At 41.8% G+C, this 144179-nt stretch overlaps 1 protein-coding gene across 4 annotated transcripts; it reads right to left on the bottom strand.

Moving 5' to 3' along the window:
• Positions 1 to 64009: 64009 nt before the first annotated feature.
• Positions 64010 to 143447, bottom strand: qkia (QKI, KH domain containing, RNA binding a). 4 transcript variants are annotated; one of them, XM_085343437.1, is made up of 8 exons: positions 143032 to 143447; positions 111642 to 111784; positions 100754 to 100870; positions 92243 to 92386; positions 71404 to 71491; positions 69571 to 70011; positions 67476 to 67550; positions 64010 to 66235 (listed from the first exon to the last, which is right to left on the bottom strand). In XM_085343437.1, exons 1-8 carry the CDS (start codon positions 143174 to 143176, stop codon positions 66219 to 66221), a joined length of 1170 nt encoding a protein of 389 aa, XP_085199563.1. In that variant the 5' UTR covers positions 143177 to 143447; the 3' UTR covers positions 64010 to 66218. The 4 variants fall into 4 exon arrangements, with proteins under 4 accessions (XP_085199563.1, XP_085199562.1, XP_085199566.1 ...); XM_085343436.1 differs by lacking the exon at positions 64010 to 66235 and having other exon boundaries at positions 66249 to 67550; XM_085343440.1 differs by lacking the exon at positions 64010 to 66235 and having other exon boundaries at positions 66249 to 67550; positions 69712 to 70011.
• Positions 143448 to 144179: the final 732 nt, after the last annotated feature.

The following is a 144179-nucleotide window of genomic DNA, read 5'->3' as shown; positions in this document are numbered from 1 at the left end:
TATCAAGATAATAATCGTGGCAGCTGCCCATTCATAATGCCCACCCCAAACTAGGTGGGCATTATGCAAATATGTTACAAAGTGACACTGATAAGTAATGGAAGAAAATAGCTCCTTGGCAGGGGCTTTGCACCTTTACAAACCTTTTACAAGCACAAAAAGATGCTACACGCTAAAAGGAAAGGGAGAAATCCAGAAAGTTGAACTACAGTATAGGTTTTGGTCCACTGTACTTATATACTTTTACACTACACTATGTCTGTGAAGGTTCTCAGTCATCCAGGTCATCGTAGTCAAAGGAGCTTGCAAAGAAAAGCGTCTGGACTTCTCTTACCCAGTTTCACACCTTGGCTCAGATTAGAGGATCATCAGGGGGTCCTTTTGTCCCTCTGTGGGGGGATACTCCCACTAGGTTTATATCTGGGACTCTCCACCATTTGCCCTTAGAACTGAAGAAGCTTCTCGGATGAGAGGTGGAACGTCTTCAAGTAACTTAAAGAAGTCCAGACGCTTTTCTTTGCAAGCTCCTTTGACTACACTACACTATATTACTATACTTACCCACAAACGCTGAAAGCTACTTTCTCCATATAAAGACATATTTTTTTGTAAACAACATCTTGGAAAAACCCAATTGCTGTGCTGTCACATCACCTTACTAATGAAGTTGTCGAATACCACAGGGGACTAACCAAACTTGGTAGTCTGCAGAAAATGATTCAGGATGTGTTTGCTAAGGGGTGAAAAGGTCAGACACTGTCCAAATCTCTTGCTAATGATGTCGCTAAGTGCCCAAGTAAAGCCAGCTGGAGAAAATGCTGACACAAACCAAACTAAAAAAAAGAAATAAAACAATCACACACACCTTTCCCTACCCTTGAACTCCAGTTTCATATTAACTAAGATTACGTTTGCACCACTTACTCCTACTCCTAATTGTCTAATTCTCAGTGATATACTTCCAATTAAAGCTTAATTATGAGGAACTTAATCTATCCGAGAAATGCAAGAGATTATATATTCGCACTTTCACATGGGGAAAGGTAGCTTGTGGGTAATGACGATGTACAGCAGAGTCTAATAAGAGATTTCTGCGTCTGTCAAACCAGACGTTTATTAGCATTCATGTGCAGGTCCAATTATCTCCTCTGATTAATGTGCTAATCAATTGAACCTGATGATTAGTGTTTTGAAACAATGTTGCATCACACCGGTAAACCTCGTTCAAGCAGCGGGAGATCTTGTTTTAACAAGTGCACGACAAACTGTCAGTAAAATGGGGACGAGCATTTAATGAGAAGAGATGGTCAAAGGAGGCTAGAGGTGAGTCGAGAGCTGGTGGGGTGGAGCTTACAAAAAGGAAATTTAACTGTTTCTCCCTGCAGCACTTTGATAGTATCATAAAAGGTAAATCAAGTTGTGTCTGAAGAAAGATTTTGCAGAAATATAAAATTACAAAGATAAAAAAACTTGATTTACAAGAGATCAGAATGACAAACTGAGAGATTTCACTAAAGTGAAAAACTGTAATACTGAGCAAATGTTGCCATCCTGAAAAAAAAAATTTTTTGGCAGCAATGAGGCTTCACACAAAACACACAGCACAAAAAGCTATATTTTACCAAGCTGGACGATATTCTTTAGTCCTATTGCAATGAGTTCCTAAATCAGGCAATACAGTTAATAGATCTTATTAAATCCAGGTTATATATCATTCAGAATACTGATTATTAAATCAGTTTCTCAGTTTCTCTTAAAGGTTTTCCAGTCTTTCAGAGAAGCCACATACACTTTTATCATGTTTGATGAGTTCAAGGTTGCATTACCTAATTCTCATTCAGCCGCCGAGTCCAATTCAGCGGGTGAAGGTTCTTCCAACTTGGGAGAATCAATCTCTGTGCTAATAGAGTGAAAAACATTTGTTATTTTGAGCTTGATTCCAGAGATATTCTTGTCATTCTCACAAGTGGATCTGGTTGAATAGTCATTTCAACCACGCTTTAAAGGTAGAACTCCCGATGCATACGGAAATTAGAGCACGACCACAAAGCACATGCCAGCAAGGCCCAGACCAGTCTGCATCTATGCCATGTTGGGTGAGCTTTAACTTTGAAAAAAATGAAAACAGCACAACACCTTCTGTGGCATTTCTTGACAGGAATCTGAAAGATGGCTTCTTCAAAGACACACCGTCAGCTTCTTTGGTGCACTGTGAACATCATAACACTGCAGAACACCCGGCATGGTTATGTTTCACTGTTCAGCATTCTGGAGGTCCATTGTGCTGATAAGCTTGTATTTCACCCAGATAGCGGAAGCTCTTTGGCTTAGCTTGCTAACACTGACAATTAATTGACTATATGTTACAGTTCAGTCACATTATATCAATATCTACTGTGATTTTGGCAGCACTCCTGTATATTTCTGTGTTCAGAAAAGAGGGGAACGTAACCAGTGTTACTCTTCTCTCTTTCCATGGGCCCAGCTTTGCTGATTTAGACTTGGGAGGCCTGTACACTGTACATAAAAAATGGGCATGGTCACTGTAAGCTCACTAGTTGGTTTATGGGCATCTGTTTTGAAGCATACTGTGATTCACATTGGCAGTCTGTTTTTTTTTTCTTTCTTTTTTTAAACTTAAAGTGAGGAGTGGCTGTGACTGAGAACTGGTTGGACTCTTTACAGACCTATATGGTAATGACTTGTCATTCATAGGTTAGCCATGCACTGAATACTGAATACATACCCTGTTTAATAATCTGTTTTAATGTAAATTGGGCAATTATAAAATATAAAGTGAATATTATGCTGTAGTGAAACAGGCTTACATTTTAGTCCACTTTTCTCTACAACATTGCTTCAGCTCATTGAGGTTTGCAGACATTTGTTTGTCTGCTGAGATCCCAGCACAGCATTTCAATCAGGCTGAGGTCTGGACTTTGATTCTTTTCTTTTTCAGCCATTCTTTTGTAGATGTACTGTTGTGCTCATGATCATTGTCCTCCTGTATGACCCAAATTGGACCAAGCTTTAGCTGTCAGACAGATGGCCTAACATTTTACTATAGAGTACTTTGATATGCACATGAGTTCATAGTCGACTCAATGACTGTTTAGATCCCATGGCTGCAAAACAAGCCCAAATCACTATCCCTCCGCCACTGCACTTGAGAGTTTGTATGAGGTGTCTATAATGATGTACTGTGATTAATTTTCCCTATGCATTATGGGCAAACATCTCCACTTTGCTTTTGTCTGTACAAAGGACACTATTTCAGAAGTCTTGTGGTTTGTTCAGGTGTAACTTTGCAAGCCTAAGCTGTGCTGCCATGTTCTTTTCAGAGAGAAGAGGTATCCTATTGGGAGCCCTTCCAAACAAGCCATACTTGTTCAGCCTTTTTCTAATTATGCTGTCATGAATTATAGCTCTTTAGGGTGTTTTGCCGTTTCTTTGAGTATTGCATGGTCTGACCTTGGGGTGATTTTGCTGGGACTGCCACTCCTGGGATGGCATTGTGCTAACACACCTGAATGCTCCAGACCAGCAAAACATGCTCCTCACACTTGCTGATTATCAGATAGATAGATAGATAGATAGATAGATAGATAGATAGATAGATAGATAGATAGATAGATAGATAGATAGATAGATAGATAGATAGATAGATAGATAGATAGGCCACCAATGTAAGGATGTTACAACATCACACACTATTTTTAACTTTTGGGATTAAAATTTACTTACTGTATATTGATTGACATAAAGTGCTTTGCATAGTTTTAAGGTACATAAATTTTTTATCTGTGCCAGCTGGGATGTGTCTGATTTGTCCCAGATTCATCTGACACTCTTTGCAGGCTGATGTTTTTGCACCATATTTGTTTATATTTTCATATTTCTTAATCTTGGTGCCAATCATAATTACTTTGAGAAATATCGCTGGTAATAAGTAATGTGTTTAGAGACCATTCCTGGATCCAGATTCCTGGATCATTCTGCACTTTCATCACACAGCAGGGGAACTCGAACCTCGTGTGCCAAATCATATGGGCACATTGGTCAATTCAATCTGACGCTATAAATTAGAACAAAAATGGGAAAAATGTTCCAGATTAATTTACAAACAGGTTCACAGGGCTGGGATAATGAAGGGAACATGGAAAAGTTTCAACTTATTTTCAGCCACGCGGTGAAAACAATAACCCCTCTGGCTCGCTTCTTAATTAAAAATCTGGCCGGAGAGAGAATTTTTCTTTCTTTTTTCTCTATGAGGTCTGGTAAGCTAACTTGCTTACAAGCTTACAAATTAAGGAGCCAAGTGTCTGCCATTGTTAATATTCTAAAACTTTCCTGCATATCCTCCCTGGCCAGATGACCTACAGGGCACGCTTTGAATGTTTAAATAATGCCTTTTGCAGAGCTGCTTCTTTTCCAGATTGTAATTCAAAGTTCTTTTATTTAATAAATTTTCAACCAAAACTACTCTAATCATCAAATACTTGTTTTATAAAAGCACTTGGTCTTTTGCACCCACAGACTAGCAAGAAGTGATGAAAGGAGTAGCTCTGACTCTTCATCTGACTGAGCCACACAATTGGAAGCGATCACAGGCCGCTAAAAATAACTAAACTTTTGTGATTTCATCTCTCTGATGAACATTACTTGAGCTGAGTGGAAGATTAACTGAAAACACGTACTGCAGGTTTTGATTTACTGAGTTCTGTGACTTATTGTTTACTTTCCAATATTACTCAGTGTCCTTTTCTTCAATTGAGTCAGCCTGCGACTCATACCAACAGAGTGGAAAGGGGAAAACAGATGCAGGAGATAATAAAATAAGTGCTGATTCACCAGCGGTCACCCCACACTCTTCAAACTGTTTTTTTATTCCTTTTTCCAAAAACATTTTGCAAGCTAATGTTGTGTCTTAGTGCTAGGTAAAGCATTGTTCGGTTAAGTTTTAAAGTGTATAGATTGACATGGTGATTGTTATTGTTATTTGCGTCCACATTTTCAGGGGATTTTCAGTCCGGATCACATCTATGGAGCTCTGAAAGTGTTTAGCTCTTTTGCCTCACAGAAAGAAGATCCTAGGTTCATATCCAGTCTTGGGTCTTTCTGTGTGGAATTTGCATAATTTCTTTGTGTCTACATGGGACTCCATCCCCCAATCCAAAGACATGAATGGGGTTAATTTAATCAGTGATTTTAAATTGAGCATAGGCGTGAATGTGAGCATGAATAGTTGTTTGTCTCCATGTGTTTACCCTGTGATGGACTGGCGAGGTTGTACACTGCCTCTCGCCAATTGAAATAAGCTCCAACCCTCCTAGTAATCCTGAATTGGATAAGCAGAAGAAGATGGATGGGTAGATGGATGGATGGAAGATTAAAAACTCACACATTCTTCTTCAGTCTTTTAAGTCATGCTCAGAAAACAAAGACTTATCCTATACATTCACTGTCAAACACCACAGGCTTATCCACAATGCACATTCACAAACCACCAAAAAAAAGGCTGCTGGCGTCTTAGCTTGTCATTGTTAACAGGAGATGGGCACACATATTAAACAGAGACGGCTACACTTTCCTATGGGCACAAAACAAGCAGACCTTTCAATAAACATAACAGACTGCAGCCACAAGATGGCAGTAATGTAAAGGATGGATGCAAACAGGTCTTTATGACAGTGCTGTCTAAGATGAAAGGAGAGAGATTACTTTACTTTGGTACATTTAAATGTTTGTCTGTTTTTAGAGGAAAACACTGATTTCCATGCTTGTCCTGACAGAATCCCTTTGAGAAACACAATTTAAGTTGCTTTACCCCCGCCTGCATGTGACATGCATCTGCAAGTCGCTTTGCAACCCACTTTCACCTCACATACTCTATTATGCTGATGTTGCTGATGTCGCTCTTCTCTGCGGGATCTTGCTCCTGCTCTCCAAGCTTGCATGTGAAAGGACGCAGTATCACAAATATAAACAGTAACTGCGATTTATTCTTCCTTTGGCTTCAGTGATCCAGTGAGTGACAATTCAATAACTAATTCCATCCATCCATTCGCTTCCGCTTATCCTTCTCAGGGTCGCGGGGGGCGCTGGAGCCTATCCCAGCTGTCATAGGGCGAAAGGCGGGGTACACCCTGGACAGGTCGCCAGTCTGTCACAGGGCCAACACACAGGGACAGACAACCATTCACACTCACATTCACACCTAGTGGCAATTTGGATTTTCCAATTAACCTATCCCCACAAGCTGCATGTCTTTGGACGGTGGGAGGCAGCCGGAGTACCCGGAGAGAACCCACGCAAACACGGGGAGAACATGCAAACTCCACACAGAAAGACCCCAGCCTGATGGTGGAATTGAACTCAGGACCTTCTTGCTGTGCGGCCACAGTGCTAACCACCATGCCTCAAATAACTAATTTAATAACTAAAATGGGCAGACAGTGTTAGAATGACCAGTTTACTACCTCCCATGGTATTATGTTTTTCTCCAAAGCTCTGATGTTTTCTTCAGCCATGTATTCATACAGATATCATTTTCTCAGTCCATACACTCCTCTTACCGCCTCCTATTCTTCCTCTTGGCTTAGACACTGATCTCTGGTGTGAAAGCCCTGACGCCCTGTTGCTAGAGAGGAAGAGAGTCTCAGTGTGATAGGACTAAATGTCTTGCCAACACACTCTGTGGAGCGAGCGCCTGTGGAGGTCTGTATGGACCCTTAGATGTGGAGTACAGAGACAGACCCTCCAATAACAACAGCCCTCTATATTCAGGCACATCCTCGAAAAGACTGCCAGTGATGGCCAACTGCCTGATTTACACACAAACATGGACGCAAACATAGAAAATAATACATACTGTAAGCACACACACACACACACACACACACATCTATGCCTACATCTGCAGCTGAAGTCCCTCGTTTCCCCTCACACACACACACACACACGCACAGCGCTGGTCGAGCCATGACTCCACTATGAGTGATACATAGGATCATTGTGAAGCTCGCTACAGCTGAGGCCCCACATTTATGTCACTGTGTGGTACTGGGAGGACAGATGCACACTGTTACAGTGCAGAAGAGAATAAATCAAGATAATTTGCCCTCACAAACACACACCAAATTGTTTTATTACCAATAAAACTGACATTGGAAACTATGAAAACTCGCTTGATTGAAAGTAATTTGACTGACAGGCTCAACTTTTTGCCTTTTTCATCAGCAGCACTTGAAGGAGAAACTTCTTCATTTTAATCTGGTACAGAAGATAAAAAAAGGCATCTTTGTGGAGAGGTTTCTTGTAATCAGCTCTGCAGGACCAAAGCTTCGTAAAGCTTAGAAGTTAACAAACCTTAACCAACAGCAGCCGTTGACCAAAGAACTGGAGAAGTGCTTCTATTTTACACACCCCATTACCAGCAGTACTTTATTTCTATTCACCACTGAATGCTAATCATGCATTTCTTCAATAAGTAGCTCTAGCACTATGCGCCAAGCGTCAATTTTCATTTGGCACCAAATGTCAAGTTGTTTGTATGTTTCAGAGATCTGAAATCATTCGCTAATATGCCAGTTGCTCTTTGGGAACAGGACGGGTAGGAGGTTGGGTCAAAACTCTATCGCTGATGACAGTTATTATAAGATAGGTTGCTATTTGGTGCGAGGCAGGAATTATAAACCATATCTCACTCTCCCTTTATATCTATTTCTGTCAGCATCTTTCTGATGTGTGCGTCGGAGTTTTGTGTTATTGATTTTGTGTGTTTTGGCATGTGAGCTGAGAAGATTGATGGAGGTTACCATTTCAAAGCATGTAATTCATCAGCATTTGACAAATCCATATCTGACACAAACCCCATCAGTAGCAGGTACACCTTTCTTGTTTCTTTTTTTTTTCTTTTGTGTGTTTGTGTGCGTGTTTCAGTTCAGATGAAATCTACAGTGGGATTTTTGTGTGGGGGTGTGTTTGTGGAGTTGAAGTGGAGGTGGGGTGGTCCCTCAATTTGAAAGCAGAGAGAGATTGACAGTCAGGATTGGACAATGTTTATCTACAATGGAGCTGAGGAAAATAGGTTTGTCCCTGATGACATTTTCATCGATTGTAACATGTACTGCCCTTCTTCCCACTGAAAATGACTAATCTCAGGACTTGCGGTAGTAGTTTTGTTCTTGGGAGGTCAAGGTGCCATGTTCACACAACGTGTAGGACTTCTTTGTTTTATCCCTTCATAGATTTTTCAATCTTACTCCACTGAACTCAGGAGAAAGAAACAAACAAACAAACAAATGGGTGTTTTTTTTTCTCTATTCAAATGCCTGAAAAAACTATTTAAGCTCACTAACATACCACAGTGCAAAAGTAATGAACCACCTCTCATTCCTTTTATTTTGCTTCATTGTAGTTAGCCTGGTGCAGTAATTCTCCAGGCTTTCTGAAGGTATTCCAAAAGACACTGACCCATTAATTCCAAGCATAAAAGTGCATCAAACTCAAGAGATGAATCAGTGTTATGCCTACAGAGAACAGACAACTTAGCACAGAACCAATTTTAAATTGTATCTTCAGGCTTTGACATTCATAAAGTAATAGTTTTGCACCAACAAGATGATTGCCAAAGAGCCGTTTGCTAAAAACCTGACACATCTCTGTACAGAGAAAAGCTTGTCCTTTGGGGAAGGACACACAAGTGGAAGGCCAAAGAAGAAGTGTCAAATTTAGAAAAAAATACAATTGAACACTATCATTTGTGGATTGGCCTCCCCATATGCCTGACCTCAGCATTATTAAAGTAGTGTTGGATCATCTTGACAGAGAACAGAACAAAAGAAGAAGAGCTTTGAATGTCCTTCAAGAAACCTGGAGAACTATTCCCGAAGAGGCTTAAAGAAATTACGAGAAAGCTTGACAAAGAGAGTTCAGGCTGCATTGAAGTATAAAGGGGGTCGTCACCAAATATAAACTTAACAAAATGAAGAGTGCATCAAGACTTTAGCAACAGTACTCTGCATTTGCACCTGGCCTAAACTGTTTCTGGGGCCCCTTATTTTTTGCAGGGATTAGGAAACCATAGACATAGAGCTTTCAGAGGAGTGTAAGGTGATTGAAATTAAGCCGCACTTGCTGAAGAGTAGGTGTGGCACCATTATCATGTGAGAATATGACGAACCTCATGGACAAACTGTGATAGCTCCATGGCGTGCATCTGGTCTCATAAAATGGACTCATATTGCTATGTTGTTATGTGACCCTGCAGAGCAATCACTGAACCTGATGCCTGCAAAAACACTGCAGTTCCTCCATGTTTAACAGATGGCAATTGTGATGGGAACCATCCTTTGGTGTTTGGCTGTCCACAAACATCAACCAATCCCTGTTAAAATGAGGTGCACTGACCCATATTAGTTTTTGTGTGTCATCTAAAACAGGCTGTGCACCCTTTGGTATTTCAAATTGTTTCTGGTTGATACCCTTGCCCAGTGATCTGAAACCTTAATACCCCAGTCAGCACCTCTAAACTATTAAAGTGTCCCCAAGAACAGAGTCACTTGCACATTATTTGATGTCTTAATAAGAACAGTGTGAAGCCTACAAAAAGTAGTAGTAGCCACAATGTTTTTACCTCACTAAGTAAGCCAGCTGAGTGGAATCTGGCAACGCTGACACTCCAACTTCTTCACACTGAATTCACATCCTTGAAATAAACATTTCTGATTAAATTCATTTTGGTTTTGAGAGATGTTATTAAATCTACCGCATGCCTGAGCTTCTTCTTGTTATTGCTCTTCTTCACTGATGAGTCAAGACTGTCCTTATCAGAAGAAACACAGTAATCAACTCTTATTTAACACGTTGGAATAAAGAGTTGATATTTAGCAATTTTTTTAAATTTAAAGTACTTCAGTTTGCCTCATACCTTTCACACTTTTTATGAACTTTTTAAAGGTTGTATTTCCTTGGAGTTAAAAAAAAAAACAACTCACTTTCACCCTAATGTAAACACACATGCTAAAGCGCACAGTAATGATGAATGGCAAATACTGATCTTAGCCACATTTAATCCATTTTCCTAATCTTCTTTCGTCATCAGGCTCTCCCTCAGACACATCTGCTTGTTTATGGGTCCCCGGAGGGTTGTGCCGAACAGCTACGCTCTCTGGCGAGTTCAAGGTAAATTCCAGCCGGGCGTGGTCAGGGTCTGATGAGCATGACACATTTGTGCTGAAATGCACTAGTTTAGCTTTATGAAAATCTGTTGACTTTACTGTTGAAACAAGCCTTGGCAGTTAATAAGTATGTCAAGGTAATTCTCACGGAGTCATATATGCTCCCTATAGACTGATGTGCTGTAAGCATTCCAATATTCTGTGCCACTGGAATTCATTTTTAAACTGCTTTTTGCACCGCTTTCAAGCCGCTCCCTGCCAAAAATCCAATGTTTCTCCCTCAGCAGTGTCTGGGGGATAGTGACTCATTGAGTCATGTCATTAGATAATGGGTTTGGAGGAGTTATTCAAATAAACACAGTTCCTGGATGTAAAATGGAGGCAGAGAGTTCAGCGTTGTTTTTTGTGGGGATACCAGGGGATTTCCAACACTGCTGCAGGGCCCATCTGTTGTAGATCGAAGCAGAATCACAGAACCAGTGACCCATACTGCAGCTGCCCTGTCACAATATTGTTTTTAAAGGTATACCACAGCAGCCATCTGTACCTTATTGCCAGTGGCACTTGAACAAGGTATTCTTGGGGTAATGTTTGAGGATTATATACCATAATCCTCAAGCAGGTTTGCAGTTCATCATTTACTTATTGATCGGCGCGGCTCCCAAGTGATCGCAGCAGTGTTGGCTCATGTTTATGTGTGTGGGCTGTACAATAGTGCTTCAAGCACAGTCATCTATGACTGTGTTTCAGCTGTCTTCACTCAGTCAGTATTATCATTAGCAATAATATTAACATTTTTCAAAATGCACCTCATTGAGATAGTGAATAATTTGTTTTGTTGCTGTTGCTGGAAAACTTGTAATAATTTTGTGCATTTTAATAGACAACAAAGACACACATGCTCCTGGTTTGACTATTTAATCTACAAGCACACGAGCTCCACCGGGATGTATACAGCCTTCTTTTAAATGATCACGTAAAGCTTTTATCAATACGTGTGCTCGACATAAACCCTTTACAGTATCTATCTGTACAAAACACACAAACTGGCATATCTATAAGGTGGGATGATAAAGTTTTGTGCCTTTGCCCATAAAAATTTAACACCATACCTGGTTGTACCTGAGGTAGTGCTGCACCACTTCCAGCTTAGGTGTTTTTTCTTTTGTTTTTTTCGCCATCACTCCATGGAGGTCCTGTTCTTACCTCTAAAGAAGTGTCAGAAACATGAACCTCAAACTTGAACCTCATTTGGGGGAATGATGAAGTTGCTGGAAGTCAAATCTAGTGAGAGGAGCAGGTGGTTAGACATCTTAGTGCATTCATAGTGTCATGGGCTGTCTTTTTGAAGCAGAAGTTGATGTTTGCTCTCTCTGTAATGTTAGGGCGCATGCTTAAATCCACATACAGGGCCTCCAGGGAGCAATATAAAAGTCGCAGCAGCACTGAAAGTGATGACCTGAAGGGAGAGAATAGTTACAGTTTAACCATGTATAGTTACGGGCCTATCTTTTTTAGATTTTTTTTTTTAATTTTGGTTTGTTTTGTTTTAAAACAGATGCAGAAAAGTCATTTTTATTACTGTAAATAAAACTCTAACCCATCAAAAAAAACCTCAAATTAAATTTGTAATTTCTGTTATTCGTGCTGTTTTTATTTATATAATATATATATATATATATATTATCAGACTCAGTATAAGTCATATTCCCTTCATTTGTGGACTTAGCCTTGATGTTTCCTGTTGTTTTAACGGTCTAACTAATTTGCTCAATTATATGAAGAGTGCTATTATTACAATAGTTATCATAATTCTTTCCTCGCTGACAAGCTGCTCTTAGAGGTAATGAACATCCGAACGAATCGCACCAATTTAAACAAGTGCAAAGAGGAGAGATTTCTCCCACCAAGATTTTTCTTGTGTATGTGATGAAGCTGGACTGCTTGGAAAGCTCTTTCCCCCTTGCATTATTAATTAGTTGAAGTAAAAAGAGCTTTATATATGTATGTATAAAAAAAAAAAACCACCCAGCACGCCCCTGCGGGCGGTTTATCCTTCAAGCTCGGGTCCTCTACCAGAGGCCTGGGAGCTTGAGGGTCCTGCGCAGTATCTTAGCTGTTCCCAGGACTGCGCTCTTCTGGACAGAGATCTCCGATGTTGTTCCCGGGATCTGCTGGAGCCACTCGCCTAGCTTGGGAGTCACCGCACCTAGTGCTCCGATTACCACGGGGACCACCATTACCTTCACCCTCCACATCCTCTCAAGCTCTTCTCTGAGCCCTTGGTATTTCTCCAGCTTCTCGTGTTCCTTCTTCCTGATATTGCTGTCATTCGGAACCGCTACATCGATCACTACGGCCGTCTTCTTCTGTTTGTCTACCACCACTATGTCCGGTTGGTTAGCCACCACCATTTTGTCCGTCTGTATCTGGAAGTCCCACAGGATCTTAGCTCGGTCATTCTTCACCACCCTTGGGGGCATCTCCCATTTTGACCTCGGGACTTCCAGGTTATACTCGGCACAGATGTTCCTGTACACTATGCCGGCCACTTGGTTATGGCGTTCCATGTATGCCTTGCCTGCTAGCATCTTGCACCCTGCTGTTATGTGCTGGATTGTCTCTGGGGCATCTTTACACAGCCTGCACCTGGGGTCTTGCCTGGTGTGATAGACCCCAGCCTCTATGGATCTTGTACTCAGAGCTTGTTCTTGTGCTGCCATGATTAGTGCCTCTGTGCTGTCTTTCAGTCCAGCTTTGTCCAGCCACTGGTAGGATTTCTGGATATCAGCCACCTCCTCTATCTGCCGGTGGTACATACCATGCAGGGGCCTGTCCTTCCATGATGGTTCCTCGTCTCCCTCCTCTTTCTTGGGTTTCTGCTGCCTGAGGTATTCACTGAGCACTCGGTCAGTTGGGGCCATCTTCCCAATGTATTCTTGGATGTTCCTTGTCTCATCCTGGACTGTGGTGCTGACACTCACCAGTCCCCGGCCCCCTTCCTTCCGCTTAGCGTACAGCCTCAGGGTGCTGGACTTGGGGTGAAACCCTCCATGCATGGTAAGGAGCTTTCTTGTCTTTATGTCAGTGGCTTCTATCTCCTCCTTTGGCCAGCCTATTACCCCAGCAGGGTACCTGATCACGGGCAGGGCGTACGTGTTGATGGCCCGGATCTTGTTCTTACCATTCAGCTGACTCCTCAGGACTTGCCTGACCCTCTGCAGGTACTTGGTGGTTGCAGCCTTTCTAGCGGCCTCTTCATGGTTCCCATTTGCCTGCGGGATCCCCAGGTACTTGTAACTGTCCTCTATGTCTGCAATGTTGCCTTCTGGTAGTTCAATCCCCTCAGTTCTGACTACCTTCCCTCTCTTTGATACCATCCGACTACACTTCTCCAGTCCGAACGACATTCCAATGTCATTGCTGTATAGCCTGGTAGTGTGGATCAGTGAATCGATGTCTCGTTCACTCTTGGCATACAGCTTGATGTCATCCATGTACAGGAGGTGGCTGACAACTGCTCCGTTCCGTAGTCGGTATCCGTAGCCAGTCTTGTTAATGATCTCACTGAGGGGGTTCAGGCCTATGCAGAACAGCAGTGGGGACAGAGCATCTCCTTGGTAGATCCCGCACTTGATGGTGACTTGTGCTATGGGCTTGGAGTTGGCCTCTAGTGTTGTACGCCACATCCCCATTGAGTTCCTGATGAAGGCTCTTAGGGTCCCATTGATCTTGTACAATTCTAGGCATTCCAGTATCCAGCTGTGGGGCATTGAGTCATAGGCCTTCTTGTAATCAATCCAGGCAGTGCACAGGTTGGTCAGTCTGGTCTTGCAGTCTCGGCTGATTGTTCTGTCTACCAGTAGCTGGTGTTTTGCGCCTCTGGTATTCTTGCCAATTCCTTTCTGTGTCCCGCTCATGTATTGACCCATGTGCCTGTTCATCTTAGCCGATATGATGCCTGACAGGAGCTTCCATGTAGTACTGAGGCAGGTTATTGGTCGGTAGTTGGAGGGGACCGGTCCCTTCTTGGGGTCCTTGGGGATCAGGACCGTCCGGCCTTCAGTTAGCCATTCCGTGCATATATATATATATATATATATATATATATATATATATATATATATATATATATATATATATATATATATATATATATACACTGAACAAAAATATAAACGCAACACTTTTGTTTTTGCTCCCATTCCCCATGGGATGGACGTAGAGACCTAAAATTCATTCCAGATACACAATATAACCATCCCTCCCAAACAGTGGTCACAAATCAGTCCAAATGTGTGGTAGTGGGCACATCTGCCATATTGAGATAATCCATCCCACCTCACAGGTGTGCCACATCAGGATGCTGATCTGACATCATGAGTAGTGCACAGGTGTACCTCAGACTGCCCACAACAAAAGGCCACCCTGGAATGTGCAGTTTTGTCTCACAGCAAAATGCCACAGATGCCACAAGCAATGAGGGAGCGTGCAATTGGCATGCTGACAGCAGGAATGTCAACCAGATCTGTCGCCCGTGCATTGAATGTTCATTTCTCAACCATAAGCCGTCTCCACAGGCGTTTCAGAGAATATGGCAGCACATCCAACCGGCCTCACAACCGCAGACCTCGTGTAACCACACCAGCCCAGGACCTCCACATCCAGCAGGTTCACCTCCAAGATCGTCTGAGACCAGCCACCCAGACAGCTGCTGGAACAATTGGTTTGCACAACCAAACAATTTCTGCACAAACTGTCAGAAACCGTCTCAGGGACGCTCAACTGCATGCCCGTCGTCCTCATCGGGGTCTTGACCTGACTCCAGCTCGTCGCCATAACAGACTTGTGTGGGCAAATGCTCACATTCGATGGCGTCTGGCACGTTGGAGAGGTGTGCGCTTCACGGATGAATCATGGTTCACATTGTTCAGGGCAGATGGCAGCTGAGAATGTCCCAGTTCTTGCATGGCCAGCATACTCACCGGACATGTCACCCATTGAGCATGTTCGGGATGTGCTTGACCGGCGTATACGACAGCGTGTACCAGTTCCCACGAATATCCAACAACCTCGCACAGCCATTGTAGTGGAGTGGACCAACATTCCACAGGCCACAATTGACAATCTGATAGACTCCATGCGACGATGTGTTGCACTGCATGAGGCAAATGGTGGTCACACCAGATACTGACCGGTTCTGGGTCCCCAGACCCCCAATAGCACAAAAAACTGCACATTCCAGGGTGGCCTTTTGTTGTGGGCAGTCTGAGGTACACCTGTGCACTACTCATGATGTCAGATCAGCATCCTGATGTGGCACACCTGTGAGGTGGGATGGATTATCTCAATATAGCAGATGTGCCCACTACCACACATTTGGACTGATTTGTGACCACTGTTTGGGAGGGATGGTTATATTGTGTATCTGGAATGAATTTTAGGTCTCTACGTCCATCCCATGGGGAATGGGAGCAGTAACAAAGGTGTTGCGTTTATATCTTTGTTGAGTGTATATATATATATATATATATATATATATATATATATATATATATATATATAATCCACAACATCTGCCACAGAAGCAATTTTTTAAATTCTCACTTAATTTTCACCTTTGGATGTGTTTCAAGTCCCTCTTTAAATCGCTAAGAAGCATTTTGATTCATGAGGAACAGAGAGGACATCATTGAGGAGATCACTGTTTTTAAGATGATGTAATAAAGCACTATTTCTTACACACGATTATACATTTGATTGCAACCAAAGTATGCAGAGGAATCTCTGAATGTGAAGCACGTTGAACCTTGAAGCAGATGGGCTACAGCAGCACAAGACCACACCGGGAGCCACTCCTGTCAGCTAAGAGCAGACACAGAATCACCAGAATAGAACAATAGAAGAACACTGTTACAAGAAAGCAGTGTTGAAATACCACAATATATGTCAATCACACAGCGTACCCGTTGGTCTAACGTTTGCTTCCAGAAATAACATTTCACAAATCATCTCAAACTGGGTTCTTAAACATGATGGCGAGTTCACTCGACCCCACAGTCATCAGGTCTCAATCCAATAGAGAACCTTTGGGATGTGATGGATCAGGAGATTCACATCATGGATGTACAGCCAACAAATCTGCAGCAGCTCTGTGACGCCATCATGTCAAGACGTCTAAAATCTCTGAGCATTCCTCAGAGATTTTAGACTTTCCAGCACCTTGTTAAATCTGTGATAATTTAATTGCTTCCTTCAGCTTTTTTTTTTTTTTTTTTTTTTTTTTTGCTGTGTATAATGTTACAGGTCACTATCACAGCTGTTGTCTGCTTAACCCCTTAAAATCTGAACCATAAAATAATGTATTTCTTTTAATGGAGTTTTTATTAAACCTTTTCACAAATAAAAATGTCATTAACTGAATATTTGTTTCGATATAAGAGTTTTAATTTGGGTCGTACTTTGTCATATTTCCTGCAGTCTGCATTTTTTTTGTTTGATTTTTTTCCTTTGTTTTTTTCCCCCAATGTATTGTTTTTAAAAGTATTGTGCAATTTATTTATTTTATTTTTGATATTCATATCTTGGGGTTCTCCCTTGATGGCAGACTGGGTTGTGCCTATTTAAGTGGCTTCCTCCTGAAAACACTGTGTCTCTTGCTTTTTTTGCCTCCCTTGCTGCTTTCACACTGGACGCCTTATTGGTTGCAATGATTATGTTAAAAAATTACATGAATTAAAAAATAAACTGTTGTGTTCCTTCTTGAAGCTGTATCAGTAATTTTAGAAATAAAAAGCCCTCTACACACTCCTGTATCGCTTCTGCTTTATATCCCAGTAATTAAGTAATGAGTGATGGGCCAACACTTGCATATGCACATGCTGTTATAGTGAAGAAAATGAAACTATATGGTACATATGTACTTGGCCTCAGGGCATAGATGTGTTTTTATTCTCTCGGAGCTCATGGCTTTGCTCTATTGACAGGCTAGCAGTGGCAAGGCTTGGCTGATAGGCTCTCGGGGCTTTTAGTTGTGCCCTTGTTTAGATGGTTTTGAAAAGAGAAGCCTGGCCTCTGTGGTTATCGCTGGCACATTAAAGGGAGTGAATATAGATTTTATCCTTTCCACCTCCCATCTTTTTTATTTTTTCTTCACGCTCTGGTCTATTTATCTCTTTCTGTCTCTCTTGCTCTCCCCTTCCTTCTCCCTCAGTCTGTCCTTGCAATAATGACAGCAATTCATATTGAATTTCTCTATTCCCTGAAAGTGATGAAGATGAGGCACTGGAAGGCAAACAATTGGGAGGTGGCAGTTCATCAAGAAAAAAAGAACCCACTGGGGAAAGTAGAGGTGGGAGTGATAGGCTCTGCTGGAGAATTGAGGAGAAAAAAACACAGAGCAGGACAGATGCATTTCTGGGATTGAGTGTGAAAGATGAGGTAGGATGCCAATCAAGAAATGAAGCATCCTCACTATAAGATGGGGAGAGTAATTGAAGGAATGATGGGGTTAGGAATTCAAAAAGGACAATGAGAGAGCACATAGGAAAAACTGGGATGAGCCTCAGTGCACTACCCTTCAGTCCCCAGAGCCCTGTGTGAAAGTATTACCCGAATATCCTTATAGCACAGACTGGGTGTGATCACACGTTTTTAATTGATTTATATTATAACTTGCAGTATTTGACAGTAAAGAAGTAGTTTGTTTGTTTTTTTCCTTTTTCCCTTTGAATTGCAAGAAGACATCAGCATCGTCTTGCAAAAATAAGCAGTGTGCAAAACCTCCGAGAATAAAGACAAAACTGTCAGCAGCAAATAGCATAGGAGGCAAGGGGCGGAACCATAGATGCAAATAGATGCTTAAGCGAGAAGACAATGTCTGGAAATTTCACCTGAGCAACAACAGCTCTACAATGAGTAGAGTTTTCTTTTTGAACATGTGGTCACACCCTTGAACCCACCTTCCACACTTAAATCGCTGCTGGAGAGACTCCCCTTTTATGTTTTTCTTGTTCATGGCTATGTTTAAAACACTGGGAGGTAGTCCAAAAGAAAACCATTGTTTAAAGACACAAAGACACAGGTGCATTTACAACCCAGAAAACAGAATACAAAGGTTTGCCAATCTCTTCAATCCATAGTTTATTGGCATTAGAACGCAGAAAGCATATCAAATGTTTAAACTGGGAAGTTATACCATGTTAAGAAAAAAAGGTCATTTTGAATTTGATGGCAGGAACACATAAAAGAGTTGGGACATGTTTACACTGTGTGGCATCCCAGATACTTTTAACAACAGTCTGTAAACTTCTGAACTGAGGGAACCGGCTGCTGGACATTTGGAAGAGTTGTCCTGTACTTGTGTGATATTTGATTCTAGCTGCTCAGCACTCTTCTGGATCTTCTTTGTCATACTTTTCTCTTTCATAGTGGGCAAAATGTTTCTGGACTGCAGGCAGACCAGTCCATCCCCTGGACTTTTCTACAGTGAAGCCATGCTGTTGTAAAAAAATACTACTACTAGTACTAAGATATTACTGAATTTCCCAGAGTAACCCACCCAAGGTATAAATAAAGTTTCATCTAATCTAATACAATATGGGTTTGTGTGAGCTGTACATTATATTTATTTACATTTTATTGACTGTACCATCTTTTTTCAAAGTGAAAGCGAGTTTGTTTCTAAAAATAATTATATGTTTTAAACAGTTATCAGGACAATGTGTTTTGTTCATTAGAAAAACACAGTTTTTAAATATAATTTGTGGTTTTGTGTGTACTCCACAAAATGCACCAGAAAAAAGAGGTTTACAGACAGTACCCTGTCAGTGATTGCCAGGATCACCACCCATGTTTATTTATTTATTTATTTACTTTGCTGTGTGTAAACAACAAATTAAATAATTGGTAAGCAGCATCTAACATTATTATGAATGCTTGCAAGAAGTTTGGCCTTTTTGATATTTCCTCATTCTAACTGCAACATTTTACATTAAATTGCAATGAATTTAGTTGCCGTTGATGGTAACCTAGCAACGGTCTATTACAGCACAAGCGATGATGCTGGAGTTGGTACTCAGCTGTGTCTCGGCGTAACTTGTTAGTGGGTAATTAGGTCAGCTTGTTACATCAAACAGCACAAATGCTCTCAAGGCCCAACAGTCCTCTGCATGAAGCCAAATTAAAGCAGCAGCCTTGAAAAGCAGAGCTGTCTTAGAGTTACACATGATGTGGGGACACGCACGATTCATAACTGGAGAGCGTGGTCAAGTGAGCCCAGTGCTGGTTAGAGTCACAGATTTCAAACTTGAGAATTCTTGAGTAAAAATGCAGAGCACAGTTCAGATAATACACCAAACATTCTGGGTTTTCATATCTAATGCTGTCTTCAAATGCGTGCTAAGTGGCCTAAAACGATCAATTTAGTAAGTAATAAATACTGAGAGATTTAACGTGAAGAGGAAAAGAGAAAGAGAAGAATGAATAAAAGAGAGGCAGGGAAAATAAGAGGAAAGATGGATGATTTCCACTGACAGCAGGCAGCCGGGTGGTTCCCGGGGGGCTGCAAGGGTACTGTGACAACTTCACAGACATAAACACACACACATGCAGACCAACACTCACACAACCACAGATAGTTACCTACCACCAGACTTCAAACTGAGTCTATTTTCCCTTTTTTCTTTCTACCAGCTTTCTTAAATGTGAGCATTTTTTCATTATAATGGCACAACGTGTTTCTGATTCTCAGTCCTCTGTCTTGAGGCGTTCAGTGAGATGATGATGCACCCCTCAGTCAGGACACAAACAGCATTTCCACAGCAGGTCATAACTCAGTCAAGCTGCCTTGATGAGACTCATAACTACTGTGTTGAATTTACGGTTGTTCAACTTTGCACTCACGGCTGCACGCTCTCCTCCATTCAACCTCTTTGGTTCAGTGTAAGCCATCACACTGACTTTCACTAAGCCCTTTAGGATAATTAATTTATGGCACGGCACTGTGACATCCTAAAGTCCTCTTTGAGCAATTACAGTGTGGTCAACTTATTCGTCTTGTCAGCAGCACAACTTAAATGCCCTTAATTCTTTCAGAACAGTGGGTTTACTGGGATGTACATATTGGTGCTGACAGGCTGTCAGCATGCTGGATTAAGACCTCCACTGACCCTTCTGTGTTTAAGGTCAAAGTGCCACTCACGATGTCAAAACACATCTGCTGGCGCCCACAACAAACACATATCACATCCATTTAGAGTCATGTGGAGCGCTTGTCCCCAAACATCACTAAACATTTATCAAAGAGCAAGCAATTGATCCATGAGCTTAAATTAATCCAAAAAATGGCAGGATATATTTTAATGGTGTGCCACTTTGATCCTGTTGTGAAAAAGTAAAGTAAGTAGTTATTCTCCTTTGTTTTGACAGACTGGGTTATCTAACTTCTAACAGGCTGGTTTATTAACTTGAGCTACTCCTCTTTATTAACTGTAAAGCCAAAGCAAATCTCTTTTGACATTCTTGTTGAGCAGATGTGTTCCACAGTTTATTCTTGTGTCACTACAAATTTCCTGACTAATAACCTTTAAATTAAATTGACTGAATCTGGACTTGTGTGAAATAAGCCAGTTATGGTCCACACCCCCGGGGCAGACTCATAATCAGGCCATCTCATCCCACCCCATCACGATTTGTTGATATAACACGAGTCCAAAGGGGGGAAAGTAATCTAGATTACAAAAATATATAAGTCTGGGACCGACTACAGTACAGTTGTCTTCACACAGATGTCAGTAAAAACGTGCTGAGAAAGTTGTTCCAAGTTGTTCTGTTTTTATCTAAAGGCCAGGATATATAATAATTGTTAGCTATGTTACTAGAAATACTCCATTTCATTATTGTTTAGGGAAGTGGGCTGCAGGACATACAGGAGACAGACCGCAGGATGAGGGTCCGCTGTCTAGCTGCGGGTTCTGTTACTATGCTGTGTTTACATTTCTGCATATCTCTGCAAATGGACATCACACTGGGTCACGTCTGAAAAAAATCTTAAGTTCTGCACTACATGTGTAAAACCAGCTCAAGACACGAGTTTCAGTATTTACACTGCAGAGGCACTGAGCAAATCCAGGTCACTCGTTCCTTCCAGCAGTGCCATAACAATGACTGCATCCTTTTAACATCGTCACACCATCACAGTCGGTATTACAGCTGATGCTTCTAAAGATGGCAAACGCAAATCGCATATCTTGTTTTACCATGAGAACTGCCATTGTTCCTGCGCTGACATCATCTCTCTCTTTGCAGAATTACAGATGAGTGGCTTTTGCCCTGTTTGTTCTGCAAAGTGGCGAGAGCGAGGAGTGCTGTCCGCAGACTTTGTGAGTTTGTGGTAATTAAAGCTGGATAGAGCCCTATCAAGTAAAGCTGCTTATGTTTAATACAGTCAGCCATGCAGACATGGGCCAGCGGCACACGGCCCTGTGCGGTAGGGGGACGGCATGGCACACAGCCTTCGCACATAATCCCACCCAATGCATCAGCATGGGGGAGGGGGTGAGGAGGAGAGAGTGGTTATTACGCTTGGGTATTCAGCAAAAGTTAAAGAGCATTTTATTGTTTGTGTGTGTGTGTGTGTGTGTGTGTGTGTGTGTGTGTGTGTGTGTGTGTGTGTGTGTGTGTGTGTGTGTGTGTGTGTGTGTGTGTGGCAGAGACTGAAAGCAAAGAAAGAGAGAGATGGGGACAGGACAGTTGAGGGGGGATGGAGGGAGTTGCAGAGAGTGAGAGGGATTTAGTTTATGGCAGATAGACTTCAGTGACTAACTCCATTGTGCGAGTGCTCTGTGGCGTGTGGATCAGAGACGGAGAGAGTGTCCTTTCCGCTTAAATCTGCTGGCATCTCCAACCAGGCAGTCACTCACTCAGTCACCATGCAACACAGCTGTGCAGGAAAGTAGTCCTTGAAAATCCTGAAACAGACAAGTACAATCTACAGACGTACGCACCTATATAACTGCAATATTACATATTTTTTAAAAGAAATTATACAAATTGGTGTAAAGAAACTATTCCACAAGGTTTTACTACATACAGTATGAAAGGGTCGGGCCATAACTTTCATTGAAGGTGGGGCTTCCGTTTTGGAGTCAGTTAAACATGTGCATTTTCATACTATCACCTCAGTACATCCCGTGTGGTCTCGAGCGTCTCCACAGCACATATTGCCATGTGAGCTGCTTCGTGTCCCTAGCTGTAGTTCAGCAATGACTTTGAGGGTTGCAGCATTTCAGCTGTGCTCTGGTTCCCTTCATTTTTCCTCCTCTGTACGTCTGTATTATGAAGGCAAGATATAGCATGGTACTAAGTGTGTAATTCCCATAGACTTCAATAAATTTTTATCTATTTCACCTGAAAATATGTTGTCATTATATTTATTTACAAATACTTAGTGGTAGATAAACTAGAATAAGGGCATAATAATTCGAGTTCTTAGATAAAAACCATTTATACTGCAAGTAATAGTAATTAGCACATAAGTAATTTTAAGCAGCAACTTTAATTTTGTTGTTTTTCCATGACATAACAAACTTTCCCCATCTTACACTGTAAATACACTGTACTTTCAGGAGCATGGGCTTTTTACATTTATATTATGTATTATACTGGTACGCATAATTAATGTTTCACTACTCAGTTATGCTCTTTTATTACATATAAACACAGAGCACCTGTATAAAAAAGCCCAAAGCCGACTGTACTTCCTCAGGAGGCTGAGGTCTTTTAACATCTGCAGGAAGCTCCTGAGGATGTTTTACCAGTCAGTGGTTGCTGGAGTACTTTTCTATGCTGTGGTGTGCTGGGGGAGCAGCACAGCAAAGAGGGACTCATCCAGGCTGGAGAAACTGATCAGGAGGGCTAGCTCTGTGGTCGGCATGAAGCTGGACACTCTGGTGACAGTGGCAGAGAAAAGGACATTAAAGAAACTGATGGACATTATGGACAATGCTGGGCATCCTCTGCACACGGCCATAAACAACCAGAAGAGTCTGTTCAGTGACAGGTTGCTTCTCCCCAAGACAAGAACTAACAGACTTAAAAACTCCTTTGTCCCACACGCCATCAAACTGTTTAACTCCTCTCTGGAGGGGAGAGGGAGGGGAAACAGGAGGACAAAGGAGGGGGGAACAACTAAGCTGTAGTGCCTCTGCACCTCACTGTACAATACCTTGTGCAATACTTTTTGTAAATAGTCAACAGTGCAATAGACTCAATACTTGAAATGTGCAATTCACTTGTATTTTATTTTTTATTCCTATTTATTCTATTTATCCCCTTTGTATATTTTATTTATATTTGTCTCTGTATTTATATATGTGTGTGTGTGTGTGTGTGTGTGTGTGTGTGTGTGTGTGTGTGTGTGTGTGTGTGTGTGTGTGTGTGTATATATATATATATATATAACAGTTCTGTAACTGTAACTTTGGTCGTTGCTGTGCTTTTTTTGGAAATCGAATTTCCCAGAGGAACCCACCCGAGGGATTAATAAAGTTCTATCTTATCTCTCTTATCTTAAAAAAAAGTGATATGGACATTTCTGGAGAAATGTAGCTTTGGGTCTCCACTAACATACTTGGAAATTGTGCTCAGACGCACTACTTACAATAACTAACAGTATAAGTATTTCTTCTTTAATGTAAAATCTTGAATTAGTAGCCTTTACTCTATTGGGGCGATCGTGGCTCAAGAGTTGGGAGTTCGCCTTGTAATCGGAAGGTTGCCGGTTCGAGCCCCGGCTTGGATAGTCTCGGTCGTTGTGTCCTTGGGCAAGACACTTCACCCGTTGCCTACTGATGGTGGTCAGAGGGCCCGGTGGCGCCAGTGTCCGGCAGCCTCGCCTCTGTCAGTGCGCCCCAGGGCAGCTGTGGCTACAATGTAGCTTGCCATCACCAGTGTGTGAATGTCTGCGTGAATGGGTGGATGACTGGATATGTAAAGCGCTTTGGGGTCCTTAGGGACTAGTAAAGCGCTATATAAATACAGGCCATTTACCATTTTTTTATTGTATCTTCTGCTATGTATGTCTAGGTAAATGTATTTCAGTCATAATTTTAGTACATACATAGAAATTCCATTTAATTCTAGGGGAATTACACTCTTTGTCACAGGCTGAATTATAAAGTGCTACCACGATTTCTACCGGAGAGATCGCAAAATCATCATCAAAAACATTAAGTAAGCAGAAGACTTTGAAAGTTCCCTAGAGGTATGCGCTTCATCCTCACTTCGAAAGTGGTAAGAGGAACTTCTTAAAATTAGTGTCATGGTTGTTACCAGCTGCAACAGTGTGGTTAGTATTTTCCTCCTCGTGTGACACTGTGCATGTGTTAAAGCATACACTTAGTGATACAGTATCTGCTTCCTCAGAGGTCTTAAAAGTTCCCTAGAGAAATGATCTTCATCCTCACTTGGGAAGTGGTAAGAGGAACTTCTTAAAACTGGTTTCATGAGTGTTACCAGGTGCAGCACCGTGGTTAATATTCTCCATCATCATGTGGCTTTGTGCATCCGTGCGACACTTACAGTAATTGTATCTACTGAAGTCAGGGGGTTTAGTAGCTACTGAAGTCAGGGCTGGGATCTGTCATCACAAGAGCATCACAATTCTGCAGGATACAGTCAAAAAAATCTAAATGAAGGCCCACTCCAAGGACAAATGTGGTATTAGAAGTCAGTTGTTTTACAGCTGTATGTAGATGGTCTCATTTGGGGGTTTTTGCATTTGGCATTTACTTTCCTCTAATTTGGCATTTGTTCTTGTTCACAACAAAAACAACTGCTGTAGCTGCAGGTAATTACAGTCTTATCAAACCTACTGAACACACTGATTAAGATATTGTCTGGGGGTTGTGGTATGGCATTATGGCATACCGTCAATTGCACACTATGGCCTGCATGGCCTGTGGTGTGATCTAAAGGAGTGTAAAACAGACCTGTGATATGGATAAAGATGTGGAACGTGTTTTCGATTATCAATTGACGTCTAACGATTGAATTCTCCAGTTGCTCCTCCATTTTGCTGCCATAATTGGCCGAGCTATTACTTGCTACTCAGCATGCATTTACATAACTGATTTCTGAGAAGTGGAGAGGGAGTTGTCCAGCTCACAGACCTAAATGAGAGGCGTACAGTGCTGTAATTTCACAGCTGTAATGTGGCATCAAATTAGCCTTTCAGATCAATGCCTAATCTAACCTCGGCCCAGAAAAAGATCTAAGCGATCCAGCCTCGAAGACAACTGCCAAATCCCCCAGCATCCTCAGTGGTGGTGCACTTTAATAAGCTGTAAGCTCTTCTTCTGATTTGAGACAACCTGAAATAACACTAATTCCCTTGATGAAAGGAATGTTATTTCTATAAATGTGACACATGTAACACAAGCTGAGGCGAGAGGAGGAGAGAAGAGGATCGTGTGGGAGATGAAGATGAGGATTTGCTTTCGGTCTAATGCACATATTTGCTGAAGTGGCTTTAGCCAGTGTCTTTGGAACCGACCTCCTATCACTCCTTTAAAAAAAAGGTTTCAGCGTGATATTCCTTCCCACTTTTTCTCAAGACGTTTGATCTCTGAGCTCAGAAGAGGGTATTAAACTTCACAAAGGCGAGCCGTTGATACCCCAGGGATCAATACACCCTGGCTGGTCAATTCATTAGAGCTGTACAGTGATTAATTAAGTTGTCTTAACCATCGGAAGCAGGGAATGACAGAGGATGTTAAAAGGGGGCGAAAGAGAAGAAAAAAGCCAGCTTGGCTCGACGCGGGTGGTGTGGAGCCCTGAAATGTGAAGCTGGGCTGTGATGTGAGCTTTTGAGCTTTTCATCTGTCTTCACCCCTGTCTGCTCTGTCCTTGGAGCTGGAGCTGTTCATTAGAGGATGAGGAGGAAGCTGGATACCATAGTGTGAAATAGGGAGAGATGCTAATCCTGACAGGTTAGTCATTAAGAAGCCCTCAGAGAGAAAGAAGACACTGAGCAGGCAGCGGGTGGGCGGGGTAGGAGAGAGACGGAGCAGCATTGCTCATAACAAGCATTGCAGGCTTGTTATGAGGTCCCATGCAATGTGAAGCAGAGGAACCTTTGACCCCAACATCCTGTTTTCTCCCCGCTCATCTACTGGTAGCTGTTTCAGGTTTGATCCACAATGAGCAGATTTCACTTATAAATGTCACTTTGTCAGTGTTGACCTCTGACTCTAAAGACATTATTGTATTCTGATTGCATCATTAACGCCTTCTTACTGACCATATGGACGGAAATATAGAGGGCATAGGTCATACAGGGTTCATGACACTTGTGTGTCATATCTTATTTTTATTTGAATGAGTCAACGTTCTGACCACACCGTGGATCTCCTACTTTGCCTTCATTTTAGGAAATAGGATGATAAGAAACACATTTTTTAGTGTGCTGTGTGGTAGCACGTACATCATGTAGGAAATGTTCTCCTTTAGATACATGAGGACACTGCAATAGAACTCCAACCAATCTAAAAATAGCATGAGTGCTGATCTACAGAAGCAAAAAATACATTTTCATAACAACTTTTCTTTTTTTTATGAATTATAGAACATTTTAACGTTCTAATGTGCTTCAAATAACTCTAAAAACAGATTAAAATGATGTGGAGACAGAAATGTGTTAAATTCTCAAAAGGTGCCAGAAAATCCCCAGATAAAGTTTGGTTCTTTTTGTTTTTGGTTTTTTGTTCTTTTTTTTTTTGGCATAAACAAATAAAATGAGATACAGGTCCATAAAGCTTAAGTCTTCTCTTAAGTCAACAATCTTGTCCTCACAAAATTCCCTCCAGCGCATCTTTTAACACATATGCTCATTTTAAGAGAGCACAAAGGTGCGACAGTCAATGCTAACACATTACCATAAAGCTGAAGGGATTCAAATTATAGGCCGTTTGAAGCTTTCGAACGCAAATTGGGCACAATTACAACTAGCGCAGGTGGCTGTCGCAAAGGCTGATGTCTACATAATTACAGTGTGCTGCTTTCCTTGGCAGAAAAAGAAGGCTCTGATGAATCTGCCTTGATTGCCAGTATTTAGCACCATCGTCCTGATTGCACACATACTGTACATGTGACAGTTCAGGTCTTTCTCTCATAGCATATATCTCTCTTTGTTTCCTTGTAAAGCCCTAACTTAATGTTCATCAATCTTCTTCTTTCTTTCTTTTTTTGCAAAGATTTCTGTCTGTCTTCATCTCCAAATTTGTCTTTCAGTGTGTATTTAGTGTCTCATCATCCTGCTGTGCCCTGCATGATGATGAAGCTGTCATCTCCAGGGCTACAGAAAGGGAGAATCAAAGTGTTTCCATCAATACCTGTTCAATTAGTATGGCTTTCATGTGATTTGATTATGGAAACAATAGGCGTGGGTGTTGATTGGAGTGTTCACTAAACAAATACAGGCAGGTACGACAGAACACTGTAATCCAAGTGAGCTGGACAAATACACATAAGACACACAAGCACAAACTCGTGCTCATGCGCAGCATCTACACAAGTCCACCCACACAAAGCTAATTACTGGTATCCTTTCTACTTTTTTCAGCTGTCAGCACGCAGCGCATTTCCTGCAAGGTGACAAATAAGCAAATGGAGCAAGTTTTTTTCTTTTCAATTATACTGATGCATTGCAAGATTATTGTTTCACACAAGAGATATTACCTCCATTTGGCCTTGAAAACTTGTTAGATGAGCATAATTATATATTTTCATGCAGACAAGTGATGCATTACAGTCTGTACCCTGTGACAGTTGGTATCCAACGCCTGTGTAATGATATCAAGCCGAGTTAGAATGAGGGAAAGAAGAGCTAAGAAAAAAAACATAATCCACCAGCGGGATGAGGAAGCCTGTGGAATCCGGTATTCCCTTCCATCGAGGCCCTGGGGTCCCATTTTAGATAATCAGTATTTCACAAATAGGACTATTTTTTGCTTCTGTGGAAATAGCTCCTTAGATGATGGCTTCACAATAAGACAGGATGGAGCTCTCTGTGCTGGGAGAAAGACTTAAATAATAAAAGCACATGGGGTTTCATGAATAGAGTATTATGGGGATGTGAATGGGAGCTTTTCTCCCAACTCTCTGCCTTTTTGCCTTTGCTTCCCAGTGCCAGATCCGAGAAAACACTCTGCCCACTGTCCGGCTTTTCCCTCGGGAAATGCAAAGAGAGACAGATGGAGAGAGACAGAGAGGGGGGGAGTGATAGGACCCCTGCCACATAAATGAATTTTTCCTTTAATTTATACGTGTTTCACAAACTTAGTGCTGAAAAAATAAAAATGTTTATAGAAATTAGTTATATACAAGTACAAAAATCTCACTATCACTGTCTTTTTTATACCTTAATCTGAGCCGATCTGGTTATTTTGGTCAAATCTACTCCTTTCCACATAGCAAAATTGGTATGGCCCAGATCTGGCCCACACAGTGTGCTTACACATGGCCCACATACCGCAAAAAATGACAGCCCTTTGGTGGCCCAGAATTAATTTGCCAGACCTGGCCCACACATGGGCCAGCACAAGGCTAGTTGCAGACACACTGGTGGTCCTGTGCTGGCCCATGTGTGGATTAACTCTGACAAAACTGATCTGGGCCACCAAAGGGCCATCATTCTTTGCAGTATGTGGGCCATGTGTAAGTTGTGTGCAGCCACGGGCCAGTTATAGACACACTGCTGGCCCTGTGCTGGCCCAGAACAGTTTCAGCTCTGGCCCCAGATGTCAGCCTAATGTGTACCTAAATCAAGCCATGTAATAACAACATGTGCCACAACATGATGTTACAACATGATTACAGCAAAGATGAGTAAACCGTTACTAGGTTTTGGATAAAGTGTACGCTCACAAACCTGTCAAAACATTGGCAACCATAGCTGTATAGTATTGCAACATGGTATTTGGGTCTTCTAACTAAAATAAGAAAATAGGAGCATAAATAGTGCAATCATTGCCAGACCTGGTCCACATCTGGTTGACATACACCCTGCCATAACACCGGTCAGTCAGAAGTGCCAGCTTGATGCCGGATCCAAGGAAGACCTGTTTTCTATGGCCTGGGCCACATACACCAAACCATAATCGGGCCAGATATGGCATGCCATTGCATAAACAGTGGCATCATTGCCAGACCTTGATACTTGATACCAGATCCGGGCCAGACCTCCTTGCTATTTGGGTTACCAAACCAAAGACTTAAGAAAGCAGCACTATACTACACCAATGTGCTATTGTCCCTATTATGAATACTGTCATTCTGTCAGATTCCTCTGCCACTCTATAGATACAGCAAAGTGTCCTTTGGTGAAATGTTCCCTAAACATGAAATTAAACTAATGTAATTATGTGTAAAAACAAAATATTTTTCCACTAAGAAGTCATCCCTCATTTCTTAATATTTCTCAATTTAAGAAATTGTACTACTTTAAAAACCATCTGTCAGTCTTCTTATTGCCTCAAAAAGGAAGGCCTTATTTTTAATAGTAATCCAGTGTTTCAGCAATGGGCCCAAGAAAGAATTAGTTCACATGCAAATGCACAGCACTGTTCAAAAGTCATGAGTCACCCCTCATTTCTTTATATTATGCGACAAAGGTGGGAAATAGGTGCAGCGGTTTATTCAAACGTGTGCAAACACAGATGGAAGTAAAGGTTAAGTGGTCTCCAGAAATAGTTCTCCAGGCTTCTTGAAGGACATTCAAAACTTCTTCTTCGGTTGTTGGCTGCCTTTTCATCCATTAAAATAATGTTCAGGTTCGGGCCGATCCATGACTGATGTGTGTTTGTGTTCCACTGCGTGTTTTTTTTTATCCAGGTATGGTTTTACTGAATTGGCAGAGTGTTCGGGATCATTATCGTGCTGAGAAATGAAGCCACTGCCAATCAGGTGGCTTTCAAAAGGTTTTGCTTGATGGATCAAAATCTTGTGGGACCTTTCTGTGTTCATAACTGAATCAATTTTAACAACATGACCAACACCACAGACTGAAATGCAGCCCTGAACCATGACAGAGCCTCTATCCTGTTTCACAGATGGCTGTAGACACTCACTGTTGGATCTGTCTGCTGACCTCGTCTGTACGTATTCAGCCAAATCTTAAAAATTTGGATTAATCACTCTGTCAGACCTGTTGTCACTGATTCTCAGTACTCTTGTGTAATTTGGCATACCTCAGCCTTTTCTCACTGTTTCCCTTCATTACGAATGGCTTCTTGACAGCTACCTATCGGCTGAGATCATTTCTGATGAGGCTTTGGCAAACAGTAGGTGGATCAGCTGAAGGTCCAGATATATCTCTCAGGTCCCATGTCAGCTTTGCTGGATTGTTTTTCCTATTTCTTAATGACGTGACTTAGACATAGGTTTTGCCTACTGTATATTTCTCTAGTTTTTGTCTAATAGCCTGTTGGGAATCACCTTGTTGTTGCAAAAATACTATCAACGTGTTATTGTTGACATTTTTCACAAAGAAAGACGTTAAAATGTGCTTAAAGATACAATTTAAGTGTGTTTCTTTGCTAGGTTTTCTGTTCTGTGTAGACACAACACTGGTCTGTCCTTTGAGTTAGGTGCCTTTTTTCCATGCTTGACTGATTCACAGGTCAGTAACAAAGGCTGGACTGAACATGATTGGACAAAGACGTTTTACAAAGTAAAAGAAAGTCTAGCTCACTGAAACAAAATATAAAGAAATGAGTGGTTGCTTGAAACTTTTCCACAGAACTGTAACTACAGTAGGTTTAATCTAATTCAGGTCCTTTAATTCAAAGGAAATGATTAGGCAACTAAAATGTATTTGACACTTGTGCAAAAATACAAGTTTAAGGTTTCTGACTGGACATAAAATCTGGCCTTTCGGAAGCACATCAGACAGGGAGGTGGTCTAACTTACAGCCGCACCCCTAATTTCTGCCACACTACATATAGAGACACCTGTTGGCTGAACGTGTGTACTGTATATCACAGGCTGCACAATTCCCCAGTATGCATAACGACACCTTGGGAATCTGTGCTCGGTTTAACCACAGCTTACCAAATGACTTGCACGGTTATGCCTCCACAACAATCAAAGTTTTCATGCCCGCTATCACACATGCATGAGCGTGTGAGAATCCAGACAGAGCTCTGACAGGTGGACGTGTGTTAAAAGCGCATTTTGCAGCCTGCGGTCCTCCCCACCAATCGGCAGAGGAATCCACAGCGTAAAATCTCCTTTCCCCCAGTTCACGCATCACCACCTGGCTCTCTGACAGCGTCTGCTGCCCGTCGTGGCCCCCTTGTCAAACCCTGTTGCCATACCCCTTGACACCTTCCCCCATATCTCTGCTCAAAGTGCCAAAACCTCAGCCGGTGAGTGTTTGATTTCTATTTATTCATGTGGTGTTTCTGCTCCCTCCGCCCCCTTGCTCTTGAATAACTTTCAAAATATACTGTATATCTAAAACACAAAACAGGCTGCCTGTGTACGGGAGCTGTCAGGAGGCTGTCATGTTAGTCTGCTCTGCCTGGCATACACACTGTCTTATGAATTCATGAGCTTGAAGTAGAAAAATCTCTGTAAAACTGTGCGTATAGCCGTCTGTGTGTACACACGTTTACCTTTGATTATACATTTGCATGTAGGTGGCACAGCTTTGATGACATGTTAAGCACAACACTGCAAAAATGAAAATAGGCACCGATGAGAAATGATCTTTACAAGTCTGTGCAATTTTTAGTTGATATATAAACATGCAGCCAGCATGGATTCATGTGCATGATGTGACTTTAACCACATAAAAAGACCCCAATTCACCAGCCAGAGAAGATTCTTAAGTTTCTTCGCTTTTTCATGTAAAGGTTTTGGTCTAATCAGCCCTCAGTCTGTGCTGATTTAACATCGGAGCCCATCTCTCCCTGTCCTTAATCAGGCTCTCATCATGTTTCCTGCGCTCCATGAATGATTCACTGTCAGTCAGATCTGAGCACGTGGACAGCCTCTCAAGGACTTGTTTTCTGTCTAGAAGTTCTGTAATGTCTTCCAGCCTTTTAAGATGAAACAAAATTATTCCGGGAGCTCGAGAGATGAAGGGGGCATATTATAATATCACAGAAGACTTCTCTCTGATAAACCTTCGCCATGGTGGTCAGGTCACTGACAGTTGAAGACGAAAGAGCCGAGTTCTGCTGTTAAACCTTCTAAAGATTCAAGTAAGCTTTATGATCATCAACAGAAGAAAAACATAAAATTTTCTATCCATTTATTCCAAATCAAATGCTGTTTCTGCTCACACTAACAAAACTTTTTCAAAAAAAGAAGCCCCAAACATTTTTCAGGCATGGATGTTGGGCAGTCTGCAGAGATTTCACCTTGCAAACGTATCCCCTACATCATCGGCATGGATGAGTTGTTGTTACAGCCTGACTCGTGGGCCTTAAAATAAAATGAAGATCAGCGCCAGAGTTTGCAAAAACAGCATTTGAGTTCATATCGATTTCTTTCAATCTAGTTGAAAACAAAAAAGCACAACTCGGAAAGTGTGGGGGGAATCACAAACCACTTCCATGCATGCTTTTATCCGCACCATCTCAGTAGTGGACACTCTAGTGTTCACATGACATCACATCATTATAAGTGGATCCACCTGAAAGGGAAAACAAGGCTTTTTTCTGCTATCTGATGTTTATTTTTACCAGGTTTGCTAAGCTAAATGCTGGATAATTGTTCAATTGGATGCATTAATGGCACTTGTTCATAACTAAATATGAACAAGTTGCGTACACGCAGCGTCCAGATTGCACCATTCTTCCGTCTCTGCAGCAGCACAGCATATCCTTTAAACTGACAATGAAAATAACTTCCGGTTATATTAATCTAATAAGATATTATAATAACCTAATCTTGACTACATTTGATTAGTTAGCTCATTAGCTCCTATATTAGCTTTGATTGTGAACGCATTCTTGTACTTTGCGTCAACAGCAACATGTTATAGACCCATCCAGATCAAAAATACACAACTGGCTGCTGCATCTATGTAATTTATGTGCAGCAAAATGGAGCTTTTAATGGACTTTGAATTGTACTATCACCTCAAGGCCAGTAGGGGTTGCAGAAGAGTGTAAACCGCCCTTCAGAGAGTCCCTCAGCTGATTTTGAAGGTCACTGCAAATATTGAAAACTCCAGAAGAATTCTTTATTTGACCAATGCTTCCGGTAGTTTGCTGTTATTACAAATTACTGCCAGTGCAAAGCAGTAGACTGTAGCATTAGCTAATCTTTTATAGAAAGTCAGTCGTCATGTTTATACACACAAATTCAGCTGATGTGAATTTTCAATAAAGACAAAAAACACCTGCACTTCTCCTTCTGTTTTCCTTCCCACTTGTTCTCTACGACGTCCTCCTACATTAATCCTTTGTCCTTCCTTTCACCGGATTTCGTGACCCCCACCAGTTCAACATTTGCTCAGCTAATAAGCATAGCGGTTCAGCCGAAACCATTTTTTCTCTTGATTTACTGCACACCATGGCAGCTCTCCAAATTAGAATGTTTATTTATGGCCATCAATATTTAATTGAGTTTACTCTAATCTTGCGTTAGTGGGTTCAGAAGTCTCTGCATGGCTGTTTAAATATTAAAATTAATTGGAGTGGAGATACTGTAAAGAGGCTTGGCTTAATTGTTCTGGGAGAACAGGTAGCTTCTGAAGCCTTGGCATAAGGCGTGCACAGACACACACAAACAAAGACACACACACAAATATTGTGCCTTTTTAAAATGTGCTTTTACCAGATGAGATCTTTGAGATTTCCTGTTAATTGCCCAAAGAGATTCTCGATCCACAGCTGAGTCACTCTGTAAAGTCTGACCATCCAGGCGACACAGTTTGCAGACATGTGCCATCCACACAGTGAGTCATATTATATTAAATGCATTTACAAGTATGTGTCAAAATCTGCTGTTATCCTCCGTTGAAATCTGGTGATTGATCTCTAAGTTGTAGACCAAATTTACATCTTCTGTGTCACACAGCTTTTTGGCAATAACACAAAGTTTTTACCAGCTCGAGACAGAAGTTTATGGCTGTTCTCTCTGCACAAGTTTGAGATTACTGTGAAGTGTCATACACGAGATCCAGAGCATCTAAATTTAGCAGGATTGCTGGGAATGGTGCATGGATGCATTCCGATGAGGCGACAAAGCTAATTTAAATCTATATGTAGTTAAAAGTTTTATGGCTGTAGTCACCAAATAGTGACTCACAGCTAAAGAGCAGAGATTACAATGCTGTAGATCTTCTCATCTGTGTGTTTTGGGGGTTTTTATTTTAAAACTAGTCATGGGTGGCTCACTGCTTGCAATGGTTAGAACTGTCACCCCACAGCAAGAATGTCCTGGGTTTAAAATCCGCCAGCCGGCTGGCTGGCACCATGCTCTGTGGATTTTGCGTGTTCTTCCACATTTTTGTCTCACAGTCTGAGAAGCAGAAGCAGAAATAAAATAGTCCTTAAATCTATATTATCAAATAGAAATTTCCGCTTTGCTTTTCTTCTTAAAACCAAAAAAGCTTGAAAAGTAGTGGCACAATATTTTAAAATCTGAAGGAAAACATATTGTTATAACAGCACAAACTGGCTTAAAGGAAATTATTCTAAACATATTTTTAGTTTAGTTTAAAAAAAAATACAGAGTAGTCCAAGAAAGTTTAATAGCAGTCGCTCAAGGTCTGAAATAGATACACATCCACCCCATCCATCCATCTTCTTCCATTATCTGAAGTTGGGTCGTCATGGCAGCAGGCTATGCAGGCTATTCCAGATGTTTTTCTCCCCAGTAACGTCATAGTGCAGCTCTCGGATGTGATAAATACTATTATCTCTAAGTATTTTGGACAATGATGCATTTTTTATAATTTTGGGAGTGGAATTTAAATCCAACAATCATGGCCTGTGTATAAAAAATATGCTATAAAAGTGTCCTAAACGGTTAATGTAGCACTTTTGTTGAAGCTGAAAGTTTGCACTGTGAACACATCTTGATTGCTTGATTTAAACCAGTGTGTTGGTGTACAGAGGCAAAATTACAAACACTGGGTATCTAATCAGGATGCCCCTGATTTGGTCTCCACCCAAATAGGTGGAAACAAAAATCTTGTTTCAGAGGCCGATTTGAAAAACTATCTCAAATGACTCCTCTCATCAGGAAGGACTGTCAGGTCTCCGAACACCTAACCATATAGAGGACATCAAATTCCTCAACATACATTTGCAACCCTATTAGTCACGATTAACTAAAGTTAATGACCATAAGGTCAGGATCAGCTCTCTCTTCACCAAGACAAGCCTACCCAACAGTTTGAGTAACAAAGGACCTGAACTGTAATCTTATTGGATCCATTGAAAAATAATCCCAAAGCGTTAACCGTTATATCACAAGAAGGGGTTCCTGACCAAGCCTTCACTGTTTGCAGGAGTGGCATGGTGTCTGGTTGGATTCAGTGTGGCCAAGACTGTGAGCGTCTTTTCGTTCGGTCGTCTTTGTCAGAGTTTATTTAGGTATGATTAAGCTTAGTTCAGTTGGCTGAGGTATGAAAACAAGTCTGGAAAGCAGCAGAGAGCCTGTGTTAGGCCTCAGGTTATGCTGTTGAGGTGATTTAAATAACACTGTCTGTCTCTCATTTCATTAATACACTTTCCCTCTCTCACAGCGCCTCGGGGCATAGAGCTACAGCAGCGACTGAATGAAATTCTGTTTTTCAAAATGAGCAGCATACTCGAAAGCGATGGTAATCTCAGATGTAGAAATTGGAAAAGTCAGCACAGCAAATGCATCAGCAGCTTTTCCTCCAGACAAACATGCAATATTGATTCCCTTTCTGAACAGGTCATATTTTATGTATTTGTTTTAAAGATTTCGATATTGTGCTGCAGCACTCGTCAGGTTTTCGAGCGAGGACTGCCCCTTAAATGAACATTAATGATGACTGAAGTAGATATACAGCGCACCTGCTGCCTGCTCACCTCAGAAACCTGCTCACTTAATAAATCTTAATTGGACAGGTTTGTGTGTGCGTGCGTGTGTGTCTGATTTGCTGCCTGCAAACTGCCGTATGATGTTTTCCAGTAATAACTTTTGTTTATCCCCATCTGCATTTTACTCCTGTACTTAAACTTTAAATACGCAGGAAATCCAAATATATGCATCACCTCTGTTACTCTCAGATATTTATGAAGCAGATTATTTTCCATAATGGCATACAAGTAAATAACAAGTGAATAAAGGTGAGGGAGGGGGGAAAGCCAGGCAGAAAAAAATAATATCCTCCGATATTATTTCTGTAAAGCACCATGGATAACAGTCACTCAGCAACCAATTGAAGTGACAATGAATTGTCAAAGGGTGAGGACATCAAGAAGACAGATACCTTCATAAAAAAAAACTTCGCTGCCACATAAACAGCAGCAGGAAATTAACCGGAGTTTGAATTACAAAGGACTGCAATGTGCTGAGGTCTGTGATCGTTACCCCTCTGAGGAGGAGGAGGACCACTGATGGATGGGTGGATGCACTACGTCCCCCGGAGCCTCCGTTCTGAGCTGTCCTCATGCTTCATGCAAGTACTTTGCATTTCTCTCGACTCATCTCTGCTTCTATATTACATGACAGTGAAAACATCTGCAGAGCCGCCAGCCCCATTGCCTGGCTGTGCCGCTCTATAGGTTGATCCATACCGACTCTCGGGACTTAATGGGCCACATCTAAAAGCAGCGCAGGTGTCTTTCAGAGCTCTGCTGGCAACAATTTGAAAATAATACAAAAAAAATTGCTTTTTCTTTTTCTTTTTTTTTTCTTTTCCTATAGGCACGTTTGAAAAAGAGTGCCTGCTAACCTTTAAAAATGACTGACTGCGTGGAATAAAACTGTGGCACTCTTTAAACACGAGGCTCTTGCTAACTAAGTGAAAAGAGTTTTTTCGAAACAGAAAGCTACAGTTTCGAGTGTTCAACACTTGTGCGCTGACTGATGAAGTTCAGGTGCTGAAGGGTTTTTAGAAATGAACTCTTCATTTGAATTCCACACGCCTTAACTCCAGCTCCTCAGTGAAAGAAACCAATAAAAGGCACTCCAGCTGCTCCTGAACTACAGTAACTACACGACAATAAAAGGAATCAGTCTCGCACTCATCTTCATTTTAGCTTGTTTTCTTTAAAAAACGTTCAACATCACATGTGCACCTTGACCCTGAGTTTCTATGCTAAGATAAATATGCTTGCTTTCAGCTCAAACATCAGTTTATTAGCGCTGTGAAGCTTTAAGCAAACACCAAACAGCCTTTATGGTCATCTTTGTCTTTATTAATTTCAAAACAGGGAAGTGCAGATTAACGGTAGAGGTGGGCTGTTCGATCTAAATATCGATACCTATGCTGGTATTGGTATCGGATCAACAGTAGCGCAATAGGATCGATACTTTTCGTTCGGTGAGTAGCCCACTGAATTGTGTTCTGTTTGTTTTATTTGTGCGGTGGGACCTTTTGGTGTTGACATGGTTATTTTATTGATAGCCTAAAGCACCTCGGCTCTGGTATCGGCAATATTGGCTCTGCATTCACTTGGTATCAGATTGATACCAAAATTTGTGTGCAGACAGCAGAAAGCCAGCATGATTACAAAATCTGCTCGTGACTAATATTGCGATGCAGGTTTTAGTAACAAATGATGAGGATGATCTGAGCGGGATGGAAACGGAGATGAGAAGAGATGTTGAGATTTAGGAAACAAGGGGAAGGTGATGGAAAGGGGCGTGTGTGTATGTGTGATCGTGTGTGAGAGAGAGTTAAGGGGTCTGACGGCTTTAAATTAGATGGCACATTGCTGCAACGGCTGAAGAATTTTATTAAGAGTCTTTATATCTTCTGCCTTAAGCCGCTCCGATCAGCATAATCCCCGTCCAAACAAGAGATAATGAATCCTTTCTTTTAGTGTTGGGTTAGACAGAGGAAAGCATGATGCCAGTATAGGGAGGGAGAAATGCACAAATTATTGGATTTAGATTAGGAGAGACCTATTTTAATGGGTTTGAAGTAATACCCAGACAATAATAAAAAGTTGTCCTGAGCCCATGTGGCTGTGGGGGGCGGCGGCCGATATATTGTGCTTAACAAAGCTCTCTGAGCTGGATGCTATCCTCTTTGCTTGTTTTTGTTTACCTTTTTGTCAGTTCTGATTATTTTCTGCAGTTATTCGTCATTACTTGTCGCTGGGTGTGTGTGTTTTGTTATGAGCTACACATCAACGTGGATGCAGAGGCCGTATCCAGACTGACGCACGGCGTTGCTCAAGTCTGCTTATCTTGTGTATGTGATTAATCTTTCATTTACATTTTCTCCTCCAGTTTGTTCAAAGACAAAGCAGGAATATAGAATTAATTAAACTCTTTTATGTCTTCTGGTGCAAAACAGTCGTCCGCACGTGGTTTCTCGTGACCTTGACGACGCTTTTCGATGCTGCTCAGCTAGTAAGTGGCAATATTTCTCCAGACTACTTAAGAATATCTGTTGTTGAGGTGCTCACGCAGAGATTTTTTTCCACTTGCGCAGCTCACCTCATCTGTAGATTTTTATTATTAAAGCGTAGTCTTATTGCAATGCCAGATAAAGCAACAGAGGGGATTCCTGAGGGGTGTAGCTAATTTATTCATCCATATATATACATAGGATGGAGTGGCTATTATAATGCAGAACAGCAAAAACACGCCTCAGACGAGTCCTATTTTTATGTTTTGTTGGGGGGTTTGGTTTTTTTTTGCTAAACCAAAGAGACTGTACACCATATACGCCTTATCCAAAGAATTTCTCTTACACTGTCAGGAGGTTTATATATCAAGAACAGGTGTTATAAAGGATTTGAAAAGTGCGAACAAGGTTGACTCATCCTTTTATTTCTCAAGCTCGCCTTCGTAATATAAAATCAGCTAACCTTGGGCACTAAATACCAGTTTACATGTGCATGCACTCTCTGGCACTCTTTTAAGCAGAGCAGTGCCAATTAATCAAAGCAATTTTTTCATCCTTGGCCTTAAAATGAATAACCAGACAGACAGCAAACACCCCTTATGGAGGAGTGGTGTCTGTCTTCCCCTCTTCTTTCCATTAGATAAAGTGATACAGTGTAGAAGTGGAAAATATGAAAGGAGTCGAGGAGCGAGGGGAGACCAAGCTGCTGTACAGGCTGTACTGTAGCAGATATAAAAAGAGCTGGATTGGCAGATATGGGCAAAATGGGAGACAGACAGAGATGCAGACTGTGATAAGAGCAGACATGTACAAGGCTCACTGTGGCCTCAGTCTCCCAGGTGACGAAAACCCAGACTTACTTCCAACAATCACGAGAGAAAGGAAATAGGTGCAAATATCCTGTTTTGCTCAGCGGAGTACTCTGGGTGCGTGTTTTTTAAAGAAATGTAATGTTTTTGTTTATTCCCAGGCAATAAAAGTGTCTCTCCTAAGGTCATAAAATGAGGTCTTTCATTTCTTAATGGTTAAATAAATTACTTCCAACTGTTACTATGGTAATTATTAAAAAAGCAACAAATTTAGATTCAAACTGACAAACAAATCAATACATCTGACGCTATATGGTGTCATGGAAATGTGTATCGATACACACAGACTCAGCATGTTATGTCTACATGGTTTCAGCTTTCCATGTGTACTTTTATACCACTACAGGACCTGATAGTGGAGTTAGGGGACGGGGTTTGGCCTTTCTTACCGGCACATAAAGCAAATAATGTCTTTGTGTAATGTGAGATCTGATTTAATGCACTTAGGATTGTTTAAAGACAACACATATTAGTTTTAATGGAAATTTCTTTCTTTTGCTTTTTTACTAATCTATTATTCCTGGAGACGTTGTGCAGATGTGAGTAAACCTCTGAAATCACGTTATATTTGCTAATCAGTAAACTATAGTTCCTATGATGTTGATGTATTGAATGCAATTCTCTAAACTCCTGTCCCATTTGTTCAAATATGTCTCATTGCTTCTGTCTCTGCCAGCTAATATCCGAGCAGTTCGTCCAGATGTTACACGTAGGTAATGCAGCATGGATGCTTCATTAGTTACCATGACATCAAAGCTGATCACAGAGTACCTCCTAATACCGTCGCAGCAAGAGGTATGAAGCTCCAAATTCCCTCATTTCACTAATTACGCCACAATTATTTGTCCCTCCTGCGCTAATTACAGCTGTATTGATTTAGACCCCAGATCCTAATAATTAACTGGGTAATATTACACATTTCCATGCACTCACTAGGAGGCTTCACCTGTTTAGTGGCAGCCTGTTGCTACATTACACCAGCCTGTGAAACTGATGTGGTTGTCAGCTTCAATTAAGAGACACAATGTTTCAGAACAGAGGAGTGAGACTGGCCTGGAGAAAGGGCAAAGGAGAGGAAGAGGGTCACGGGGAGGAAATGTTGTCGCTTGGGCTGAAGGGCAGCAGCTTAGGGGGAAGGAAAGGCCAGAGTGTGATGGCTGGTGAGAGGAGGTTAAGAGAGTAGCTGTGGACAGGTGAACGTTTAGAGAGAAGAGCTTAGTTAGAGGTAAAATTAGGCAAAACGGGGACTAAAGGGTTGGGGGAAGAGTTAAAAGTACACGTGACTGCAGACAGAAAAGTGTCTGCAGCCTCTCTGTGGCTGTATCCCTGTTTCCCTCCACTGGTTTTGCTAAAATACTGGGAGTGAAAAGAGCAGTTATGTATGTAGTGTAGGATACAGGAAAGATACCATGTTAGGTGAAAAGAGCCAATGAAATGCAATCATAGTACAGTCCCATTAATGTAAAACTTTAAACTGAGACATTTTACAATTTCATGAAAGATAAAATAAAATAGCTTAATTTGACGTTGATGGCAGCAACATGTGTTTAAAAGTTGGGAATGTGGCAACAAAAGCCTGGAAAAGTAAGTGGCACTAAAAAGAAACTGCTGGATGAAGATTTTGCAAATAATTAGGTTAAATGTTAACAGGTCCATAACATGACTGGCAACTAAAAAGAGAGCATCTTAGCGAGGCAGAGGTCTCAATTTCAGAAAAGTTTCTCAGTGCAAAATTGGGAAGACTTTGACTTTTTCATCAGTTACAGTACATAACGTCATCAACAGATTCAGTAATTTTAGAGAAATTTCTGTACGCAAGTACAAGGCCAACAATCAGCTTGTGATCTTTGGACCCTCGCTGCATTAAAACCAGAGGCAAAGTGAACAACTGTCAAGTGCTCAGAGACAGAACAGTTTTCCACTTTGACTCTATGAATGGAAATTTGAAATTCTTTTAGGAAAACATGGATCCCACATCCACTGACCTAAAGAGGAATGGGACTCAGCCCTTTGTAACACTTCAAAAGCCTGCATTTCTCATGGTGTGGGAGTGCAACTGATGGGTAAAGGCAAATTGCACATCTGGAAACGACCATCAATGCTGAAAAGCATGTACAGGTTTCAGAGCAACATACACTCCCTGTTCAGACGTTACTTTCAGGAAAGGTCTTGCATATTTCAAGAAGACAAGAAGAGTCCGGGTGCTGAACTGGCCCTCCATTTACATTTTACACAGTGCCAGTATGACTCGTGCTTGAGTAATTAAGGAGTACTCGCACATCCTCTTTTGGTGCATTCAGTTAAAGGCAGCTAAAAAAAAAGGGCAAACATTTTCTTAACAAAAATTACAGAAATTACTGAAAAAAGTGCAACTTTATCACAAAGCCATGAGGTCTGACACTATGACTAAGAACATGGCAAACATAGACACCAAGTGATGTAAAGCAAAACACTAAATCTCTTCTTTATTGTGTGTAAGTGTGTGCTGATGGGACTGCTGCCAGGCCAGAGTTTTGAGATTTAATGCAGACGCAGATCTGACAAGACAGATTAATCCCAGGGAAAAAAAATAAAGGAGGGGGGGATTGCCCTTTCTAATGTTTACACCCGCTGCGTGCCCATATTAATTACAGACACACTCAGGAAGTACAAATCCAGGGACAATGCAGTCATTTGTCTCTCCTCTCACACACACGCACGATCGCGCACACACACTCTCAAGAAAAGATAGCACCATGCTAATGTGGCATCTCTCTGTGCCTCGGGGATGTGGATGAGATTATGCCTGCGTACGTGGATGAGTGAAAGCGGTATGGAAGGAAGTTCATTACCGCTTTACCACTCAGCGTGAGGCCACCCGGCAAGGAGCATCTCATCGGGACCTCCTCGGCATGCTGGGAGCTCCGCCTGAGGGGAAACACACCCAGTACGGAGGCGCGTCCCTAACAGCAGACGCATAAAACAGCATAAATCTGAAAACAAATGTTCCCACAATCATTTAAACCTGCTAATTCTGCTATATATTTATGTACACTGTTAATACACGCTGCATTATTAAATATCTTTACTGTGCCCGGGCACGCTTGGAGATGAATCGTTTTGTTTAAATGACTTGACATTATGAAATGTAAACAAGTTTTGTGCACAATTATGCAAACTGTAATCTGATTTGGAAGCATCAGCCCAAAGAAACTTCTCGCATGCCCTGCTTCAAATTAAATATTTTCAGATTTTTAAGTAAAAACAAAAAAGAAGAAGAAGAAGAAAAAATAAGAAAAACACATCTATGTTTGAATTGGCTAAAGTTATCTGTATAGCTGAGCCGGAGAACCCAGGATTATGTTGTGCTGGAGAGCTGTACTCCACTGAAGCTGAGGTGGAGGCGTGCGTGTGTGTGTTTGTGTGTGTGAGATTGAGTGCTGGGCCAGAGTGCAGCGAGACACAGGTGTATTAAATTGGGTCAGCGTTTTCATTTCCCAGGGTGAACGCTCACACACACACACACACACACACACACACACACACACACACACACACACACACACACACACACACTAACAGAACTGAGCTGTTTCAAAGTGAACCTTGATGAAAACACACCTGCACATGATATGCATAAGCAACACACAAACACACACACACCCTGTACAGTATGTGCACAAACATTAACTCACACACTTTCCAGATAAACAGGATTAGGAGCTATTTTTATATTGAGACAAAGACTTTCAGCATGAATCAGACACAAGACAAGGAAGAAGAGGAAGGGAGGTGGTTTCATTGTCCTCCCAGTTTCTGATTGTGTGTGTGTTTATGTATGAATGTGTGGAGGTAGTGTTTACAGGGCACAGGTCTAGCCACAGGGGAGCAGAATCGGAGGAAGGTTAACTCCCTTCAATGCTTCTGTAAAAAACAAAACAAAAGAAAAACAAAACAGGCAAAGTTAAAACTGTGAGTGTTGGTGCGTCTGTTTTCATGGTGATTGCTTTTCCTGATATTCAGCCTCCCATGGCTGAAGTCATGAGAGCCTTTCTCAAACAGCAACAATAGCAAGGACAGTGAAAGATTAACACCCTGAAGAGAAGCGGTGCAGGCTCGCTCCTGTGCTGCTGCACAGGCGGGACTCCATCCTGCTCTTCATGAGCTAGCAAAACCCTGGAGATCTGCCTTTTAAAGGCTTTATGAAACCTTTCTTTTTTTTATGACGACCCAGAAAGTGTGAATGGACGGCTAATATACTGCTGGAGCTGCTGACGTGCATACAATACAGGCAAAATTAGGCTACTGGAAAACTATAAATGTAGACTAATTACTTTCATTCACAATCATAATCTCTGTGGCTGTACTAATACACTGCACACTTGAAAAGTAGCATTTTTTAAATAAATACAAAAAGCATTTATTAAACTGGCACATACTCCTGTGAAAAAGCCCTTTGGACTATTTGTTTAAATACATAATATAAATAATTCAAATAAGATAAACATGCTAACACTGTCGCTTTTTATAGGGAGAAATTTGAGGAACTGCTCGGAGCTGCTTAGATTAGTTACTGTGTTTAGGAAGCAGGTGAATAACTTTCCCACTCATTACATTGTGTATATTTTATTAGATAGGTTCATATTAGCTGCAAATTCATCACTTTTCTGCTGATATTTATTTAGCCAGCACACAATGACTGCAGTTTCAAGCAAAAACTCTCATTAAAATGTTTCAGGTTGAAGATTTCAGGGTCAACTGTTTGCTTGGGTTATGGCTTTATTATGGTCTACTGGAAGAGCTGCATCAGTCAGACTGTCAATATGATCTGGCACTGATGCATTTAATTAGAAACTTTGCGATACGGATGCACAAAGGAGATCATGATCTTCCTCACAGCTACTTTATCTCTTTGCCACATGTTTGATCAACTTCCTAAAGATTTATATCTGTTGTCTGCCCTGTGCTGTAGTCTTCCATTATTGTGTTGTTCTTGATTTTTTTTCAGAGCTTGCATTAAAAACAGGGGCCAGTCCAGTATGGAAGCCACTAGTTTTGAAAAGAAGAAGAGTGTGCATCCCATTACATTTACTGCAAGGTGGACGTTATGCACAGGAAGTGCCAACCAGAAAAGAATCAGGTTAAATCTACATAGTGCAATTTTTGCTAACCTACTCTTTACATCACTTCACCTTTTCCCACTCTCCATGGTCCAGTCACTTTCTTGCCTGCCCTCTGTGAGCCATTTAGCCTCTCTTCCATGTGCTTTAAATCTCTTCTGTCATTCAGCCTTTCAGTCTTCCCATCTCCACCTCATTCTCGGCAGACAGAGAACCTTATGCAAGTCTACACCTTCCGCATCTCCACCACCACCAGCATCCAGACTCCTGCCATGGCTGACCCTACAATAACCCAGAGAAAAAAAGAAAAATTAAGCAATCCCCAATTTGCAAAAACTTTGTGACAGTGCCAAGGAAAAACTCCCTTTTAACAGGAAGAAACCTCCAGCATAACCAGGCTCAGTGAGGGGCAGCTAGGTGGGGGTGTGGGGAGGAAGACAGGACAAAAGACACACTATGAAAGAGAGTCAAAGATCAATCAAAACTAATAATTCAATGCAGAGTGGATTATAAACACAGAGAGAGTGAAGAACAAACACTCAGTGCATCATTGGAAGCCCACAGCAACCTATGGCTATAGATGTGTAATTAGCCTGCCAAGTATCCCATTTTAGCCTGTGAAAACAAGATTTGGTCTGCATAGCATGATAAACTGGGTAATTGAAGCCTGTATTTACAGTAGTACAGTACAGAAAAGTAGAAAGGATGTCTGTCTTCCAAATTGGTGATGGGAGATGGTTCCACAGAAGAAAAAAGCTGAAGCCTCTGCCTCCCATCCTGCTTTTAGAACCAACTACAATTAAGCCAGCAGTCAGAGCTTAAAGTGTTCCATTGGAACAATATGGTACTATCTCATTTTAGAGATCCTCTTACCTGATTATTTCAAACTTTGTATGTGAGGAGATGGATTTTAAATCAATAGCAGGAATATAAAAAAACAGCTCACCAACTCAGGTCAGACTTTCCACTCTGAAAGTCGGAGCAGCCACATCAACACTAATGTTGCACTCCAAGATTGAGCTGTGCAATTTGTAAACTTGTATGTCTGTGAAGGTTCTCAGTCGTCCATCATTCTAATCTTAAGAGGTTGGAAAAAAGAGAGCAACTTCCCTTCTTTTATTCAAGAGGCTTCTTCAGTTATAAAAATAAAAAGGGAAGAGTCCTAGGCATTTGATCCCTAGTGGGGGTTGTCCTCTTTGGAGGTGGTCGTTGACCTCCCACTGATCATGTGTGTCATCACATGAACCAAGGTGTGAAAAAAGGTGTGGGTCATCACCATTCCCCAGGGGGTTAAAGGTAAAACCCATGTGAGACCTTCCCCTACCCTATTATGTGAAGCGCAATTAAAGGGATCTCAAGACTGCATTTAGTTGGCTAATGTCACCAGCTATCAAACCTTGCAATCTGTACTACCTCTCTTGTCTATTTGTGACTCGCCATATGCAGAACACCAACCAGACGTCGTCTGTGCATGTACTGCAGGAGTGATTTTAGGTGCAAAGCAAAACGTATCTCTTGTGCATACTGTGCACAAGAGATACGTGACCGAGTACTTCCTGTTGCCTGCTTCCAGTGTAAGCATTACAGCACTGCTGTTAATAAAGCTCAACACAAAGAGCGCTCTAGCAAGTAAGAATGAGGGGATTTAGGTTTGGAGAAAGGCGACTGGCATCCAGATGATGGCAAAGTTGGCATTACATGGTTGTGTAGGTCGTTTTCCCTTCTGCAGGACTGAGAAAATTGGAAAAGGGAGCTCTACCACTCCTCTTTTCGTGGAATGACAATAAAATACCCACTTAGAGCAAAGGGTTTTTAGAGCGAGGGCAAAACAAAATGGTCAATTCTGGTGTGATGTCTGACTTCAGAGGTAAACAGAATCCAGCATCTGTTGTACTTTCAGAATTCAGATATCACCCACTATGGCCTCAGGCTTGAATTAGAATTAAATCAATCTTCCCCATAATGCAGAGCCTTTGTGTTTATGTTGAGCAATTATTATGCTGAGGTGAACAGGGCATTTAAATATAATAAGCCTTATTGCAGGGCCTGCTACACCTCACAACAACAGAAGTGAGTATCCAGGGAACATTTCTGTCTCATCTGCATTAATATATGTATATATTAAATATATACATACATACATACATACATATATATATATATATATATATATATATATATATACATATACATATATATATATATATATATATATATACATATATATACATATACATATATATATATACATATATATACATATATATATATATATACATATACATATATATATATATATACATATATATATATATATACATATATATACATATATATATATATATATACATATATATATATATATACATATATATACATATATATATATATATATATATATATATATATATATATATATATATATGTACATATATTAATGCAGATGAGACGAACAGCATCCTAACATAATTCCCTCTGCCAGTGTCCAGGTGACTCAGGGATGTGTGGAGCAGGTGAGATATGGCATCGTCTGTGGAACGATTAGTCCGGTAAGCAAACTGAAGTGAGTCGATGGTGGGAGGAAGTGAAGAAGTGATGTGATCTCTCATCAGTCTTTCAAAACACTTCATCACAATTGAAGTCAGTGCTACTGGACGGTAGTCATTGTGGCAAGCGGGCTGTTGTTTCTTTGGAACAGGGACAATAATGGACCGTTTGAAGCACGTGGGAACCACAGCTTGGGCCAGGGAGAGGTTGAAGATCTCCGTGAACACCGGTGCTAGTTGATCAGCGCAGGCTCTAAGGACCCGGCCAGGGATTGCATCTGGTCCTGCTGCCTTCCTGGTGTTCACCCTCCTGAAGGTGTTCCTCACGGCATGCTCTGTGATGACGAATGCATTTTCTTCACTGGTGCACTCCAAGCGCGCGCAGCCGTTTGTTGTTTTAATTGCTGTGGCGTCGAAGCGAGCATAAAACGTGTTCAGCTCATCAGCCAGTGAAGCATCGGCATTCATCATTGAAGAAGCTGGTCGTTTATAGTCCGTTATAGTCCGCAGTCCTTTCCACAGGCTCCTAGAGTCTCACTGTCGTAGCTGTGACTCTAGTTTTTCCCCGTAGCTCCGCTTTGCCTTTCGGACCGCGCTGCGCACGTTGTAGGACGCAGCCTTGTATAGGTCCATATTACCGGAGACAAGCCCTTCATTGTAGGCAGCGGTGCGTGATCTCAGAGCATCGCGGATGTTTTTATCCACCCACGGCTTCTGGTTGGGAAACGTTCGGATGATAGTTCTTTCTGCTGTGTCGTCCGCTAGTTTCCCGATAAATCCCACAACCGCTTCCGTAAACATGTTGATGTCATCAGAGCTGCGCCGAAACATGTCCCAGTCTGCGTCATCCAGTGCGTCCTGCAGCGCGTGGTTGCTGCTTTAGCCTTTGTTTGTAAGCAGGTATGAGGAAGATGGCGGAATGGTCCGATTTTCCAAATGCCGGCAGGGGTTGAGCCTTGTAACAGTTCTTGAACGGGGTGTAGCAGTGGTCTAATGTCCTCGTGCCCCGGGTGGGGCAGTTGATGTGCTGGTGAAGGTTGTGAAATGTCCGTTTGAGATTCACTCTGTTAAAATCTCCCATAACAATGAGTGCGGCATCTCGGTGAAGTGTTTGTTGATGTGTGAGAGCCTCATGTAGCTCACATAAGGCAGTGTCCAAGTCCGCGTGAGGCGGAATGTAAACAGTGCAGGCAATGACCGCAGTGAATTCCCGAGGGAGATAGAAAGGGCGACACTTAACGATCAAAAGCTCCAGATTGGGCGAGCAAGAGCGTGTGAGTGGGGAGATGTTTGTGCTGTCGCACCATCTGTTGTTCACCATCAAACACACTCCACCACCTCTTTTCTTCCCCGACTCCATTGTCCTGTCCATGCGGTAAACCGAAAAGAACCCCGTCGGCTGCACGGCGTGGTCTGGTATCGCTGGGTTCAGCCAAGTCTCGGTGAAGCAGAGGAGGTTGCAGTCCCGAATGTCTCTCTGGAACTTGATTCTGGCTCTGAGGTCATCAAGCTTGTTCTCGATGGATTGAACATTGGCTAGCAGGATACTGGGCATGGGTGCGCGGTGTGCGCGAGCCCGTAGCCTGTTCCTGATGCCGGCTCTTTTACCTCGAGGCCGTCGCTTAGGGTCGCGTCCTTTGTTCTCTCTCAGGATCTCCTTTGGCCAGGTTGGGTCCGGAGTTAAACATGGTGAAATGTTCGTGTACTGCAGACCAATAGAAACCAAAGTGTCTCTACTGTAGCGGATTTGTGTGTTTTGCATGATGCCCATGCAAGATTATCGCAGATATAGCAAAAAGTGACGAAAAACTGCAAAAAGTGGAGAAGTTAGGGCAGAGCATCCAGCACGGCAGCCGACCTCACTGGCGCCATTTTGATATATTTTGATATATAAAAACACCCAGCACGCCCCTGCGGGCGGTTTATCCTTCAAGCTCGGGTCCTCTACCAGAGGCCTGGGAGCTTGAGGGTCCTGCGCAGTATCTTAGCTGTTCCCAGGACTGCGCTCTTCTGGACAGAGATCTCCGATGTTGTTCCCGGGATCTGCTGGAGCCACTCGCCTAGCTTGGGAGCATCTTGCACCCTGTTGTTATGTGCTGGATTGTCTCTGGGGCATCTTTACACAGCCTGCACCTGGGGTCTTGCCTGGTGTGATAGACCCCAGCCTCTATGGATCTTGTGCTCAGAGCTTGTTCTTGTGCTGCCATGATTAGTGCCTCTGTGCTGTCTTTCAGTCCAGCTTTGTCCAGCCACTGGTAGGATTTCTGGATATCAGCCACCTCCTCTATCTGCCGGTGGTACATACCGTGCAGGGGCCTGTCCTTCCATGATGGTTCCTCGTCTCCCTCCTCTTTCTTGGGTTTCTGCTGCCTGAGGTATTCACTGAGCACTCGGTCAGTTGGGGCCATCTTCCCAATGTATTCTTGGATGTTCCTTGTCTCATCCTGGACTGTGGTGCTGACACTCACCAGTCCCCGGCCCCCTTCCTTCCGCTTAGCGTACAGCCTCAGGGTGCTGGACTTGGGGTGAAACCCTCCATGCATGGTAAGGAGCTTTCTTGTCTTTATGTCAGTGGCTTCTATCTCCTCCTTTGGCCAGCCTATTACCCCAGCAGGGTACCTGATCACGGGCAGGGCGTACGTGTTGATGGCCCGGATCTTGTTCTTACCGTTCAGCTGAATCCTCAGGACTTGCCTGACCCTCTGCAGGTACTTGGTGGTTGCAGCTTTTCTAGCGGCCTCTTCATGGTTCCCATTCGCCTGCGGGATCCCCAAGTACTTGTAACTGTCCTCTATGTCTGAAATGTTGCCTTCTGGTAGTTCAATCCCCTCAGTTCTGACTACCTTCCCTCTCTTTGTTACCATCCGACTACACTTCTCCAGTCCGAACGACATTCCAATGTCATTGCTGTATAGCCTGGTAGTGTGGATCAGTGAATCGATGTCTCGTTCACTCTTGGCATACAGCTTGATATATATATATATATATATATATATATATATATATATATATATATATATATATATATCCCTTGCCACTGAGAGTACACCTTTGCTGGTTCTGTGGAGAACAGCTGGTTTATTCTCCTGCCTTCTATCTCTCTGGTGTACCTCCTCAAGCGGCTGGCCAAGGCTATGAGTCTTTGCTTGGCAGTTTCCAAGGCCTCAGGTATGGACAGCTTGCTGTATTTCTTATGTACCTTCTTTATATATACATATATATATATATATATATTAGGGGTGCAACGATATTCGTATCGATATTGAACCGTTCGATACAGTGCTTTCGGTTCGGTACGCATATGTATCGAACAATACAACATTTGTAATTTATTTTATCAATTTTCCTTCTGACGATGCTGTCTGTGTTGAGCGCTCAGTGAATCTGTGTTCGACTACTCCGCCTAGGCTGCACTGTCCAGCGCAGATCCACTGAGCGCTCAACACAGACAGCATAGTCAGAAGGAAGAGCGCAGGGCACCTCCCCCACCCTCATTCAGATCTGGCGTTTGGAATTATTTTGGTTTTCATGTGACGTATGACCCTGAAGGTAAGCGAGTCATGGACTAAAGTAAAACAGTATGTTGGATGTGCCATGCAATGCTTAATTACATTGGTGTGAACTAGTGTGCTAGCGCAGTTAGCTCGTTAACGTGTTGGCCGTCTAGCCCCATGCACGGAGCGATCGGCGGTAGCTCGTTAACGGAGATTTGCCGTGTTGTGGCGTTAAGGTCATTTCAACGAGATTAACCTGAAAGTACTAGTGGGAACACAACGAATATGACTGCACATTTACGCCGACATCATCCTAGTGCAAAGACAAGTGGAAGCAGACAAAAAAAAGCAAGCATGCTACTAACTTTAGCCGAGTCATTTAGACAGCTGTTAGCACATGATTCTCCTTATGCTGCTGAGAATATAGCCCAGAAGAAGCGGATAGTATAGCTTTTATTTTGGAAAGAGCCATTTCTCTGTAATAAACTCTCTTTTCCAAAGATGAGTGATTCCTCAATCAGATACAGGGCTTGCAATATCGCTAGCCCGACATCCCGGAGCTAGCGATTTTTTCAGTCGGGCTACCAAAATCTATCTCTTCCCTGCCCGTCCGGCTATTGTAGGAAAAATATATGTCAATGCTTTTGCATTCTTTCAGAAATGTAGCTGGGTAATTATGTCATTGGCATCGGTGAGCCACTGTCAATATGTGACATATTGAAGTCGCGTTTGAATTTGCGCTTGTTTTTTTGCTTTCACTTTGCAATCGTGCGAACTGTGTATAGAGAGCGACAGCACTGATCTGTGAGTGATGATAATTTGTGCACCAATTCCTCTGACATCGTCTTATTAATCGTTAGCTTACTATGCAAACATGACAAGTGAAATCTCCCGCAGCAAGCTTAAACATGTGAGAGGTTGATCGCGCAGAGAATCGCTGAGCTTATGTGAGTGAGTGTGTAAAAGCATTTCAGTTCTGCTGAGCCAAATAAGACAGGTCAGGGTGAAGAAGTGACAGCCTAAAAAAAAGCTTACCACAAAACGGAGAAGTTATGACAAATCAGACTATAAGGCAAAAAGAAAGTGCAGCTTTATGGTTTCATGGACAAAAGAATTTCTGTGGCTGCAATATGACGAGCTAAATAACCAGGGCTGCACATAAGTGGTCCGCAGGTGCGCATTCGCTGTCAAAATAAAAAACACGCACAAGGGTTAGGGTTAAATTTAAAAACTGTACTTTTGAGTTAAAATATATATTTATAATTTTAATAAATGACAAATTAAAAATGCATGAACATTTTTTTGTATCGAAAAAATATCGAACCGTGACACCAAAGTATCGAACCGAACCGAACCGTGAATTTTGTGTATCGTTGCACCCCTAATATATATATATATATATATATATATATATATATATATATATATATATATAGACCGGAGCAGTCAGCCGAGACTGCAAGACCAGACTGACCAACCTGTGCACTGCCTGGATTGATTACGAGAAGGCCTACGACTCAATGCCCCACCGCTGGATAATGGAATGCTTAGAATTGTACAAGATCACCAGGACCCTGAGAGCCTTCATCGGGAACTCAATGGGTATGTGGTGTACAACACTAGAGGCCAACTCCAAGCCCATAGCACAAGTCACCGTCAAGTGCGGGATCTACCAAGGAGATGCTCTGTCCCCACTGCTGTTCTGCATAGGCCTGAACCCCCTCAGTGCGATCATTGACAAGACTGGCTACGGATACCGACTACAGAACGGAGCAGTTGTCAGCCAAGAGTGAACGAGACATCGATTCACTGATCCACACCACCAGGCTATACAGCAATGACATAGGGATGTCATTCGGGCTGGAGAAGTGTAGTCGGATGGTAACAAAGAGAGGGAAGGTAGTCAGAACTGAGGGGATTGAACTACCAGAAGGCAACATTGCAGACATAGAGGACAGTTACAAGTACCTGGGGATCCCGCAGGCGAATGGGAACCATGAAGAGGCCGCTAGAAAGGCTGCAACCACCAAGTACCTGCAGAGGGTCAGGCAAGTCCTGAGGATTCAGCTGAACGGTAGGAACAAGGTCCGGGCCATCAACACCTACGCCCTGCCCGTGATCAGGTACTCTGCTGGGGTAATAGGCTGGCCAAAGGAGGAGATAGAAGCCACTGACATAAAGACAAGAAAGCTCCTTACCATGCATGGAGGGTTTCACCCCAAGTCCAGCACCCTGAGGCTGTACGCTAAGCGGAAGGAAGGGGGCCGGGGACTGGTGAGTGTCAGCACCACAGTCCAGGATGAGACAAGGAACATCCAAGAATACATTGGGAAGATGGCCCCAACTGACCGAGTGCTCAGTGAATACCTCAGGCAGCAGAAACCCAAGAAAGAGGAGGGAGACGAGGAACCATCATGGAAGGACAGGCCCCTGCACGGTATGTACCACCGGCAGATAGAGGAGGTGGCTGATATCCAGAAATCCTACCAGTGGCTGGACAAAGCTGGACTGAAAGACAGCACAGAGGCACTAATCATGGCAGCACAAGAACAAGCTCTGAGTACAAGATCCATAGAGGCTGGGGTCTATCACACCAGGCAAGACCCCAGGTGCAGGCTGTGTAAAGATGCCCCAGAGACAATCCAGCACATAACAGCAGGGTGCAAGATGCTAGCAGGCAAGGCATACATGGAACGCCATAACCAAGTGGCCGGCATAGTGTACAGGAACATCTGTGCCGAGTATAACCTGGAAGTCCCGAGGTCAAAATGGGAGATGCCCCCAAGGGTGGTGGAGAATGACCGAGCTAAGATCCTGTGGGACTTCCAGATACAGACGGACAAAATGGTGGTGGCTAACCAACCGGACATAGTGGTGGTAGACAAACAGAAGCAGACGGCCGTAGTGATCGATGTAGCGGTTCCGAATGACAGCAATATCAGGAAGAAGGAACACGAGAAGCTGGAGAAATACCAAGGGCTCAGAGAAGAGCTCGAGAGGATGTGGAGGGTGAAGGTAATGGTGGTCCCCGTGGTAACTGGAGCACTAGGAGCACTCAACATCGGAGATCTCTGTCCAGAAGAGCGCAGTCCTGGGAACAGCTAAGATACTGTGCAGGACCCTCAAGCTCCCAGGCCTCTGGTAGAGGACCCGAGCTTGAAGGATAAACCGCCCACAGGGGCAAGTGGGGAATTTTTTATATATATATATATATATATATATATATATATATATATATATATATATATATATATACATATATATAAGAAAATATCATTTTCCTAAGTGAACACATCTCAAAAGTTCTTCTTTATTGTTGTTTCAACACCCATCCAAGAGCGAGAATATAGTGTTTGCAGGAGGCGCTGAATTGAGAAAAAGGAGGACAAGATCACCAGGAAACCAGACAGAGAAAATGATACAGGAAGAAGACAACAGGTAAGTGTGCACACACACACTTACATTAAACATAGTTGTGGTGGGGAGTGGTCTGCAGTGCTGCTGCAGGGGAGGTGGACACACCTGAGCAGCATCATGCCTCGCCAGCTTCAAGTCTATGCTGACTGTTTAATGCTGTTGTTGTGTGTTTGTGACAGCAACTGTGAGGTAGTAAAAGTGTCAATAGAGTGTGCTGAATAGCATGTTCACGTGCACGTCATCGGGTCTGCCGTGGTATGTTTACACTAGTATTAGGATTGTAAGAAGCATTTTAAAAAGAACTTTGGCTGTTTCAAATTCAATTTAATAAAAGTACTTTATGTGATATTTTTGTTTTGTTTTTTTACACTTTGTCTTTATCTCACATTACAGTATAATCTACTACTACTTTATTATCTTCAGTAGCATGTCTCATTACTGAAGTAATCAAATCATGTTGGCATGTTGGCTGGGGCTCACCAAAACCTGTGCTCAGGGGTCTGTAACTTGATGATACAGGCATGAAGAAAATAATTAAAGGATAGATTTAACATCGTAGATTGTAAGTGCCATTTGTCTGGACTCCAGGACAGCATCACTGGATGTATCACAGTAAACATTATGAGGATGGAACCAGAAACGTTGTCACCCAAATGTTGTCTAAGGTTCTCAGTATTATGGCTAATATAATAGTAATTACTTTACAATGTAAATTGCCTCCAAGTGACTGTTGCTGTGATTTGGTTAAATAAATGAAATTGAATTGAACTAAACTAAATATTAGCAGCAAGTGAAAATATCAATTTGTCGTTCAAAATTATTCAAGATAACTAAGGTTTGTTTGTTTTTTTACCGTGGTTTGGAAATGTTTTTGGAGTCGCAAGAAGAAAATAAGCTGAGGGGATTGTCACCTGCAAAAAGCTCCAGAGGGGCCAAGTTCAGCTTGATAAAAGGGGAGACGATTTTTCTAAAAGATGTCTCACCTGCTAAAACTTGGAATGACACATATTATTATCCACTTAGGCTGCCGATGTCTTCTGATTCGCTGTGTTGACACATTTCCTCGATAGTAGAAATGTTTCCATCCTCCTCCCAAAAGTCCTGCACATCTCTTTATCGCAGTCTGGCTGACATACCCTGTTATTTTGTGCTCCGCCGCCACAACTTATATTTACAGTAAACTCAACTTGACGTGAATGCAGCAATGCCCCGTGTCACTATATTTTTCCCCCCCATTCTTAAACTGTTTTGAGGTGGGGGACATGTAGTCAGCGGGGACAGAAAAGCGACAGATCTGACAGAAGAAATCGCACATACACGCACACCAGTTAGACATCCTCTGTCAGCAATAGGTGACACAGCAGGCCTGCAGTATTCACACCTGTCTAGATCGCTCAACACAGAAACAGCACAAAAAGCAGTGGGAAGGCCTGTTGGATTGGCGACGAAGATTCATCATTTCGCCCAGACTAGAGCGCCGTGACAGATGGTTCTGCAATTTGATGTCTTGTAGCGACATCTTTGCATCGGTGCGTATGTGGCTGACGAGGAAAATGTCAGTGGGCCTTTAGTCATTTGGATGCATAATTCAAAATAAGTTATTATGAAGACATTGAAAGCAGGGGATCTGGTGACACGTGTGCCACCTACTGTGTTTTTTGTCACCTGTGCAACGAAACCAAGCGACTGATTTCAGAGACAGGGAGAAATACCCACGTCTGTCACCAAGTAAGTAATTCTTCTCCGATCTTGTGCTCTCCGCTATCTCGCTGTCTCAGGATGACCACAATCCAGCTGCTGGACTGTGTCACTCTGCACAGGTGCCCAAAAAACTATAGAGTTTCATTCATCAGTCTGAGCTTGAAACCTACAACAACTGCACCCACTAAAACAACTCACTACACACACATGCACAGCAAGAGAGGGAGAAACAGCTGCACCCTGATGAATGCCCTACATTCATTCCACAGGAAGCCGGTTCATATGTCACCACTGATGCAGCCCTTCCACTCTCCTCATTCAAAAACACACACAGGCGCACACACACACATATACTGAACTCCAGTTCTCTTTCTCTGATTATACTCCCAGCTGGTCTCTGCGACAAATGCTCCTTTGATGCGTCTTCCCGGAGGCCAAAGCCACCATCGGCATTCTCCTCCTCCTTCTCCTCCCTTCCACTTCTCTGCTCTCTTTCTGTCTCCCCACCAGCAGCTTCCTGCGTGACATTGAAAGTCGTGAACTTGCCGTCCCATTCTGCGGCAGCTCTGTGCTCCAGCGCGAGGACGACAGAAGAAGACAAAGAAAAGAAAAAGATGCCTTGTGATCTAGATTTTTCCTGCAGAGATGCCAGTTTGAGCTGGAATGAGACGCCCACTTCAAACCCATTGGTTTTTATTACTTACGGGTGACAATAAGTCATTGGGAAGCACCCAGAAGTTGTAGATTGCTCTAATTACCCAGCGAAGATGGGTCATTTTCATTGCAGGTTGTAAAATTTCTCTGGTTTTAGCAGATGAGCCTTCCTCAGTAACCTACAGTAGACATGATATGTTTGATAATCAGGGTAAATACCTGGGAGAATGCCCAGCAGCCAACAGCAAACATCTTATATTGGCTCCATGAAATAGGAAAAGGAGAGGGACTCTTGTTTGTTTTGATGAATTTAATTTTCCACCTGGGCTTGCCGTGAGCTGATTGTGTACGGAAACACCACTTCACATCCAGTTGGCGTGTGTACAGAATGAAAATGCAGATTAATGTGTAAGCATACATACCTTTAGTCATTCTCTTGACGGGATTATGCTTCTCTTTTCAGCCTCCAGGCCCGACAAAGATTTTTATTTATACGACTCCAGGAAGAGCCGAGATTTTAAGCTCCTACCTTAATTTTGAAGGCCGTCATCTGCACCTGACAGGGTACTATTTAGATAATAACTCATGGAGCTTTGATATCATTATGGATGTAAATTAGGGGGTTTCGATGATTTTACTCGCTCACTGTTTAAGGACCACGGCCCTAACTTGTGTTACTCTGAAAATAACCATATATTTTTTTAAAATTAGGACTTTTTCCCCCCCTTTTTCTTTTTAAAGTCAAACAAAGAAAAGATGTAAGTGATATCTTATTTTGTTTGCCACAAACTGAACTTGCACAATGCATAAATGTGACAAAACATAGAAATTACCATCAGGCATTTTAATGACTCCAAATGAGACATTTTACAATATGTTGCCTGAATTCAACAAACTGCTGGAAACACTCCTCAGAGATTTTGTTCCTGTTGACATGAGGGCATCACTCAGTTCTCGCAGATTTTCCAGCTGCTCGTTTGATCTCCAGTTCCACCTCATCCCGAATGTGCTCTATTGGATTGAGATCTGCTGATTATGGAGGACATTTAAGTACAGTGAACCAGTTTGTGACATGTTGTGTTATCCTGCTGGAAGCAGCCATTAGAAGGTGGGTACACTGTGGTAAAGGGTCAACATGGTCAACAACAATATTGAGGTTTGCTGTCGTGTTTAAATGATGCTCAGTGGGTACAAAGAGGCCTAAAGTGCGCTAAGAAAATATCTCCCACACCATTAGCAGCCTGAACCGAGGCAGGATGGATCCACAAATTCGGGTCCTACGATCGAGTCCAGACAACATTTTTCTAGTCTTTGATTATCAACGTTTGGTGAGCCTGACCAAACTGTAGCCTCACTTTCCGGTTCTTACCTGATAGGTGGCACCCGGTGTGGCCTTCTGTGCGGTAGCCCATCTGCTTTAAGGCTTATTTAAGGCTGTTGCGCGTTCAGAGATGTTCAAGATATGTTTGTGGCTCACATTTTATTTTTCTCTGTAAACCCTAGAAATGATTGTGTGTGTCAGGCACCAACTGCCACGTAAACTCACTTAAATCACAGTTCTTCATCATGTGGACACTTGAATCCCATGTGATTGGCTGGTTAGGTGTACCTAGTAAAGTGGCCTGTGCATGAGCACTAAAACAGGCATATTGTTCACAGAGTTGGGCTCAGCTGCAGACTGGCTAAATCTCATTTAGCATGTGGCATTTCAGTGCCTGCAGTTCTGCATACATGTGGCAACTCCTCATGCTGTATCTGATTTAATGAGATACCTGCGGTCAGTGTTGACGCCTGGTGCTTTTTGTGCAGGAGGCCCTTGTTGCTGCTCTCCCCACCACAGAGCCATCCCATCAAATATAAATGACTGCAGACAGAAATATTAACCATCTTCCTTGGATTAAAGTGCTACTGAGTGAAAACCAGATAAACGTCTTGCACAATTAAAACAGTAAAAACTCCAACAGGTCAGAAAATACCCTACTGATTACAACCTCCTCCCCTTTCCTTTTATAGCTGTTAAGAAGGTTAAGTGGCCTCCAGGACTCCAAGTAAAACATTATGTTTAAAATGGAAAACATAAAACTCAAAGATCAATTCGTGTATGGCAGCAGAGGCGTGACGTATTAAATTTTAAACACACCGGTAAGATAATCTAACCCCTTGCAGTCTTGAAAGCATTGGCAGATGCACGCGTGACATTTAATGAGTGAAACACAGCTATTTATAGGAAGCGAGTATGTAAACACTGCATGCTGCTCATTCAGTGCGACACGCAGCCTTTTAGCGAGCGGTCGACCTCGTGATGAGTTCGCCGTGTGCAGCAATGACAAGATGACACATCACTCCGCATCGTCAGCCTTTATTAAAACAGATCCGCCTCTAAATAGTATCACTGCTCAGTTTGCTGTAGAAGTGTCAACTTTTTAACCTGACGCCAGTATACTTGGTGTCACCTGTCACGCCTGATTACTAGCGGTCGAGAACGATTGACTGGACCAGACAGGAGTGAAGCGCGAGGATTTGGTGCAGCAGTAGTCAGCACAGATTTTAAAAGTCAGTGTGGATGCCGTCTCCAGAGAGAAAGCTTTAACTGTGTGACCCTCTTTGAAGGTCAGCATTTTACATTTTACCAACATCACACTCAAATCCAGCAGAGGGCTTGATCTCACTTTAAAGGCTTAGGTGAGTTATTTTTCCAGGATCTGAACCCTCACTTTTTTTTTTAAACTTCCTGTAAGTATAGCACACCTACCTACCTTTTCAACTCCCCAAAGTCACAGCAAATCCAAAGAAATGATGTTACCGATAAAAAGTGTGAAAAGGACGAGTCCAGGTAGAGCAGTCAGAGGGAAGCTTGTAAATATCGTTCTTTATTGCACACATGACATTTGTTCTCCTCATATTTATTCTTTTTTTTTTCCTCTTTTTTGGTGTGAGCAACAAAAACTGGCATTACATGTTTTACACCCTATTGAAAAATTCTCAGTCTAACCCCGTATAATAAAAAACAAGATAACACAAAACAAAATAAAGACTACTTCACATAAAAACTTACAACTCCACAAAAAAGGAAATCTCACAGATATTGCATCACTAAATGGATGAGAAACTTACAATATATCATACTAGTATTTTTTTTTAGGAAAAAAATTGTTTTATACTATTAAATGCATATATATATATATATATATATATATATATATATATATATATATATATATATATATATATATATATATATATATATATATATATATATCATTATTTTTTTTTAAAAGGAAGAAAAATCCAGTGGGGCGAATTTATTTCTGTATTTTGGTAGCATTTTTCTTTCAACCACCTGAGTGCTACATCGCTGAGACCAGTACTGATTGGTTAAACCTGCCATTTAACTCATTGGAGGAATGTTTGTTAAACAGAGGTGAAGAAGAAAAAGAGATTGACAGGTGAGAAGGTAGTTAGTAGATAAATCCACTGAATGTCCTGTGACAGATTTGGAAAAGACAGTGAGAACTCTGCCAGAGATGGCAGCAGTATGCAACCAGCAGCAGTTCACTGCATACTGTGGTCCGATTAGAAAGTTCTCAGTGGATCAAATCGAAAACAGGACCCATTAAGCCAAAGTTTAATGGTGGGAAACATCTGTGACCAAATTCCCCCCTCTTTTTTTGGTCAAATTTCCCAGTTTAAAGAAAAAAAAACAAAAGAAAAAAAAATGTGCATTGTGCTTGGGTATTTAGTTTTGTGTGCTCAACAAGCCAAGAATAAAAACAACAGCTTTTGGTGAGATAAAGGGAGGCAGAAAATTGGCACTTGAATGATAAAGTACAAAAATATATAATTTTCCAATCGAAGAAAGAAAAGGCACTTTTTAAACACAGCCGCGGTATTTTAGGCAGCGTTTGTAGTTTACTGTGCTTCAGACAAGAACTCCCACCGGCTCACTGTCTTTTTCATCAGCTCGTTTGTTGACGGGAGCCACTGAAAACCTCTCCGACATATAAAAAGGCAAGGCTTGTGACAGCTAGTGGACGGATGTTTAGCTCAAATTGCTCATTACGACACAGACAAGCCCATCGAAAAAAAAAACAAAAAAAAAACACATTAAAGGCCAATCCTAGATTAATAAATAAAAAGCTTATGTCTAACAATCAAAAATGCACAGCGAAAAAAATAAAATTACAATTTTTTGGCTTGCCTGTAATGTAATCTCTGCCTTTATTTGCTGGTGTATAAGCAGGTGTTAAAGGTTAAAGTAAAATAAAAACATGTTAATGTTAATTTTACAAGTCGAGAAATGTTAGTTTTGATGTTAGACACTTTAATTCTTGCTCTCCGCTCGCTGAGACAAGAAGAGAATTACAACAAGTTAAGGCCAAGTTGTTTTGGTTGCTGCAGATATTAAAAAGGAGGAAAACCCCCCCCAAAATAATGATCTGGAGGCAACAACTCAGCGGGTTAAAGTAATAATCGGGATTAATGAAGTTAATCTTTTGCTTGTGTGTCAGTGTCAATACCTCGAGTAAAGAGTGGAGGGAGAGCTGAATAAAGAAAAAGGAGAAGAAAGCTCAATGAACCCCAGGACGAGTTTAATGTCAGCAGGAGGATGAAAAAACACGAAACAAAAAAGAAACCACACACACACTGGCAGTGTTTCAGACGAGGAAAATCCACCCTGGACAGAAAAAAGCTGATAAATACTAACAAGCTGAAAGCCATATCAGCATTCTTACACTGGAAGAAATAGTACGGTTGTTTTGATCCCAGAGCACTTCATATTGGCGTGGTGTACTGGTGTGTGTCTAAGCGTTATAGATGCTCCCAAATGGCCTAGTATTAGCCGTTATATCAATAAGCTGAATGGGGAGAAGTGTTCACCAAACAGGCAACAGCTGGTGATAACAGTAATGCTCCAATCCAGGCATAATAAGCCAGAGGGAAAGTGGGGAAAAAATAAAATAAAATACAGCTTTAGACGTTCACACGACTGCCATCTATAAATTTGCCCCCCCGCCCGAGTGTCTGTTGTAAATAACTCACTACATCTATAATGTGCAGTGATGAGATGTTCTGCTCTTCACATTCACAGTAAAATTAATCCCTTTGAGATGACTAATATGAGTATTTTTGCACAGCTTGCGATTAGTCCTGCACTAACTAATGGTTAGAGATAGTGTGTGTGTGTCTGTGTGTGTGTAGGGAGGAAATGGGAGTTTTATCTTCTGGGGATTAGGACGTTTTGACTTTGCGTGTGGAGATGTATTTGTTTTTTTAATCAGTGCGCGCCTCGTTGGAGAGAGAACAGCCGACCCAGAGGTTAACCCGTGACCTCGAGCAATGTGGGGCTTGTTGTTTCAGACAGGGCGACACTTCCTGCCGTCTCACGGAGGGGGCGGCGGAGGGTCAGTGACACAGGCGGATAGGACAACTAACAAAAAGTTGCTTCGGAGAGAGACGACAAGACATAGCAGCAGTGTTGGGTGCAAGTATGAAGAGACTTTTTTTTGTTGGTTTCTTTTTTTGTAGTCAGCACAGAGGTGAGAGCGCGTGAGCGGCAGTGAGGGACATTTATCAACTCGTGCAGTTTCCAGTTAGATCTGTGCGTGTGTGTAGTGTGGTTTTATGTAGAGCACACGCGTTCATGTAATGTGCGTTGTCAGTCAGTGGAAGTGGTGGCAGGACAACTGGTTTTAATCGTGTTAGTCCGTGAACCAGACCAGAGGTAATACATTCATGAAACTGGTTATAAACACAAGACAAAATATCAGCAAGTTAGTAAAATTCTTACTAAGAATGTTTTATTAAAATAAATGCCAAGAGGTTAATAAGAAAAAAATAACAGCATACACCATGAAAACTAAATGCAAGCATGTAAAAATACTCGTGACAAGGAAAAAAAATTAACTAATAAAGTAGCTAATGAGTTAAACAAGCTGGGAATCAGCAAGAAAACAAAACAAAACGTAACAGGGAAAAAGGCAACACTCCCCACAAGAGACAGTTTTCAAGATGTAAAAGAGATGAGGGGAGGGGGCGGGGGAGAAGGAGGAGAGAGGGTTGTTTAAGGGCGAGGGGGGTTGCAGTGGGTTTCATTTAAAAAAAAGAAGAAGAAGAAGAAAAAAAAAGCACTCAGAAACATGATTAATATACATATAAAATGAGATTAGAAAAATACATTATAAACCTGTAACAATGGCTGTTAATTACATTATCATACATGTAGTAGGCAGGCCAGAGAGAATACGGTAGGCATAAGAGTCAACCTTTCCCCTGATGGTCTTATCCAGCCTTTCACAATGACACAGCAAGTTGTAACATTGCAGAGGGAATTTTCTTAATACTGTCAAATGCCGAATAACCATCTCTTGCTCCACTTTAATATTGCATTTCAATTTAATAAAAATAATAACACTGAAAAAGAATATTTCATTGACCTTTCACTGTAACAGCGTGATGAAAGAGCTATGAATAGAGGGGGAAAAAAAACAACAAAAAAAACCAAAACCGCCAAGTGTTATATTGGATTTAAGAATTCCTCAATTTTAATATTATTTCACCTTCCAGCAATAAACTGTCAGTTATTTCAACAGCTGAGAACTGTTTGGCGGTGAAGCGGGCCTCGCTTGTTTCATTATTCCAACATTTCAGCTGTCCAATTTAAACCTCATGATTGTATTGATAGTTTGTTGTCAAGCTGACGCTGAGAGACGTGGACTGGATGCTTTCAGTTTGCAGCTGTTGAAACAAAAACAAACAGGCGTAGTGGGGACGACCCTCCCCACCTGCTGTTCGCTCTTCCATCCACTCCCTTGAACATCATGTATTTTTCTTAGCTCATAATAAAAACAAACAAACTATAAAAAAGGGAAAAAAAAAAAAAAAAAAAAAAAAACATGTTCCGGCAGACTACTGGGTCACGACTGGCAGTTCAATTTGTTCTAGGAAGTTAGTCAAAGTCACCAAAAATCAAGACAATATCTCATTTGATCGTTAGAATCGAAATAACAATAATAATAATTAAAAAAACAGAGAACACAATCTGCTCATACAGCAGAGTAAAGGGCCATCAGGTAAAAGGAAAAGAGAAAAAAAATCATTTCAGGAAGACAAAACCATGGCACATGTTTGTAGCTGGTCAAAACGACTGCTATTCTTTTTGCATAGAATAACTTCGGTAACGCCACGATACGGTGGCGGCTACCCTGCTCGACCTTTCAGAGCGTGTAACACCAGCCATTCCTCTCTGCGCCATCTTGGTGGGTGCTGGATATTATTGAACACAACTGGAATACTAGAAAACAGAAACCACTGTCGATAAGGCACTTTGATTTGATCTTTTTAAGCTCTCTAGGCGTCCGTCTCACTCTGATGCTCGCTAACTTTCCGAAGGGTCGTGACTGTTTTGGTCTTCCTTTTCCAATCATATTCAAGGTCAACAGCACTTCTCCCCCTCCCCTTCCCCACTTGGTCCCCCCCCCCCATTTCCCCTATACGGTTTTAAACTTTTTTTCTTTATTTTTTTCTGATTTTGTAACTGCAAGTAAAGTATCAAAAGCTAAAATTGCCAAAAATAGATCTTATTTTTTCTCATCTCCAGCACCCTGTAAAATTATCTTTTTTTTTGTTCTCTTCTGTATTTGAATATGCAATGACATATCTACATTTTTATATATTTATATATATATTTATATATATAAGACGTATGTATAAAGCAATTTGAACAGGCAGGCATGGCTTTCACATCCTATTTTTTTCTTGAGAGAGTTAAACAAAAGATTGTGGGCTCAGAAGCTAGACTATGATCACAGGGAGGTGTGACACATTGTGGATGCGCTTTTGGATCGTTTACCTCGAGTTTAAAAAAAGAAAAAAGAAAAAGAAAAAAGAAATTTCATCAGTAAAAAAAACAAAACACAAAAATGCAAGTAGGCTCAGATTATGCCAACTGCACGATTCAACTCATGTAAAGTCTTCAAACTGGGGTTAAAACTTAAAATACATTTAAAAAGAATTAGTCAAACGTGGAGATGGAAAAAAATGGCAAAATAAAACATCTGTTTGGCAACGTGGCTGATGAAACAACTTAATATAGAATCCAGGTAACATGGCAAAAGCATTTATGTACAGAACTTCAAAGTGCCCCCCTCCCCCCTTTGCTGTCACTGTGTAACATGTTGATTTAGTGTTGATTAGCATCTCTTCACCTTAAAAGAAAACAGAGCAGTAATGGGTGAGAAATCATCTAAACTGGCTGGCTGGCTGGCTGTTACAGCTGAAGGCAGGCACTAAAAATTCACACCCTTTTAAACTCTTAAAAATCACAAAGAGAGCCCTCTGTGAGACAGATGCATAACTGCAGATATATAATTCACTGGCAAACCCTTTGGCTAAATATGCACACTTAATACTTTTTTTTTTTGTCTTTGTGATCACAGCTCAGCTAACTCATTGAGATTTTTTTTTGTCAAAATACATCAGGCACTGTATAGTGGATGTAGTGTGGATGGGGGGGGCAATTTCCCTCTCCCTCCCCCCGAAGCCTCAACACACCCTACTTTCATTGTAGTATTAATTAAAAACACACACAAAAACACACAAAGAACCATCAGCCCAAGTAGTGACCTTCCCATCTTGCCCTTCATCATTTCTTAAGCTTCTGCAGCCTGCTTTGAACATCAGTTGGCGTACTGCTTTAGAGCTAACCACCTCGCCTTGGTTTTGGCTGGTCAGGTTTAAGCAAAAGCTAATTAGTCAAATATGAACAACAGGGGGAAAAAAAAGGACAAAATCAAGTGGAGAAAATGACTAAAAAAAAAAAAGCATTAAAAACAGACAGGAGAAAAACAAAACACATAAATCATAAAAAGCTCCTTTAGCAATCATTTCAGCCATGCTTTTTAAAAAATTAAATAAAAACAAAGACAGAAAGCTGTTTAGAGGGCACACCCAGAATGTGTCAGCTCAAAAGTACATCTTAGAGCTCAACAACTGAACTACACGTGAAAATGACAGAAATTAAACAAGTTAATGTGAGTGTATGTTCTCTTTCCTTCTGTTTCTTTTTCTCTCCCCGTGGGTGGGTTTTGGGACAGGGTGGGAGCAGGTAGACGCTCTTATATCTATATTTTGAGGGAGGGGAGGAGGGGCTGTCAATCTGAGGGCCATTACTCTGAAACCAAATGGTTTGCGTCAAATAAATACTCAACTTTGATTCATACAAGTGAGGTCACCACATCAGAGTAATTAGAGGAAGGGGGGTGGGGTGTGTGGGGTGGGGGTCTTTATTGCTATGTAATTCAGTGCAGATTTATGAGTCATACCACAAACACGTCCACCCAGTGTGTGATTCATGAAGAAAAAGAAAGAGAAAGAATGGGAATCGAACTCAATGAACAAAGGGAAAAAAATATTTATGAATATCACACAACTTTGTTGGGTTTTCGTTGTGTTTCTGTGAAGATTCTGCGTTGGTTTCTACTTTTTTTCTCTCTTCTTTTTTTTTATTTTTATTGTCAGAATGTGTTAGGGTAACTGTATGGGCAGGCGCCTCTCTCTCTCTCTCTCTCTCTCTCACACTTGCGTCCGAGAGGCTAGCAAAAGGCAATTACCAGTTAACTGATCAGCAGGCAGGCTTGGGGCGGCTCGTCATTGGGTGAAGAGTTCAGAGGTCAGAAGGTCATGTGTTAGTTGCCGGTGGCGGCTAGGTGGTTAGAAACAAAAACAAAACAAACAGAAAAAAAAAGATAGAAAGGATATTAGTGTCAGCAAGAAGAGACTGGAATGACATCATTTTAACAATAAAATGAATGCAATCTCTTACGTCGCCCCCTGCTCTTAGTCCCCTGCCAACATGAGGTGAACCCAGCTAATCTCACTGCGATCATGGCGCCGCAACGGCATGATCCAAACTACTAAGCCCCACCCTGAATCAGGTAGCTTGGTGGTTTAAATAAAGCACACATTGCCCCCAAAACCAAAAATAGAAGCAAAGAGAGGTCGAACAGACAAACAAAGTAACAAAAATCTAGTGTTTTAGTGTCGTTCGAGTTGGAATGCAAGCTCCAAACAGTGTGATTAGTGTTAAGGAGACTTAATAACTAGAGTTATGTGAAGCATAACTAAGACTAGTGTTATATGTGCAATGAATAGATGAATCGCTGTTTTCCGATTCGTTCTCTTTATTTAGCAGTATATTTTTATAGAATATAAATATACACAAAACCATAAATACATTTGATATAAAATGCTCAAATATAAAATGACAGTACCTCATGTACAACTGAAATATTAAAAATGTACTTTAGCTTTATTTCAATATATTTGCAATACACTGGAGAGAATGCAAGCTACCTCAGCTTATGTCTGTGCGTGCCTATCTTCCAGAGAAAAATCAAAAAATCAAAAATAAATGTAAATTTCAAGGTGAAATGGGGCCTGGTAGCAGCACGGCCACTTGCCTTATGCCTGCTATGTCTTTACGATACAGTATAGAAATGAGTCTCCTTTTTCTCTGCTCCCTATGAGTCGAGGAGATAAATCATGTATGGGAACAAGCCTGCCCCATTTTAGGCTCTAATCTCACATCAGAGGAATGTCATTATACACTTTCAACACTGCCTGCAAAGTACTACCTGTCCTGGCTTCACAGCTGCAAAAACCCAAACCTTTCAACATCACTTTTGCCTGAGCTTTGACATATACACAGTCTGCACATACTGCATATGTTAAGTACTAAATGTAAACAAAATGTGCATACCACAATCAACCATTTAACTGGCGTGTGGCGATACGGGGTAGGAAAGGTGGCAGGGGGACAGGAAAACAAAACAAAATGCAATACAGACAATGTAGAAATTCCCAACTAAGGCATCGAGGCATAATACAATAATCACTGAAATGCATAAGTCAACATCAAAGTGTAGCTAAGAGACTAAACTGACCTCTGTCAGCGGTCACAATCCTTTGGTAAGGATGGACCCGCGTGTCATGCCGTCTCACTTTAGTAGCCATTGCACCTAGATTGTAACAGGTCCACAGGGTTAGAAACCGTTCACTTTGAGGAGGGCAAAAACAGTCATTTGTACAGTGATAACATTCACATTTTAACCATTATAATGCTCGGATTACACAACAATACACAGAATAACATAATACAGATTATAGTACATATACACACAAGCACGTCTTCTTTTTTTCCTTTTACATGTAGAAAAAATGCAGTAGAAAAAAAATTATACAACTTTTTGGAGATTTACTTGGTATTTAAAAATTCATAACTTAAGTACTAAAATTCCACAGTGCTCAGAGTTATATGTGTGGGTGGATGGGGTGGTAGGTAAAGGGTACAGGCTCCAGGGCTGTCTAGAAAAATAATGTGATTCTTCCTGTGGGATCCAAAAGGGGAACAGAGAGAAATTTGTCTCTTCATTTTGAAAGGTGGGGAAATCCAATACAGCTCTGATGGTAATTGAATAGTGCCAGACACCACCTGCCTCTCCCTCTCTCCTTCATTTTCTCTTTCCCTTTTCAACATTTCTCTCCAGGTCAATCTGCTCACTAGCGGCACAGGCTGTCATTTCCTTCCTATATTTGTCACAACTGATTTCTTTCTACTGCAGCGGTTGACACCGCCTCGTATGCATCACAAAAACTGTTTGTGTGCCACACTATGTTCAAGTATTACAAATTTCAGATGTGTGCATGGATTTAAAACAACAACAAAAAAAATGAAATAGAAAAACATTTCCCAGAGGAAGCGAGGACATGCGAAATAAGTTATAAAAAAAGATTTTCTTCTGGCATTATCAAGAGCAGATTTTTTTGGCCCATGACTACACAGCTAACTACACTACTCTGAAGTAGCAGATGGCCTGACATTTCTTTATTCTCAGAGAAGCCGTTGGTGGCTAGATACAGTAGCGCAGGAAACTGAGCCAAGTCTGTGAGTATGTGTGTGTGCGCGCGCGAGTATGAGAGGGAGCGTGTTCCACAGGGCCCTGTGTTGCTGAAAGCACCAATCGATAGTGTGAGTAAATAAAATGCACTAAGCTGGTGTAACCCTGCAAGTTAAAGAGAGAAAAGCCAGTCAGCTGCCCCTGTCTGTTCTACACATGACTCCCAGAGGCACCTCAAATACACAGGTCAGCTAAAACCACACTTGTGTCTGCTGCTGCCAAATGAATCTGTGAACATTAGTGAAGTGCAGTGTCAAATTAAATCTGGAAAGCGGCTAACAAAGGTTTCTCCTGCCTAACGCGGGAAACGGCTTTTCTTTTGTGTTAACTAGAGCCTTAATATAACATATGGGGACGGTACCAGGCCTAAACCTAGTTCTTTCTTCTTTGGTAGCAGATGAGCTGAGCTTAAAGCACCGTCGGGGATAAACACAACATATATTAGACCCCCCTCCATATTGGACTTTTTTTCTGACACAAAAAGTAAGTGGAGCGTCAGGTGTTAGCACAGCGCTCCGGTTCAACGGGGCTAGAGCTAAGACAATGGAGAGAAGGAAAAAAGGGAGTGAGTGGGGGAATTTAATGAACATCCCCAGTGGGAGTGAGAGAGGGACTATCTGCAGGCATTGAGGCCTGCCTGCAGACAACAGCGCAGAGAAATAATTTCAAAAGCTGCAGAAATCCAAGGGGATCTGCCGCCAGACTGAATAAACCTCTAGGCCAGTGCATGAAAGGGTTAGGGAGCAGACCTGCGTGTATGCGAGTGTGTTACTGTCAGTGTGCCTCGTTTCACGCTGAGGCAAGTGCAAGTCCACCTATAATAAACCTTGCAGACAAGAGGCAATATAAACCTGAGAGCGCAACTGTTTGGCAAGAACGTAACTAAACAGTGAATATCTTTAGTCTATAGAGAACTTCCCATTAGCCTGGCCCTCACACAAGGTAATTATTGCCCCCCATTGCCATTTAACAAAGTGTCCATGAGCAACATAGCTGGTCATCCCATCACCAAGAGCTTCATCAGTACATCCACCCTGTGAGTTTGTCTGTTTTGATCCTCAGGTGGACACGACATATTTACCTTTCAACAAGTCCTGACTGTGGCTCATGGAAGCCGCGTCCAGCACCCCAGCTCCGGGGTAAAACAAGCTGGCCTCTTGTCCAGGCTGGCTAAAGCTGGTCGCTGTACCTGCGGCACCCATGCTTCCCCAGGCTCTCTTACCTAGAACCCCACTATGCTCGATGGGGTACTCCAGCAGGGAGGTGGGTGCCAAGGCATAAGGGTACTCGTAGGGGGTGGTGTAGATAAGCCCGCCATCCGGTGTGGGAGGCACCAGGGTGGGGGTGCCATTGGGCAGCATGGCAGCCATCTGAGTGGGCCGGATGAGGTTCATGATGGGGGCCCCGGCTGGCGTCTGAGGCCGCAGTGCCTGGGGAGGCAACACCTGACCTGTGGAGGTCGCTATGAGGCGAGGGCCCTGAGCGGCTGCTGCCGCCGCTGCAAGAGAGAACGCAAGGGTGGCTGCCATAAGCAAGAAGGACAGGAACAGAAAGAAAGAGGACAAGAGATAAAGTGTAGTGTGGTTGAACAATATCACAGATGAAAAGTGAAGTGTGAAAATACGAAAGGGGGAAAGGAAGGGTGAACAGGAAGTGGCAGAGAGAGATAGAGAGAAAGGGGAGAGGAGCAAAAGGGAAAATTAGTCCATGCAATGATCATGGTGGTGAACCACAAAAGCGACAATCTTTTGTCAACATTGCCAAACAAAATTTAAAAAAATAAAATCACCCCACACACCAAAACACAAGAAGCACAAAAATACTGAAATAACGCCATCATCCCAGTGCATCTGAAGCAGACCGATCACCACAGCAGCTACACATTCACCTACTGGAAATGATATGGGTGAGTTAAACGACACGCATGCCAACAGAAACAGAGCTGTTGACTTCATATAGAGGAGGAGGCAGTTTTTATGGCATAAATAAATAAATAAGCAAAATGAGGAGAATTTTGAACTTGATGTGGAGGTCAGAGTGGGAGCATTTAAACTTAAAGAAATGCCCATCCTCTGCAAAGTCAGCACTCAGTTTGTGTTGGATGACAAATGGACATACAAATATAATTCTTATAGAGGCTAAGCATTAGCATGTTCTATAAGCTGTGCCACACAAGCTTCCCCAAAGGGAAGCCTATTAAATAAAGTGCTTTTGTAACTGCAGTTGGGTGGTGGGCTACTTCATCATGGCTCCCATTTAGGCAGATGTTAAATGAGAAAAATTCAACAAAGAAATTAATCGCTTAAACTTTCATTAACAAAAAAAAAAAATGTGTACAGAATAACCAATTTTTAGAGACATTTTTAATTAAATTTTGATTAATTATTAAGAAAATAATCACATGCACAAGTTCAGATTAACTTGCCATTAAGTCAAACATTGGGGCTGTATATGATTTACATTTTCAAACATAATTTGGTGATTACAAAACACACGTGAATCAGCAACTGACATGCAGAACTGAGCAGGTGAAATACAGCAATGTGCTTAATATTTAAAGTCTGCCAGGAGCGAGTAAAACAGGGTGAATGCATGTGGATTGCAGGGGAAAGGATGGGTGGATGAAAGGATGGCAGAGAGGACAAGAAATATGGAGAAAAATGGAACAGAGGTATTCCTACTTATGGTTGGAAAACAGTTTTGAAAAAGAGGTCTGCTCATAGTCAGAGATAATATGATGTATGCACACAGTGGAGCTGACTGCACATTTATTTAATGAAAACCAAAAGTATGAGTTAATGGGAAATATTGGAAAAATATCATTAAAATATTAAAGGTTTTTATTATGTATGGAAGAAAACTGATGGATTATGGAAATTGGGGATGCGGTTGCTTTTCACTGCAGCTCGCTTACGTGTTTTGATGTTGTTATCTCTGTATGTCCCATTGAGAATAGCTAGCTCCATCAGCTGCATCTTCTTCAAATTGTCCTCTCCCTCCGCCTGTTAAAAAACAAAACATTTTAATACTCACATTAACACACCTTACATTAATTAACATGAGCCGACAACTATCGGACAACTAAAACAATCCACATGAAGACCATTTCACCTAACCGCATGTCTGGCTGTTGCCGTTAAATCATTTGGACACGACGTGTCATCTGCTCTCCAGAAGCACTGGTTGGACTGGGTTTAGGGAAGCAGATATGAGATAAGCTAAAGGGCTGTTGTCGTGGCAGAGTGCCTTGTTGTTACTAAAATGCTGACAGAGACATTAAGTGTGGGAATGCATATTCATAATCCATATCAGAATGATAATTACTGTAATTTTCTTTGCTCCCTTGTGCGCAATCAAATGCGCAATAACCGCACTGGCTAATGTCAGTCCTGTCAATTAATGTTTGGATAAATAAATACAAAAGCAGCAGCCACTGTCATTATCGCCAAATTAGGGGACTGAAATTATTCACGGAAAGCAATTAAGATAGCACCCCTCCTTCCTCCTCCCACTCACCCATCCATTCCTCCCAGTTTCTTTTCTGCACCTCGCCCCACCCCACCCAAACTTAATTTCCCCTTAAGCTACCGAACATCCAATAACCATGACAACACAAACCCCTCCCTGTGATTTTCCAGGTTGTACGTCATAATATAGGCACAGTCTTACGTGGCTTATTCACAAAACCGAGGGTGCACGTGAAGCCTTGACCTCAGGTTAACCTCAAGTCAGTTATTGATTTTATACCTTTTGCTGGTTCAAGGTAAAATTGTGACACTTGTTCCCTCACTAGTTCATCTCGTAGGCACATACACTCTGCACCAGCATTTAAACGCCTCATGTGTGCACAGAGTAAGGCAAACCTGTCAGGGTGGCAGGAATGAAAGCAGAAAGGCAGATACTGAACCTCCTCCGTTTCTCTATTTTGTCTAGGTGCAGAGTGTGTCTCCTGGACTAATTCACAGTTCAACAACAGCCTGCAGCTCCATTCACAGGACGATAAGGGAAGAAAAGACGTGGAAGGAGAGAGAGAAAGAAACGGAAAAAGAACGAGGGCTCAGAGTTAAGCCCTCCCCTGAGACTCCTCTTCAACACAGCCACCGAGAGAGGAAGAGAAAGAGCGAGGTTAAGCAAGAGAAAAAGTGACAGAGGCTGGTCTCTTGACTAAATATAAAGCTGTGGCTTCAGAGCAGTCACAGCATTCAACAGTGTGTCTGCGTGTGTGTGTCTGTGTGCACACGGCATGTTTAGTGTACCACAGAGCTGCCAATTAATGAAGCAAGGAAATTTCTTTTCCTTCGCTACCTCCACTGTGATCTGTCTCTCTTTTCTTTTAATAGGGAGGTCTTAAAGCATGAAAACGACACAGAATTATTCCAAGCTGCAAAGGCTGATCAAACAATAACTAGTGATTCAACAGACATGTTTTTATTTTCCAGGTAATTAGAAATTGATTGATTAAACAAACAGCTTTACATTACCAATAATTAACATCTAAATGATCATTAATTTCATTCAAAATGGCGTTCTAATATTCACCTCTGAATCAAATATTTTACATCTAATCAAATGACAACTTATGCTAACTAGCACATTCAGAAATTGGTTAAAAATAAATAAATAAATAAATCAAGCTACAGGCTTGAACGGTGCTGTATGACAGACAAGTCAAGACAAGGTGTTAAAATAGCAGCCAAGCACTATTTTACTCCCTCGCCATTAGCTTTGGAGGTGAGCAAAGGGCCGCTTGACATGCAGCTTCAACACTAACTGAACACGGCCCAGGTCAGTCGCTAACATGGACCAATAAACCCTCTTCAATAGAGAGACAAAATCAGTACTAATTAGATGCTGCAATCTCTACGTAAACAACCGAACACGTGAATGAACAAGCCCTGCCAATAAACATTAAATCCAATATCATCTCTGTTTCTTCCATTTCTGGGATCACCTTTAGTTACTTACGTTACAAAGTCAATATAATCATAGTGTCTACAACCTTGCGCAGTCCAGAAAGTGGGACAAGCCTGCCGTTATTTGCTAATGACTCTCATAAATCAAAACAACCATTTATTCTCCTGCTTCCCTCTATGTGTGTGTCTGGGTCTCCCTAAAAGTCCATAATCCTTTCTCTGGAGCTGGCTTAAGCAAACGTAAGCTTCCCACGTCCACAAGTATGCTCGGGTACAAGTGATGTAAATTTCATCATCAGACCCAGAGCATGAGGGTTCGTGCAAATGTCTACATACCTGCCTGTTTTCCGGAACCGTGGAGAGAATTTACATTGTAATGCACCAACTACGCAAGCGCCCCGGGTGGAGGACTTCAAGAAGACTTGAAATAAAATATTAGAAGAATGACTACTCGGCTGCCGGGTCTGTATCCGTAACAGAGTATAATCAAGGCAGTCAAATTGAGGGATGAAAAGTAAAGAGAAAAAAATACAAAATGAATCACATAACTACTGCAGAGGAAAATCATGACGAGGGGCTGCATGTGTAATACTTTCAAGGCTCAATATGTTTATTCTGACAATAATAAATCACACAATCTTGCCCGTGTCCCTACATGGAGAGCTGGATAAAGAATACCAATTCTGCTAAAACCACACTTGCATTCAAGTTTTATTTTACACACAAGCAGAAAAACCTCTAACTGTAATTTAAATGAACTGTCTCTTATATTAAGATCAAGCCCTTAATGAGCACATAGCATCCCAGCAAGCTTAGTGCAAAGAACACAGCATCAGTTTGGTTGCAACAGACTAAGACTTAAAAAAGAAAAAGACATAATAATTAGCACATTTCAGGGGTGAGACTCTAAAGTATATGACAAAACGATTAGGGGTTACTTAGTAGGAAGCTACAGATCAGGACATATGCATTCAGGGATGTGGGTGTTACATGTGTTGTGTGTGTTGAGCAATGATGGATCTGCAGGGCTGTGGGGGTTAAATGGGTGCAAGGGGAAGGGGGTGCCACCATCCATCCAACTCTGCATAGGTGGCACACTGCCTGTTGAGAGGAGAGAGACAAAATAGAGGGCAGCGAGAGGGGAAAAGCACAGATGCTGCTGCTGCTGCAAGGATGAGGTGTGCATTGCTGTGTGTGAAATGTGTACATCCTCAGTGGAGGGCTGCCGATATATCTCCAGCCTCTAACAGTTTGCTCACTAAACCCCCCAAACGCAAGACAGATCCATTTCTGTTTTACATCTGAAACAAGCTCATTTTCTGCATCAAAACACAAAATCCCTCTTGCAGCATTGCCACCACTTTTCTCTGTAGTAGGTTTTGGGAAGTGCTGGTTGTATTAGTGCTACAGTTTGAGCAAAACAACAACTGAAAAATGACAGGCTCAAAATGGCTAAAGACACAGCCATTTACACGGGCAGGAAACAAAAGACGGTACTGCAGAAATCATGTTGCTTCCCCCCGCAGAAGCACAGATTAGATAAATGATGAACGGTACCTGAGAGAGCAGTTAACACTTAAATGTTGTCTTGCTCAAGGTGTCGTCACAATTAACAGACTCCTCAGTCGGCATGCACAATAAATAATAAAATCTTCATTCTGATGCTGCACTAAGTGTGTGTGAGAGCTTCTTTGTGTGTGTCTGTAATGATCTGGCTGCTGGAATTCCCTAGAGATGAATAGCTCCTGGATTACAGAATGAGAGGGATGGGGAAAGGAAGTTTTCTCTTATCATCTCTTACATGCACACATGAATGTGTGTAACAAACACGCACGCACACACAGACACACACACGCTCCTGTCCATCAGTGAAAAAGCCACTCAATAAAGCTGCTCTATCCACAAGAATCAGATTCAATCAATGAGGCCTATTTGTGAAATCAGCAGAGCGGTAAAAGCTATCAGGGACAAGCAAGACGGAGGGATGAGGGAAGGTGGCGGAGGAGGAGCAGGCAGTGTGATGAGCTAAAGCAGGTGAGCCATGTCCCAATGCCTACCTGACAACCCGGCGATGAGGTCACTAGATGCATGCTAAATTACTGTCACGCTTCACTCTCCCGTGCCTCTTCTGATCACAGCTCGTGTCAGCCTTTTATATGAAAACAAACTGTAGCTAATGCTAGTTTTTATTAGACAATAGTGTTTAATGGCATTTACTGCATGTGCATCCCATGAATGATTGTGTACACTCACTCTCGCCCTGACACCCCGATTGAAGGCCCTTTCCTTTCCCCTCTCACCCACAGAAAAATGCAACAGGCGCCTGGATTAGGTTGGATGAGTTTCCTCATGTCTATGACTGCAACTGAGGGGGAGTTTTTGCTCATATCTGGCAAGAGTCGCAGTCTATGCAGCTCAGCTCAGAGAGATGAAATGATGAGCAGTGAGAGATACAGAAAGAGAAGTGGAACAAAAGGGTAACAGGAGGAGAAAAAGCGCTGCGGAGCAAGTACAAGAGAAAGCGTGAAAGATTGTCCTTGAGTTGGTGGAGAGATGGAAAGATAGGTAGGAAGAAGAAAGGAATAGCTGAAGAATATGAAACGAGAAAAGACAGGCAGAGTAGTGAAAGCCAATTTGTCTGCTCCCTAGTGGGATGACACTGGCTAAGGCCTGCTTTCCTTCCCTGGCCTCTCTGCCAGTCATCACAAACAGCCGTACGCACACATGTGAGTATACGAGCGCGAGCGCGCGCACACACACACACACACACACACACACACACACACACACACACACACACACACACACACACCTTAGGCCTTAGCAGGGCTAGGGTCAGGCTGTCTCCAAACTACTCCAATTACCTCAGCGGTAAACACTGCCTGCCCTAGCTGCCTCCTGGGGTATAGGGAGGCAGTATGTGTAGAACTGAGAATGAGAAGGGAGGGTAAGTTTTTCAGCAGAGGGGAGTGAAGGAGATGATATTGGGAGTCTCGGGAAGGGAGGAGTAGGTGACTTCATGTATATGGGTGGAACTGGCAGTGGCGGCAGCTGGTTTCTCCCCCCGTATCCCTCCCTCTATTCACTCCCTTTTGGTTCCTTCCCAAACTCTAACATCTGGAGGGAAATGATTACTCTTGCTATGCTGCCAAGACGACTTATCAACAATTCCACACTCTCCAGAAGTGGAGGGTGTGAGAGAAGAGGATGGAATGAGTACTTGTAGCAAGCTTCAAAACATCTCCACACTAAATAGTGACAAGAAGTTTAATCAATGCAAGATAGTTAAAGCAAACTTGGAACCTGGACGGGGGGGAAGAAATGAAAACACTTGTGCAGCAAACCTAATTCCAGTGTTTTCATGGACAAGACTGTAAATCAAAGAGATGCTCTGGAAATGAAAAAAAAAAAAATCCAACATGCCACTCATATATACAAGTGTGTCTTTCCACCAGGGAAAGACACAAACATGCACGCACAGAATAAAAACATATTAGACCTTTATCACTTTTCAGCAACAAGACCATGTATCAATCAACTACAGGGGAAAAAAAAAAAAAAAAGTCTTATAAATGGGCATCACATTTTTATCTATTCTCTTTCATTAAAAAAGGCCCTTTAAAGGGTCTAGTAGAGTAAGTGCTGTTTGCCCTTTTTCAAATTCACTGTTGCACTTTCAAAGGCAATTTTCTTGCCTCTGCCTTACTCCTCAGCTTTTGTGAACATATCTGCCAAGAGAATCAGGCCTCAACTGTATTTTCCCTTTCCCCAAAGACTAACAATGCAATCTCCTGCAACTTTGCTTTCTCGCAGCCTCATGCCTTCACAACATTCCCGTAAAGCCTCTTTATTTCTGCTGAACTTCTTTGCTCCCGTCCTCACAACCAGACAGCTGTTAGCGATGTGCGCCATTAGTCATGCTAAACCACCAACACACTTGCTCATTAGCATAGAAGTGAACCTGACTCCAGTCAGATTATTACAAACGCATCACGGCTGCTCCGCCCCATCGCTGTCAATCAGACAGCTTATCGAGGTACGGTTGAAAGTGGCACATATAGTGAGGCGCTAACTCTTCTGTTAATACTTCTCTTTCTACTTCATAACAAAGCTCAAGTGCCAAAAGCTCAGGCTCAGAAGTGCCAACTCTGCTCCGTCTGGAGAAGCATCGGTTGTAGCTCAGTATGTAAGACATATGTTGCAAAAGGGTATTAATTTAATTGCATACTTTATTCCTACAGCTTCTCTGGGGTTGTTCATAGCATGTGGTGTAGGTATGGGTGGTAGAAACAGCCTGAGCCATGGAACTGGAAATGGTTACTGGATCTATGGGGCTTATTACAGCCTTTTATTGTACTGGAGAATAGCGAAGTGGGCAGCCTTGGTGCTTGCCGATAGCCCCATCAATATCAACTGACAGACCCATACAGACTCTGCCACGGACAGGAGAAAGGACAAGAAAATAAGAAGGGAAACAGAAATACTTTTTTTTAACTGAACTAACTAGAACTTTAAAAAAATATATCTTTTTTTTCTTTCCATGAAAAGCTTTTCCAGTAATAGGGAAATAGCCACGCAGAAATTCTGAGTGATCATGTTTATCCTTAGAAACTGGGCTGGTATTTCATGTAACATATCAGCATTAAAAGCAGATTAAATTTCATATGAATAACCTAGAGAAAAAAATGTACACAGATTTAACACAATGATTCAGATATAATTAAAGCTTGTTGGCCTGCTCTAGCTTTGACAAACCAATGACGTTACAAGCTAAGAGAATAAAGGATCGTGCAGTCCCACCGTGCTGTACAACCTAACTAACAGCTGTCGGATTCTCCTGAACACTCTCATCTTCGTTTTGCTTGCCTGACAATAAAATTCCCTTTGCCTGCTCCCACATTCCCAATTTTCACTCACAAGCTCTACCTTATTCATCCATTTCCATTTCATTTCCCCCCCCTTCTGCACTGCACTCTGTTCCTGCCCCTATCTTTATCCCTCATTCCAGCATACTGCCAGACGGTGTATTGTTCTGTCGCTGCGATCCCTTAATGCCATCCAATCGAGCAGGGAATATCTTGAAGGGATTTGGCCAGGGATGATTTGGGAGCTTTAAATACTGCTAGGGGATTTGCATCAGATTCAGAGATCCTGACTCAGAGCTGATCACTGGAGCTTTCTCCCGAAACAGGGATCCAAGTACCTGCTGCAAGATGTGGATTCAACCCTGGAACTATTTGGATGGATGTGCACATGTGCAGGCCAGCAATTATATTTTAAGACAACTTCCTTGGGTGTCCTTGGGTTATCTGGCTCAGTGCAACCTGGGAAAGCTAGAACTGTGACTCTCAATAAAGGAACAAGTTTCAGTTCACTCATTGTGCTATAACTCTTAATTACCAACATCAACAAGAAAGCAAAGGGTTTACCATGATTCTGATGATTTCATTCACTAAGTAGCACAGAGCTATGAGGCATCCTAGCACTTCCTACAATGCACTGTTGAAAAGTATATTTAGTTTTATTTAGTATGCCAGTATTGCAGATGTTGACTGCATCCTCTGCTCATGCAAAACCACATTCAACATAGCTGTTTGGAAGAAAAATACCAAACAGGCAACGGAACTCAACTTCTACCACGGGATGACCAGTCAGCAATCGCCAACAAGTTAACATCACCCCTAACAAACAAAAGCAGCGTGGAAGAGAAAGACAAAAGAAGGGCCCTGCGATAAACAAATCAAACCAACCAAAGTGAGATTTAAAAAAAAAAAAAAAAAAATCTGAGGGAAAGCATTTATTCTCAAGAGACCATGGAGGAGGCAAGAAAGCCATCAGTCCAGAGCTGGCTGGTGGGACTGAGAGAATGGAGTTTGAAATGACTTGAACGATGGCTGGCAAAGCGAGGCATCAAAGCCTGTAGGAGCTGAATTTGATGGGCAGCCTTTGGGCTTTCAAAGCGCTGAGCTCTACACAATCCTATTTTCCTGCCTAAACACTGGGACACACTGTCGCTGGAGAGGCAGAGATGAAAGCTCCGAGTGTGTGCGTGTTTGTGTGTGTGCTTCCTCTTCACAGATGTTGCAGCTTGGCCCTGGTATGGGCCCTGAGGACGTTCAGAACATACTGTGGGTGGACAGTATAAAGTGGCGTGTGCAAGAGACAAAAAGACAAAGTGGCAAAGAGACAATGTGCACAAGTCTTGATCAGCACTGAGCTGTCGGAGACAGAGTTCTAACTGCAACTCCCCTGAAATTGACTCGCAGCCATGTGCACATTTCTGCATTTCCTTGCCTCTCTGTAAAAGGATTAAAGGGACCTTCAAAGAGCGGCAGAGAGATTGGCCAGGGGCCTGCAGGGTCCCTTTCCTCACCACTGGAGGACCAGGGCAGATTAAAAGTGCCCGGGCTGCTCAGCCTGCCTTGTTACCCGCTTTTGCTTTCTGCGCAGTGTATTAGGACACTTGAAACTCCCCCCGGAGGAGCCGAGCACAACCAGGTGGATTAGGAAGGAGGTTATTTTACAATGATGTGAGGGACCTGGATGGGGACCGAAGAGCACGTGTATGTGTGTGAACTGAAATTAAAAGGACAGTACAAGTGGGCCAGGCAATTTCATAAGTGGTGCCTGTGTACACAGAATGCACCCTCACAGGGGATCATGGGTGACTGAAATCTAAATGAATGAGACAGGAGAAGAAACAGGCCTAATTCTCCTTAGACAGAAAAAATGAACTAGATGGATTAGCAACAGGATGAGGTTTCAAGGAGAAATGAAGAAGTCAAGAGAGCGCGTGAGAGAGAAGCTGCTAAGTGTGGCGAGTTTGGTTCAACAACAAAGGACAAGCCATCACAAATGAGACCTCTTCGGTTGTTCAGCTAGTTTATATTGACAATTAATTACTGACCAATTACCCACTGTGAAATTTGATGGTCTAAGAATATAGTTATCCTCATTTTACATCCAATTTACTTGGCTCTCATTTGTAATTTGCATGGCAGCACACATGCATGGCAGTGCGCTTCTTTCTTCTTTCCACAACTCTTCCCAGCCGTGAGTAGGTGAACGCCAGAGGGATAAAACAAGCAGGAGGTGGGGAAGGAGATGAAACACACCATTCAGCATGAATATTATTGTAATCTGAATCTTCTCCTTGCTTTGGGTTTTCAACATTTCCTGTGGTTGGCTCTGTGAGCAGACTGACGATGAAGGAACAGTGGGGAAAGTGGAATACAAGCAACAAAACCATTATTCCTTGTTCATATGTCACTAAGTGCGTGCAAGCAGCTTACTACAGGTGCACATCTAGGTAGGTGCACACATGCAAGGAATTTTATCAAAACCGTTTGACAACTTCTTTCCAGATGTGGGGACAGCTGACAGTCAAACTAGACTAAGACTGTTTAAAAATATGGTCCCAGTTTAATTCCAGGCTACTTCACTCTTTGCAAAAATGTTCTGTTTGTGGTCATTACGCTGACAGACTAACTATAGTATTTTTCAACACTAAATTCATAGCATAAACTATCCGTAAGGTGCCATTAAAAGTGAATGTATAAGAAAAGCTTATGTGGGTGGAGAAGCGAGGAGTAGACCAAATTGCTAAATCTTGAGATAAAGTTAAAGTTCAACAATCAAATAATATTCTAATGAAAAAAATAATAAAAATAATATCTATGTGTACAACCAAAGTTCTACTGAATATTCGTGTCCAACATGAAACTAGGCTTTGAAGCCGAAGCCTTCCAGGCCCTCGTCTTTTCTATCAGCGGTGAGTCTCAGTACACCGGTGAGGATAAAGTTGGAGCACAGCATGAGAACAGAGCTGTTCAGCAGATTTATGTAACCATTAACTAGTCCAAGACTATGTAAGGTTACTCTAACGTGTTCTCAACCTTATCTGTACTTGTCGATGTGCTTTGTTATGTAAGACGAGATCACCAAAACGCAATATAAGTGAGCTGCCTGGCTATATGATGTGATGTTAGACTATTCTATATTTTCATCACATCTTATTTGAAGTGTTCCCTGTTTTTCCCTGTATTTTAATCTACATATAGGGGGGAAAATGGCCAATTTTAGTTCAACTCAAATTGGTTGAAGAAGTCTGCCTGCCTGCCTTTGAGCTTTACGGCCAGTAAATTAAAGAAGAAAAGGACAAGGCCGGGGAAGGTAGCCAAGATTAGACAGGTTGCTCCCTACGGGATTACAGTTTCTTTAGGGTCAGAACCACCTGTCTGCCGCCCAGGAGAGTGGTAGAACTGGAGATGACGAGGGATGGGCAGATGGAGATGTGGAGGGGAGAGATGGCAGGGGAGGATCCCTAAGGGGAAAGACCAGACCGAGTCCCTCCGGTCAGCATTTGAGCTGAGAGGAGGGACCTGGCACACAACACAGAAGCTCACCGATTACCACATATAGTAGAGCGATAGAAAATGGAGGAATGTGTGTAACTAGATGATCAAAACTGGGTCCAAACAAGTAACAGATAAAGGAATAGAAGAAAGTATTGAATAGCCTTTGTCCTTTCAATCACTTCTACAGAAGAGAACTTCTGTTCTCATACTTTATGGAGTAAAATATGAGAACGACAATGAAAGAAATGTCTTTCGCTATAAATCATGAATTGATGTAACTGTGCAACTGTGAACACACAATAAATAGCAGTGTTACAAAATCAAGCGTACGCGCAGCAAGACCAGCACAATTACAGGTGAGAAGTGGAAACCTTTTTCTCAGAAAAAAAACGAGAAGAAGAAGAAAAGAAATTAAAACGTATGCAAACAGATTTATATGCCAACAATGCTGGCCTTTCATGGTGATTGATGGCTTCCCTTTCTGCACATTTCAGAAGTAATAAACACAGAAATATTTCCTTCTCTTCTCTCTTAGAAAGGCACAGAAGGAAGGTTTGGGTAAAACAAATGGCTCAGAGATTCCAGATGTGTGGTCATTTATTTTATACCCAGCTTTCCCCGCTGTACTGAAATGTTAGCGAAGGTCTTGTCTGAGCCCGCTTTCAAATGTAGTAAGTTAACACCAAACGGAGGATGGCTGTGTTTCATTGTTGATTTGGTGTGTAAAGTATTACTGAAGAATGGGTGTTGGGGATAAGTTTGTGATTTATACAGCCAATCCAAAAAGTTAAAAGGAAAGTCTTTGAGGAGGGGATGTATAAATGTCAGTCTGCACGCTTGATTAAAGAGCGCTTCAACCTGACATGGCCGATCACGGTCACTTCTTAAAAAGTAGCCCATTAAATGACATGCACTAGTAATCATTATTGGCATAAGTGTCAGAAAATCCACATCTGTTTCCTGTGGTAACAGTTCAAGTGTTCCATTTCAATTACCCACTTATCACATCTAGACCATTAATCAGAGCTGCTTTATACATCACTATTTTAGTGTTTGCTCTTCACTGCTCTCCTGGTTACAAGGTTTCAATACGAGTCTGTGTGGTACTTGTCTCAAATGTATTAGCAAGGGCACAGAAAAGGTTGGATAAATGAGTAAAGAGTGTGAGCGCTGAAGATGGATGATGATGAAAGTGGAAGACAAGAGGATGGTTAGAAGTCAGAGGTCTCAGTGCCTCCAGGCCACATTCTCTACCACTTCACACACACGCAGACACACACATGCATACACACAGCCAAACCAAGAAAACAGCACAATTGCACTGAAGCAGGAGCACAGTGATGCAGCCTTGCAGTCTCTAGCAGGGGTCACCATGTCAAGGAAGCAAATTAAAAAGATGATTAACATTCATGTGGGAGAAGCGTCATTGACGTGCAGGTGGGACCACACACCATTCACTCACTCACCCACCCACCCACACCCACACACATATATCTATATAATGGGTGCACTGAATATTGCAGTCCAGCCAGTTGTAGCTGCGATGTCCTGGGAGGTGGAGAGCAGGAGGTTAATATGATCCTAGCCAGCTCTTTCATTAGACTAATGAAGGTAATAACAGCCTACAGGGAAGGAAGGGCTGCCAGATTGACTAAAACCATATACCCACAACCTGAAAGCAACGTCTGCAAGCCTACTTGAGCTACCTGGCATAGTGAGATAATAGCTACTTTTGTCATTCACCGCATTTAAATGCAGACAAACCAAACATGGAACGAGAACTGACATGACGTCATGCGATGTGTGAGTCTGATGCCCTTTCATTCCGTAGCTGTACTGCAGACCTTTCAGCTAGCTTAAAGAAGACAAAGGTAAAAGTATATGAAGAAATGATGAACCAGTCATTTGCGATACTGCACATAAATACAGAGCCAGTATTGCAAACACCAATAACAATACATTAAGGTGCAAATTTATGCAATGCAAATTTAGTTGGCTAAATATTAAACTTAAAAAACATATCCATCCTATCTGATCAATACCAACACCAACATTGGTATCGATACCATCAATATTTGGATCAATCTGCCCAACTCTATCATGAAGTTATACTTTTACACAACTACGTAGCACCTGTTGCAGAGTATTTTCTTTAGAAGTCATGTTCATTGAGCACAGTTAAGTGCATGCATCACCAAAACACATTATGAAGAAATGTGAGCTTCTATTCATGGGTATAGCCGATATCATGCATGGCTGAGAATGTGAGGCAGGGGAGCAGATTAAGAGTAAATAAAAAGAGGATGGTCGTGATAGGTAGCCCCAACAAAGAATAAACATCATTAATTGGGGAGGCACACATGGATGGACACAGCCAGATGGTGTTTTGTGCTCATTTGTCATACACTGCTGACAGAGAAAGAGGAAAGAGTGAGAACCAGAAAGAGAAAAAGGAAGAAAAAGGTGTTTATTGATTGCAAAAATCTGCACACTGCTGCCTAGAACACACTTTTACTGTGCAAATCTACCTCCGCTTGTTCTGCACCGTCTTCTCTCTGTGCCTTTCCAGACTGAGTGGTTCTGATGGTGCTGCCATTGTACACTCTGCCAAGCCGGATGCATACTGGTGAGTACAGACCCAACACCCCACAGATAGCCAAGCTTGGCATCCATTAAGGTCCATCTGTCTGCCTTTCACAAAAACACCCTCTACTGTATGTTCTTTCTCAAAGGTGGCCCACAGGAGAGAACAGAAAAGAGAGAAGAGTGACAGGAGACTCAGGAGAGCAAGAGACAGGAACAAGAAAAACGGGGTTGAGTGGATTTGGGGGGGAAAAGAACCCTAGTGTTGGCATGAAGGGACTCCAAATGACAACCAGCTGGGCTCTCACTTTGCTGCTTGCTGTTCAGGCATTTATAAAATTGAAGAGAGAAAAGTGGACTGAAAACAATGTCTTATTTTGCATTATGTGTACTAGAACTTCTAAAGTTAAAAAAAACAAAAAAACAACAACAGTAGGATGGAGTGGAAAGTAAGAGAGATGTAGCACAAGAGGGAGCAGTAAGTCTGAGTCAGGACTGGGTTTCCACCATCCCACAAATGGAGAGTAGTGCTCAAGGCCATGGGCTGCTCAGGCAGCTACCATGCTCACTTTGTTCTCTGCGATGACAGTTTCATTCAGAGAGGCATGCACTCGGCTCCCCAGGGCCAACGTGCCCCTGCACCAACCAGCTCTTTCTTTCTCTGTTTGCTGTTCTCCTTTCAAACACAACCCTGCCTGCTTTTTGGATGTTCAATGTGTATGTGTGTAAGAATGTCAAAGGAATCAAAGCTAGCCGGCTACCCCTATTAATATACTATGGGTACCTTACAATAAGTGCTTTACTGTCACTGCACTGAATCAGATGTAGACCCTGCTGACATGAGAGCCTGTAGACCAGATACGGTCATAAAAATGCCTGAAATTTAAAACAGAATTGACTCACTTTTTCTAAATAGTATAAACTTTGTAAGCAGCTCAATTATCACTACACAGCAGAACATTTTGCTTTGTTAGAAAGAGTGAAGTGCCAAGTGTTTTTTTGGGGATTGAGCAGACACACTATAAGGCAGAAATATAGCTCTCAAAGAATCTGAAAAAGTAGATTATTGGCGAAATCCATAACGGCACAGATGCAGGCTGTCTCACCCGGTCTCCAAAGAGCCAATCAGAAGTCGAACTAGGAAACATACTAGCCAATCGTGTCTAGACTGGAGGTTCACGAAAGGATTCCCTGTGCATTGCAGGACATATCAACTCACTCCTCTACTAAAAATGAAGGTAAGCCCAATTTTTGTTTTTCTTGCTTTGCTATATCTATAATATGAATTAGCATTTCTGGTGAGATGAGCCATAAACACAGATCACGCCATAAATGAAGCTGTGATACTGCAAAGCGATCGAACGGCCAATTCATAGGCGACCTGCTTTACCTCCTGAATTACAGCTACCCCACATTTATGTCTGGAACAAAAACATTAAGACAGCTCATCCAGTTCCTGTATCAGAAATCTGTGAGCTCTATGCAGAGTTTAAAAAAAAAAAAAAAAAAGGCAACACTGCTGCTCTCTTTTCCTTCCTCCTGCACACTCTCATACACAGAATGTTACACAATGCATCTCTTGGCTAACATAGTTATTAATAATAATAATGGATTGCATTTATATAGCGCTTTTCGGGGCCCTTAAAAAGTAAATCTCCTAAATAATTTGGAGACCACGTCTGCCACACAGCTTGCAGTGAAACAGTCAGGCCACATCTCAATCAGTGATATCACAGCAGGCACTTGCTCCTAAGAAAAGTAAAGTACCTACACCGGCCTGATTAAGAAGGGGTGTGGCCAAAGGTGCGGCGTGCCTAAATGTTTCATACAGAGGTCATGTTATTGTATTTAATGGGGATTATAAAGAAATTGCTGTGGCACCCCCTGTGTGTGCAGCTGCCAAGCCAAGACTTCATTACACACCAGAAAAAACGTTTTCCATCGATGCTTTGTTTGAGGTTGTGAGTACAAGTAAGCAGTAGATCATTAATAACATGTGGAAGTAATTCAGATGGATTTGGACCTAAGCGTATGTCTGTTTACACAAGTCAGCTGCAAGCCAATTCTTATTTGTGATGACAACATCATTCTACATAATCTTGGCATACACAAAAATCAGGGTTTTGGGGGGGATTTTTTGCCTCTCTCTTAATTGGCCATGATATTCTGTCAATCACAGGATAATGCCTTCCTATAGGCTGATAATCTTTGCTCTCCTGCCCTTCTAAGGATAGTGGGGAGAAGTGCAATGAGCCAGTCAGGGTTTATGCATACAACTGTGCAAGCTGAGGTTACCGAAAGTGCATTGGGGTTCTGCTGCTTGCTCTGTTTGAGGCCTTAACGAAGGACTCAAGAGATGAGAGCAGCATTTTTGTCGGTGTCTATGCGAACACACGCACGTGGACGCATTTTTCTGTGCAAGCGCATGTGTGTGTGCGCACTAGCGTAGGATCAGTGAAGTAAATCCACACTTGAAAGAGTAGCTCAATCAAGCTCTTCCACCAATCTCCCCCCGCCTCCCTTCCTTTTGCCTCTCAACTTGCTGTCGTTCCCCTGCTCCCAGTTCATTTAGAGTTGAAGAGTTCACAGGACTAAGGAGTGAAAGAGCAACACACGGGGCAAAGATGAAGAACTACCATGAGCAATGCAGCAGCCACTGGCTAAATGACAGATAAAATGTAAATACATCATACAAACCCACAAATGAGCCGAATGATTTTACAAGTCATGCTTTTTAAGAAAATTACATGAGAAATAAGCTCATATTGTTTCTGTTAAATGCACTTATTTAGCCTAGGGGAAAAAGTTTCATTTTGAATAATTAAACGAAACCATTACTGTTAAACAAGCTTCTACAAACTATTTTCTTACTAAAAAAAATAAATAGTATGAACGTGACTGAGTTTAGTTGGCTAAGCAAGTGGGAGGAGAGGATTTTCACTGCCAGACATCCTGGCTTTTAATCCCAATTCAGTCAATTGTGAGATTATTTAAGAGCAAAATTATTATTATTATAAAGCCTTTAACTTCAATTTAAGGCCAGATTTGAAGAACCTTTGGTTATCCCGCATCCTCCCCTCTTTGCTTCCTTTCTGCAGCAGGGACCTCGTCAATGACAAGTAAAGCCTTTTCCTTGGAAGGGAATAAAAAGCATGACCTCATTTTGTGTCCTGTGCGATGTAATAAAGGCAATTTTACGCTGCCAAACGTAGAGGAGATGCCCTTCATTAGAACTGTGCATACTCAGCGTGTCCATACTTTAATCCAATTTAGTTTAGCATGATAAAGGGCATTACAGCCACCCAGTCCCACACATACTCACGACACGTATGCATTCAGATGCAGGAAATAACAGAAGAAAAGAAAGAAAGAAATGCAGAGCCCTTAAGAATTATTGGGTAGATAATGCACTGCCCCAGTATTTAGGAACATCAGACAATTATATTGAACCCAGGGGCCAGTCAGAGTCCTCTGTGGTAAGTAAAATCTATAACAAAGTCAAACTTGGTTTATTTCTTGCGTCAATATAAAGTAGAGTATTAACTAAAAATATGTCTTAGCCGAACAAGCTTTAGCATTTTTTAATAGATATGAATGTGAGGAAAATGTGCTTCCCTTATTTCATTATATTCCAAAGCAAAAACAGGACACATGGATCCTGAGAAATCAGAACATTTATATGCAAATTTGATAGGTTCAGAAAAAACACTATCTATCTAATGTCTAACTAATGGAAAAAACTTTTCATTATGGTTAAATGAACAAAGATGCTTTGCCTGAAGGAAAAATAGCCTTTGGCAAACTGCATCTGGTCATTAATTAGATCCATAAAACTCTTATTCAAATTAAGAGAGAAACTTTATGAGCAAAGAGATTTCATTAGTGTCTCAAAAGAGCAAGAAGCTTTCTTGTGTTTGAGAAATAAAAGAGCGGCTCTTTACCCCACTCAGTGGTTCAGGTACCAAATTAAAAGACTGTGTGTAATGTACTTGTAAGGGTGCAAAATGCACAGAGATTTCTAGGAAAGTGATAAAGTTATTTTCATGGCACTTGATTCGGATTAGTTTTAACATTGAGCAGCTGCCATTATCTTAAAAGGTGTTGCTGTGTCGTGTTGACACGTGTGCCAGTGACTCATTCTACTTATAATAATGCAGCTTCCAGATATGGCCTTCATCTTCAACTGTGAATATAAAAGTCTTTCAATATCCTCTGTACATAATTACAAGTCCCCAAACTAAAGTCAGGAAATGAGAACCGGTACCAAATTGTCCAATCCATCAGAGTAGGATGTTCCCTGGGTTACTTTTTTCTTTTTATTGATGCCAATGTGTTTTTCTGACTGTTGAGTCTTGCAAAAACAATGTTGTTAAACTCATGAATCTACTTTGTTGGAAACTTCTAACAAAAAGGAGTCAAGATGAAAAGGAGGAAACGGTGCAAAGCATGGCTTCATTTGAGAGAAAAAAGGATAGCAGTGCTAGTTTTAATGGCTTTAAAATGATCATTTCAAGTACGGGTGGAAACACCAGCAATATGCCGAAACATCTGTCTACACAACTTGGGCTTAAAACAGGAATCCATTAGACACTATTGCTTCTCAGCTAGGCAGCACACATGTTACAAGGGTAAATACTGCATGGTATATCCGTACAACACAGGCGAGCTTAGCAATTTTTTTCTTCTTTGACTTCAAACAACATTTTTTTCCCCCCCTCACTGCATCCATTTTAAGTTTTGACTGACTGTTGCTACAATAAAATAAGGGAATTCAACCAATAAGGTTAAAAAAAAAAAAATCAATTAAGTGTGGTATCAGTGAAGTCATATCAGTTCCCTAAGGAGCTGTGAAACACTTCAGTATTCAAAACAGTCAGCGCCTAAACAAATGACAAGTAAGCCGAATACAGACAAGAAATACTCCGGCAAGATGGCACGAATTAAAGCGCCTTCCACACTGTCTCAAAAGGGCCTTATACCGCTTTGACAGACAGGTTAGAAACATCACAGAAGACAGGAGATGCATGATGCCGCTTCCTGTGGCAGACGTGAAGCTCTAAACTAGGGCTGCTCGATTATGGCAAAAATGATAATCACGATTATTTTCACTGAAATTGAGATCTCGATTATTTGACGATATTTATTTAACCCTTTAATACCTACCATAGAACCAAGTCCGCCAGAGCTTATATTATTTTTTTACATGTTGTAGTGCCATTTGTGGGAGCATTTCAAGTTGCTATACAACTGTTATAGCCCATATTTTAATAATATGTATGCATTAAGTCCATAGTAACTACATTAATTGCAAAAAAGTGCAATAAACTACAAAAAAAAATTTGAAAATCGTTTTTGTTTTTTTGTTTTTTAGGTTTATCCCTCAAAACTTTAAATACAAAAAAGTTGCAAAAAATAGTTTACAACAACAGGAAATTTATTTTGAGTGTCTTCATAGTTTTATTTTGGAGATACACCAATTTTTATATACTGCAGGAAAAACGAAAAAAACAATCCTATGATGCAAATTTGCAAAGAAAACAGCAGGTGCATCAAAACAAACTATTTCCAGCAGTGCAATTCGAGTTCTAAGCATCCCAGAAACTATTCAGAAAAGTCAAACATGACCAGTATAGGCTTTTAAGGCCTACAAGTAAAAAACTACATTTTCCGCGAAAATGACGTCACTTCCGGTTTCGGGCAGGAAATGGCGGACATGCGATAGTTCGCGCTGACGTCTGTTTCACTGTGGGAAGTGTTACGAACAGCTGATCGGATCGGCAAAGCGTGTTTCTGGAATATTATGTTTTTGTTCCTGCAAGCGCTTTTTATGCAATTTTTGCAAAGCTTTATGTGGAAGGAAACAGTGACCTAGGACAAGCTGATGGCATGAGATGTAACACAACTCCTCTGGTTTCATATGCAAAACAAATTATTGCGCTAGCTTACGCGGTTCCAGTTCTACAGGGATTTAAAAATAGCTACACAAAACAGAGCGTGCTGCTCTGACCAGCTTTAAAGGGTTAACAATAACAACGTATTGAATAATGACTTTAAAAAATAATATAAAATAGTGTGCAACACCACTGAAGTTTTTTTTTTACCTCTCTTTTCAACCAACAGCAGTCACTCTCCTCTCCAAATAACTTCTGCTTAGCTTTCCGAGCTTCCCTCGGGTCCTCTTAGTCAGCGGTCTCCAACCTTTTTTGCACCATCGACCGGTTTATGCCCGACAATATTTTCACAGACCGGCGTTTAAGGTGTCACGGATAAATGAGGGAGGGGCTAATAATCGGCTCAGTCATTTTTAATGATCGTTGAAAGCCCAGATCGTAATCATGATTAAAATTCGATTAATTGAGCAGCCCTACTCTAAACTGGTCTAAACGAAAAGATACCGTTCAGGGCCCTAGAATGATGCAATGACAAGGATTTGTTTTAACTCTTTACACGATAAAACAACATTTTACAGTCTCCCCCATTATGAGTTTTGACACCTCAGTATATATCAATAAAAATGTGGTTTGACGACCATTAGGATGGTTTCCAGGTCTTTTCAAGCATACAGTAGCTGCATAGGCAGAGACTACCCTCACTAACTTCTGATGCACACCCAGTCATTTTGTTCTATAAGCAGACCAGAAATATGAGAGAAAGCACTCAAGGAGCTTCAAGGGGTAAAGAGGTAAACCCCATTTGTTTTAACAATTACTTTCCTGATGTGGCAGACCCAATAAAATAACTAATAACCCTGAGCTGACACATGTAAACATTTGAATTAAAATATAGCAATTTATAGTCTATGCTTGTTTTTCCTAATACAACACCAGGATTCAGAGAGCCTTTCCCATGAGAATTTCTATATAAAGTTTCAAACATGTTGGTCTTAGAGCTAAATAGGTGACTTCAACTTAACTCTTGGGATTCAGGTTTCCATTTTATAAGTCTGAAGAGAAGTTTGTTCAGCTACTTTTTGACAGATTGATTAACATACAGCTCTTACTGGTGTGCATCTGAATATCCCTGTAATCTTATAACCCCTATATTGATGTGTTCAGATCAAATTTTTTCCCACTATTGAGCTCATTTCCACAAATGTTGACTTTCTTGGGGTATCGAAGGCATCATAACTCTGACACTCAAACATTACATGCTTGTAATTGTAATACAGTTACAACTGGGACAAACGCTGTCCTTGTTGCGTATGTCCCTCCCCGGGCGAAAGAATCTTAATGTGAAGCACACATGTAGGAATAATTATGCATTAGCACGATAGAATGCATGAAGGACAGCGGATTAACAAGGTTACAAATGCAAGTAACACTTTGTTTAACCTTGTAAGGCTGATATTGGTTGGCCCCATTTCCACAGACCTCCAACCCTGTGCATTGCCACCTGGTGGTAAACCTGTGCCTTCAGCTGCCCTGCCCACCTGGTCACCACAGCTAAAAGCAAAAATATGCATTGCATGCCAAAAGCACTACCAGCAGCTATCACCAGTGGCACCATGTAAGAGGAAGTCTTGGCAGAGGGGAAGCGGAGATGAAATGTGGCAGTCACAGGAGGTGTGTACAGCTAGCTATGTTTTTCCACTCCGCTGGAGGTACAGCCAACCTGTTCTCCTCAACTATATATGGAAGTAAACAGGATGCTAACAGCGGGATAGAGGTAGTATGCCATATGTAGGTCGGTAATCTTGTTGTTTTGACCAAAAGCTTCTCATAGGACCATAAATTTAGAGTCAATATAAGTCCTTCATCTTCTGGGAAACTCAAATGGAGAACATTAAATCTCTCATTAAACCTCAAGCTGCTACCATTGCATCCATCCATACATCCATCCGACCGGCAAGAGGCAGAGTACAAAATGTGTACGTATAAACTTGTGGACAGTATGTACTTACTGCAGGTACAAGGAGCTTCTTGACCTCCTCCACTGCTCTCCTCATCTTGATCTCTGCTCTAGCCTGTGTGTCTTCCACTGTGATGAGGACATGAAGGTCTTCATTTAGGTGTTCCCAGTTTGGCTTTCCTCTGTTCTGCTCCTCCTGGACAGAGAAATAGGAAGAGCGAGAGAGACGTTGAGTGAATGTGACAGTGTGGGTGTGTTAGAGTACCAGTGCAGTAACACGGCATATCAGAGAAAGTGGAGGCGAGAGGCAGGCATACACAGAGGACGACGGGGCCCTGTGAAGAGAGGCGGGATGACAGGGCCGGCCCTTTAGTCAGCTATTTAGCTTTAACTTTGAAAGGACACCCTTCTTTAATAGATCCCTCGCTTCGCAGAGACAAAGATGACAGCTAGCCCTGCAGCAATTAATATCAGTGAAAGATGGATGGATCAGAGAGAGATGGATGGGGATATTTTTATTTTATTTTATTTTTTAAACCGCAGCAACTTCACTTGTTGGAATAAAATTATAACATAGCTAGGGCTCAGAGTATGTGAAAGTACATGAGTGTGCATCTGCCTCTGACACATTTTGACATACACTGTAAGGGCAACAAAGGTTCGATGAAGGAGTCGTTTTCCTTCCTACAAAGGCAGCAGCACAGTACTCTCAGGGTCCCAAACTAGCAATAGCAGCATCTAAAAGGAAAAAATGGGTTGTATTCAAAACCACCATCACTGCTAGATAGCCTTTCAACACAGTTAAATAGGAAGCAGGCTCAAAATTGAAATTTGGCAGACTGAAGTTTAGAGAAGCTTTATGTTTTCAGTTGCCTCCATGAAAAGCCCAGTCATACCCAAGTCGTGTGAAAAAGGTAAAATGGGATATATGTACAGACAAAAAAAATCCTACATTTGCAGCAAAAAAATAAAAAATGGGATCAATTTTCAATTTAGCATAGCTACTTTCCTCCCTCTTCTTGTTGCCCGGCTGACAGTAAATCTAGCGAGCAGACACTGAGAGCGCTCTAAAAAGCTTTTGAGGTTGGATCGCATGTCAGCGTACAACCATGAAAGCCAGTGGTTTGAAAGCAGACTACTTCCCCTTGAGGTGAGGAGTTGAGGTCTAGGTTGTCTGTAAAAGATACAACCTCAGATTTTGATGTGTGACACCACATTATAGCACCAAAAAGGGGAAAAAGGGATAATAATGCTCAAATGTTTCAGTTCGTGAAGACAAAACGTGTAAAGTGAAAATGAATCTGACTGCATTGTAAAATCAGAAATGTTTTTCCAAAGGAGGTCAGAGTCTTGAGGAGTCAGCTGCATACTCTCCTGCTGTTGTTCATAAATACTGTATCGTTTACTCCCGCCCATACAAACCACCTCAACTCCAGATCACGGCTCATTTCTGAGTAGTAGGCGAACTGCTGCAAGGATGTCTAATTACAAACAATGCATTGCAGTGCTCTGCATGGGGTCCACCTGACATGATTTCAATATACTCAACGAGCACCTCAAAGTGAGGTGGAGCACGCACGTACGCACAGTACTAAGAGCTTGAGCTGAGTGCCACCCACCTGCTTTCTACTCCACAGAGAGCTGTTGCCATGGCACTGCTCTTTACAACAAACACACACACACACACACACACACACACACACACACACACACACACACACACGAAAGTTCAATATTCCACTCTCGTTTTCCCCTTTTCCACACATGGGTGTGGGTGGGAGGGTTGTTGGGGGGCTAGTTTTCAGCAGTCAGGCCATTATTTCACCATGGCTGTTTGCTTATGGCCTATTAGGGGACATGGGGACTGGAACGTGACTCAGCACTTTCTGGAGGGGACAAGACAGAAAGGCCACAAGGGCTGCCACTGTATGCAGGACACAGTATGAAAACACATGGCTGACACGTAAAAGTATTTACACTGACAGACTCCTGCTCAAGTTGGAACCAAAAAAAGATTACCGGTAGTCGGTCACATGCTCGTGCACATATGTGTGCAAAGTGTGACCACCAAAGCTCGGACAGATTCAGATTTGGTAAGGATTTTATCCAAATATATCGGGGGGTGGGGGCGATGCGTACACCCACACATCTCACACCAGCATGACTGCCTGAGAACAAGGTCACTGTGTGCCTCTGAGAGAATGTGACAGCATGACAAACAGGAGGAAGGCTGGAGGGGGAGGTAAGAGGAGACCTACCAGGAATATTGGGAAGGCCTTTGAAGACAATGTCCATGCTGGCCAACATCAAATGCCACTGCAATAACCACGTACCGGAGGGCAATGGATTTTGGCAAAGCACGTAGCATGAAAAAAATAGCATGGGGATTGCATCTATAAACACCATCTAAGAACAGGATCAAGGGGAAAGGCTGCTAGTCAGCTATGTTGCCCGACTTCCAACGTCTGTGCAGCACCTGTTAGCCCGTTGCATTTCACACCTCTCAGAAAACTTAAGGCCTCAATTCTCACCACATGTTAAAAGGTTACAAAAATATAGCACTGATATTTTTGACGATCCCTTTTTTGGTTGTCCTAAAAATCGTGATTCAACGTAGGCTTTTTAAACTTATTTCATGATCTGAGTAGTTATTCTTTACAGTCAGGTACACTCAAAAGGATCTTTGGCCATGCGGCGCCACAATTTTATTGTTATTTTGTTGGTATTTGACAGTCTAGCTACTGTTTCAACTCTGCCTTTGCTACTCTGAACGGCCCATTTGCTTTTGATCCTAAAGGATTTCCCAACTAAGGTCAGAACAACTGAGGCTGAATGCAAGCAGGCCAAACAGGTGCAGCAGAGAGCTGCAAGGACATGGAAGGACAAGAGAAGATAAGCAACGCTGGAGAAGAACAGTAAGCACTGAGGGGAAAAGATATAACTACATATTAAATGAAAATGAGCCAGATTACAGAATAAACACAGAAAACCAACATATCCACCCCCAAAATGTAGATGACAGTGGTTAAAAAACTCAACTTATCAATAAACAAGATCAAAAATGACAGATTGAACATGACATTACTAAACAGGTCACCTTTAAATCTTTGTGGCTAAAGGACATAGCCACCTATCACAGAGGAAACAAAGACATGAATTACTGGGTAATACGGCAAATGTAGCTGCACCCTCTGCTCAATGCCAATCACATTAAGGGTGCTCAAAACAGACCAAAAACAGCCTGCAACACAACTCCGTTACAAATAAGGCTTTTCAGATTGCAGGGAGTACAAATCATTCTCTCAGCCATCAATACCATATGGATGTTGATTTCATTTTAAAGTCAAAGTGACTTTGTGCGACACTTTGTGTCCATTAGGTATTCGGCTTCAGTCAGTGTATTGCAAACCAGGCCTCAAGTGACCCCACAGGCTCTAAGCAATGGGACATATTGTTTTTAGGGTGTATTTTATCCATTAGCTACAACAACTAAACTAATGTTACTAAACTATTGTTAACAGTTGGTCATTACAGTGATTAAGTATAAATTCAAAAACATAAAAACAGCTTGAAAGAGTTAGAGCTATAAATATAAAATGAGAGAAAAGAACCAGGCAGATATTTTGACTCGACATTGTTTCCCTTAAGTTGTTCAGCTTAAGGTAAACATTGCTAATAACCAGCCATTAATATTAACTAATTAAGGTAGACTAAATTATTCACTGCTTTCTCTCTCTCCATGCACCAGCATCTGTGCACTGAAAGCATGAAGCCGTAATACCTGCATGTATACTCTGCTATTCTCACAGTGTGCCCTTTTGCGGTTGGATGGTGCCAAGTTAACCAAGGCGCAGCCCCGATGTCTACCAGCTTTTCTGGTGTGTAATCAGCCTGGCAGCCTGTGCTTCTTCCACAATCAAATATTAATGTTCACAAATTAAATTGGATTTTATATATAATTTAGAAATGTACAACACTAAATATCCGCCTTAGTCCTTTTCTATGACAGTCACCTTTTAACCCCCTAAAGCTATTTGCAGAGGAAAAACTCCAAGGCAACTAAAGTAACACCTGGACTCTGAAGACTTAAGTACAAAGAAGCTATTGTGGCTCTATCGAAGTGCATCCAAAGATGAGGAGCTAAAAAAATAAATTAAAATGTAAACAAAACAAGTAGGTCTGCTGCAGAGCCAGCAGGCTAATGGAATTCAGTGTATTGACTGCCAATGTCACATATTAACTCTTAAGCAATAAATGCAGGAGCTGTAGTGTGACTCTGTCTATGGGCTGGCACAAGCTGATGGCTCAAATTGGAGTCCGATTCTATTCCATCAGTGACCATGCTGATAGCACAGTTTTAGCCATTATGTTTTGGGACAATCAGCAAAAAATACAAATCAAAGCAAATTCACTTGATAGAGAACATTTTTCAAGTGCAAATCTGAAAGGACATTTAGTGCGACTCTAAATAAAACAGCCATCTAAGTAATTTCACCATGTAGCAGCCAAAATAGAATTAGGGAATTGGTTTTGCAAAAGGGAAGGGAAATCCCTTTTCTGCCTGTGCAGCGGTCGATACAGCGTACCTGTAATTTAATTGCAGTTGTTCTTGCTGCTGTTTTGCATTAAGCGCGACTGCGGGAGTGGAAAACAGAGACCAAAGCTGCCACGTCAGGTGAAAATCTGATTGGAATATGGCTGCAAAGAGAGTCCTTTTTAGCTGTCAGAAAAATAATTACTCAAATGTGTCAGAAAATCTTTCATCTTTCCAACCATACTTCTCTATTAAGAGATGTTGCAAAAATCTACGTGTACCAGTCACTCTTATAGAGACCTCACAAGTTATTTTCATGTGTTAGACTCCCCTGTCTCAGCCTAAGCTGGATTTCAGATGCCTGCACATACACACAGACATTTGTAGTAAGTTCACTATTTTCATATTCTGTATTTGCCTACCATGCCAAACCATAAATGATAAAAATACTTCTGCTGGGCTCTGTCCATTATAGCTGCCCAACATCATTTTAGCGTCAACACTACGGTGTGCAGGCCTGCAATCGTTACATCACAGGCCGTGCTGCAACTCATTTGACAAAGAGTGTGTCATTACAGAAATATCTTGCCTCAGTCCTGAGGAAATGTCGATGGTGACTCGGTCAGAGGCACAAAACAGATTTTTCTCTAATGTTTTTTTTTTCTTATGTTAAAAAAATTAACATTTAAGAAAGAACGCTTTGCACTCGATTATTACTTAGGGGCAAGAAATGCAGCTGTTCTAGGGAAAATTCATGAAAATCACTTTATTTTTCCATCTTGTCCAACATGTTTCAATTTCTACTTCAGATATTCTATTCTAAATAACCCAATGCTGCACCATTAGACAAAAGACATTTGTTAACTATGCTTAAATACTGTGCTTGGAAACAATTAAATGACTACAGTTTTTAATTTGCACACAAAATACTACAGCAAACAAAAGAAGACTGCAATGCAACGTAAATTTGTGTCAGGCAGCCTAAAACAAAACATGATATGTGTTGGTACATAAACATACAACAAATAATTATAATCTGGTGTGATTAGATGTTCAGGATTACAAAAATCTCCATCACTCGTCATCCATCAGTCTACCCTATTGTTCTCTTCACCTGCTTCTTTCCCTCTTATTTTATTTTCTGCTTTTCTTCTCTCACTATTGTTCTTTACTTCTCTTTCCCATTCCATAGCTCCAGTGAACTGACTCCCTGTCAGGCAGTGCGACCCAAGAGGGAGTAACCAGCTGAATTATTGAGAGCATAAAAATGCTGCTGCTAATGGATCCTGAATAAACACACTGGCTAAGCTGCTGCCGTGGCATCCTCTTCTGCCACGGGGCATCAAGCTGAAAATACTGAGGTTGAGAATGCAGTGACTGGGAGCTCCTCACGCAGCTTTATTTGCAGCTGAGCCACAGCCATGAGACGCTTCAAAGCTTTTGGGGTCCTGTAAACAAATCTCATAGTATCTATTATGATTTATGGATCCAAAAACAGTCACATTATTAGGCGTTTTCCTCATTACGCACTGTAACGCAACATTAATGGGGGGAAAAAAACAACATTAGTGGAGTGTTGAGTGATTAATGTAATTAAATCTTCAGTTATAATTTTGTTTAAAGAAAGATAATCGAAATAGGGAATTATTGTGCTGCAATCAATTTTGTAATGGTGTTCTGGTTTTGTCTCTTTTTATGAGTCCAGCAAATGCCTTTTCCCCAACAAAGGTGAAACTATACCAGCAAACTCCTGAAGTGGAGACTAGTGAGCTCAACTTCCATCAAAACAATCCTGTAACCCTACCACCTAATTTCTTTTCCATTCACTTATTTGTTGTTCAGTTTAATTAAATTTAATTTAAATTTAAACATTTTTAAATTCCACAAATGTATAATGTTTTTAGTCTCGATAAGTAATCCTCTCAAATAATGATTTTTTTTGTAGCCCTACATGGGTGTACGTTAAAATCATAGCACAATACTAGGGGGGAAAAAGAGAGAAATGAAATTTAAAAAAAAATAAATAATAACTATAATGGATTTGGAGGAGGAAACAAAACCTTTTCCTCATTTACTTAGATTTTCTATGTATACACAGTATTCAGGACCATTTATGAAGCATTTTGAACATGAGATCATTTAATTTCTAAATATCAAGTGGAGAAATGATCCTGCTTGCTTATGTGTGTAATATTTGCCTTGACAGGTCCCATCACAGCATCACACACACACAAAACAAACTGGCACACGTCATTAACTTTTAACACAGTAAGAAATAAGGGAGGCAATCATGGATTCACGTAATGAGCTAAAACAAAAGGATGTGTGAGCATGCTTGGTCCCATTAAACAACTTCGGGATCTAATTCCAAAGAAGACGCCGCAGCTGAGCATCTCCATCTTGTTCTGTGATAATGAACTTACTCAAATGGAAATGAGAAGGAAAGATAGAAATTAAAATACGAATGAAAGAAGCCATAAAAAAAGAGGAAAAAAAAAAAGAAAGTGGAGCAAAAACACTGGGCCTGCAGAAAACTGGATCCTCTAACATATGACTCAGCTGGAATCTGTATGATCTATTGGACTATTCTGTAACTGTTGGACTTTTTTTTTTTTTTTTTTATGTAGGAGAAAGGTAAGTATTTGGACATGGACAAAAGACATTTCTGCAACTGTTAAATTACAGCTGCTTTCATCACACTGTGTCAATGCACTGGTCACTTTTTTAAGTACACCTGTATAACTGCTTGTTAAGCCAAATATCTAACCAGCCAATCGCATGGCAGCAGCTCAAAATATTTAGTTGGGTCAAGACAACATGGTGAAGTTCAAACTGAGCACCAGAATGGGGAAGAAAGGTGATTTAAGTGACTTTGAAAATGGAATGTTTGTTGTTGTCAAGACAGGCTGGTGTAAGTATTTCAGAAACTGTTGATCTACTGTTGATCTGTGGAATTTCCCCACATAGCAATCTCTAGTGTTTACAGAAATTGGTCAGAAAAAGACAAAATACAAAGTGAGAGGCAGTTCTCTGGGTAAAAGTGCCTTGTTACTGAAGCAAAAGCGGGCTTGATCTGGTACTAGCAAGGTGTACCTAAAGAGTCACCGATATGATGATGAGCAATTGGGAGCACAAAGAAAAGGAAAATTTAAAAATGAGATATAAATAATGAGTTAATTAAATACAGTCAAAAGCAGCCTTTATAGGAGGCTTTGAGGCAGATGGGCAAAATTTGCAGTTAATTGAAACAACACATCTTAAAACTGTCAATTTGTCCTTATATTAACTTCCACACAATTTCCTCAGGGATTAATAAAGTATTCTTATTTTAAGGGCATCACTAAACCTGATCTGACAGACTCGAAATCTTACTTCAGGGTGCATTTTTGTTGCTGTTGTCTTGTTGTCAGCCATACTTTGGGATTGTGTTATGATAGGAATTTCAGCAAACTTGGCGTCTGACTTTGACCGCGTCTGAGATTTTTAGGACACACACCTATGGTATATCAATTTGAAAATCCTACGTCGTCTCATTGGAGTAATCGTGTCCATGTCACTCGCACAGAGAGACAACATCAATACTCCAGGTCTTTTATGACTGTGGGCTCAAAATGTTTCACATCATTTCATTTTATTTACCTAAAGAGCACAGTTTGTAAATAAAATAATGCAAAAGGTGGCATTGTTTTGCATAACTTCAGTCCTTTGTGGATATGTAGAGACCTTATATGTCTCCAAAGTCAGCTCGGTATATCCAGAAATAGTGGCTGCTCCTGGCCTTGGCCGACTGGTTTACTACTGGCTTCAATACTTTCCACTGCGCAGCGTTTTGCAAACAGCACTATCAGATATCAGGATGCAGCCACTGGGCATTAGCTAAGCATGTGTCTGCTTCATGTTTCTTCAAGACCAGAGGGAAGCTTTTTGTGTGACCACTGGCCCAGAAACTTTCGCAATATTGTGTGAAAATTAAAAAAATATGAGTTTTCCTCTTGTATATACCAGGCACACTGCCACTGATGATCTTACCTTCTTTTTGTCTCTCATGGAGCTTTTTCCTCGCACCATGATTTTGCATCCCGTTTCTGCTTCCAACTGTTTGGCTGTGAGTCCCCGCGGGCCAAGGATTCTCCCCACAAAGTTATACTGCAGAAAGAGAGAGAGGAAAAAAAAATAAAATAAAATAAAATAAAAAAGAGAGAGAAAACCTTGTGAGTCTATATACAGACACATAAAAGACAGAAAAATTTACATTTTATTTACCTCAGAGAAACCCTTCATAAGCAATAAGCAGTTTCCATGAGCTTTCAAAAAGCATGACCTCAGCTTTGTTGGATATCACGCCTCTGCTACAAAGACTACACGCACAGCCAAAACTACCCTCTTTCAGCCTTTCAGGAGCCATTTTCACACCTGCACTACAGACCTGAACTTTTCTCGACAACAACACTGGAGGATTTGTGTCTGAGAACACAAAAGTCCATATCAGTCTGACAGGATATTAAACTGACCCCACCCTGCCAGTTCCCTATGCAGTGTAATGTCCACTTCACTTAAGCAAGTACGCGTGCAGGTGCCGTCCATCATGTGTTTTCTGTGATCTACCAGGCCATGCTTAACCCAAAATAGATTTTTTTCCCTTGTCTGACACAAACAATCTGCTGTCTACTAAATGTAGGAAAGGAAAAGTTGGTAACCAGCAGATACAGTTCCTCTTTTTTTTCAGTTTTTTCCCACCTATTTGACTGGAAACTGTGCTAAAATAGCTGCACTGGTTGTATTTTTTGTCCCTTCACCACAATGAGAGCACGATCAAAGACGACAGTGAGGTTGGCTTGCCCCAACAGATGTCAAAATGATCTCAAACAAAAAATAGAATATTAACTACACAGGGTGTAGTCTGGGTGGGCATGGTGGAAAAAGAACAAGGGAAATTGAGGTGGAAAGTGTGCTAGGGGTTGTGAAGTATGGCAGTGTGTTTTGACACAATTTTATTATCATGGCCCCCCTTTCACTGGTGAGTGGCTGTGGAGCTTTGTACCACAAGGAAACAAATTTGCCAACATAATCCTCTTGACATGAAACTGGTTTCCAACAGGATAAAGAGAAAACATGTTGGAATAATCCAAATCAATTTTCAGCCAGAACGAAAACAGAGGGTAAGGAGGAGCACAGTGATGTATAAAAAGGTAAACAAACCACCCAGGTTTCAATAACGTATGCTGGTGGAGAGCATGACGGGTAAGAGATGCCCCCTCCCCCCTTCTTTTTCTACCTGAAAATGCTCACTGCCATAGCGGAAAGCTTTCCTTGACAATCAGAAGCACAACTATTCGTCTCTTGGGCTGTCGCAATGAGCTGTGACACCACAGCATTAAATTCTTAAAACGCAGTCACATCTGCTTACGCACGCCACCGCACCAGTGCCTCTGCAAAATCCAAAAGGCTATCAGAGGAGTCACATTTAATTACAGAGGGATTACAAATTTAATGTGATGTTGCCAGTATTTCCCCTAAACAACATAAATGCTACTGAGGACAATCGAAAACTCCGGGCCTTTTGTTTTTCTAGTCCCTGTCGGTGGGTTTTGCCTGCATCCCTGGCCTGTCTCTAACAGGAAAGACACACCCTGTGACTGGAGTCTCCCACAGACGATCATGGCGTGCTGCTACACAGGCTGCAAGCGTGCTTTTCTCTGTCACAAGGCAACTGTCTGTTTGGTTAACTCGAATGCAGGAAACTGGCACAGGGGCTACATTTGTGTGTGTCCCAGCTGAAGGATGTAAGGACACCTGTCCTCGGAGGTCAGCCACCAACGAGGTATGGTGGCCTGCTTCTGACTTGTACATAAACACACAGATGCATGCACAGCCTCGAGAAGCACAGAAGAGAGAGCTGTCTGTCTGCATCACAGCTCCCGCTGCAGACGAGGGTGAACCCTGAGTACTGTGGTACTCCTACACATACCACACAAACACACAGTTTCTAACCCACTAAACTCAAACTACAGTGATGTGTGTTACACTCTGCTAACAACAGTGGTGACATATTTGAAAAATGCTTGCTATCAAATTAGCAAATACAAGGTTAAAGAGAAAGAAAAAAATCTAAATGTATATGTAGATTTCTGTGCAGATATGACATGTGACAGCTCCAATTGGCCTTAAAACCTACAATATAACCCATCAGTCCCAAAACTGACAGATTTATTCACCATGAATATATTAAATACATATATATTACACACCAAGCTTAAATCATCGGATTATAGAAGGGGGTAGGAGAATATCTGATTAAAACTCTGAGGTGGCAACTAGTCGAACCACTCACCTTTTTACAGCAGAGGTGTACAATGTGAACATGATTATGCTGTGTTTGTCAGAGAGCAGTGACATGAAGGAGGAAAGCAGGAAGAAATAAAGAAAGGAAAAAGTTATGATGCCACATCTTGTTTTACCACTACTTGGGAAATGATTATGAGTAAGAAAGGCCAGCACCGGCGCATTCTCGTATTTTTCACACTGTGCAGGTAGACAAGCTAACTACTCAACTCCATCTGACGGGTCCTTGCAGATAAAAGAAGTGTGCGGATTGTTATGGCCCCAGGCCCTCTTGCGGTGGTGCTGTCTCTATTGAGTTGCAGGGGTTCCTGTGTACAGCTGAGTAAGACTGGTGGAAAAGCAGAAAACCCAGCGAGCACTCTGCACAGCCACGGGGTGGTTGTAGCTCAGGTGGCAGAGCAGGTCAGCCACTAATCAGAAGGTCGGTGGTTCGATCCCAGGCTGCATGCCAAATATCCTTGGGCAAGATACTAACCCCGTGTTTGCCTACTGGTGGTGGTCAGAGGGCCCGGTGGCGCCTGTGTCCGGCAGCCTCGCCTCTGTCAGTGCGCCCCAGGGCAGCTGTGGCTACAATGTAGCTTGCTATCGCCAGTGTGTGAATGTGTGTGTGTGAATGGGTGGATGACTGAATGTAGTGTAAAGCGCTTTGGGGTCCTATGTACTAGAAAAGCGCTATACAAATGCAGGCCATTTACCATTTAAACGCCACGTGCCTCGTCTGGCTTTGTCTCACATGTCCATATATTGTTTGCACACTTCACGTTTCTTCCTGTAAGTTTCAAAAATACATATATATGTTAAGCTGGCAGTACACCTCAGTTTTTTGCTGTGACGTGACTACGCGAGCATTTCAACAAAGCAGCCACCTATCATATTTAAACTTTGCAATTTGAAATGTAACACTGCTGTAAAGAGTGAAGCCACATTTACTCAGTAACAGAATAAAGCTCAGCATTTTAATTGTAGTGGATGGCTCGCTTTGCTCCCTGGTCTGCAGTGAGGGTTTGACACTCTTTTCATGGATGTTGATATGCTTTTACAAAAAAGCGACCTCCATTTTCAGCCACTGGAATGTAGAGACAATGAACAGCCAAGCGGGTGAGTTATCAGAAGGGTACAGGGCCCTCGACTCTGCCAGGAACTACACTCAGTACAGCCAGACAGGGGAGAAGGACGGATACTGTGCCCTGACTGCCAAATGCACTATCCAGTCTTCACCCGGGCCTGCTAAACTATCAAGCTAGCTTTCATTTTCTGTCTTCCTGCTGTTAAATCAACTCCGTGCTTCTGCAGACTTAAAAAACATCTGGGAGCCATCATTTTTCTCGTCTGGACTTCCAGAGCTTTATTATTGATTATCGTCAACAGATCTATGATTTTCCTCACTAAAAAGAAAAAGGAGGGGGGTTGGGCTCGATTATTTACAGTAGTAGAAAATTGCAATGGAAGTCTTCTCTTCAGTTCTTGAGTTCAGTGTCACGTTATCTGAGTTTTCTCAAAGTTTCACCCCCCCCCCCACAAAAAACAAACAAACAAACAACAAAATACAAATACAAACATATACAGTATTCACACATAGCTCATGTGTAAACACAAAGACATACAGATGCGCACACATTCATACTCACAAAGCCCCCTCCAGGACAAAGGCTTACACTGACATTAAAGGGCCTTTGTTTAGTCCCAGTTATCGCTACTCCACAGGCGGGTTATGCTGTGTGCATCTACGTCTCTGTCACTGTGTGTTTGTGAGCGTGTGTGACACAATGTATGGGGTGAACTCTTACAGACACCCTCGGCATACAGAGCTGCACGGGTTTGTGTGCACGGGCATTCTGGTTTTGTGTGAACTACTGAGAAAAAACAGCAGTTCCACCAACAATGCTCACAGAAGCAGAACAATTGTGCCTTTGACGGCGTTTGTTTGTGGTGGTGGGGAGACAGGAAATGAGATCATGCTGAGGGTTCTGACTGTGTGCGTGGAAGGCTTATCGAAGAGCCGGGCAAGGCCAGGAGCAGAATACCAATCACTTATTAACCAGCCTTGCTGGGCTTATGGAAATGAGGAATAGTTCATTCAGTGCAATGCATCATGGAAAGGAGGAACCTGGTTACACCAGGCACCATCATCTCTCCCCATCTTTTCACTTACTTTACTCTAAACCTCCCTCAAAGTCTGAAAGCATTATTGCGAAACAATGATATCCAGTTTATGGAGGCTTTACAGAAGTTACCAGCCCGCTTAGTTGGTAAAATACATCCCTTTTGTTTCCATATCCTCCCTTCTGTATCCATTCATAGCTTCTGGAAACTCTGCGGGCTTCCTTTTCCTCTTTGTCAGGACCTTGGCGTTTCCTTTGCTTATCTGTGACCCCCACCCCTGTAGTGGACAGGTCTTTCATTTAATCACAGACAAGCTCCCTGCTTTTAGTCACTCATTTATCTTTGGGCTCTAGTGTTGCATCACTGAAATAATCCATCATATTTACCTTCACACTACTGCTTGATCCCTACCCCTGCCAAAAAACAGTATAGAAGGAATATGAAATGGAGCAGACGGGTGTATAAACTACTGAAACCTGCATACCTGATGTTTGGGAGGGACAGAGGACAAGGCCATAGGCTGATGAAGGAGTGAAAATTAGACTTAGATTCCAGTGGTGACATTTACACCTCAAAGCCCTACAGACTTCAAAGCTCTCTATTCAGCACACCCAGCATTTAGTGCCTAATCCATAGCTCCTTTGATAATTCTGTTTGGGTTTATTTCGGGGTTGCAGGCAGGGTGGAAATACAGACGAGTGAGGACGGAGAGATGGAAAGCATAAAGATTGATATTGGCTCAAAGTTTGGAAGATGTGAGTAAAGAAAGCAGCGAGCAAAGTTTGTAACCCTTTAGATAAACAAGAAGCTGGGATAAAAAATAAACAAGTAGAAACATGCTCAGTTACATTCAGCCTCACCCCTATGGTTAAACGTTACATAATCACAATGAATCAATAGAAGACCGAGAAAGATGTGGATTACTGTTATTCGTGTGATGCTAGCTTTCTCAGGAAAACTTGATGCCGGTTAGTTACATCTCACCAATATCCATTCAGTTTAACAGAATTATGCAAATTCAGGTAAAGCTGTGAAATCACACTTGCATCAGCTGATTAGCCATCAGCTTCTTTACTCACTTGTACTGATTCATAATATGACAGCCAACCATGTAACTGATAACAGCTAGTCATACACATTCATAGCCTGATCTGCTTCTAGCAACACCCTGTGATGCAACAACTTCCTGTTAAGTTTTCGGTAATGTTGATGTTGATATCCAGCATTTATCCTGGCGTATTAGATCTCCCAGCAGTGTCTCTCATTATGAGCTATTTCCAATAAATTGTTGATTCCTTCAGGAGATTGTCTTTCAAAAAAATAAAAAATAAAACAAATAATGTTGGTACTGACACAGATATCAAATTAGTATAGTTGATATTTACATCCAAGATTTTTGTTCAGCAGTAAAATCCTGGTACTTACACAGCACTCTTCAAGCATTAAAAGTGATTTTCTCCCACACATTGATACAGTGCTTTTTTCAGTGCCTTCAAGTGCTTTCCAGTTATCGCACACATGCAAATTGATGGACCCATCAGGGGTGACTTGGACACTCTGGGATCAAACCACTGACCTTACGACTGTTAGACGAAACGCTCTATTACCTGAGCCAGAGTCCAAACAGGACAGGTCTTGCCAGCTATCTCTGTTTTTTTGTTTTTTTTAAGTCAAAGGCATGGATATTAGTATTTGCTCAAAAATCCTGTATCAGTGTGATCTAGTATATGTATGCAGGTAGTGTAGCACTATTGATACAAGCTGACACGACAGTGCAGTGCAGTCTTTGATTCCGGTGTGGTCGACCTGCTTCATTTTGTCCTTGATTCTCACTTTTCACCCTCCGTATCTGTCAGCTTAATGATGCACAGACGGACGGGCCAAAGCAGCACGTGGCACCATCCACCCAAAGTATGCAAGCACACGCTGCTGCTACACAAGCTGGCATTAGTGCGGTAACGGAAGCACGTCTAATAGCTTATACTTTTGCTCTTCGTCATTTTAACTGACAACAACAAATAGAGTTCTCGCTGCTTAAATTATTATTGTAATTACCTTCTTATCAAACGGCTAACTGGAAAACCATCCGTTCATCAAATTATCAGCATCACGCATGGCTGGCTAGCTATAGTTATCAAAATCCTCCTCTCTGCCGCTCTACCAGTGTGTCGAGGTGAGGTGCGGGGCGGTACATTTCCAGGACTCGTAATGACTTAAGGGGGTCAGAAGGATATCAGGAGCTGGCATGATAAGTGATGACACCCTCATGGGAGCAAGCTTAATGACTTTCCCTGTGCAGGGACCTGGCTGGTTTGGCCGGGCAATTTTTCCGCAGTGAAAGAGAGAGGGCCAGGACATTCTGTCTGCTCAAACCACCAGAGCCTCTTTCTTTGCTGTTCGCAAATCTGGGTGCCTTGCAGTGAAGCACCATGATCCAACAGAACACATGAACACACACACAAACACACTCAGAATTCAAATAGTTAATGGACTTTTTCTCCCTCTCTCTCCCTTTTTTTTTTTTTTTAAACCAACTCATCAATGTATAGAAAATATAGTATCTTTCTATTGTCTTTTTTTTCTTATTTGCAACAAGATTTACAGTTAAAAACCTCATTTGAAGCTTAAATTCTTTGGAACAATGAAAGGCTGGTGATCCCCCCGGTGCTTTCTCCAAATATAAGGAGAGAAAATATTTGCTTCTATTAAGGAGACGAGTTATTTGCAGTTTACAGATCGACTAATTTGGACACGGAAATGGGACAGGGGCTTAAAAGGATTTCATTACTGAGGTAAACAACCTTAAGTGCCATGACAACACCCAGAACACTAGACAAACAGAAAAGACCAACAGCAGAGACTTAGCTAGGGTGTCCCTAGCTAGGTTTTTTCCCCTTTTTTTTAAATAAACAATTTTGGCTATACAAGTGATCATTTTCGTCTTGTGGATGCCCCCGAGCTTGTGACAAGTTCAGACGGTCCTGTTTACCACTTGCTCAACAGCTTACATCCAACTGAGGGTCTCATTTCACAGAGTCAGCACAGCAGAGGTGTCTCCCCCCACCTCTCGCGTGTGTTTTCAGTCCTAAGCATTTCTCAACACCAGGTGACCTGCCCACAACCCACCTGGGCATTTAAGAGTTGGCACATACAAATACACTGGGAATAAAGTGGAGACAGACACCATCTTAAAAAGATATGTCACACATCCTATCAGACGCCTCAAGGTCAACGGAAATGACATGCTGAGCTGTCAGTCAGCTGCCTATCAATGTGTATGCGAGCGTGTGCTTGGAAGAGAAGCGGAGCCACAGATAGCATTTAATTGAAGGTTGAAGTTATCAGATAGCCTGCGACTCAGCTGTCAGTCAAGATGCAGTCACCACAGTGACGCTTCGCAGTGTTCTGCACCGCTGACGACATCGGGAAATGGCTGACTTTGAAGAATGGCGAGGGGGTGGGGGAGACAGACGCGCAGGCAGACTGAGTGATGGAGGCGCACGCATACACAAACACATTTACAGACAGATGTGGCGCACACAGGCCAGAAGAGGGACACACTTAAGGGAATTAGAGTAGGAGTGTGCTGGCGAGGCAAGTTATTTTGGTAGAATTGACATGCCGCACTGCATCCAGGCACCAGGACAATCTAATTATCTACTGGTGAAACCTGAGCAGGGTAAACATAGGTGATCTGACAGAGAAAGCGTAAGAGAGCGCGTAACCTCAGCCTAAGGATATAGTATGAATAAAGGGAGTTTTTAAATGGAAGTGAAAACTGAGAGGAGAAAAAGTAGATGCCAAGAGTTCCACAGATGGGGAAACGGCATGAATGATGACAAATGTTCCACGGCAGGTGAGTAGATGCCAACAACACAAAACAGGAGACTTGGAACATCATTCTCCGTTTTCTTGGGAGAGCCTAGACTTGTATCAGCAAGCCACACATACATGGATTTTCAGTGGGAGGACTCTGGGAAATCAGACAGAAATGTAAAAAGGATGGTGAAATTCCCCAGTCTAATAATCTTTCATTACACTTTCCTATCCGTTAGAAGTGGGCAGATGGGGATAAAAGGGACATTTTTCCCTTTGCTTCTTTTCTATCCTCTCGTGCTTCCTCCCCCTTTTTCTTAAAAGACTAAAGGCTTCTTCTTTTTATCATCTTTAAAAGCACAAACTGTAGAACCGCTGTCTCTCCGTGTTAAGACAACCATTTTAACTGTTTTATTGGGAAATCAGTTTAACGCGCAGCAACACTTTATCTCCTATTGTCTGCTGCTCAAATAGTCAATGCCAGATTTCATTTCCTCTCTGTCCACTAACTTAAAAATCCTAAACAGCAGCGAGAGCAGCAGCACAATCAAACGGATGACTACTCTTCAACTTCAACTGGTAGCCTTAAAAAAAATTACATATCTGGCACAAGATTACTGTTGGCACCTACACAAATATGATTTGGCAATCATGCTGAGGAAGTTTTGCACGTGTTCCAAACAGGAGAGCTAAAATAAATAAATAAATAAATAAAATAACAATCATTTAATCTGGACTTGCTGCTGATTTCTCCCAACTGCAGTCATCACATCTAAATTTAACAGTAAGTCTGCCATTGTCCTCTTTCCCTGCTGACAGACTGAATGGCCATGCTTGAATGTGTTCACCAAATGAAAGCAGAAAACAAATAATTTGAAAAATGTCCTATTTTTGTGTCACTGAGTTTCAGTGTTCATCTGTGCTCACACTTCTTTATGTGCATGTCAGTGGGTGTGCTAATTTGTGTCTGATAAGGTCATCAGTGAGTCATCTTGACCACCAGGGGGAAGCCTAATTAATTTAGTAGCTTTCCAAACAGCTTATAAACAGAATACAAGAGTTACAGCCCTGCTCTGCTCAAAGCAGTGCAGCAAAGCGAGTGAAGGGTACACCAAGGGTCATCTGCGGATGCTGCACTTTTAATAGATTGTGTGTGTGTTATTTCATTAGCATCTCTACAGTCACAGGTGGCACCCACTGCTTCACACATTTTTATTGAACTTCTTCGCTTAAAAAAAAAAAAAATTGCATTCCTGTGCAGCACAAAACCCACACACAAAGAACACAGAAACTTCTGCAGTAACTGAAAGCAGGCATCATCTCTAAACAGCATGTCACAGTCGATGATCTCACTAAGACGACCACCATGCTCTTAAAGGCAACTGCACATCAGCTATGACCACACATGTCACAATTACAAGGCAAACACTTAAGGGTCACTTAAACTGGCTGGAAGTCCCTTAAGAGCCTGAGCGCAGACGCTGGGCCTGGTCTCAGGGTGAGATGGAGCTAAGCTGATCCTAGCCAGTCCCTGGTGCCTTTTATCAATTCTGTCAGGGGGAAAATGCAATCCATGCCCGACTGAGCCTTGGCCTGCTCTACGGTGTCTCTTATCCTCGTCACCTCCCTCCATTCATTTCCTTGCTGCCAGCTGCTGGGATTATGAAGAGAAACGCTGCTTCTCAGGACGTGACACAATCATTCATGTGTGCGTCAAAGATTACCATGAGCACATAAATGTGGCCGACTGTGGTAAACGCCTTACACACACGTCCCAAAGCTTTACACGCAGACACACATATCACTCTGCTCTGTGCTGCCACCATCCTCCTCATCTCTAGAAACACCATGGTACCTCCACCGTGTGCTGCTTCCCCCCCTGCCCCAACTGTGTGTATCCATCTCTCCATCACAGTAAAAACCAAGTGGTTACTCTAAAAGATTTTCATTCCCTTTTACTGAATATTTATGAAATTGCAGTTTACTTTTCTTGATGCTTCTTTTTTCAATCCCCCGCTTTCTCTCGCAGCACTAATCTGCTGCTGAGTTGGCTCATAAACACCCCAGCATGCTGCGTTTTCCACAGACCAGGACCAAATTAGTGTGCAGTCTGACAAAGTTGTATCAGTAGTACATTAACAACTTGGTGCACACAGTGTAAGTCGGGCAGCTAATAAAGTAAAAAGAACAAGTCAAGGACTGCATGTTTATCAACTAAAATATATTTTTTTAAAAGAGCAAAAAACTGAAAGGAAAAAGAACAGAACTGAGAGCAGAGTGCATGAGCAGTGAGCAAGTGCTTACAACAGTCATGAGATATGTCTTCAGTGCTGACAGACTGCAGAACTATCAGCAGCTGTCGTTCCCATGATGACACATCACAAAGACACATGGCCTAAGGCAAGAGGACCAACAGTGTGTGTAGAGGTATTTCTGCACAAGGACCAGTATGTGAAAGAATGTCTTTATCTGTTAACATGAACTTATATGAAAAATAAAATCTAGTTTCTCGATAAGATTAAGATTTCTTCTTTAATACACTTTCCTCTGGCTCCAGTCTAAATATTAATCCAGCAACCATTCAGGCAAATGCTCTGATATTATTAGCAATGTGATGCAACAGCAAATGTGAGAGACGTGTAACCCTGATACTCACATCTGGGTACTCTTTGACAGGCACAAACAGTTTTTCCTGCAGGTGAACGATGGGTCCGACTGGTTCGGGCAGCTCCAGTGGGTGTTTGTCCACAAGGCCATTCACTGTGTCGCTGTACATGTCTTTACGCACTCTGTTGATCTCTGAAAGACAAAAATATGTAAAGTGCGGTAAGCAACTGCATAAAAACAGAGCAGTGACACTTAAAAAGAACGGTGCTAGATATATCACTGTCATATTGATTTTGACTTATGGGGAAAAGCCTAATGTAGCATACAAATCTTTGCCTTGCGTAATGTTTGTCTTTTACAGATAAACAACTGCGTAACTTGGCTAATATTAACATAGCCTTTGAGTATAAAAACGTGTGAGCATTAATGTTTCCTGCTTTCTACAGAAAATGGCATTTTTTCCTACTACAAACTGCTCTGAGTAGAAACAACAAATCTGTGATTGTGTGCAAGTTAGTCTATGAGCCGGAGACAAAAGTTAAACACTGCACTATTTACAGGGTAAGGCCACCGACTTTCTGTTCTTTCCCCTCAGAGGTTGTTCTCTAACAGAGCAGCCTGTGCAAGAGCCTGAGCAGGAGACCAGATACAGGGGAATCACTAAGGCTCAAGTATATGCCGCCTTTAGATCTGATCCCCCTATCAGATAAAACTAATGGACCTCTCTCTCTTCCACACGCACATGCTGCCGACTCACTCATACACATGTTCAAGCAGCACACCCCATTTTTACTCCATGTGTAGCCCGATGCATACAATCAAACCAGTGTGTCTGCAAGTCCTGGTATGTGACAGTGAAACGAGGGTCAGCTGCTGCAGGGCATATTTCTGCTTTCCAGGTTACCCTCAGAGTACGGTCATAGTGAATCCAAAAGTGCAAAGACGACGCACTCTGACGTTTGTGCCATAATCATATGATCTGCGATAACACTGGTATACAAGTTAACGTGACAAAATGTTAAAAAATTTATTGTCATATAACAATATCACTGACATAGTAAGACAGTGTTTACCTTCCCCCAGCGTGCACAACAAGACAAGCTCTTACATGTTTGACAGCAAACCTCTGATGATGATTTAGCACATAAAACTAAGCTACTTCAACATTCTCCACCATAGCACGTACAGGAAAACACGCCTTCGAGTACAACCAGGCTAAGAAGGCACGTGAGGAGCACATTCTAGCAGATGGTCATATGTGACCCCAAAGTAAACAAATGAGTCAACCAAGCATTGCTAGAGAACTCAGTGGTTGCACTCCATATGACAAGAAGAGCAAACAGTGAATGGATGTTACTGTAGCAGGTACATGGTTGTAAAGGAGACCTTTAAGCAATGTTAAAAAGCTCAACCCAAGACACTGACACCTTTTTTCCCAATAGAGTCACACTTTGAATTAGGCAGTTTGTCATTAATGACAAATACCCTTCATTTCTTGCACTTCTAAATGCTGCTGCCTGCAAGCTGCAAGCAATAAAACATTGTTCAGTAGTTTTGTTTTCTATATTTTCATAAATATCACTATTGCAACTTTTCCTGAAATACTGTGATATCATTTTGTGGCTATGTCACCCACCTCTAGTATGAAACAGCATGAACTAAATTGTAGAGCTGGCGAGGCCTCAAGGAACCGTGTGTGCAGGGTGGAGTGGGGGCGGCTGCTAGGCACTTTTTCCATCACCCATGAGACCTTCTGGCAGTAGGGAGGCTCTATATTAAACTGCAGCAGGGGAACCTGACACTCAACTATAGATGCCCTCAGTAAGGCATGCATGACAGGCGAAGCATAACCCTGCACCTATGCAAAACTGGATAGGTGGGGTGAAACTTGCATCATCAGCTGCTTGTTAAAATTTGCAATTATAACAAAAGACAAAATAGCAGCATTAGAAAGGGCAAAAACGTCCCGACAAATCTCAGCAAAGCAGTTTTCCCTGACGATGTCTCAATTACATTCACAGGCATGTCTTTCTCTTCCTGTCATCTTAAGCAGATTAATACTTGTTGGAAACCTTTTACTACACTCACAGTAACGTAATGAGTGGTCAAAAATAAAGTCATCCTTATTTTACCCGTCAATGTTCCTGTTGGATCACATAATTGTGACACATTTCCAAACTTGGTGCAGGAAGAAAAGAAATTTCCTGCATTTTTATCTAATTTCGTATTATGAACAGCAACCGGTGCTGTGGTTTAAAAGTGCCAACAAAATGTTTTAATTTTTGGACAGTGGAGAAAATATATTTCCTCATATATTGACTTTATGTCCTACAAGACACCTAGATACAACATTTTTACTGCTAAACTGAAAAAGAGTTATCTCCGGACATGGCAATGAGACTAAAAATTTGTCACCAGTGAGGTCACAGACACTGACCAGCACACAGCTAAAAAACATCTGGTCTGCAGCTGTGTGGACAGCACCTGCAGAAGACATTGGAAGAGTACAAACAGGCAGCCAGGAGACTCGGCCCAACTCCTTTCCAAACCACATGACCTCAGTACTGTGAGGACCACAGATACTCCCAGCCCTTCCCAAAGATGAATTCATCCTCATGGTATCTTGCACAGAAAACAGATTACATCACTCCTAACCAAAACAGCAGCAGGCAACGTCTTAGCTTTGGTTTGACACATTATACGGGGAGTAGACCACGACAGAAGGACAAAACAAACAACATACAGGAAAGGCAACATAGTTGACAACAAATCAACATGTATTGTGTTTTAAAGAACCCTTGAATCAGAAAAACCTGAACACGAGCAGGTTTAATTTTGTTCCTTAAAAATAAGTAATCACCACTAAAGTGCAACTAAAACCAAGTTCTATAAGCCTTCTCAAGACAATGAGCGAAAAAAAAGAGTTATTCAACACCAGTAAAAGCAAGTCAATGACAACTAAAGAAGAGATCTGTAACTTAAATTAAGAAATCACTTCTCTGTATACGAGGGCGTAACTGTGCTTGATATGAATTTCATATTTGGAGTCATGGTTCGGTATGTTTTCTCTACAGCAGAGAAATCATCCACACACAAAAAAATCCATTAACTTTTTAAAACTTTACAAATGCATTCACACGTGCTCGACTGGCAAAAGTTCAACTGTAACAATAAAGGCACTCAAATGCTGTGAACAGTCAATGAAGAGAAACTCGGTTTAGTGTCAAGCATAAAACAAATCAAACAAAAAAAACACAGTAAAGAAGAATGCAACATAACATAACAACACAACTGAAGTGAATAAATAAACATCTCCTGCTTGTTGCTTCTATTTGACAGATACTGTACCGATACTGTATCAGCAGAATCCTCTGTATTATTATCCTTATTGTAACTGTATCGTAACCACTCTTGTTATGAGGTAATTCAAGAAAAATACACGTACCATTACACCTATATCTACATTTTTTTTTTTTATTACACTAGGTCTGCATCCGGGAACTATTTTTTTCTTCAAGATAACAAAAGAAAACCAAAGGTGGTATTCATATGTGACAATGCAATCCAACAACCACCAGCGGCCTCCCCACCCCCTTCTTCTAATTCTATTTCCTCTTGCTGAAATGTCACATTAACATAAGGAGGCCGCGCTGGGCCATCAATGGAGACATGCGGCATTTGACAACCTCTAATTTCTGTGCGCCAACTCTTTTCTGAAGCGCTGCGCTCACCTAAAAATTACCCCCTGCCTCGCACGGCCGACAAAATCATTTGTCTAGCTGTCCACCCCGGCAGAAAAGGCTGATTTTGTAACAAAGCGTGCATGTGGGATCACTATCTTGGATGGGGGTTGGGAGGGTGTCACCCTCTTGGAAAAGAAAAGAGACGGGGGTAAAAAGACGAGACAATCAAGTGGAGTGAGAAAAGACGTTAGCCGCTGAATGAGACTTTTTCTTGATAAGTGGTATTAAATGCAAAACCCTACTAATGCCACAGTAAACCCTGCAACTATGGTCATACATCACCCAGCTCAGTGTGTCATCTCCAACCTGACTCAGCTCTTCACACAGACAACTCTGACAGAAAGAGTTGTGTGTTTATTTACCTGTGGGGGTGGCTCCACATAGACACAGGAAGAAAGCATAATATATCTGTTTAGTTTTTTTACTCAGACATCTGTCAAGAAGAAACAAGTATTGACCTTGAGAGCAGGGTGAGGGCACAGCGGAGGGTTTGATGATACAAAGACGGAGAATTATAACCACAGTGCTGAGCAAGCAGAGTGCAGCTGAATTCTTCTAGACTCACGCTGCTCTTTTCTGCCTCATTTTAAGTTTTTTTTTTTTTAGAAGCATTTCACTTTATCGTTCTCTTTCTTTTGTTTCTCTCAGCTTCTGCCCTTTCTTCTCAACTTTGCGGTGAAAAAAGAAAATGTCACAGACTGAGGCTGCATATCTGTCTGCCCTTTGTCAAGCAAAAGAGACAATTTCTCCTCATCTTTGCCGTGATCTTAGCAATGGTTAGAGACGTGTAACTAAAGGGAAGGGTGTGGGAGTGAGGAAGGGCAGGTGAAGCGCTTTTAAAAGGCAGTGGACAGAGAAATATGGGAGAGGAAGTGTCTGTAAGATGGGAGCCCATATTCAGTGAGGTTTGGGGAGTGGATATTAACTGAAATGTTCATTCTTGACCTTGGAAGAAAAAACTGATCGGGAAAAAAGAAAAATCTTAAATCAACATCTGCTCAATTATTTGAGCCTACCATCAGTGTGTGGCTGTCTCCATTTGGCTTAAATGCACTTTTTTGTACACGGCCTCATCATGTGATAACATCAAACTCTTTGACAAAGTTTGTGAGAAGTTAAAGAAATCACATTTGATTTTGTTTTATTGAAATTTAAGAAGATGCCTGATTTTCAGTGTCCATTTCAAGGGGTCATATTACTAGAACGTACATATTTCAGGGGGTGTTTTTTGCCCCTGACAATTAAAAACACACCTGGGTAAATGTAGAGGTCAGTGGATTTCCTGCTATGTTGGAGAATTTTATAAATTAAACATGTATGTAATGAGGAAATAAATAAAACCCTTTAAAAAAAAAATTCTGATATCGCACAGGTCATTTTTGTTTGGCAGAAAACCTCTTGGGAACCCTGATGTCACTGTAAGTGATCTGTAGAGACCATAAGGACCATACATATGGTGTTTTTAATCCTAATTTACCCTTAAGATATAAGCCACTTGATGACTCTTGGTTTTATTTACTTGTAGATTTAATTTGAATCTAAAGTTACGGCAAAATAAAATATGGTGACATCGTGTAACAAAACAAAAGCCATACATGTGGTGATTTTTAAAGCCAATTGATCCTCAAGATAATGCCTCGTGATTTTGATCGTCTCAGGCCTCGACATTTAATGAAAATGTAGATGAATTAGGTGAAGCTACATCACAGAATGACAAAAAATCTCATTCTCATATAACAAAACAACAAGCCTTGAAGAGAAAAGGCAGCGTCACTGTGCCACCTTTGCTTCTAACTGGTTCTTTAGCAGGAAGTCAGACTAGCAGTCCCAAACAGAAACCATATCCCTGTCAGGGCACAGCACCAAAAAAAAAAAAAAAAAAAAAAAAAAAGGGGGGGGGGGGGGGTAGACTTGGGAATTATGTGCACACTGAAGCAAAAGATCGAGCGCAAATCCATTATGTGTATCGAGTTATTTAAGTGTCTGTGACACTGTCAGCCAATCACAATTGGCCACTGCAAACTCACAGACATGGACAGAGAAGCTTTTCTTGTATTTACCCAGCCAGATGTTTAAAAACATGATCACACAGGGGCAGCACATGCTGAACTAGGGCAAACAATTCATGAGCCTGTGATGAGAAAAGGCACACGACGAGAAAGAATAGCCAAGTGAGGTAGGTCAAGTTTGGAATCTGAGGTAATGTATTCAACCACAGCATGAAGAAAAACACAGTGAGTGAAACAGAGAGGAAGGGAGATCAAAATTGGAGCAAAGAGAGAGGAAATAGAAGAGCGAGAGTAAAATTAAAAACAATGGAGAGGTCCAGCAGGAGATCCTGTAATCAGGTTTAAGACAGGTGAACATCACTCAACTAGACCTGCTCCATAAGAGAATGGGAGCAAGTCCATTAAGAGCCCAAAAATAGACACGTTCCATAAATGCTTTGTCTTCACCCTGTAGCTCACAGCAAACCGTCCTCTGACCATGCAGAGCACATCTGTCCCAGTAAGTACTCTGCATGTGTGAGAGACTGTCAAGAGCGGGAGTGAAAGCAAAAGAAATATAATGGTTGAGCAATCAGTGTGATCAGCTTTGCCTAAGGAAAGCTGCTTTAGATGCCTAGTGATGCCTGGCATTAACCTGATATTATCTGGCACCTGAAGCAGATCCAGTCCAACACCAATTAATCTTCAAGCCAAAATGATCAAATGTTCAACCCTGCAGAGAGACATAGCCAGTCCTTCCAGTTTAGGATGATTTAAGATCAAAAACCTGTAGTGTTAAAAATAATAAAAATCCTCTTCATGCTTGCACGTGCATGAATGCTCAATTCATGTTTTAAACAGGGGAGGGGGGAGTGACTGGGATCTCAGGTAAATATAGACTGAATGCGGTCGCATCCAAAAAACTACAGCAATCAAAGATACACCTAAATGTGGCGGTGCCGAGTGAAACAAGACTCGGGCGAGGAACAAGCCTTTTCACTTAAAAGCTGCGCACTTCAGCAATCACAAAGCCTGGGTACCCCTTGCAAGCGAAAGGATTTGGGCATTTAATGCATTCCTGCCCTTTATTCACGGCACAGACGACTTTATCCAAGACGACACTCCACTTCAACAGTTTAGGGGTTTGGCAGGCCAAGCATATGAAAGACGGGGGTTTCTTTTAAAGCAGAGAGCAGAAGTATAGCGCGCACTGGTGGGGCTGACTGAGCCATGAAAACGTATGCATTTCTGGGTCTTATCGTCAACTCACAGCTGTCTCTCGCTACCCCTCCCTGTTTGTGGAGGGGAGAAAAAAAAAGTTTCCCTATGCTTCCGTCTTATTTTTACTTACATATCTTTGATTTAACAGTAGGCCTACACTGCTAAATCCTTTGATGTTCATGCACAGTCTATTCCTGCGCTGTTAATGAGTGCTGTCTTATATACATAGTAACCAAAATAAGTTTACATTTTGAAATATAAAATTCTTTACTCTGGGAAACAAATGTAATTTAATCATTATTAATTAGTGTATTAATCTTTATTAATCAGTGCCGAATGTTATGTCTGAAATGTCATTTGTTGCGCATTGATAGTCCCCGTGAATAAGGTAATCACGGCTCATGTGACTTTATGGTTTCCAAGTAAACAGCAGCAACACTGAACAAAGAGGATTTAGATAACTGTGGATCAACATTATTCAAGCCAATTAAGCCAGTATTGTGCCTTTGGAAATGGCTATATCAAACACACCGATCATTTGCGAAAGCTTCACCCGAGTGTGTCTATTAGCAGCGTAGCAGTGTTTCTTGCAATGGTTATGTGGCTATATTGAGCAAAGCACAGTGTTATTTGTCCCCGGCAGACCGCACAAAGATTTGTCTTTTAAGCACAAAATTCACAGTTTGTCTCTTTGCTGACCTGCAGCAACAGCAATACAGAGAGGCAATTTTGCACAATACAATTTTATTGCTGGAAGATATACACTTAGTCTGAGCAACCCAGACAGCTGAAGCACAATATAAACTTTGGCACAGAACATTTCGGGGCAGAATGAGGCCAAAGGATTTTGTCACCCATCCCTTACATACGGGTTGCTCCAATAATAGGGGGCTGCTCAACATTCTACCAGGACAGGAGAAATGATATGCAACTGCAGCGACTAACAACTTTTTATTGTACGAGAGTACTGAGAAAGGCTCGGAAGAGTACTCATTAAATTTAAAATTTGTGCCAAGAGGTCTCTGTGAATGCTAATTAGGGCTGCCACAAACGATTATTTTGATAGTCGACTAGTCACCGATTATTTTTGCGATTAGTCGACTAATCAGATCATCATCCATTGGACGTAAAACTACAGCTTATTGCACCAGCAGCATCTGCTCTTATATAACTATCATTAGCTTACAGCTTTAAGTGTTTAAGGTCTGTGCTAACTAAACATAAAGACAAGATGATAGTTTATTAAATTTTAATGAAATTTGCAGATTGTTTCGGTGAAGTTTAATAAACTCCTTGCTATCTAAAATATAACAGGACACTGGAGTATATTCTGGAGCATCTCACACTTCTGATAATCAGTTGTCTGCTTGACGTTTATTCAGCTGTGTAAAAACTATAACTTTAATCTCAGACAAACTGATTTACTCAGGAACAAATAAAATACAAAAAAAAAGCCAAACAATAACATTTTAAGTTATCTAAGTGACTCATATATATTTAACCTGAGTAGCGAAAGACGGCGGTGGGTTTGAAAACGATTTGCGGGGAGTCCGGTGTTCTCACGGCTCTAGTTAGCCTTGCCCCCGGCTCGCTAACGAGCTAGTGGGTAACAGACGTCTCTGAAAACGTCGGAGCGCTTTTGAAAATATGTGGTGTCCTGATAAACTGAGCAGATATTTGAGGTTTACACAGCTACATTCTCGCCTGAAAATATGTTAAACGTTTATTTTGTGACCCAGAAAGAATAATAAGAGTAACATTAAAACTAACTAGCTGCCGCCATTGTTGGAAACTGCGCTGGGCCGCGCTATGAATTCTGGGACACAGCTGCTTCTTCTTCTTCTTCTTCGGGGTTTAACGGTAGCTGACATCCTTGTACATGCAATGCTGCCATCTTCTGTTTCAGTCCGTTATTACACTCTTAAATCCTGCCACTTATTCCTGCGTCTTTTGTGATCTTACAAAGCTTCAAACGACGCGTCGACTATTAAATCAGTCGTCGACGATTTTGATAGTCGACGTAATCGTGGCTAGTCGACAAATCGTGGCAGCCCTAATGCTAATGCATCTCAACTGTCAAATTCTAAGTAGCACACAAAAAAAAATACAGTATATCTCAATTTTACTTTACAGCGACTTATCTACACAGTTGCTTAACCCTGACATGTGGATATAAGCGCTGACCCCCACAGGCTGAGGGGGGACTAAAAGGCTCTAGACAGAAATGACGGTGCGGTTTGCAGCCAGAGGGAGAGATTTATGTTGTGTGTCAGGGATTTTCCTGAGGCAGGCTGGGTAGAAAGCTCCAGCGTCAGGTCTTTAAGTAGATAGGCCACTAAATAAACGACTGGCATAACAAGGTTTCTGGATTCTTTCCTGCCTGTGCCTGGTTTAAAAAAATAAAAAAAATTTTAAAAAAAAAGAGGGAGAGAAAAAAGAAACACAGAAAACACATTCACAAACACACTTTTTTACCCATCACTTGGTTAAAGTGCAAGCCACGAGAGAGTGGAGCTACACTTTCAGCCAAATTAGGGATGGACGAACAACGACAAAAAAACCTTACATACAGCAACGGTAACCATTTCTGTCTGCGACATAAACTATAGCTGGGAAACAGCAGCAAACATAAATGCTGTGCGATTGTACACACACGTCTATATCTCAGCCAACTCACTCCCTGAAAGCAGCACGTTCTGCTCTCTGATTATCAATAATGAGCAGAAGCTGCCCGAAAACACACACACACGTAGATAATAACTCACACAACATTTAAGCTATGGGCTCACCAATGCTCTGATATCATGCGCACAAATGCACACATAAGCACATATGATACACATAAAAACAAACATCCAGCCGAACATTAAAACACCCACACACGCACAAGCTAATGAGCCTGTGTGTGTTTATAGGCAAGGCTCCCCTGAGACAGTGAACCCACAGAAATAACACTACACACGGAAGGAGGAGGGACACTGCCTCGGAGAATATCTGCTGAACAAATACAGCAGGAAACAAGAAGGAAATGGTGCTACATCTCTCCTCTAGCTTGCCTTAATAGCCACTGCTTTATATTTAGTCTGGTGACAAAAAGACAGATTAAAAACAGAGATTAGAGAAACACACAGCTGCTCTACATTACGCTGTTCTCCACAGTCTCACGACTCTTGACTGGTGAATTTATTTTATCATGATGACTGAGAGCAGGGGGAAAACTGAGCTGCAAAGTTGTAGTTTGTAACAAAGGTGAGCCTGTTAATATAACGTCATCTACTTTTAATAGCTGAGCATTAGGATTATTACAACAAATGTGTGCATGCTTGAAACAGAAAGCAAAAGATTTATGTGCACAGAAAACAGAGTTGGTGGCGAAACTAATCTCAGAAGTCATCAAGTCAGACTAAACTGCACACAAATACGTCAGAACACTGTGACGTCGGGTGTCATGGTTTACCGCCTTCTCTAGTCACCTAAGAAAATATATATGCTCAAAGCGGGGTGTGTAGGTGTCTTCGTGGCCAAAAAAAAAAAAAAAAAAAAACAGCAATCAGTAAAGCCATTAACCTGTAGCAAATGCTAGGTTTCCTGAGGCTGTCAGAGTGACTGCATGCAGGAAGGGGGAAGAAGTGCCAGACTGAGTATGGCTTTCTGCGGCTGCTGACACAAACAGTGACGGTATGCTGTAAAAAATGTGTGTCATTGCACATTAGTTTGGTGATTAAACTGCGTAAACAGACAGTGAAGAAGAGGAGAGAGGATCCACAGGAAAGGTGTGGCCAAGGGTGAGGCGATAGAGAAGCAGGAACAGCCTGCAGATCTGCATTTGACTGGCCACAAATTCCTTCTACAGATTGATAATGACTGTAATGTTTGAAAAAAAAAAAAATCGTCACATACATAAACAACAAGCTCTACAACAGATGGTATAATAATGAGAGAAAATAAAGAGAGCCTAAAATCCAGAGAACAGTAAAAAAAAGAAAAACAACAAAAAAACAGCTGCAAAGACATTCAAGGTTAATGCCTTTGGGATGGTCTGGAAGAAAAAAAATGTAAAAATAAATAAATAAATAAGACAAGCAGAAAATTTATTTTGCCATTCCACAACATTTTCTTTTTAAAACCTGCCATATTTGTTTACATATGGCACTACATTTTAAAACAAAGTACCAAATTTATGGTAAAAAGAGGAATATGTCTCCAAAACTCCTGTCCTCACATCAGGACCGCCTTTCATCTGCACCAAAATGACATTTTCAGTTGTGTTACATGCAAACAAAGTGTCCAAAGAAGAAAGTCATATGACAAATATAACAACAACTGGGATAGAATCAGAATCAGAATGTCTTTAGTGTCATTGTTACAGGTACAACGAAATTAAAAATGGTCCCCAATCAGTGCATCATCCCTAACAATATCAAAATATAAATAAAACAATAAAATCAATAAATAAAATACTTAAGAATAGTATTAGCAAACTTTCACATCCATTACTACAAATATGCTTCAGTCAGCGCATAGATTAATACAAGAGTGGCATGATGGACATTTTTTTTGTAGCAGTATTCAGATAATTTAAAGGTTTGATTAACCTACAGTAATGATTCAGTGTAAATCAAATAAATAGTGAGCACATTTAAAACCCAATTCTAAACAAAATAGCCCAAACAGGCACCATATGTGGTAGTTTTTTGGGGGGAAACACGCAAACAGAAATGATAGCATACCGTAGCGTAATAATGAAATAAAATCATTATTTAATGACAAATTTGAAAAAAAGAAAAAAGAAAAAAAAGAAAAGATGTCTGATATCCAATCAATCATATGTGGCCAAAATAACAAGGTGAATAATTTACATGTTTCCCAGATGAGACACTGCAAAGCCCTATCCTCCTCACTTCCCTCAGCTCAAGGCTGAAATTACTGTTTCACACAGTATCTGCAGAGCTATTAGGACTTCAGTCTAAAATTAGAAAAGGGGATCATCACATTTGATGATGTGGAACTGCTTTATGGGGCTGTCTGTTGGTGGGGGGCAAGCTGGCAGCTCAATGAGCCAGAGGTGTGCCAGTTTTGTGCACTCCGTGGGGTCTACCATACAGAGTGAGGCAGGGGAGGGCAGCTCAATACCGAACCATAATGGTTTACTCTTAATAGCTGCCCGCGAGGGGCCAAAGTTCATTACTCCCTGCGTGGCGGGACTTCTGATCGGTCGAAACGTATAAGTGCAATCGCACTCACACATTTACACTTCAGGGAGACACCCCAAGGGGAGTGAGCAAGGTGGAAAGCTGTGGAAACTGTTTACTTTCCTTCACACACTCACACAGATACAATTCCCTTACAGGAAGCACCGGAGAGCACGGTACTTAACAGAAAGCTTAAACCTCTTTCTCATTGCTAATTATTCAGCAGTTTTGAAAAAAAAAAAAAAAAAAAAAAAAGTTTGGTGCTAATACTCTCCTCAGTTAACCTTTAAAAGTAGCCCAACATGCTAGCTCAGCTAGAAAAAAAAAAGAGAAAAAAAGACAACCTAATGCACACAAATGCAGACTCAGACTGCTTCTAAAATACCAGGCAAAGGCTATTTTACTGCTGCTTTTGCCATCTAAAGAGGGAACGATATGTAGCGTTAAATTGGAAGCCAAAGCAAAAGTCATTTAACAGGCTGGCTTTAAGAGAGAAGCCTCATGAGCTGAAAATGGTTTCACAAATTTGAGAGGAAATACTTTGTCCCCAAAAAAGCAGCAGCACAAGGAGAAAGCGCATCTGCTTCCCTTACATAGACCCTACAAACTATGCTTAGTTATGATGGGAACTGTTAAAACTTGTGGGTTAATTAGGATTAACCCAAGCACACAGAAAAACTAGATTGTTCTTCTGCATCCTGCGGGAACTCATTTTTCCACCTGGCAGACAAAAGATTGACTGTGCTGTGCGGTGACACACAAGAACCCTTCTCTTACTTTGCTTGTTGCCCATTTAACTCAACTTTTAATGTTTCAGTCAATGTAGACGCAAACAGGCATTTCATCTGCCAACGCCCCAGGCATTATGCTTACAAATCAGGACTTACATTTGAGACAGACACACACACACACACACACCTCACAACAATGCAGAGGATGCTATGTAAAGTGAAGCACAGGATGCATTCTTTGAGCTCCACAAGATGTGAGAGCATGAGATAAGGAATGGGAAGAATAACAGGATGAAGAGTCAGGAAGCTTGCTGATGTGGTGTGTGTGTGTGTGTGTGTGTGTGTGTGTGTGTGTGTGTGTGTGTGTGTGTGTGTGTGTGTCTTGGCCCGTTTTGTGTTGACGCTCGCCTTCTGGACGGTGAAAAAAGGAGGTATCCTTTTCCTCTTTCCACAACCTGGAAGGGGCGGGAGGGAGTTCAAGAAAAGTATCATTTCCTGTCAGTGGCCAGATACAACGCTATGCCTCAAAGACGCAACCCAGTGTCTGGCAGAATAACTTTGAGCTTAAAAATACACAACCACTTAGATGGTGAGCCGCCGTTCATTTCATAATATATTTTTGCTGTGTGTGCACACAGCTGCCCCCTTTTGTCACGCAACAATTCAAGGAAAGGTCCAGCTGTCAGAAGAGGAAGTGAGGGGAAGGAAAGGCTCCGACTGTCAATGTGACTGGAGGAGATAACACGCGCTGTGCTTCCTGTCCCCACCCCTGTAACTAAGGAGACCACAGTGCACACAACCAATGGCGAGGATGGAAGGGAGGATTATTTGGATAATTTGTAATACCCCCTACGTCGTCTTTGTGAACCGATCTCTTCCTCAGATGTTTTTCCCCTGACTATACAATTTACCCATGCTTCAACTCTTTCCTACAAACCGATCAGAACCCACAGGAAGCCGACAAAAAGCTGGTTTACCTGAAGGTCGTGCAGTGGAAGATTGGCATATTCAAAGATCATTCCATCACGTAAACGCTGCCAAGTGACGGCACAGAGAGAGTCTCAGACAGATGCACATTTTAACTGTAAACCTTGGGCAAAGCCTAACATCAACTGAGACTTCTGATTTTTGGCAAAGAACAGATGGGAGCAGAAGCTTGCAAGAAGTGCGGCACTGAGAATGTCAAACAGAAACAAAAATGTTTATTTAAAAAGGGGAATTTCACTTCTAAATCACATTGGCACATTTTCCATTTGCCTGTAGTGATTTTTATCTCAAAATACCAGAAGAATATAGACGAAAAAAACTGAGCAGAAGTCTCTATTTTAAGAAATCATAACTCAAAAATACTAAATTCGCCTAGTAAGCGGTTTCATATAGGAACTTAGTGTAGGAACAGTTTTCTTTCATTAAAAGTAAAAATAAAGTCTGTTTCCTAAAATCACAACCTGGTTATTCAAAAAACATTTAAACATTATCTGCACTTTCATGTGGAAATGATTTTATTTGTAGCAAACTGCATCCCACGGCAAAAGTGGTATGCACCGAGCTTATATTACAGAGTCGGCAAAATGGATGCCATTATAGACGATGATGACCCTTCTCAATGCATGTAGGTGTGTGCTTCCCTCTGTGGGGTGAGAGGGTTGGCTGGTGAATTTCTGAGTAACCTGGTCATGATTTCAGAAACCGGATGTCTCCAAATATCCAGTGTTATAGGACCCTTATTGAAATAAGTACAGAAATAGACACATTTTCCTTATAATTTTGAATAAAAGATGGAAGACTAAGTATGTTTTATTCATATCCATTTCCATGGAACAATATGGGGGGGGGGGGGGGGGGAGTTAAGGGTCTCTTCAGGTGTCCACAGAGCAAACTCAACCTCAACACTTTCTTAAAGCAAGGCAAGCAAGTCAGCTTTATCTTTTGATCTGGCTCAAAAGATGAAGCCGACATAAAATATTTACAATAAATATTACGAGGAAAATACAAAATAAAATATGATGCAATTAAATTAAAAAGCAGTGCAATAACTCCTGGCTTTATGGATCTTGTCATAACCAGTTACTGGTTCAATAGGTAAGTGCAACCATAACAAATGCAGTCTGCTCTTTCATATAAGCAATACAGACGTTTGAGCACGTATTTTAAACGCCTTTTAATCCACCAAATGAGAACGTTAAGCTTTAAAAATGACAATTAACTTCCCTTACCTCCTCTCTAATGAGTGTCAGACAGTATACAACAAGACAGGAAGACTACGCATGTATTGTGTACCACAAATAACAGAAACCACTGAAACATTTAGTCAATCCATAAGTTAACAAATGATCTGTAAGGCTGGCGCTTTGCCCTGCTCTTTCCTGCACTCCACATTTTTTACTAAACTCAAATTTGTGCCAATGCACATTAGTAGTCACCCTGCTATGACAGCTATATTCACCTGCCATTATAGCAATACAAGCTTTAATGAAGCATTTCAATCTAACGCTGAAATTAAGTAAGGTGCGTGCCTATAGTCTGTGTGCAGAAAAAGCTTGAGAAGGATATGAGTTATACATACAGGAAGACAAACAGGTTACATCACAGATTATATGCATGTTGTGTGTCTGTATGTCAGCTTCTTTTATCCCCAGGCGCTGGGCCTGCTGGGGCTTGTAGCTACCATCTTAAGTTCCAGTCCAACAGCCACTCAGTCGCTGTCCCTGGGTGTGACAACACACAGACATCCCAGCTGCTATTGTGTCTTTGTGCTGGCGCTTCATCAGCTTTGCAGTCTGATGGGCCCTTTTTTCCCTCCAGTATTTAAATCTTACCACTTTAAACGCCTACACTTGTTCGAAACAAATTAGGCATACAAAAACAAATGTGTTAAATATCTGTATAGATATGCATGGTCCTCTGCCAGAACAGGAATTATTCTGGACTAAGTATCCAAGGACGCATTGTGTAAGTGTTAGATAGTCATAACTCGGACTGTTCTTTATAGAGTAGCTGTATGTACTAAACAGGCCTGGCACGATGCAGACACACTTAAAAACTCTCCTGCTATGGGATGTACTTCCAGATTGCTTATCTTGAAGGACACACAACAACAAAAAATAAATTTCAAAAAAGGAAAGGGCTCCCCCTCACCTACCCTCTCTTCTATCTGTAGATCATAAGAAAAACTGCACTTTAGCTATGCATCTGTTTGGTCTGGCTGCCCCACAGATCAGCCATTTGATCTGTTTTGTCTGCCAAGTCATGTACCTTTCAGAGTATTTAAACAGAAGGATTTTAAGATTTTGAAGAGCTACAACAACTAGGTCAGAGTGTCAAAAAGGGAGGAGAGGAATATGAAGAAGAAGGAAAAAAAAGTGGGAAGCGCTGTCGCTGACTCAACTGTCATTAACCAAGCTTCCACAATGTTTAAGCCTTTAAACACTGATCTGCCTCAAAGTGCTTGGGTGTGGGGTGGGGTGGGCTTAACAAATCTGCAAGTGCAATGTACATGTGCACAATTACAGCCAGCGGACGCAGGCATGTTGTTTCCTACCAAACGACGATTGAGCTTGGCAGTGAGTGAGTGGAAAGCTGAGTGCACGCTTGGGTCCTGGGCGCAGACAGTTAGAGCTGGGCTGATGCAAACCGACAGACAACGTTACAGGCCTTTAATGTCACCACTGGTCCTCACATGAAAGAGGCAATGTAGCCCCAAGGCTGGATTTTTGCCACACATGCGAGTACAGAGGGAGGCTGGAGAAGTGAAAACAAATGGAAGCAGAGAGTGGGAGAAGAAAATAAAATAAAAAATCTGGAGAAACAGGAGATGAGAGGGGAGAACAAAAGGCAGAGGGGAAAAAAACAATGATGGGAAGCTGTAGAGTCAGCCTGATAAAATAAATAGGTGAAAAGACAAAACTAGGAAAAATGAGTCACTCCCTGGGGAGAACAGATACTGATTTTTCCCCAACAATGAAAACGTTGCTTTTGCCGAGCAACACGTTATCAAAATGGAAGGCAACGTAACACAAATAGATGAGACGGATGCATGTACATGTTTGAGGCAGAAAGGAAGAAATGGGAGGGGGAAATAAGGAAAAAAAAACTATGTGTATGTGCATTTTAGAGATGCAGACAGAGCAAGATTTCAAATGGTGATGAGGGAGGAGGAGACAGAACCAAGGTCTGGTTCATTCAGAGTGTCAGACGCTCAATAAAAATAAGGTTTCAGGAAGAACTCCCATCACAAACAGCCTAAAGTAGTGTCAGACAAATACTCTCCAGGAAAGCAGAGCAGGGAGCTGAAGAGAGGGGATTAAAGGGGACACAGAGAGAGACAAGTCCATCTCCTAGCAGACTATTCTTCACCTTAAGGTGTCAACAGCAGCTGGCACCTTGGCACCCTGCTCATGGCCACACCTGTCTCTCCTGCTGGGTCTACACACCTTCCATCCCCAGCTGCAATAAATCTTTTCTTCCCTTGGAAGGAAGGCAACTAAAAAGGCAACTAAAAAGAGAAAAAAAAATTTTTTATATATATATATATACATATATACCAACACAATGCTGGTAATCAAAAAAAAAAAAAAATCTCTTAAATCACCATTTTCAATGTCAGCGAGCTTATGCTGGCACCTTCTGTAATAAAATCTATACACACCAGCCGGAGAGAAGCGGCTGTATTCGTACCCAGGATGTACTGACGCAAAGGGGCGGGCAGTACTTCAGCATACTGTCAAACAGTGTTGTTTATTTTTATTTAAACAACACGTTTTTCTCGTCCAGCAACCACAAGTGCCACAAATACAGGAAAAAAGGACTTAAAAGCCTTTTTCAACCACTACTTTGACAGAGAAAGTGCTTATAGATTTGAAGCTCCTTCAATAAACCACATTAATCATTAAACAGTGACCAAATTATATTTTTTGGTTTTATTGTGGCAGTTTTACTGTATGTCACAGTTTATTATTTATTGATACTATTTAATTAATAGGCTCATTCTTCTGACAGGCGTGTATGGAATATAAAACATTAATTAAACAGAGATAATAAAATAAAAGCATGTGGCCAAACTAATAAATCTGCTCTTCTAACCTCTAAGATTTGAACACAAAATAAATACTAGAGTCAGGCCATAACAGAGTACCTGTTATGGTTTCTGTTAGATGTAATGGCACTTTTTGTTTGCCACTGTTTTTAAACAATGTCAACATCTGGCTCGTTAGCATTAATGTGTCCACAGCCGAGAGCAGCTTTCAAACAAACTCTGTTTGGACTTATTCTTCCAAACTTTGCAGCACAAAATGATTGTATTGCCAGGAAAAAGCACCTGTTAGCCTCTAGCTGGGTTTCTCCTGGCAAAATGAGCCTTTGGGGTTACGCTCATAAGCACGATTGGTCCGCTTATAGTTAAGGGAACAAGCGTGTTAACTTACTTAGCAGAAGCCTGTATTGTTTCCTGTTATTTCTGGCCATTTGACAAAATAAAATAAAGCATTTTAATCTTATCCAAATTAAACTACACTTAAATCAAAACAGCTGTCTACTTATTCTTTTTTAAATAAATAATAAAAAAAATAAAAATCACAGTTCTGGTGATTTTCCTTTGGTGGAAGGGTGGGTACCAAGTTTGTTTTTCAATGCAGGAAGCGCATTTATTAACCTAGAGTAACATGTTCATTATGCTGGCCTCATCTGGAGCTGTCTGTACCCCGCCTGCAGTGAACTTTAAGCATGGAGGGAGCCTGTCCAGGAATGAGACAAGACGAGTCTCATTTTGAGACTGAAAACCTTACAAAGAGCTGACCCAACTCCTTCCTGTTATATTTTTCATCTTCCATCTGTCTTTATCGCTTCTGAATGTAGCAACAGAGTCTCAGACTGCCACTTGGCTAACTAGCATTATGTAGGTGGTGAAATTTAGCAAATGTGCAGTTTTTGGTGGTACAAATAGTTTGTGTTACAAATTACAGAACTCATAGTTCAGTAGAATTGGTTACATAATATCAATTGCCTTATACATACAAATTGACATTAATAGACTATAAACTCTTTGATCTGCCATGGTGGTCTTTTTTTCTGCTCACCTATATAATGTATGATATTGTGTCAGGAATACCACCAGCAGTATGCAGCAGCTTTATAAAGTGGTACATCCAGGTCACATTATTAACCAAGTGGTAAATACAGAGTGTAAAAAATTAACTGCAATCCTCTGGGCTTTTTTGACAGATAGCACTTGTGTGCATGCTGCTATGTGAACCGGTAGGAATGACCCAGTGTGTGAGTCTGGCCCATTAGAGCACAAAAAGCCATTGTGCATCATTTGCTGAGAGGAGGAATGGGGAGACAGAGGGGTGGCGTGTGGAGCTGAGGGAGGGGTCAGTGACCTTCTTCATAACCAACCAGATGACCTCATTCACAGCACATAGGAATCCTCTGTCTCCCCCCACTGTTCTTTATCACACTCACCATCCTCCCATTGCTCTCGGAAGCCTAACTCGCCTTTTTTGCTTTCAGCGAACACAATAAATTAACTGAGTGGGGACAAGCTCATGCCCTAACCCTTTCATATAGACGACACATTCTTTCCTGCCAGTTATCCATGTTTTTTATGCCAGTCTTTCCCATGTTGCACAAAGTGTGACAGGGACTCTTTGTTTCGCCAATTAAAGCCTAATCATATGAAAACACCTATTGTTTCTGCTGTGTAATCTCCTCCCAACCCATGCACTGATAAGGATAGGCAGACTTAAGCCTCGCTACAAACAGACAAGCAGCAACAAACACTAAACGAACACAACAGGCTCAAAACTGGTTCACTTTCTGTCACAGAACTTAGTTCATGAGCTGCTCCTGTCACCGTGGGCTGCATGTGCTGCACATGGGCATAAATTATGCTAAGCAAACCATGTTTTGTATTACAGCAGAAGACTGCAGGGCAGACAGCCACTGTAAAATACAACTGTGCAACACATGTAATTGGAGTTGGGCCAGACAGTTACTATGTGTGACTGTGTCACTGAGTCAGAGTAAACCCTGTTCAATCAACTGAACCACTGCTGTACAGGTTGAAGGAACAATGACATAAAAATCTACAGAGGACAAAAAAAAAGACTGCTGTTTGTAAAAGAAATGTGTGCACCTCTATCCAAGACAACATAACTCCATCACTACAAACACGAATGAGAACACCAACAACAAGGACAGTACAGGGACTGCTACCTGCAATTAGTGTGACCAGGTGTCCCACTTAATGTATGGCTGCACAGCATTTTTATCCCTCGTCTCCCCGACCCACATATTGAGACAACATACCACACTTGGATTGGTTCAAGCTAACAAAATTCAACACGCGAGTCTCACAAGAAACATGGCTGCCAAAGACATGAGCCGTTTATGGATGAATAAATAGAAAAACTCAGAGATAATTAGCAGAAAGAACAGAAGCTGAAGTAACACTTTTAAACCACTGTAACACTGTGATGACATTAAAACTGTAAGACTATCACTCAGGGGCATTAAAGCAATTTTTAGCTTTTATTTATCCTCGTAGGAAGTTGTAAAATGTGCATTTAAATACAATAAACAACATCTGTTTATGCGCCTGATCCCAAATCTCTAACCTGTCTAAAAATTAAGACCATCTCATGCCACATAAAAATCTTTTCCCCACCACATGTTACAGGTCTGCTACTGGTAACGTGCTGTTTTATTAGATAAGAGGGACAAATGTTGCCTGGTATTAGTAATAGAAACACTTTAAACTTGAATATCTGCTAAAAAAATGATGCTCCTTTACCAGCATCTTAGCTTGTAAACTAAGAGAGTTCATATGCCTATGTCATCTACGCCAGCGGTCCCCCAACCCCCGGGCCTCGGACCGGTACTGGTCCGTGAGTCGTTTGGTACCGGGCCGCGAGAGTTGAGGCTCAGGTGTGAAATGTATGGTTTTCAGGGTTTTTAGCGTTATTTTGTTATCGTTTTTATCGTTAACTCTGTTTTCCTGGGTCTTTTCATGTGTGTTATGAATAAATCTTCTTTTTTTTCGGTACCGGTACTAGTTTTATTTTGTTGTATTTATCCGCAACACCTTAAAGGCCGGTCCCTGAAAATATTGTCAGGCATAAACCGGTCCGTGGCGCAAAAAAGGTTGGGGACTGCTGATCTACGCCTAAAATAAATACATAAAAAAAAGCCTTCCTGCATGATTTGATAGAGGACATCCTCCTTCACTCTGCTGACATGTGTGACAAAACCAGTTTCACAGTCTTTGAAACTATCTTTATAACTGGTAAAAGTTAAATATGTCAAAGGCCTCTCTTGATTAAAAACGAAAGTAATTTAGTACTCATATAACACAATATCGAAGCTTTTACCCAGTATATAAGCATTTAAGAGAAGTCTGCATGCATGTGAAATCCTTAACATTAGGGCTGCACGATTAATCGTTAGAAAACCGCGATCTCGATTCATACTTATGTGCGATCTCATTTCCAAATGACAACGATTTTAAAAAAAAAAGAAAAAGAAAAAAAGACGACGATTGTACCGCATTTTGATCCGGGACGTACTCTGCATGAAAACAAGCGCTCACTCTTCCTGCTCAACAAATGACAAGGGCGGAGCCTTATACCACGTGATACAGAAGCTGTGCCGTGTGATGCTAAAATTAGCAGGGAAAAAACAACGGAGAGCACATCAGGGATGACGAGAAAGTGACAGGAGAAAATCCGTCCCAGTCAACCACCCAAACATCAATAACGGGAACCTTATACAGCGCTTCCCTATACCTGTCGAACTCCCGCAGGCACAAAGAAATTACGGAGGCTATCACTTATCACCTGACCAAAGATATGGCTCCCATCGACACTGTGCAAAACGAGGGATTTAGGAAAATGATCAACACCCTAGACAAACGCTACACAGTGCCGTCCTGCAACTATTTTTCTATTGTTGCACTACCTGCTCTATACATGCAGTGTCGAGCAACGGTGGAGACGGAATTTCAAGCAGTACAACATTTTGCGGCAACAACAAAACGTGAGAAATTTGTTGTTTTTATGTTTATTTATTGTTTTTATGTTCAGTCTCAACTGTTAGGAAGTTGATGTGCAGTTAATAAGTGCAATAAATATTTATACTGGAAAAGAAAATCGTGAGAGAATCGTGATCTCAATTCTAAACCAAAAAAATCGTGATTCTCATTTTATGCAAAATCGTGCAGCCCTACTTAACATTGAGGAGATTTCTACAAGATGAACTCAACTTTTTTGTGGGGGTTTGGGACTTCAAACAACATCCTGAAAATATTTATTATATTTACAATTGTTTGGAACAATGCTGACATTATTTCTGGCACCGGTTTGTTTTTTTTTCTCAGAACTGTCAATTCTGTTCAAAGCAGGACCGGAGAAATCTAAAGGGACAACAACATCTAAAGAACAATGCAGCAAGCGTCTTTACAAGAGATCGACTGCATTCAAGATGAAAAGCCGACTGCCCTGGGTAAAAATACAAACAAAACACGACTCGCAAAATTCTGCATCATTGTGTAATTAGAGCTCCCAAACCAGAAAAAGTCTGTGAAGGACACATCAAACGACATCTCAATCTCTGCCTTATCAAACTGGACGCCAGAAAGCTTGTTTAGAAATGTCTTTAAGACAATGACACGTTTGAAATTAAAATATAAGAAACAGGTGAAAAATACAAAAACCATAATAACTCATAATAACAATATATAAAAACTGCAGCTTTAAGGCAGCAGTGCAGATGCCAGATTAAAAGTTGGCATTGAAGCAAATGGCGCAGTATACAGGCTAAAGGCATCATTTTGCAAAATTATGCAATTTACAGTGAAATTTTTACAGCACGTTGCACAATGACACAACTAACAAGCAACAGTACTGTGAATAGTAGAGTATGGCTTTTGAAATGCAAGGACGGAAAACGTGTTGAAAGCACGGTGGCAAAATGCTCAGTAGTGATCTCACTGCCTCCTCCTACTTCACTTTCTTTGGCCCCTACAGGAGGTTATGGCAGCACTGCCTGCTCTTGCCAAGCTTCACAGAAACAACAAGGGCTGCTGAGGAACAGTTAAATTATTCATCTCAGATTCATCAGCCTGCGACTAGTTAGAAACCCCTGCAAAGGCTGAAAACCACAGGCAGACTGATTTAACGCTGGGTGTTATGAATAGGAAAGGGCCAGAGGACGCTTTGGGCAAACGGGGGTTATATGAGAGTATAGAAACGTTACAAAGCTAAAAAAAAAAAAAAAAAAAAAGGGGGGGGGGGGGGGGGGGTAAGAAAGAACGTTTCTGCACTTTGATATTTCCACAGGAGTTGAATCAAGTTTCCTGTTGCTGGCTGTTAGGGAAAAAAAATTTCACAGAGTCAAAGACAAAATTATTCATCGAGCATTTCCAGGCATTTAAAGCAAAGGAGTAATTCCTACGTGTCACGGTGGCATTCGCATTAAGCCGAGCTAAAACACTCTATGAGAGCAAGTGTGGGGAAAACAAACACCAGGCTGGAGGTTAAGTGTTCTGACTGTGCTCCGGTGAAATTCCTGAGCTGGCTGCCAACGTTCGCTTTGCCATTCCTCCTCTGAAAGGAGAAAGAAAATGAATGCAGATCGGTGGGCGAGTGAGACGGGAACAGAGTGAGCATTCAGCTCTTCTTTTTTTCCCCCCCTCATCTCCTTTTATGATAAAAATAGGGGACGAAAACAGGATATGGTGCTGGTCAATTATAACCAGTGTATGTGTTGGGACAGTTCAGACTTTAAAAACAGAGTGGAAAGGGGAAAAAGAGAGAAAATGAGGTGGACTTCTGTGAGTGAGGCCAGTGGGAGAGCTGTTTGAGGCATGCAAAGAATGTAGCAGGGTGGGGCCCATACTTCTGTAACTGAGAAATATAGCGCAAGTTGCGTATTTATATAAATGTGCAACGGAGGAACCAGATAAGAGGTGATTCATTGTGTAATCTAAAATAAGTAATAAAAATAAAATAAACAGACAGGCTCACCTCTGTGGGTCTGGAAACAAAAACAAAACAAAAACAGAGCTTGTCACCACAGCAAGAAAACAGCTCCCCCTCCCTCCCTGTGCCTGTCTGAAGGAAAACAAACCACTGAGTCCCCCTCTTTATAGCACTTTCCTGTCTGAAGCAGGCATGACTTCCTGGATATGTTATTCCATCAGACACAAAAATTTAAGACAGATGGTAAAAGCTGACAAAACTTGGGTCAAATGCAATGGTGGAGCTCTAGTTTTAGAGACGGGAACAAGTAACCCAATTTACTGAACAAGTCTGTGTCAGGAAGCTGTTGTAAGATTACGACATCCCTCAGTTCATCTTCCGCTTTAATCCTGCTTGTCATCATCTAATGAAACACAGAAACAAGTATGACTCCCACTTTAACAAGAACCACGATTTTCCAGGAAGATTTCCGGTCCATCTGGTTACCTTACTCTCTTATTGCTCATTCTGATGCAATGGCTCTGCTTTTAGGGAAAAATAAAGAGAGATAAAACTGCCTGCAGCCATGTGTGGCCTAACAGCCAGCAGCATCATAAGGAAAGACACTTAGTCTTGGCGACACAAGCCTGATAGTCAGCCAGGCAGTTGGGGCAGGGCACGAAGACAGGAGGCCAGGCAGAGAAATCGCTGATAAGGAGTCCCCAGCACTCACGGGATTGAGTCCTGAGATAAGACCCTGGAACTGTCAGTGGATGACTTTATCATACAGCATCCACAGGGTGGGAGTGGTTTTCTCGGGGCGAGAGCAGCACCAGGGGAGCAAGATGGCTCCAGGGCCAGAAGCTGCGGTGGGGGTAGGCAGAGGTACAACAGAAGAAAGTGTCAAGCAAATGCTGTGACTCTGTTTCCTTCTACAAACCCTCCACATCACCCTGTCAGACTTGTGCCACCACCTAATTTATTACCAGGGAGGAGAGACCGCGTAAAGGAACCACATTAGGGCCAGAGTAATGCCCACTAGTGTGTCTACCTGATGTGCATGCACAATCGTATATATGCAACTGTTTGTGGTACATCAGGTATGATTCTCTACTGGATTATATACAGAGTTTCTCCTGTCTCAAAATCGGACTTTAGGGGGAAGGGGTGGATGAAAACACATGTACAGCAAGCACAACTGGGCCAAATGTAGTTAAGGGAATGAGTCTGTGTTACTATACTAAACAAAGATCTGTTTATTTCCCTGATATTTCTGGTAAAAATGCTGTTTAAAGAGAGAGGACAGATGGCTTGAAAGAGGAGTGAAAGAAGCCATCTATGTCCACTGTGAGCAACCATCTTTGAACAGAGGCGGGGGTTTACGACACCAACTCTCTGCCATCTATAATCCAGTTTTGAGATCCCTTCCCAGACACCTTAACGCCCACTCACATCCTGGGCCATCTGACCTCAGGAATTCGCATGATAAGGTGGGGCCAGGTTTCACAATGAACACACCCGAAACTCTGGCTGATTGGGACCCACACCCAGTTTCACACCTAGGCTCAGGCGATTAGAGGATCATCAGGGGGTCCTTTTGTCCCTCTGTGGGGGGATACTCCCACTAGGTTTATATCTGGGACTCTCCACCATTTGACCTTAGAACGGAAGAAGCTTCTCGGATGAGAGGTGAAACGTCTTCAAGCAACTTAAAGAAGTCCAGACGCTTTTCTTTGCAAGCTCCTTTGACTGCTGTTTAAAGAGTTTTTTCCTTGGTAGAAAGTGTTTTAAAAAACAAAAACAATATTCATATGCTGAAAAAACCCACATATAACAGCAAGAGCACGTTTTCAAAGTCACGGGACGTATGCTGGAAGGTGAACCAAGTTTAGTGCTGATCTCAGCACATGAGAACTGGAGGAACACTGGTTCAATGAAACGCTGTAGTGGTACACTCCTAGCATTTCTAGATTATCGGTAGATATGAGAAGTTAAAACAAAGAAGTTAAAAGGTTAAACATTGCTGCCCTCATTAGCTGGTATCTGAAATAGAGCTTGCTTGAGATTATTTCATGTTTTGTTAACATACGACACAAGGGAACTAGTGGAACTATCATGTTACGACACTGCCTGTTGCTAGCCGTAGCTGCGGCCCCAATGGACGCTGGCGCTTCTTTCTCGCCCTCTCTCTCTGACAGAAACCATTGTGGTCCTGTTGTTGTACCTGTAGAAAAATGACCAGATGTATGACAACTGCAGTAAACTAGTATTTAACTACGCAAAAGTAGCAATATAGCTACTGTACAGGTGTCTGGGTGCAAGCTTGGAAGAAAGAAAAACTGCAGCTGCTAATGCTTGCCGCTCTTATCTAATATTGTGTGCATGCAATGCGATGCATGGATCAAAGAGCCACAGAATTCAGCAACATTTAAAACACAATTTTATTCTATAAGAATATAATTAAATGTTTTAGAGAACTGTTAAATACTTTTAGACTAGCTGAGCATCTGGAGCTGGGACAACCAGGAACATCCCTGCTATAGACACCGAGAAAGGCAAAGTAATGATCAGTTTACCGTAGTTCTTTATTGTTAGATAACATATGCAGAAAAAACCCTTCAGAGTAATTTACCTGCCGACAGCTATATAAGAGGCACTGTGTGGGTCATATGCAGAATAACCAATAATCATAATATACTTATTGAGCAATCAAAATAGTTATTGGATTCCGCTCTAGGGGATTTAACAGGTTTCTGCTTGCAACAACAGCCTTGGCCTAACACCCCCCAACTTTATCTGTGTTCCCTTACAGCTCTGAGCACTATCTCACTTTGTGAGCTGTGCTCAATCTTGTTAGCTGCTAAATTGATTGCATGTCAGAGGTTACTGCAGGTCCAGCCCTGTGCCGAGGAACGCCAAGGGTCAAGCTACAGTGGGAGGGCAGTGCAGCAATGGCAGACACAGGAATACAGGGGGAGGAGAGGGGGGACTGCTATACATGAAAGACTGACAGAAATGTGGGACGTCAGGTAGAGAACAGAATTCAGACTTCCAGCAGTCACCCATTTATCACAATCTGTTCACTAAAACAGCTGTTCCCTGAAGACCAATTCCCCACAAACGCACCACAGTGGACAGCAGACTGTTTGTCCTCCAGAATGCTGACAGCTCTCACAGGAATGTCCTGTTAAAACGTGACACACAGAAATAAACAAGCAGACACTAAAACTGTATGCAAAGGGAAATGATGTAGCTAGGAACAAGTGGCACATTGCACCACGTGGCTTCACCGCACAATTGCACATTTAATCTATTATAGCAACAATCCACAAAAATAGGCACATTGCTAAGGCTGGGTATTGTGGCCCAAAATGCTGATTTTCCATTTTGGAGGCTAATGGATGATTTACTACGTCAATGTATTAGTTTACTCGCCACTCAAGACAAATCGTGACTCAAAAACAGCTTATTAAAATAAAACTGAAGGCCTGCACAAAACAAACAAAGAAAACAGCACCACTAGCAACTGCTAATGTTTACATATTGCAATTATAAAGAAAAACACTAAGAGCAGCTGGGCAACAATAACAAAATAGCGAGAGGGAGTACAATGTTATTCCCACCAAGCTAATGCTTGTGTAATTTCTCTTTGCTGGTGCCCGGTCTTGTTACACAAAATGAAAGTAAGACCACTAATGTTAGCCATTTTTAAACTGTGGTTTTGGAATTGAAACAGAAGCTAACATGTGAATCGCATTGCTCCCATTTTACAACATGCCTTTGTCTAAAGTCCTGAGCAGCTCTGCTGTGCAGCTGCTGTTAGTTTTCAAAAACTTTACATGTCTTTGCAAAACTGACCAATTTTTATATCTGTGGAGTAATCTGACTACATTTCTTCATCTTCATTTCATCATAACAGGAGCTCAGAATAAATATATTGCTGAGAAATCTGACTATTTTGCCCACCCACAGACACTCATCAAACTTCATGGCAACAACTAATAAAAATCTTGCCTTCAACATTTCCTGTACTTCACTACTAGGACTGCATTTCTAGATGTTATACAGTCTGTCTCCTTCTACCAAGAGAAAATATAGCAATTTGAAGCAGCTTGTTGGCAGGCAGATCGTAAAGAGAAATAAAAAAAACTCCACAGCAGGTGTCACCTCAGGGAGATGAACAACTGCAACGGAAGGGGATTTCAAAAAGGGGGGCACGTCAATCGGCCAGAGTGACCTTGAGGGACAACATGCATGCTGGGAAAGTAACGGGGTCGTCCGTGCACGCAGGCTTGCTAAAACAGGGCGGGAGCGGTGGTCGCACAGGAGGGTGGTGTCGGCTTTCTTGCGCACATGGAAACAGCTGTGTAGACATGCACAAAATGCTGGGCGGGAGGGTGGGGTGGGGGAGATGAGCAGCTGTCGGAAGGGTGCACTGAGAGATGGGAGGAATTGGGAGAGTTTAAAATATTCAACTGCAACTGGTTATATTTTTGCTCTCATTAGCAGCACTTAAATCTGACAAAGGAAGGCGTTTAAGCCGTTCAGTCACATTTAAGCCCACAAAACAGACTCAGAAAGCAAAGCCCATCCTCTGAGAATTAGTTTTAAACAATACACAAAAAACGTCCAACACTAATGTAAAGCTTTATCAACAAATTAGCACAGTCATTAACTTTTTGTTGTTTGGCACAGTATACTTGCCTTCATGGGACACCTTCAATGTGCAAGAAATGGCTGAGATATCGAAGGCACGTAGCATACTCCGTGGGGAAAACAGCGTAACTTGTTAGGTCAAATACAAGTCAGACCTCAGTCTATCCAGTCTGACTAGAAAGGAAAGAGAGATGCTATCTTTACTACTCAGATGTCAACTACCAACCGCCATTAAAAACTTTTTTTTTTTTTTTTTTTTTAAATCACAACTCTACACTACTTTTCTGTACTTCGGGAGGAGCAGACATCCAACATCACATGAAACGCAACATAAACAAGCCTGATTCTACTAGATGTGGTGGGGCCTGCTTACAATATATACAAGGGGACGAGGGGACCGAGAGGAGGTCTGCTCCAAATACCACATCAGAGTTTTGGCCCCCTCCACAGGGAGATGAAACCAAACAACAGAAGAAGCCAGACAGTCAGTCAGACAGGCCTTCACTACCATCATCTGATACACACATGCAACTTTTAGCAGCAGGGTAAAGTTTGGGCTGGTGCCGTGGAAACCCTCAAAAACATCAGATGTGCCGTTTTAGAGGAGCGAGACTGGGAAGTTACAAGTGATTTCTTAAACACCAGAGGACTGGATGGTTTTGCAAGTTTTTTAACAACGGGCGCTGCAACGAAGCATCAGACCAGAGCACCGAGTCGCTTGCAGAAAGCAAATGCAATTTTTATCCAACTCCTCCTTGACTTAAGAGTCCGTTTAATGAACACAACTGGGAACCTTTATCAGCTCAGCCTTTTTAGTATTCCTGAGATGCAAACAGATACATTTTAGTTGGCCCCATGTATAAAAAGTCAATAGACAGAAATGCATTATTTGCATGGAGTTCTTTCTTTTTGAGGGGTTAACTCAAAAGTTTACCAAAAGCAGCAGGGCTGAGCTGTTAACAGTGTGGATGAGAGGAAAAAAAAAAATAGGAGAATACATCTGCTTCCTAACTCTCCCTCAAATGAAAACACCAACACACCCAGCAGTCCCACATGACTACAATAAAAGTGCAAGATATTTCATCAGTTTTGTGAAGTATTTATGGGGTGTGGAGACGATCAAATTGGAGGCCGAAATCATTAAAAACAAAAAAATACGTGTGCATTGCAGAGCTGCAGATTTTCTGAGAACATCATGCATAAGAGACTTTAGCAAGCCTCAAACTAAATAAAAAAGACGAAGAAGTGCAATTTTCTACTAATAAAAAAGCACTATAAAAATGTCCTATAGGCAAATGAGAAGACTTCACTATTTACTGCACCAAAGCAGCACCCAGGCTTAAACTTAAAGTCAATGTACATCCGTTTAGCGTTATGCAAGCTTTAGTTTCATAGTGGCAATAAGTAAACAGCTCCGCATTTGTCTTGTTTATCGCCCATCAAGACGGCCAGAAAATCTTTGCAGACCGGTTTAGCAACTACATACTACAGAGCCTACTCATCCAGACATGTTACCGAAACTCATAGGCATGCGCTACTTTCAGGTCCTCTTTCCTCTTAAGAAATAGCCCGTTCATGCTGTAGCTTACGGGGTAGTCTTATTTTTAAATTCATCGTGATGTCCGATCCAAAGCTACACACAAAATGCATGGGGACAGTCTGCCAGGGGGCTGTGGCGCTCTCTAGTGTCCCCAGCTCAGTTACATAAACCACAGGTCCAACCTTCCGCTTAGACCAGCTTATGATAATGATACTATCAACATAAACGGCAAACAATCCTGGGTTATCAAAGCCACAGGGGGTGCCAAAATCAGTGACAGGGCGCAGGAAACAAATTCTGGCTGCCAAATCCAGCCTGGACGGCGCCGCTGACAAAAAAAAAGGGCGACGCAGTTTTGGTAGGGCAAGCTTGACTGGTTAAAAAAAAAAAAAAAAAAAAAAAGAGGGGAAAAAAGAAAACACGACGGCAGCTGCAGCAGGGGAAGGAAATACAGACAAGCCCCCCTTCTAGGTTTTAAGGCAAATGTTGTAGTAGCCAAAAGAAGAGGGAGAAAGACAGCGGTGCCGCGTTTAATGAAAAAGTTAGACGGCTGAAATAATCTTCCGAGTACCGCCCCCCCCCCCCCTCCTCGCAGCAACTCAGTGGCCATTGTTTGGGCAACAAGCAGAGACATTCCGCCGTGCTGTTAGACTCGGCCGCTGGGCAACAACTAACACGACCCTCGGAGTAAGGCAAAAAGAGAGGAACACGAGCAAACCCAAACACCCCCCAACGTGTGTTTATAGCAGTGTTAAGCACAGCAATTGCAGTCTGTTTATTACATACGTGGCCAAGTTAACGCCACTGCCTGGTTCTTGAAGAGTTCAGCAGACACCCAGACAGGCTAGCTGAAAATGTTGCTAACCCGAGCGGCTAAACTGCTGTGTGGAACATGTGGAACCAGGGCCCCAGAGATTGTTCTTTTCTTTTTTTTAAACTGAGAACAACATTTGTATAACCTGAAATAAATAAAGATATTTTTATATCTTTATTTATTTTTATAAACTTGCCTGTTAACACGTCTGACAACATGACAGTGATATGCGATTTTTATTTCTTAGGCAAGTAAGAGAAAGTTTTCATCTCGTCGTCACAAAGTCAAGAGAGCAGCAGAAAACTCCGGTGGACTCGGAGCTCAGGGAGAAACAAACTCGCTCCGGTAGGATACTAGTGCGTTTCTTGGGTTGTATTGTGGGGCAATTCTCACTGGAAGTTGGTACTACTACGCCTGCCACCGCCTGGAATATCGGGGTGCCCTCTGCTAGTGTATCCCCGGGTTTCGCTAACGATTTGCGGCAGGGATGCCCAGCGAAGCCGTGCCGACACCGGACTGCACCGTGGTCATGCTTTAACCCAGCTTTAACCCACTCCCCCACCTCTCCAACGAGGAGGGTGTCTCTCCAGAAGGCCACTTACCTTCATCCAGAAGCCTCTCTAGGTGTGTGAAGATGCCGCAGAGATTTGGCAAACTGGTCATGAGCTTCTTCTCGTTCAATAATTGCATTAAATAGTCGGGACTCGGCCTCGGTCGCTCCTTCACTTCGACCTCTCCGACCATCATCTTTGCGGCGAGAGCGGAGAACAAACCACCGCGAAGCACAGAATCCTCTTTTAAGGAAAAGAGAAAAAAAACGAAAAAAGAAAAAAAAAACTTGCGGCTCCTCGTTTCCCTCCTCCTGATAATCAGAAGACTCTGTGAGACCCCCCTAAAATCAGGTTTGGTTTGTTCTTGTTGTTTGAGTGGAGAGGGGGGACAAAAAAAAGAAACCGTTATCTCCCTTCCACAGACTCGTGCGCTGTACTCTCCTCTACGCCGTGTGCGCTCGGGGACGTTCGATTCCACCACTGTAGGCGCGAGAGCCTGTTCCACCGGAAAGGGTCCGCCCTCCTTAACGCTCATTGAACATCTTGCTTTACAGAGTAACCAATCATTCCTCAGATCCGAGCTACAGGGGCGGAGTCGAGTCGTTAGCGGAATGACGGACGGGTATTGTAGCCAATGAGACGCAGTGCGCAGGAATGCACATAATGCTTCTAATATGTTGTCAACAGAATAGAACACATTTACCTCCTCCTTCCCCCAAACTAACAGCAACATTTTCCAGATTTAATCTCTCCGAATATTGTATAGGTTCTCTCATTCTTTGTTCCTTAATAGCCTGACACTGCCATAAGTAAGTTCATAACTGTCATACCACACCATTCATGTGTGTCAAAGGTTCATGCAGTGGAATGGCTTCATTTTAAGCCCAAAGAACAAACATCAGACACAGCGATGATTTCACCTAAGATATTGTTTACAATCAGATTTTTGTGTATGCATGGATATGTAGTATCCTGATGGAAATAAGAATACAGGTGTCTATACAGCCTATAGTGGCTGAGGCTTGGAGGGAAGCTATTAGAAGCCTGGATACCATTATAATTCCTACAAAGGGATATCAATAACATATTTTTTCATCTTCCAAATAAGATATGTCATTATTAGGAGAGCCATACAACCTCCAGTAAAGAAATGCTTTCATAATTAAATTTTTACCCCCTAGCAACATAAGTTGTAAGCA

This window comes from Diplotaxodon limnothrissa, linkage group LG19 (genome assembly GCF_057381915.1).
Source record: "Diplotaxodon limnothrissa isolate DT_005_m linkage group LG19, D_limnothrissa_male_GT1.1, whole genome shotgun sequence".
Lineage (NCBI taxonomy): Eukaryota > Metazoa > Chordata > Actinopteri > Cichliformes > Cichlidae > Diplotaxodon > Diplotaxodon limnothrissa.
Note: the sequence above shows the minus strand (reverse complement) of the source record. Positions and strands in the feature narration are given on the sequence as shown.

Bases quoted from the DNA above. Each gene is read 5' to 3' on its own strand.
- qkia (XM_085343436.1), bottom strand. From the start codon at position 143,176: ATGATGGTCGGAGAGGTCGAAGTGAAGGAGCGACCGAGGCCGAGTCCC. The intron at 92,387-100,753 runs GTAAGATCATCA...TTCTCTGTCCAG, and splicing joins CCATGAGAGACAAAAAGAAG to GAGGAGCAGAACAGAGGAAA. The intron at 67,551-69,570 runs GTAAATATGTCG...GTTACAATCTAG, and splicing joins CAGTCAGGACTTGTTGAAAG to GTGCAATGGCTACTAAAGTG.